Source organism: Mesoplodon bidens, assembly GCF_964165515.1.
Source record: "Mesoplodon bidens genome assembly, chromosome: 1".
NCBI lineage: Eukaryota > Metazoa > Chordata > Mammalia > Artiodactyla > Ziphiidae > Mesoplodon > Mesoplodon bidens.
Genome location: NC_138176.1, coordinates 64,750,358 through 64,894,536, shown reverse-complemented (window position 1 = coordinate 64,894,536; position 144,179 = coordinate 64,750,358).

Sequence of the window (144,179 nt, the reverse complement as noted above, 5' to 3'; positions counted from 1 at the left end):
GAAGAGGTCATGGACTTTTTCCCCCTTGGCAAAAATACACCAATACAAACATGCTTCCATAGAAATATCAAGGACCTGTGGTGAAATAATCACTGGAAATACAGTTTTGTTTTAAGTCCTCATCATTCTTTTCATATCATATATTCATTGGATAGAATTCTAAGTCCAATTGCAGATATCATGATTGTTAAGTTCACTCCCAATATTCTGGGCTAGAACTATGGCTCTGTGACTAAATAAATAGATACTTATAATGTGCCATACAATTATGTCTTTTACATTCAGTGTCATTAACACTTTCTGGAAGAAGATTTAGTTTTACCAAGGAATATGTAAATGCATATATAATTTCCAACACCCCCAATGACATGAACAGTTTTATAAGCCTCTAAATCTCTGTATCAAATATTTTGTGCACAACTTCTAGAATGATTTTTAGTTTCTTGATAAAACTGTGACTGATTGAATATATGGTACCAGAAATAGGGAGTTGCCTAAGAAAATACATCTCAATGCATTGATGGCTTTGTGTGTTGAAAGGAAATGGATGTTATAGGCTGGAAAAATGATGAGCATGTTACTTTGTGAAAAATCAACTTGAAGCCCTAGGGAAGAACTGGTAAAACAGAGTATCAGTGATATGTGATGGTAGTTACTGATATGCCAAGGTATGTAAAAGAAAAGTTAATTCAGGAAAAAATCAACTGGTTCACAAACACACACACACAAAAAGAATAGAATTTGATACCTTGAATTGAAAGAAAAGCCAACTTCTTCTAAATTTAAAACATCAGAGAATAAAGTTGGGGAAGCCTTTGAGTAACAAAGACTAGTTAGAATCCAGTATTGCAAAAAAAAAATGTATATAACACATTAAGGGTGTAGTCTTCTTATTCAATCTTGATAGTTTAAAGTTATCATTAAACTAAGAGGGAGAGAGAGAAGTGTAAGGGGCAGGGTACTATGGATGAAGAATAAGAAAAGTAAAAACAAGTTTAAAAACTTTGCATAGGGAAGGAGTTTAGGTCTAGCTTCTGGTACAGGGTACCATCTGGAAGCCAATGGATAAGCAACTTACTAAGTTACTGAAGGAAAAGTATTTCTGAAAACAAAGCTCTTTAGTTGAGACCAATAGAAACCTTTAGACATCCACTTATCACCAAAGAGATCCCCCAAGACAGCCCATGACCACTTCGAATGTATCCAAAATGTACTGGAATAGGAAGAACCTAGCAGAGTCAGAGCAATAGAGCATGGTGGCCTAGGGAATTCTCACCCCTACTTAGAGATGAGAAGCAGTACTTACTCAAGTAATTTTCCCCCTCCCAGGACAGACAATCTTCATAATCCCCACCCAGCAGGATCCTATAACTGTTATTGACCAGTTCCTGTTATAGACCTTTTAGTTTTCCAAGTTTTGAAACAAATATTTTATTGTGGTCATTTTGGACTTATTTCAGTCTTGCATTATTGTGATATGCATGGGAGAAGATAACATATTTTTAGTTCCTAAATTGTTAGACACAGAGTTGTCACATTCAGTTTAGATGGCAAGAATTATACCTAAACCAGAAATCTTGTACTTTAAGCTAGACATAATGACTAAATGGGATGTTTTCTTTTTCTTCAGTGGGGTAGAGCTGAATGTGTTCTGTGCTCGATCAAATATGTTTGATAACCCCCATGGTTCCCATCTCCTGGTATTCACACTCTTTAATAATCTCCTTCCCTGAAGTGTAAGCAAGATCTATATCTTTCTTCTAATCAATAGACCAACAGCAATCATTAATCACCAATAGCAGAGGTGATAAAGTGCCACTCCCATAATCATATTACATTATATGGCAATAGTGAGATGTTTCCATGGTTATATCATATTATATTATTATTATATTATATTATACTGTCTTGTTACACATTCCAGAGTCTCTCTCCCTCTTTTGCTGGCTTTGAAGAAGGAGGCAGCTATGAATCTTATAGCCACAACAAATTAATTTCACTGATGTGCTGAGACAAGTAGGAAGTAGACCCTTCCGGAGTTGAGCCTCCAGATGAGACTTGAGCCCTGATCCTCAGCTTGAGTGCAGCCTTTTGAGAATTTGAACAAGGAACCCAGCTAAGCCATGCTTGAACTCCTGACCTACAGGAAGTTTGAGATAGTGGTTTTATGGCTCTAACTTTGTTGTAATTTGTTAGATAGTAATAGAAACCTAATACAGGTGTGCCTGGATATTTGATGATCAGAAAGCCAGATAGTGAAAGAGATGGCTTGCAGACCATGAAATAATTCATTGGTTTTTTTCATGGTTTAGAATTATTATTGGGAAGAGGTTCCAGTCAGGATCACATTCCCCATCTCCTTTAATCAAAGTGGGACCATGTGACCAGTTCTGGTTCATGTAATATTTCTAGAAATGATGTGTGCCACCTCTAGGTTGAGGTTTTAATGTGCTCTACATTCCTTACACATGGTCTCTTCCTGTTGGATCATATGTACTGAAGATGGGGGCATTCCAAGAAGGAAGGACCCTAGATGACCCCCCAGAAAACTGTGTGAGGCAGAAGCCTTTCTCCACCCACAAAAGTTATTGACTAATCCATATGGACTGTAAAGTAAGAGAAAAATAGTCTTGTATCAATATTATGTTAATCCACTGACATTTGTGATTTTTCATTAAAAATCCTATTCTAATCACAGTAGGAACAAAATATTTTTATTGTTGTTATTTTTTGTAAAGACAATTTCTGAATTAATTTTATGATATTTAAATGAAAGATCTTATTATGTATATACACTAGTGTATTCCATCTTTGAAGTTAAGCAAAAATGAAAAGAAAACTAGTACTTGCTTCTAAGTTCATGAATACGTCAACGGAACAAATTAATAAATCAAGGGAGGTCATGCTATACCCATTTCTGGACCTATATATGCATCTTCCAGGGTGAAAGCAATATATAGATCTATATATAAGCTAATCACATCATGCAATTGAAAATGTGTAAATATCATGGTTTTGGCAACTAACAGACTTGAACTTAAGCCCTGTTTCTGAAAAATTCTGGGTGTCTGATCTTGGGAAAGCTATTTAATCTGTTTCTCATTTTTGTCATCTTATAAAAATGTGCAAAATATTTTAAATGTAGAACTGTTGTGAGAATATAATGACATAGAAAATATCAAGAAGAATACTTAGTTCCTGTCAGTTAGTAGTTGGTCAATAACTGTTAGATCTCTTCCTTTTCCCCATTTATATTTATGTATAATAAAGTGTTAAACAGACCATGTACCACTTCAGTCAGGTATGACTTCTTGGGGACATTACTGATAGGGGGTCATACATCAGAACTTTAGGCCTCTGAGATTTGCAACTATTTGCTGAACCTGTCCCTACTTTAGTTTTTAAGACAGTGACTTCAGAGCTTTGTAACATAACAAAGATTTTATTTACTTTGAAATTCCTGCAGTGTTTTGATTATAAAACAAACTGACAAAATTGTACCTTTGGAGTAATTATATCTTTACAAAATCTTCCAAAACCCTTTGTGTCCATGTGTTTCTAACTGCAAAGCGAAGATTCTGTGAACCTTAACTATTAGCTATATCTGTGGTGTGTGTGTATGTGTACTTGCAAATAATTCAGGAGCTGAACTAAAATTGAGATAAGTTTGCAGCAGCAACTTTGGAATTTAATGGACAATGTTTTGCCTCTCATCTTTTTCCTCATACACAGTGTGCTCACCCAGCCTGTATTTCTTTCATATTGCTATCCATTTTTTTAACCTCACCATGTTCCTCCTCTTATATCACTATATGTTACCCATTTTCCAAAACCTAGCTCTGGTTTCTCTTCTCCAAGCCTCCCCTTAGGATTTCTACCTTTATTAACTGCTTTTGGTCCTACTTGTTGATGCAGTGGGATTCACAACTGGCCTAGACATGTGTGGTTTGGACTCTGGGTGTCCATGTTCATGGCAGAAAATTCTAACCTTGTAGGGAATATTGGTATGGAGAAGTATAAACCAAACTGAAAGCTGTAGAAGAAAGTTGAACTGAAATACCATGGGAAGGGTTTATATACATCAATTCTGAAGGGGTATGAGTTTGATGTTGAAGCCACAAGAGATCAGACTAATGAATGGAGAAAGATACAGAAAATATTTTCATAAGGCTGGAGGATGAAAAACTCCTGATTTGTCAAACTGCCCTAGACTGTCCTACAGAGACTGTCTTCTCTTTATAAGACTTCACTATTTCTATTCATAGATTAATTAGGATGTCAGACTACATGGCCTGAAGAATCATGTCTTTGTATCTGAAGAACAATGTTCTAGTTCTGGCTTCACAATTTATTAACTGCATTATCTTACTCATGGCGCTGAACTGCTTCTAAACCTCAGTTTAATAAAAGTACAGGAGCTCAAGTAATGCCTATCTCATGGAAGGATAGGGAATTCAGTAAGATAACACATTAGGAAATATTTGCAAATTCAAAAGTGCTGAAGAAATACTAGATAGTATTGCCTGTGCTATAAAATTGAGTACCAATAAAATGTTATCTTATTAACTCCACTATAGACATGAAATGGTAGTGTTTTATTGTTGTTGTGGTTTGTTTTTTTTTTGCAGTACGCGGGCCTCTCACTGTTGTGGCCTCTCCCATTGCGGAGCACAGGCTCCGGACGTGCAGGCCCAGTGGCCATGGCTCAAACGCCCAGCCACTCCGTGGCATGTGGGATCTTTCCAGACCGGGACACGAACCCGTGTCCCCTGCATCAGCAGGCGGACTCTCAACCACTGCACCACCAGAGAAGCCCCGAAATGGTAATTTTTAACCTATAATAAAAATTTTTTTTTGAAGGAAGGAATCCATATAGCATTTTACTAAGTTATGCTTTCAAGTATAGATCCAGGGGTACATCATTCAACACATGTTTGATGTCAGTAAGTGATTATTTTTCCCTCTGCACAAATTTACTAAACTTCTATTTCTCTTATATCTCTGATAAAAAGCAGAAACTGTCATAAATAATCATCTCTCAGAACAATACTAAGTTGACAAGGTAAATGAGGTGATTTATTACTGCAAGAAATACCTGCATTCAAACTCTGGCCTTGTCACTCACAAAACTTTTGAATAAATTGTCTACCTTCTCTGTTTCTCAGTTTCTTCATCTGTTGAATGATGATAAGAGCAGTTTTGTCAGAGGACTTTCAAAAGACCAAATTACTTAAGGTACATTAAGTAACAGTGCTTTTCTTAACACAAAGTATGTGATCAATAAGTGCTTCTTTCTTTTCTCTCTCTTTTGCCATGATTGTTCCATTCTTGAAGGAAGTGTACATGATGATCCACTGACTTGTTTTTGATGGGCTTTCTTTTTCTGTGACCATGTCTTATTTTAAGGATTAGCGATATAAAAGCAATATTTCACAGTGAGTAGCTGGAAAGGAAGGTTTCCTTTCTTTAAAGTTAATATATTTATCAAGAACAATAGCTCTGGTTGTCCCTGCTTGATAATCCTCACACCATCAGCCTACCTACAGATGAAAGGGCTTTCTCTATTTCATAGCAAAAGGAAGGCTGTTTGATGTCATTTTGAAAAGTTTTTAAAGAAGAAGTTGGAAGGAAATCTAGAAATAAAATAACAGAGGCTGGCTCTTAGGAACTTCAGAATAGAACAATGTTGTATTTCTGTTCACAGGAAACTTCACCATTCAAATGCATTCACTTTTCATAAAGCACCTCCTCAATTTCAGCCCAAACATTGAAACTGAGCCGATTAAGTCAGAACAAAAACACTTTTGAAAACATCTTTGGAAAAATACAATTTGGGCATGAAGATATGAGAATCAAGAGAGATGAAAAAATCAAAATGGAATTCAGCATGAGGGAGACAGTTCTCAGGTGGTTAGTTATTTGTGAAACTTACAAAGTAGTAATCAAAGGGAAAGACTACACCCATCAGCACATATTGTTCTGCAGTGCCCCTGATTCTCTCTTTCAAACATTTAAGAAGTCAAGCAATTATAGGGGCCAAGGATCCTATTTTAGAGAAAAGGGAGGACATAGATTTGACTATAGTTAAAGTATTTATCGGGAGTCTTTCTCCATTCCTCTCTACACTCTCAAATCCTCCCTCTTCTTTATGTCCTCTTTGCATGTCCCACTACATCTATATAGCATTCCTGCACCACTATGCCTGCCCAGGCTTTCTCCTTCTTTCAAAGTCTGGGATGAGGTACTCTCTGCACTGTTAAGGGCAGTAGCATGTAGTGGTTAGAACATTAGCTGTGGAAGACAGAGTGCCTGGATTGAATCCTGGCTCTGGTACTTGCTACTTATAAAATCTTGGGCAAGGTTATTAAAATTCTCACACATATATTTCACAATCTACAAAATGGGGTTATTACTAGTATAATATTATCTAATTTATAAGGGTTAAATGAATTAAGGTTTTCAAAGCACTTCAAATGGCACCAGAGGTGTGGTTAGTAGTCCACACAAAGTTAGCTGTTATTGGTTAACATGACAATTCCCCTATCATAGTTTGAAACCTAGAGCTGAGGAATCTTTCTAATATGCAAATATGTCTTAGCCACTTTGTGCTACAACACCTTCAAGCATTCTACTCACCTTCAGAAGAAAGCCCAAACTTTTTAACCTGATGTGGTATGAAGAATAATGCACATCCTCCCCAAAGATACTCACATCATAATACTGAACCTGTGAAAGTTATTTCACATAGCAAAAGGGACTTTGCAGATATGATTACAGGTATAGACATTGATATTATTCTGGATTATCCAAACTAAGCAAGTGTGTCCTTACAAGTGGAGAACCTTTCCCAGGTGTAGATATATAGAGACAGATGACGAAGAAAGATCAGAGAGATGCAACATTGCTGGCTTTGAAGGTAGGGGAAATGGGGCAATGAACCCAGGAATATAGGCAGCATCTAGAAGGTGGAAAAAGCAAGAGACAGATTCTCCCATAAAGCTTTCAGAAAGGAATGTAGCCCTGCAGACAACTTGTATTTAGCTCAGTGAAACTCGTATCAACCCTCTGATCTAAAGAACTGTAAGATAAATGTTTGTGTTGTTCTAAACCACTATATTTGTAATAATTTGTTATGGCAGCCATAGGAATTCAACATACATGACAAGCAAAACCTTCTGTCTTTGTTCTTGCCTTCCTCTCTGCTTTACCTTCAGGACCAGAAGAATAATATGGAAGAGAGGGTTCAAGGTCAGTGACAAACCTTCTTTGAGTGTGGGCTGGATTCATATATGTATGCTGGCCTCTTTCCGAGAAAGAGAGTAATTAGCAAGAGAATGGGTAGATGTCTGAGGCAATATAAAGGGAATGTGGTGTCAGTGTGAGGGAGACAGCAATTCTAAGATGTTCTTCAATATTACCACCCCTATACAATTCCCAGGGCTATGAATATGAGGAACTATCACTACAATAGTTATGGTTCATTATATGGCAAAAATAATTTTGCAGATGTAATTAAGCTCTAAAATCAGTTGACCTTAAGATAGGGAAATTATATGAGTGAACCTGACTTTATCCTATGAGGCTTTTAAATATGTATGTAGAGGTCAAAAAAAGAGTAAATCGGAGATTCCAATCATGAGAAGAATTTGAAGTGAGATTGCTAAGTGTGATTGCTGGCTTTGAAGATGGAGGATGCCAGGACCTCCAGCTAACAATCAGCAAGGAAATGGAGTCAGTCTTACAATCATAATAATCCTTTCAACCACCTGAATGAGCTCAGAAATGATTCTTCTCAGGAGCCTCCAGAAAGGAATACAGCCCAGCTAATACCTTTATTTTATTTCAGCCCTGCAATACCCTGACCAGAGCACACAAGCTGTGTTGCATCCTCTATGTTGAGACTTCTACATACAGAACTTTGAGGGCCCAGGACAAATTAGAGAGTTGGTGCTTGACTACCTGTGTGATCTTAGAAGAATGACTTAACTTCTCTAATCCTTAGCTTCTCACGTGGGTTGTGGTTAAAGTTTAATAAGATGGTACATATATCAGATTTGTGTGGTACCTGGTATACATTAAGAGCTCAAAGATCATTATACTAGATCTTCTTCCTCTTATTATAATTATCCTTTTTCCTCCCCTGTGGGAACTTTCAGTATAATTGGAAAGGGGAAAATAAGTCATTTATCTGGGAAGGTGGTAAGAGGTCAGATTTCAGGGAGGCTTGAATGCAAAGCTGAAATAATGGTTCCTTGTTCAGGAGGCAATGGGAACATTTGTCAATTATTTTGAACAGAGAGATTACTTTAAAATTCCATAATATGTCCTGTAACAGTTATGTAATTTCTATGTTCTTCCTTTTCCCCAACTTTAACATGAGGAATACATGAGGACCTAACTCATCAGACCAAATGCATTAACATGTAAAGTGAACAGAAATGTGCCTTACATGGTAAAAATTCGATAAGTGATATTTTTTACTCATTCATTCACTTATTCATTGTCCAGTATTTGTCAACTGCCTACTGGTGCCAGGAAATGCTCTAGGAATTGAGGATACATTAGGAATAAAATAAAACAAAACACATGAAGCTACCATTGTTGGGGGCTATTTGGATAATAAATAAAATAATAATTTTTAAAAATGTGTGTGTATGTGTATGTCTTTATCATATTAGATGGTAATAAATTTTCTCGAGAAAAATAGAAAATGGAAAGGGGAATAAAAAGTGCCAAGGTAGGGGCAGGAAAGACAGGTTTCAATTATAAATGGATTATTCAGGGAAGGTCACTGGGAGGATGGCATTTGACATAAGCTAGATGGAAGAGAAAGAGAGTGCAAGCTGTGAGACTTTCAAGGGGAAGAGCATTGAAGGGATAGAAAACAGCTAGAACTAAGGGCTCAAAGGAAGACCCACCAGGTATGTCCAAGGAACAAAACTGAGGCCAGTATGGCTGGAGTAGGTTTAGTCAAGGGGCTGGGAGTGGTCATAGGAAGTAAGGTCAGCAAACTAGGAAGAGGGGACAGATACTGCAGGACATTGTGACCATTGTTAGAATTTGGGCTCTTACTCTCATAGGATTAGTTGAGCAGAGGATGTGTGCAGTCTTAGCTATATTTTAACAGCATCAGTCTGGGTGCTGTGCTATGTAATGATGGTATGAGGATGAGATAAAAACCATCAGACAAATTAGGAAGTGGAACAGTAATTTCAAATAGTACTATAAATGTTCACACTTCTACCAGAGATTTAAACAAAATATTTGTTTTGGAAATCAAATCTGATTTCTCAACTGAATAATTTAACACGTTTTGTGTAACTGAAGTAAAGCTTTTTTTCACCCTTCTCTCTTGAAAAAAATACAGGTAATAGATATTTTTTCTACAAAGCTCTTTGTACATCATTTGAGATACAGCTAATATTTAAATCTGGATTAAAATTCTGGCTGCCTCTTCCTCTGTTAACATTTGCTTTGTTCTAAACGTGACAACAGGATAGGTGAAGGATTGGGATGATTTGGAAAAGAAATGTATAGCGTTTGCAAAGTACTTGAATGATAAATTACTGAGCAGTCCTATAATGCCAGTATCACATTTCAGACTGTTTTGCCTTGACTGAGGCAGCATCCAGGGTTAATCATTTCTCCTCTGGGTGTCTTGGTAACAGTCTCAAATTCAGAAATGTCCAAGACAGCTCTACCTCTTGAGAGTACCCTTCAACTGTAAAGTGAAGAAAGGAAGAACCTTGCTACTCCCACCTCTTCAATTGGCATTGATAACAATGCCAAAGAATGAAAATGCTTCTTATTTCACTCATTTTATTTAGTCATTTAATCATCAACCATTGAGTGCCTGGTATTTGTCAGACACAATGCTAGGCACTGTAGTAATGTGAGTTTCAGTCCTGATGCTCCAGCTTAATAGATATGTGTTCTGAGAAAAGTGATCCTTGTTGAGAGGGCCGGTGTGGGGAAGGGGTTAGAGGGTATCTGTAGCCATTAATGTTCATACAAGAAAATAAGAAAGGTTAAAATTATAAATGGGATTCTTCAACTCAAGAAGTTAGTAGTAAAAACAGAAACAGTGTAAACTCAAAGAAAGAAAAAGAAAATAATAAAGATAACAGAAGAAATGAAATGAAAGAGCAGGTAAAGACACCATAAAATGATCAATGAAACTCCAAGAAGAGCTGGTGCTTAGTAAATAGCAGCTTTTTCCTATACCATCACAATTCCCTGCCTTTGGCTCTGTCCAACTGGAGCTAGCTTTCTGTTTCATACGACCAAGACCTATTGAGGTTTCAGCTGAATATTGTCTACAAAAATGCAAAGCTGTAAAGAGTGTATCATTTTCATACAAATTCACCTGGAGGAAAATGCAGGGGAAAAGCAGGCTCTACTTCAAATGTTTTGCATTCATATCTCATTTAATCTCCCCAACACCTTGTGTCATTTAACTGTGGTACAGTAATGTTGAATAACAAACAACCACAACAATCTCAGAGGCAATGTAACAAGTATTGAGTAGGTGTTCTGGGGGTTGGCTGATCTAGCTGGGTCATTTGAAGATGACTGTCAAACTGCCTCTCATTTTCCTCATGAAATTAGCAGCCATTCTGGGCATACCCTTGTCGTGGTGATGGCAATAATGCAAAAGAGTAAGCCCAATTATAATAGGGCTTTCCAGATTTCTGATTATGATGTCAGCTAATATTCCAACAGCCAAAGAAAGTCTGAACCTAAAGTTAAGGGGGAGAAAATTTACTCTGGCTTTCTAGTGGAAGGAAATACAAAGTCACATGGAACTGCAAGTAGGTACAGGGAAACATAAAAGAAAAGAGGGGAGGTGGCTTTAATGCAATCTACTACAGTCCTTTATGGTAGATATTTTTGATACATATCTGAATAAATTCCTGAGAGGAATAGAAAGGAAAGAAGGCTTAGACGGAGAGCTCCAGCACATGACAGCTATGAATATTTTTTTCAGAGTAGATTGGGAGAAACAAGCCTTCCATAAAAGGATGAGTTGAAGAAGATTTGGTAGTTCAGTAGTAGTTCAGTACTTGTCATGTGCAAGTATGACAAGGTACTAGGGACACATTACTGAGTAAAAGTTGACATGGATCCTGTCCTCAGGATGCTTACAGCACATACACAGAAAACACAGGACAATTACACCAAGTAATGTGTAATTCCTAACTGTGATGAATGGCATGAAGGACAGGTCCACGTTGCCAAGAGGGTGCCTAAAGGGGATGTGACCGGATCTAAGAATCAGACATTGTTCCTGAGGAGAAAATGCTCAAACTGAGATCTGAAGAACCAGCGGGCATTAACAAGACTTAGGCCAGAGGGAAAAGCATTAGAGGCAGAGGGAAAGCATGTACCAAGACTCTGGTGGAGAGAGAATGGTATGCTGGCAGCCAGTATGAAGAGTGTGGAATAAATGAGGCCTAAGAAGAGGCCGGAGCCAGACTGTGCTGGGCCTTGTAGAACAGTTGGAGGATTTGGGTCTTTATCCTAAGAACAATGGAAAGCCTTTGAAAATATTTCATAAGAAAATGACATAATCAGGTGTTTGTTTTAGAAATATTATTCTGGCCACATTGCGTAAGAGGGGAAAGAGGCAGGAATGGGAGTGAGAAACTCAGGAGTTTGTTTCTGTATTTCTGCTAAGAGACAGCAGTAGCTTGAGGAGGATGATAGTAGTGATCTTAGTGTCAACTCTTTTAAGAGGGTGAAGCTGGACTGGAGTAGGCTGAGGACTGAATGGAAGAGGAGGAAGTGGAAGTAGAGACAAACTTTAGTTCATTTGTTGAAGGAGAGTAGGAGAGATCAGGAGTTAGAGGCAGATGTGATTTGGGAGTTTCTTCATTTATTTTGCTCATGGTTAGAGAGACTTGAAAAAGTTTGAATGCTGATGTTAGGATTCCAGTTGATAAGAAAAGTTTAAAAATATTTAAGAAAGAGGGGTAATCAATAATTTGATGTTTAAAGAAATGCTTAAGTAAAGATAAAAAAGTAAAGGCCATAAAACAAAGTACAGCCATTCTCTTAGACCAAATTGTCAGATAAGAATATCATGAGTCCTATAGAAAATTCCTACATGTCTAGCACAGAAGCCATTCCCTTGGCATTATTATAAATAGATAGCTACTTTGGGTGGATGCTACCTGATAATTAAAGAAAAAGTTCAGAGGTCCATTATGCATAAGACCAGATAAAATTCCCCTAGAGTCTTCTCAAATTTCAGTCTGAGAATGTTGTTCATTTCAGATGAATGACAGATGAAATTCTAAAATTATATTACACTGAATAAATTCCTAATGGAGAGAAGCATTTGATTTCATCTTAATCTCATAATTTTATAATGTAGCTCCTACAGGGAGATCTTTGTGCCTTCAACTTGGCCTGACTCTCCAGCTTGATCTTCACAAACATCCCTTGACAATCTCTCATCCTCCCTCAACTTGACAATATAAGCTAGTCTCAGATGTCAGTACATTCAGCATGTATTGACTTTTTAAATTTTCATTTTGACATTCTAATGATCTCTCTATAGATTTATACTGAAATCACCCTACCATTTCCTTGGCACTTTAGAGTACATACTTTTGACTTTGTATTATTACCAGGGATCGTAGTATTGATTTTAAAAACTTGACTATATATGCATAATCAGTTCCCAGTGGTTTTCTATTGGTCAGAGAGATGCGAAATAAGACAAAAGACAATTTTAATCCTCAGATTGCCTGAAATTTAAAAAACACAAAAATGTCCTATACAACTGAAAATTTGGAGAATTGCAGGTTCACAAATAATGCTAATGATAATGTTAATTGATGAAGACTTTTTGCAAAGTGATGGAACAACATGCATTACACTTATTGGGTGGCCAAAAAGTTCGTTCGGGTTTTTCCCTAAGATGTTGTGGAAAAACCCAAACAAACTTTTTGGCCAACCCAGTATAATACTCAGATCCTCTGACTCAGTAATCCTACTGTGGTAAGTCTTTTCTATAGATTTATGTGTATACGTGGGCATTATAGCATCATCCAAACAGAAACATCGACATAAACTAATTGTCCTTCAATATGAAAATAGTTGAAAAAATATATGCTATGTCTATACCATATAACACTATGCAGTTCTTAAAAACAAGGAACTAGACCCTCATGCACTGGTCTGGAAAGTTGTTCACGATGTGTAAGTACTTTTATTAGAGAAAAGAAAATTTAAATATAAACTAACACTTATATAAGCTATGCTTTGTAAAAATGAGCAAGTCAGAAATTCTTTGTACTTGTGGGTGGTGTGTAGGGGGCACATGTATATGTGTGTATAAACGTAAGGGAATATTAGAATGTTATACCTATTAATGTCGTTTATTTCATGGGAATCGGGTGATAAAGATTTGGGGGAAAGTTATTAAACTGTTTTCTTATTTTGTGTTTGAATTTTTTTCTTGTTGCTGTTATCATTGAACACTTTTGAAAAATAAAAGACAAACAAACAGAGTAACGCTGTGAACTAAAACTGATCACCTAGGGCAGATGTACAGAGAAGGAAAAAAAATAGATACTGTAATTTTATAATGTAGCTCCTACAGGGAGATCTTTGTGCCCTCAACTTGGTCTGACTCTCCAGCTTGGATATCCAGCAAAATATATATCCAAGTCTTAGAGCATTCCAGCTTTCTGCAGAAAGATTTTAACATAGAAAATATAAAAGGTAGGTTTCTGACAATGGCTATCTAGTTTGTTTTGAAATAACCAGCCCTCTGAGAACAACTAGCAAAAACTGTAAAATACATTAAAACATCTGTTTGAAGGCACACAGAGCTCACAAGGCAGTGAGGAATTGACAGACCCAAATCTGGAAGAGAAGTAAAGCCAAAAGAGGTAAGCCTGTGTTTGGTGCTGCTTTCCTCCATGAGATAATTGACTATTCTTAAAGCAGAAACTATGAAGCTGAAAAGTTGAGCATGAATGGGTCAGTGTCAAAGACCTGGGAGGCAAAGAGTGAAGATTAGGACCCACCAAAATAAAGGGTTCCTGTTTAATACCAGAAGTTTTTCCTTAATACCTTGAAGGGCTGCTCTCTAGAAGAGTGAAGGTGAAGTAAGCCTGCCCTCCCTATAACTGAAGCTAAATTTCAGCTATCTTAGTACGATCGGATTAAGAATGTCTGCCTCCAATTAGAAATGAAAGATAAATGGACAGGTAGGTAGATTAAGATTTGACTGAAAAACAAAGATAAAATAGGAAATGAACCACTGGAGATCATATTAAAGTTTTCAGACATGTATTTTATAATAACTTATTATATGTTAATGAAATAGAGATAAAAATAGAATGAATAGAGAATTGGAAAGTATAAAAATAGAGGGAATTACATGAAATTCTAAAATATAACAATGCAATAACTAAAATTATGAACCCAATGCATGTTTTGTGTTTTTCAATCAGGTATGATTTTGACACCAGAGCATGTATGGGAATGTTTGGAGACAATCTGGCTTGTACCCCCTGGGACATGCTATTGGCATCTTGTGGGTAGCAGCTAGAGATGCTATTGAATACCCTTTACTACACAGGGCAGCCCCCCCAAACAAAGAATTATTCAGTTCAAAATGTTAGTAGTGTCATGGTTAACAACAGATTAAACCCACTTAACAAAAAATTAGTGAGGTGGAAGATAAAAGAAAATATATAGTCTGAAAGGGTCAAGAAGTAGCAGGAGGGAGGGATTACCAAGGAACATGAGGAATCTTGATTGCAGCAATATTTGCACTATTGTATACATATTTCAAATTGTGTATTTTAAAATTGTGCAGTTTATTGCATGCCCATTATAGCTCAATAAAGCTATTAAAATAAGTCTAATCAAAGAGTGAGGGAAGAAATTTGCAAGATATATGGTTAACAAAAGACTAACATCTCAAATATACAAAACCCCTACAAATTGCTAAGAAAAAAGATCATTAAAAATGGGTGAAAGATTTGAACAGATACTTCATGAAAGATATTCAATTTTAGTAAATATATGAAAAGGCACTCATCTGAGAAATGCTAACAAAAGCCACAATGAGATATTGTATACCTGCTAGTAAAAACATTGACAATACCAAGTGCTGTTAAGGATATATGGAGCTCCTGGAACTCTCATATATTGCTAGTGGAATTTTTTTTAAAAATAGAGTTATCTACAAGACTAAGCATAAAAATACCATGTTTCAGCATTTTTTCTCTTAGGTATATGTTGAATATGTTGTGGGCATATATGTTTTAAAAAGGTTATATATAGTAATGTACATAGTAAACATAATTCATAGTAGCCTCAAACTGGAAACTACCCTACTATTTATAATGAGTAGATAGACAAAACATATTATGGTATATTCATAATATAAAATACTATATAGTAATAGAAATGAATAAATTCCTACTGCATGCACCAATATGAATGAATCTCACAAACATACTGTGGTGTGAAGTCAATGCAAAGGAATATAGACTTTATGATTTCATTTTTATAAAGTACAAAAACAGGTAAAACTAATTTATGCTGTCACAAGTCAGAATGGTGGTGAGGAGGAAAGAATTATTTATTGGCAGAGTCAGAAAGGAACTGGTAATATTTTATATTTTGACTTGTGGTGGTAGTTGCATGGTTTTGCCTATGTTTTCATAACTGATCAAGCTGAATATTTGTAAAATGTACATTTTATGCATATATATTATGTTTCAGGAATTAGGCTTATTGAAGAAAAATGAAAATAGCTCCCCCTGTTATTCTTTAGTGTTTTGTATAAGATTGTAATTTGATCAATGCCCACTTACAGAATAATGCACCATAAATCAGGTACTATGATACTGCTATATATTGAATTATTGAGAAACAATTCAACTGATATATTGAAGTCCTAACCACCAGTAACACAGAATGTGACTGTATTTGGAGACAGGATCTTTAAGAAGGAAATTAAGATTTAATGAGGTTTTAGGGTCGCCCTTAGTCCAATATGATTAATATCCATATAAATGGACACAGACACACACAGAGAAAGGCCATGTAATGACACAGGGAGAAGATGTCCATTTACATGTCAAAGAGAATAGCCTCAGAAGAAACTAATACTGCAGACACCTTGATCTTGGACTTCTAGCCTCCAGAACTGGAAAAATACATTTATGTTCTTTAAGACAGTCAGTCTGTGACACTTTGTTATGGCAGCCCTAGCAAACGAATATAGATATGTACTGAGACCATCAGACAAATAAGATGTGTCTTTGCTGCAAGGAATTTCCATTCTAAAAGGGGAAGAAATCCCATACCTACTTGAGCTTCAGGATTATAAACACTAATTAACAGAAGAAAAACTAGAAACCACAGCCACCTGAGTAATGGCTCCTGGACAATGGTGGCCTATACTTAGGTGGATAATGCCAGATTCACAGACCAAGTACAGTATTAAATGACTCAACACATAATGGTATTTTGATTCTCTTCAATTAATCTCCCAATTCTTTTTTAAAGAAACTCAGTTAAAATAGAAACACCTGATCAGAGAATTCATTCAACACGCCACCTTGTCACTGCCTTAGTGTTGAGGCAGAGATTTCAATTTCACTTATCTGTTGGAGACCAACTCCCCCAGACACTACACAGTGGAGTCCAGATCAGGCATTGTCTAAGAAACAGACATGAAGTGGTAACAATGGTCTGGTTTTAGTTAAAAAGTTCACATTTTTAGTGGACTTTTTAAATTAAAATTATGGATCATTTTAACATACCTCAAGGAAAAGTTCTCAAATTAGTGATAATTCTATTACAATATTATTGCTACTGTATAAAAAATACTGTGTTGAACTTTTAAAATGCATGGCAGATAGAAGTAAATATTCTAAATTATAATGAAAAAGTTATATTTTTTCAGTGAGTATATAAAACAAATATTGATGTTAAAGTGTTATGATACATGCTCAGGAAAGAAAATATTTTAAATGTTTGCTCTTACTGGGAGGGACAACAACATTTTGAAGCTAAAAGAATGAGATTTGGATTCCCTCACTAAACTTTCCAAAGCAACATTTTCCTCATTTGTAAAAAAAATAAAACCTACCTCACAAAGTTGTTGTGGAGATCCAATGAGATTATGTATGTGCAGCATTTCAAAAGCCTAAAAAAATCACTGATAAATGCAGCACATTATCCATGTCAGTAGTACTTGCTATTTTGGAGTGGTTTTATGTGTTGACACACAAACAAATATTTTTCAGATCTTATCTTTGTCCTTCCCTTCTTCCAAGTAACTCACAAACTAGAATTCCTCTGTTGTACATATTGGGTAACTTTGAAGCATCTACACATAGGTTGGCTCCATTTTAAATGCTTCTACCTAACTTTCTTGAGCCATATTACCTTTTGCAAATAACCTATATCACTTCAGTTTTTGTTTGTTTGTTTGTTTTTTAATCAGAGGATAATTTTGTTTAAGGCAATGATCTCCAACATTAGCTCCACATTTTGAAAGTAACTTAGATCACTTCAGTTGTTTTTTTTTTTTTTTTATATATTGGAGGATAATTTTGTCTAATGCAGTTGTCTCCAACATGAGCTTCACAAGATGGTATGGAAATTTAAAAAATGGAATTTCTACTTATTTTTAATCTCATGCTTTAAATATTTTTTTCATGCATGTTTTACACACATATATAAATGTTACAATCCATGGTCAAACTTTTTTTTAAAAATAGGGTAGGCAAACCAGTAGTGTCTACCATATAGACTTGTGGGACCCAGAGGCCCTAGACACATAATTATATTAGTATATTTAATAATTTACATATGATTCACTTCAGTTTTTAAGACCGTGTTTATCAATCTCTTATTTTTATTTTTTAATTAACAACCCCAAGGAGATTTTCTAGACATTATTTTCCTAATTGATCCCCATTATATGTCAGTATCACAGATATACTGTATATGTTTGTGTACTTAATGTATACTTGTGCTTTACACATAAAAAGAGCAAGATCTTCTCCCTCTCCCACCAAGGACAAATTTTCACACCCTTAAGAGCAATATCCCAATCCTCACTGAGAATGCCTGGTCTAGGAGAAATTCTATTTTAAAATTACATTTTTCCATTCATATTCCAAAAGCCAATATTTGTAAAGTGTTTAGAATAATGTCAGGTACATATTGATTTCTGTATAGGTGTGCCTGTATTAAATAAATAACACTTTGCTCTCTGAGGTTTTGTGTTTGCACACCTCATCAGGAAAAAATATTTGAACATGCACCACAAATACATTTATGTTTGTTCATCTGTAAGTTATAAACAAATACAACTTTATATATGTATAGAATATAAATCATAAAATAAACATTAAAAACAGGGCCTACAGAAGAATGAAATAAAAACTTAACTGGAAATAGAAATTCTCGTATTTCAATCATACCTACCCCAGTTTAGAGGACTCTGGTTTAAACATATAATGTTGTCAATTTTCATATATGAACAATATTTTGTTAAATAGAACTTTACATTGTCAAGGCATTTTTACATTTATTGTCTTAGTTGCTCCACATAGCAGTTCTGTGAGATAAGCCAAGCAGGCACTTGTCTTCCTATAGTCAGGTTAGGCTGAGATTTAGACCAGGCAATATGACTTGTGAAAGGTGTATGAGTAGAAAAAGGCAGAATCACTGCTGAATCCCATGCCTGCCTCTTTGCTCATCTTTGCTTGTAATTTCTGTGTCAACATTCCAAATGCAAGGATGGAGATTTCCCTCAACTACAGTAGTATATAGGGTTTACTCCGTAGGTAAATTTATCTTGAAACCTCTATTCATAAATTCAAAAATTCCCAACAAACAGAAAGCCAGGACCAGACAGCTTCATAGGGGAATTCTACCAAACACTTAAAGAAGAGTTAATACCTATGCTTCTCAAACTATTCTGAAAAGCTGAAGAAGAGGGATCACTTCCAAACTCTTTCTATGAGGTCAGTATTACTCTGACACCAAAATCAGACAAAGACACTACAAAAAAGAAAATTACAGGCTAATATCTCTGATGAACATAGATGCAAAACTCCTCAACAAAATATTTTCAAACCAAATTCAACAATACATAAAAAGAATCATACATGATGTTCAAGTAGGATTTATTCCAGGGATGCAAAGGTAGCTCAATATCCATAATTAAATCAATGTGATACACCACATAAACAAAAGGAAAAATTAAAATGACATCATCATCTCAATAGATGCAGAAAAAAAAGCATTTGACAAAATTTAACATCAATTTATGATAAAAACTTTCATGTATTCATCCATTCATCATTCATCTAACAAAGACTAAATGAGTGTCTACTTAAGTGCATGGAAAAATTCTAGGCACTGAAATATGCTAATCAAAAAACAAAACAAAACAAAAGATAAAAAGATAGAAAAAGTCAATAGGGAAAAACAATAGACAAAAATATGTACGTGACTCCATACATGTATGTGTGTACTACATATAAAATATCATGTGAAAAGCACTATGGAGAGAGTGCTTAGGGAAGAACACTGAATAAGGTGAATTGTGAGCAGGTTTATGACATGCGTGAGAGAGTGAGTCATGTGGATTTCTGAAGGAAAACATTCCAAGCTGAAGAAACAACAGGTTCTGAGGAAGTAGTGTCCTTGATGTGTTCAAGGAAAACAAGGAAGCCAGGGTGGCTGGAGCCATGTAAAACAGAATATTTAATGACACAAGTAGTAGGAGAGGAAAGGGATAGGTGCAAAGAAGCACAGGGCAGCAGCCCTCCATGCCTTTTCCCATATGTTACCTCATTTAGTCCTTATGACCTGGGAGGATTTCAAAGGCTAAGTCCAAAAGATTTTAAGTAATATTCCTAAGGCTTCTCAGTTAAGCAATCCCAGAGTCAATATTCATATCCAGGCCAGGCAAGAACCCATGAGGTTTTTCCATTACTGCTGATGTGTACGCATACAGTCACTCATTTTACCCAAGAGAAACATTTGTGGAAACCATAGTCATGCTTGTAAGATGTACCTCCAACCTTTTTGAATTGTTTACGAGCTCTCAGTTACACAGGACAACAAACAGAGATGCAATCACTTGGATGGGCTGATTTTTTTCTTTCTCTTTCTTTTTAAATTTATTTTTCTTTATTTTGAATAGCTTTATTTAGATATACGTTGACGTACTAAAAACTGCACATAGTTAATGTATACAATGTGATGAGTTTGGACTTACACATACATCTGTGAAACCATCACCACAATCAAGGTAATAGACAACACCAATAGTCTCCTTGTGCTTCTTTGGTTTCTTTTTGCTTTGTTTTGTTTTGTTGTAAGAGCACAGTATGAGAGCTGCCCTCTTAACAAAGTTTTAAGCGAACAATACAGAATTGATGACTGTAGGATCTATGTTGTTTAGCAGGTCTCTTAAATTAATTCATCCTGCATAATGAAAACTTTATACCAACTGAATAACTCCCCATTTCCCCCATCCCCCATAGCTCTATTCTCTGCTTATGTGAGTTTCACTGTTTTAGGTACCTCATATAATTGGAATCATGCAGTACTTGTCCTTCTGTGATTGGTTTACTGCACTAGCATAATGTCCTCCAAGTTTATCCATGTTGTCGAAATAGCAGGGCTGATTTTTTCTGAACTCTTATTAAACCAGTTGTTTGTCACTGTGTAGACATCATCTGGGCACATCTGAGCAATTGCTAGCAGAATCTAACTATTTGGAGTGAGTTGAAGTAATGTGGGCCACAGCTCCCCCACCTAAAGGGAAAAGTAATATATTTGGTATAACCACAGCAATCCAGAGACAAGCTGAGGATACATATGGAAAGAAAAACTGGGCTTAAAATTACAGTGACAATACATGTGACAAAACTCGTTAATTGGGTTTCCTTAGTGGCGCAGTGGTTGAGAGTCTGCCTGCCGATGCAGGGGACACGGGTTCGTGCCCTGGTCCGGGAAGATCCCACATGCCGCGGAGCAGCTAGGCCCGTGAGCCATGGCCGCTGAGCCTGCAGGTCTGGAGCCTGTGCTCCACAACGTGAGAGGCCAGAACAGTGAGAGGCCCGCGTACCACAAAACAACAACAACAACAACAAAACCTCATTAATTATTTGCTAAGGAGGCCCTTGGTCTCTTCATATTCTATTCACTTCTCCTTTACTATTATTTCTAACATGCTGTAATCTCAGTTGTACTAGGTAGCAGCTTATAAGTATAGTGACCAACTGCATCGGATATCCTAAGTTGATGAGTTTCCCAGGATGTTGACTTTCAGTACTAAAACCTGGAAAGACCAGGGCAGACCAAAATCAGTCATTCTATTCTAAGCGAACCTCAAGAGTAAAAGCAAGAGATACAGCAAGGATGGAGGCAGATGAAATGACAAGTTTAAAAGCACAAGCTGAAAACTGACTTACCAGAGAGAAATGCCCAAACAAGTAAAAGGACCAGACATGATAATTCTAAGCACAGCAATCTGGAGACATTCAGTGTAGGGGCAAATAGGCTTTCACTCTTCACACCCGTGAAAACATTCTAAATTTTAACAGATCATAACATTTGAGATTTTTTTATTTAATAAAGTAGAGAAATATAAAATTCATTTGTAAGGTATCCATGCAAATATTTAACCAAGTTTAGTTGTTGTATTGAAAGTATAGCTTTCAGTTGTTTGCAAAACTGTCTTTTATCCAAAAACACATCTTTTAGTGATGTTGGATAAATGAGCATTAGACTAATAAATGCTAGAGGCCACAGCAACTAACCTGCTATACCATGTTTTGGGGACAGTGGCAATTGTTTCAGAGTTCTACTAATTGGAACGCTAGAGGAATAGCTTATGAAGTAATATCCCTGTAGTAAGAAAAGTTATAAAATATATTTCTGCTCCTTCAAGAGCATCTTATTGACCACATTAGGTGTCATTTCCACTCAGCAGTAAAATCTGTTCTCCCAAATGATTTAAAAGTGAGAAATTCCATCAGGCAGAGAACTGGCACACATACCTTGTCAGTCAGAACATATATATATATTATTTTATTTTATTTTATTTTATTTTATTTTTTTGCTGTGTTGGGTCTTTGTTTCTGTGCGAGGGCTATCTCTAGTTGTGGCAAGCGGGGACCACTCTTCATCGCGGTGCGCGGACCTCTCATTATTGCGGCCTCTCTTGTTGCAGAGCACAGGCTCCAGACGCACAGGCTCAGTAGATGTAGCTCACGGGCCTAGTTGCTCCGCGGCATGTAGGATCCTCCCAGACCAGGGCTCGAACCCATGTCCCCTGCATTATCAGGCAGATTCTCAATCACTGCGCCACCAGGGAAGCCCAGAACATACATTTTGTAGGCTCTAAAAATAGTGCAAAAGTATAATTTTAGGCTTGTCCCATTTTAATTTTTTTTAAATAAACCAAATTTTGTCAAAAACCTCTCTTTTAAGTTTCTTTCTTTTTTTTTTTTTTTTTTTTTTTTTTTTTTGCGGTACGCTGACCTCTCACTGTTTTGGCCTCTCCCGTTGTGGAGCACAGGCTCCGGACACGCAGGCTCAGCGGCCATGGCTCATGGGCCCAGCCACTCTGCGGTATGTGGGATCTTCCCGGACCAGGGCACGAACCCGTGTCCCCTGCATCGGCAGGCGGACTCTCAACCACTGCACCACCAGGGAAGTCCTCTTTTAAGTTTCTTTAAAAGAAGTCTAAAATATTTGGAATAAAATATTTTCATCTCTATTAATAATCTTTATTTTATTAATATCATACTTTAATAGCAATTTATTATTTAAAAGTCACTTCAGATACATTACTTCAATCCCCATAATGCTATGATAGAAATGTTAACTTTCTTTTATAAATGTAGACAATTTTTCTTGGAAAGAGGGATGAATTATTTAGTGCGTACTGAATTTTACAAGACATTATTTTATTTAGTCCTTCTAATAACCTGATGAGTCAGGAATCACTAATGCCACTTATAAATGAGGAAACTGAGACTTAGGATATTTGATTCTTGTTTTTTTAAAATTCAAACCCCATATTTCCCCTGAACCTTTCTCTCCTTCCAAATAACACATCAGGAAACACTTGGCAAATCAGTGAATTTCAAACATAGATCTAGCACTCAACACAGAGTTCCTTTTGCTAAGCTAATAAAATTAACTTAGGTGTTAAATTATTATTTTTAACAATAATGAGTATGTATTGACTTCCAAATTACAAAAGTAGACAAAAAATCATGAACTTGATCTTACACAGTGAACTTTATATCAAAAATGAATTAGTGGGCTTCCCTGGTGGCACAGTGGTTGGGAGTCTGCCTGCCGATGCAGGGGACACGGGTTCGTGCCCCAGTACGGGAAGATCCCACATGCCGCGAAGTGGCTGGTTGCGTGAGCCATGGCCGCTGAGCCTGCGCGTCCAGAGCCTGTGCTCTGCAACGGGAGAGGCCACAACAGTGAGCGGCCCGCATACTGCAAAAAAAAAAAAAAAAAAAAAAAAAAGAAAGAAAATGAATTGGTTTGGTAAATGGTCAGTTATCATGCAACAAGCACAGCTTACCAGAATAACCTGGTCTCTCAAATATATTGAGATATATTTGTCAAATGGCCGTTAGAGTTGTATTTTATCCGTTTTCTCTTATAATCATATACAATTATTTACTACACCCTCTTAACAAATATGTACTGAGTTTCAACTCTGTGCCAGGCTTATTCTGGAACTGAGTTTTGAATGTGAGCAAACCCAGTCCTGGACCCAGAGCTCTCCCGGTTTAGATGGGGGTGGTTCCAAATTGCTGGTTCCTCCTGGCATTTATATTTGGAATCCCTGAGTATAAAAGCTGACCACACAAGCAACACCAGCTAACTGGAGGAGGAGGTGACGGTCCACTGTAGGAGATGACCTACCCTCAGATTCAACAAGATTCAGCTAGAGATATTTTTATGTGAAACAGCAGCAACAATAAAAGAGATGGCACTGGTGATTATTCTGTTGGGCACTTAATGTACTACTTTATGGTCACAAACCTGTGAGAGACATATTATTACCACCATGTTACAAGAGAGGGAGATTGCACAGATGGTAAGCATGGAAATAGGGTTTGAATGACAAACATTGACGGGGGATTATTATAATGCAGTGGGATAACATTTGAGATAGAGTTATACAGAGATTGTTGTGGGAACATAGGGTGCAGGAAATATAATTAATTCAACAAAAGGCCTATTTTCAGCAGCCTTATAGTTCCTATGGTAGAGACTAAATTTTGCCTACATAGGAGGCCAAATATGGAAATATGTCAATGTGTAAATAAGCGTGGTCATCATTAAACAATTAGATTGTTGATTCATAAGACCACCTGTTACAATGCAAACTTAACTGAAATTTAAGTTGAGGAGATCTGTCTGTAGTTTAATTGATAAATACTCCCAATCTGGGTTCAGTCTCAAGAGCCAAACCAGAAGCACATTAGACAATCATTATGCCAAGTCCATAAGCCTAGAGAACTGTGCTTTGTTAACTCTGAGTAATATCAAATATTGAGTTTTTCATTCAAATCAAGTCAGTGCTAATAGTCCTACAAGTTTTGAATAATTCTGAAGGAAATGTTGAGTCTGGGAAAGCTCATTCTTACTATCCTAGACATTAGACAAGCCCATAGGAACCCAGACTGTGCAAACAAAATGCTAAGTTTTTTGTTTCTTTGGAGAGTGTGTTTTGTTAATAAAATGATCTTCCAGATTAGGCCCTCAACCAAGTCGGACAAATGAATGATAGCTGCTGCTTTTGTTGCTACTACACTGCTGTAGCCTTGCTAAATTCTTCTAGCACCTGAGCCTTTGTGCAGCACTCATAATTTGTTAAGTACTTTCCAACTGGTAAAGCACATAAAATCAGTAAGGATAGGCACTGAATATGTGGTCAACCCTCGTATGGCCAATGCTTAGAACACAGAAGTCACTCAGTTAATGTCTATTGTATAGATGGATCAGTGCCTCTTTCAGATTGATCTCCCTTGGAATTCTCCATGCTTTTGTGAAGGTGACCTAGAAATTATTTTTATTGTCTTGCAAATATAAAAGCTGAAGTCAAGAGCCTCAAGTTAAGAGCTACTTCAGCTCTCAGATCTTCAGCTCTCTATATTTTCCCCACATCATGTAGAAAGTGAGTGCGAAATGCAGACTTTTTCCAGGGCGTGATGATCACCCTTGGATGAGGAACAACTTACATTTTTTCATCTTCCAGTACATATCACTGCTCTATGCACATAATAGGTACCCCATAAATGTTTGCTAAATGGATTGCCATATGTTCTTGGCATGCATTTCCTTAAACTTATACATCTGAGCCAGCTGGAATTATTTTCCTTTCTTTTTTGAAATGTCCTCTTTTTTACTAATTCTAGCAAGAGCACCAGCAGAGAACTGTAATAATGCTCATTTCATGAATTCAGCTTAAAGGCTAGCACTTCTTTCAGATGATTTTAATCAGCACTATGTTTGTTCTTTAAAATGACAATTTTGTTTTCACAATTTAAGTGAAATCTCTTTCCACACTGAATATAATATTAGATGAAACAACCTCGAAGGGATGTGGAAAAAAGAATTTTGTGGAACTCAGGTTGATCACTTTACATTGATTATTTTAATGGGTTTCTCATACTAGCTCTGACACTTAGGCTTTGTTAGGACCAGTTTGTAGAAGAAAAATGTGACATTAAATGTCTTTTTCAGAGTAGTTGGTGAAATTGGTGAAAAAGCTATTTGGGCTCAATTTGGCTTATAGATTCTTTGCATCATGTTCGTACCCATACTAGAAATGGCATTGTGTTTAAAAAGGAAAAAAAGGGAGGGGGGCATAAAAAGGATTTGCCTTGACCTTGGGGATTTGCTATATGCTGGGCATTCTGCTAGGTGCTGGTGGTGCATCAATGAACAGGACAGAAAGGTTGTGTTCTTCAAACTAAATCATGGAAGAGATGGGCTTAAAATCTAGGGCTAGGGATAGAAGGTGCTTAAGCAAACACATAAATAAACACATAACTATCCTTGGGCTGATTGCTATGAAGGAAATTACTGGAATGCAAGGATAGAAAACATCAGTGGGAACTTGCTTAGACAAAGAACCCATTTTCATAGCCCTGTACACAACTTTCAGCAAGCAAAATGTTAGGTTTAAACATCGTATTCACTCTCTGGTCACTGGTCATACTTTTAGAAAATTATCTAGATTACCTCATCATAAAGGCAGTATTCATCTTTTATGGACATTTTGAGGGTTAGATAATCTTAGTTGTGAAAATCCTGCAAATGTGGATACACATTAAGCTTTTAATATAAATAATTAAAGTGTTCATACATACATGCATTTAATAAATATTTATTGCACACTTACTAGTCCAGAAACTAGGCAAAGTGCTCAAAACACAAAGATGAGTAAGTCACAATCTCTGCTCTTAGAAATTCATTCACTAGAGGATGAAAAAAAAAGCCATCATTGGAAAATTGTTACACTGTGACAAATAAAATATGATAAGCACAGAAGAGGAACATCTAATCCAGCAAGTCTACATAGATGATATGACATTCCTCCAAGGTGGCAAACACATTCTTGGTAGAGGAAAGAGCACAGACAAGACGATAGAGTTGGACACAGAATGTGTTTCTGGAAGGTGAAGTGTGGGCTAGAACTGAGCCTGGACAAATTGAAAAGGGATGGAAAAAGGATGACTCTGGGTGCTTCACTATTATCATACTTCAGCTCCCCCTAGAAGAAAGAGGTTTGATATATCATAGCTGTTTCAGAAATTAGAAAATGTTTAAATAAGGAAACAAAAACAAACAAAAAATAACACTGGATTCCAAGAAGATAGGACTGAATATTTTGGATTAAAGAGTAAATAACTGGGAGTGAGGTCAGAGGAGGTGAGGAAAAAGAAGCACAGAAGTTAAAGAATAATGATTTTATAGTGAAGAAAGGAGTAAGACTTGGAAATAGACAGAGGAATGCGTGGTTAAGGGAGAGGTTTGTCTTTATTTATTTATTTATTTATTTATTTATTTATTTATTTATTTATTTTTGGCTGTACATGGGCCTCTCACCGTCGCGGCCTCTCCCGTCGTGGAGCACAGGCTCCAGACGCGCAGGCCCAGCGGCCATGGCTCACGGGCTCAGCCGCTGGGCGGCACATGGGATCCTCCCAGACCGGGGCACGAACCGGCGTCCCCTAGCATCGGCAGGCGGACTCTCAACCACTGCGCCACCAGGGAAGCCCTGTCTTTATTTCATCAAAACAAATGATGATTAACGATAAAAAATCCAAGAAAGCAAGAGTGATGCCAGAATACAGGTAAAGGGATTAGCCATAATAATAATAAAAATAGTAATAAAGTCAACATGGATGTAGTACTTAGTATGTGGCACTTAGTGTGAGAATCTCTTGTAAGCATATTATACTGACTTGCACATATAATTTCACAATATACCTATAGGGTATGTATCATTATTATCACTATTTTACAGAAGAGAATACTAAGGCACGGAAAAGGTAAAATAATGTTTCTAAGATTACTGAGCTAATAAGTGCTGTAAATTGTACTCAAACCTACCACTAAATTTTACAAAATTAAATAGGGAAATATGCCTGAGTTGGTAATTTGTGATATTGTCATGATACCTCACTACATGTAATTTTTCTTCATGACCTCTAGGTACCCAGGTGACATAGTTTAGATCTAATTGACAAGAGTGTATTGAAAGCAAAATTTGAATTACTGAAGTGTAACAATTGCACTTTTTCCTGGTAAAATGAAACAAAATGATAGCTAAGATGATTTTATATACACTTGTTTTTTTCCTATCTAATATATGGCATTTATCAATAACAGAAATGAAAGGGAAATCATTATAGTTCCTTCAACATTAAAATGATAATAACGGAATATAATGAAGAAAGTGATACCAGTTAATTAAGCATTAGTGAAGTGATAAGTTCTTTGAAAGATACAAATTACCATAACATTTAAGAAATAGAAAACCTGAATATCCTTATTACTATTAAAAACATTGAATTCATAACATTAAAATTTCCCATAAAGAAAACTTTAATCCCAGATAGCTTCACAGGTGAATTCTTTACAAACCTTTCACAAAATAGAAGAAAAATAATACTTTCCAACTCAGTTTATGATGCCATAATTAACTTGGTACCAATACCTGGAAAACCATAATACCAAAGAAAACTACAGTCTTATACCCCTCATTAACCTAGACTCAGACTTCTGGACATGTATCCAAAGGAACTAAAATCAGGACCTCAAAGAGATATCTGCACCCCAAGGGTTCACTGCAGCATTATTTGTAATAACCAAACTATGGAGATAAGCTAAATGTCCATTGACAGGTGAATGGATAAAGAAAATGTGGTATATACATACAATGGAATAGTATTCAGTCTTTAAAAAAAAGGAGATTCTGCTACTTGTCACAGCATGGATGAACCTGAAGGACATTATTTATATTGAATGAAATAAGCCAGGCAGAGAAAGACAATCACTGCATGATCTCAATTATATGTGGAATCTAAAATAGTCAAACTCATAGAAGCAGGGAGTAGAATAGTGATTGCCAGGGGCCAGGGGGAAGGGGGAATGGAGTTACATTTGTCAAAGAATGCAAAGTTTCAGTTATGCAAGATGAATGAGTTCTGGAGATCTAATGTATAGCATGATAACTATAGTTAACAATGTTGTATTGTATACTTGAAATTTGCTAAGATGGTAGATCTTAAATTTTCTCATCACAAAAAAAAAGGAAAAAAAAGGAAAGAAAAGAAAAAAATAACTATGTGAGGTGGTTAATAAGTTAATTAGCTTGATTGTGGTAATTATTTCACGATTATGTGTATATCAAACATCGTTTTATAACAAATATACAAATAATTTTTATTTCTCACTTATACCTCAATAAAGCTGTTATAAAACACATATAACAAAAATATTAGGAAATAAATCCAGCAACATATAAAAACATAATAACACATAATCAAGTTTGGTTTATCCTGTGAATGCAAGGTTGGTTCAACATTTCAAAAATCACTTTAATTCACAATATTAATTGAATAAAGGAGAAAATCAACATGATCATCTAAGTTGATGCAAAAGAAAACCATTGGATAGAATTCCACATCCTATATGATTGAAGAAAAAAAATCAGCTAATTTTAATCATAAATAAAAAGGTACTTCCTTAACCTGATGAATGACATTTACCAGAAAACCTCTAGTAAACATTACATGTAACATTGAAATACTGAATCCTATCCCCACCCAAGGTCAATAGCAAAGCAGTATGTCCACTCTCATCATTTTACTTAAACATTGTATTTGGGGAAAATAAATGTCTCACAATTTGGAAAGGAAAAGGCTAAATAGTCATTATTTGAAGAAGACATACCATATATGTAGAAAAGCTAAAGGAATCTGCAACAGTTACTATAAATGATAAGTGATTTTAGCAATGTCACGTAATATAGTTAATAATGTTTTAATAGTAATGATTAATTTTTTTTTATATACAGGCAATGAAAACTTCAAATTTAAAATAAAAATGCTGTATTATTTAATATGATATAGTACAAAAAATATGAAACAGGGGCTTCCCTGGTGGCGCAGCAGTTGAGAGTCCGCCTGCCGATGCAGTGGATACGGGTTCGTGCCCTGGTCAGGTAGGATCCCACATGCCGCGGAGCGACTGGGCCCGTGAGTTATGGCAGCTGAGCCTGCGTGTCCGGAGCCTGTGCTCCACAACGGGAGAGGCCACAACAGTGAGAGGCCCCCGTACGGCAAAAAAAAATAATAAGAAGAAGAAGAAACTAAAAAATTATATGTAAGTCTATGTAGTGAAAAAATTAGAAAAATTGAAGTCCTAAAAAATGGACAGAAATACAGATTCCAGAAATAACATATTTGTATGTAGATAGATAGGTAGTTAGATAGATAGCTATCTGTATATATGGATACATATATATATATATATATATATATATATATATATATATATACATACACACATACATATGTGTGTGTATATATATAAATTGATTTTTGACAATAATACTAAATAGAAATATCAATAATGAATGGGAGTCTTTTCAACATACAGTGCTGGAACAACTAAATATCTGTATGTGGCAGGGGAAAACACATCTGACATAAAAACTAACCTCAATAAATATTAGTTTACTAGTTTTCTTCCTCATTTTTCCTGTCATGTACAATTGGTAGGATAATACCAGTTCAACTTATCCATCTAACTTACATAGTAGCAGGCAGGATGTGGTTAATAAGAAACGTCTTGAATTACAGTTGTGGGTCAGTGAGGAAATGAAGATGGTTGTTTATGATATGAATACTGTTTATGTTTATGATATGAATATGAATACATTACATCCATTGTAATGCCCTTTTTTTGTTAATTTAGAAAGGAAAGATATTGATCCACTTTTATCTTGGAATACAAGCAAGAAAAATGTCTTTGTAGCAAAACAATTTTAAAGTGTCCCTCTCTCTTTTGACGTGAACAGAGAATGTTTAGTGCACCAGAGAGAAGATTCTCACGGAAGACAGTACAAAGGCGGTGGCGGGAGCCGGTCTTTGGACCAGAGGGAGGGCTTGTGGAAACAGTCATTTTGACTTTGCAGAAAAGCAAACAAACAACATACTACAGCACATGTTGAAACAAGAGAAATTCTTCCCCAGAAATAAAAATTCAAGTCTTAAAGATTGATTTTGAGCAAACACATAAAGAATAAATAAAACTTTTACTTGGTAAGTAACGTATAAGAGTGCATGTGTGGATAAGGTGTGTCAGGCCACTAGAGGTAAAAATGGTAGCATGAAACACTCTGAGGATCAATCTAAAAAATAAAACATAAGAATGATTTTGTTATTGCTATTATGGCATCTGATACATGTCTTTTTCAAACTCTTTTTCAACATGAATGATGTATACATATGACTGTGTCTGTGAGCCTGAGTTTCCTCATTAGTAGAAGAAATCCATTAAATTACAGGATTTACTTAGCTAATTCCAGCTTTACCAGTCTCTATGGCATCTCCCTTTCCCTCCAAAATAATCGACTGTCTGCTCTGGGGAACTGCAACTCAATCTCTAAAGTGCCCTTGCCAGTGAAATGCTGTATTGGTCCCTTTTCACCTAAAAAAAAAAAAAAAAAAAAAAAAAAAGTTAGGTTTGTATGGAAAAATGTTTACAGTCTGTGGAGTGATGATCAGGAGAGGAGATTTTATAACTTCTCTTACAGAGCTCTTCGTGGTTGCCATAGCTACCTATTTAAAATACCCTTTAAAAAGACGTCTGCCAGATGTTTCCCATGATTCCAGCTCTCCTAAGAAAATAATGAAATCAGGTGAGCCAGATGCTAACCCCATCTAATTTGCTGAGATATAAATCAATCCCAGTAAGGATATTAAATGAAGGTGGAAAGAGTGTTTTTATAGACTGCAGAGAAGTAACAGTGGAGGAAATAACTTGAAATGGACTGAGGATTATTGGTGGTCCTTGGAGACTTGGAAGTGAAATATGAGTTCCTTGAAACCTCTCTTTGGTCTTTAGTCTTCTTTAAAGTGCTCTATGATTCACTGGAAATCTCACTTCTTTTTTTACCATGACTATTAATAATACTACTTTAGGAGGTTTTGAGGCTTTTAGATGTGTATATACCTGTCAGTTACTGCTGTTCACATGGGAATACTGAAGATCTCATATACTATTGAAATTGGTCACTGACCAATAACTATACCTGTTCATCCAAAATATCATTCATTGCTTTATGTATCTGTATGTATTTTTGTGTATCAGTGAACCATCCTGGGGAGTGAAATGCTCTGGCTACAATAGATAACCAGGTAGGTAGTAGTTTACTTCAGACCATATCAAGTTTTCCCACATTCTTTTCAGTTTCTCCTATACTCACTTGGTTTCTTCTGCCTTTAAAACTAATCAGATCTCTCCCCTTTTGGAAGGTGTGGTAATAACATTTCACTAGTAGAAGTACCTTTCAGGATTTTATTCTCAAAGAAAATAGCACTACTCCTCTACTTCTATTTGCATGTGTGTTGTAAAATCAGGTTAACAGACTATTTGTTATTAACCTCAATGGACAAAGTCACAGAAAGGCACCTTACAGAGAAAAGTAGTAAGGGAAGGATAGCCTCTTATCTCTGTTTCAGTGATGGCCTTGGGAGTAAATGTGTGTATATAAGCCATAAACTTCCAAATGGAGAACCAAAACAGTAAGGGGTGGTCCAGAGGTAACCATTCCAACTGAGCTGCAGGCAAATATCAAGCACAGTCTAGGAATCAAGGTCAGAGGCAAGAATTGAAGCTGAATCAGATCCTAGGTGTCAGGGTATAAGGAACAAAGAACCCTGTGCAGAAGATATCAGAGTTGGTATCATGGATGAGAGTCAAGGTTCAAATGTGGCAAAGAAAAAAAAAGTAAGAATCAGGCCTAGAGAAGCCAGTGAGCCTGTCTAGCCACCAATGAGACATGGTCTAACTTAATTCAGGAAAAGAGCTCCTGTTGACAAGACATTTCCTTAAAAGTTCAGGCACCTAGATTCTTGGAGAAGCAGCATACCATCTCCCAAAGGTGCTGCCTTGTGAGGTCTCTTACAATGTTTACTTTTGGAGTCCCTACCTTTCCCTCAGGAGGGTGTTTCCCTGACTCATGACTCAGTTGCCAACAGCTTGTCTTAACTAGTTATTTTACAAAAGTGAGTAGACACCACTACAGAGTTGCTACCTTACTTACTGATAAAATTACACTCGTATGTGCAAATGGTTCAACAGTTCATATGTCAGCATGTTTTGAAGATGTTTCTAAGCCGAAATTTTTTAAAATAGCTATAGAAACAAAAAAAATCTATACTACATAGAAATGGTTGTAGACACATACAATTTCTATATACAGAAAACACAATTTTGCTATCTTCGCTCTTACCCAAATAATTTCTGGTAATACAGACACCTTCACATTCCTCACAGCTGCTTCAACATGCCTTCAAGTAGTGCTTAAGATCTTCTTCTATGTCAGTTCTGTGCTTTGTCTTTATAGGATACACTCAAAAACATATTCCTTAGATGGGACTCTTGGGTCCCTCATCTCTCACATTGAAGTAACACAGGATGTCTTCCCTCTCTAGGAATTACAGAGATTTTAGTGAGATTTCATTTTTACCACCTCTTCTTCCCAGATCTAATGTCTCCAGAATGTGAGCATGGTGGGGAGCAGAAGGTAGATGGGAGTAGATAAGAATCGTGGACTCCCCATCCTTTGTTCATTCACCTCTTTCCATTGACCTTACCTATGCATTCCATCTCCCTTTCCTCTTAGGATAAATTCTTTCTGTGGGGTTCTTAAACCCTATCAGTACATACAGATTCTTATTAGTGGCCCTCCATCAAGCCCAGAGATGCCTGAATCCTAGAATAAATAGATTTTTATGGCAAGGCACTATTGAACACTATGGCAAATAGATCATTGGTGTTCTCAGGTGTTGAGGTAGACACTTGGATCTGAACACACTTTAAGAGTTCAAAGGCTGAACCACCAGAGTTTGGCTTCCAAAATGCACTTAGAGTCTTTAACTCTCAACATTTTTATGCACAGAGCAAGCAACAACAGACTCTCCTTAGACTGTCTGGAACACAGGTGTTTATTCCTAAGCCCTGCTTCCCTCTCCATAAACCAGGGAAGACTTTAAAAGCTCTCTCAACTCTGTCATGACATTTTGCCTGAAAGCGATCAAGAAATATCAAGTATCACCTTATATATTCCATGAACACTTAGTTCTCACTTTTCTTTTGTTGAATTTTCAGTTCTTTCTCTCTCTCTCTCTCTCTCTCTCTCTCTCTCTCTCTCTCTCTCTCTCTCTCTCTCATCTATCTATCTATCTATCATCTACTTATCTATTTGAGGTGGGAAATGCAAACATGAATGCCAGCACTCATAGTGCAGCCTGAGACAAATTGAAAAATTAGGTATTGATTTCCTGCCATGCACATGTATTATTTGATTCTTATAACTCTCTGAGATGAATACTAGTATCCTCATTTTGTCATAAGGAAACAGAAGCTCAGAAAGATTAAACAACTTGTCTAAGGTCACATAGCTCTCAAGAGGCAGGGGCCGATTTTGAACTCAGGTTTGTCTCCAAAGATGATACTCTTTCCATCACTCACCCTGCCACTCACCTCTTTGAGCCTCCCTTTTTTCTTTTCTTGGTGTCAATAATGCTAACCTCATGGGACATCTGTGTAGATTAATTGTGAAATATAAATGGGCCTGACACAATGCCTTGGGTACATTGGGGGCCTAAAATATTATTTTCACTTGACTCTATCATTTTTTGGGGGGGTAATTTCTCATTCCTTTTCAGTGGAAACTACTCCAACAGGGTCTGAAGGGAGTTAATCCACTAGAAGTTCTTAGTACACCATAAGACAAGAGAAAGGAATTCTTTCCTGGAACACTCAGGGGGACAATGAAGGTGAGCAGACAAGAAGGCAGGATTCCAAATTAAAAACTAACGAGAAGAGAAGTTAGTGAATGAGACTGGAAAATATGAGCAAAATAGGAGAAAACCCAAGAGAACAAAATATTAGAAAGGCCAAGGAAGAAAAAACTTTCAAGGAGATGTTAAGTCATATCAAAGTAGTATGTCATAAGTAATTACAATAGCTAAGCTCATGTAACTCTTTATGTGTCAGTCCTATTCTGTGTTATATATATATATATATATATATATATATATAATCATCACATTGTTCACAACAGTGCTCCAGGTAGATCCTACTGTCATTTCCATTTTATAGAACAGGGAGCTAAGATATGGAGAGCTTAGTACCCAAAGTCACTATATTAGTTTTCGGTGCTTCATAACAATATTTCTACAATTTAGCAGCTCAAACAAAATAAATATTTGTTATGTCACAGTTTTCATGGGTCAGGAATTCAGCCACAGATTAATTGAGCTATTTGCTTGCAATCAAGGCTTTCCTGGGCTGTGTTCTCACCTGGAGGCTCAAATGGGGAAGACTCTGCTTTCCAAGCTCACTCAATTCTTTGTTGGTTGTTGTCTGGAGGTTTCATGCAATTCTTAGAAGACACCCACATTTCCTTGCCATGTGAGTTTCATCAACAGGATCATTTGCTTCATCAAGCCTGCAAGTAGAATCTCTAGAGTGAATCTACTAGCAAAACACAGTCTTATATAATGTAATGCAATCATGGGAGTGACAACCCATAATCTTTGCTACATTTCATGAGCAGAAGAAACCACAAGTTCCAGCCACACCCAAGGGGAGTAAACTGCACAAATGTATAGACGTCAAGAAACAAGGATTACTGGGGGGTCATTTAAGGTCTGTCCATCACAATCACCAAGCTATTTTGTGTCAAAAAGGAAGTTTGATTTCAGAGACTCCTCTTAAGCACTTTGCCATTGAGTTTGGAAACATGGATATCAACAGAGACTCTAAAGAGAACAGTTTTACAGGAATGATTAGTGAAACCCAATTGCTAGGGCAACACACATGTTTCATTCTTATGTCCTCGTTTCTTTTGTTCCTTCTTTTTTTTTTGTTTGTTTTCTTCTTTCCACTTCGCTTCTCTTCCTCCTTTCTCTGCTTTTTCTTCCTCTTCCTTTTCCTCTTCCCCTTATTTTTCCTCTCTTAAATAATATCAATTGCTGTTATAGTCAATCACATATCTCATTTATTCAAAGATTTATTTGTACCAGGTGCTAAGCCAGATGCTTAGGATACATTTCTGAATTAGAAGCACTTTTACTGCCTCCCTAAAACTTACCTTCTTTCTATTTTGAAAGCTATTCCAGTTGACCCTCAGCAAAGATGTGAAGTGAACACAGTTCATCCCTCTTATCACTGGCCCTTTCTATTCTGGGTCCTTCTTGGGAGGAAGTGGAATATAAGTGGAAGTCCATGGTAACTGTGAAGTCACGCTGACCTAGGTTTGAAACTGACTGGTAACCAGGGTATATTTATAAACCTTGCAGATGAAAGTCTTAACTTTTCAGAAAGTGTGGAGAATTCAAACAGGCAATACATATAATGCATTTACTGTAAGACATGCTCTTCTCTAATAATATGTTCTAATTTATAAAATAATGGCTTCTGCCCCTACACAAAGTCCTTCTTTCACCCATGTACTTTCACCAAAAAATACACATACAGAGGAAAAAGAAAAACCTGATAAACAGACAAATTTGATTTTCTATTTCTCTGATTAGTTCTTGGGGCTCATCTTATAAATAGAATCAATATAGGCCAGCAAATATTAGTCACATTTGTTAAATTACTGTATGAACAAAAGAATGGATAAATGAGTGAATGAATAAATGAATAAATAATTGAATAAATCAATGAAAGAGGAGTGACTGCTAAATAAGCAAATGAATCAATCAACTACCTACCTCCTAAGAAAAAGCTAGTGTTGGTCAAAGATAATAAACTCATTTTTGAAAAGGAATATATTTCTTTGTAGTTTCCCACTCTGCTCTCTTCCACTTATACTATCCATGGCAAAGTAAAGAAGCAGATGTAGGAGTCTTACTGAAACAATGATGAGAGTCCTGGTGATGTTAGGGCCCAGAAATTTCCCTGGTCTGACAGAGATAATTGGAGCCAAAGAAGAAACTCCCTGGGTTTCAGACAATCTCCAGCTAAGACAGCATTTGTTAAAGGGTAATGGGAGTCTTGATCCAAAGCCAGATATTTACCAACTAGACAGCCAGAAAAGGGGCAGGAATGCTAGAGTTCAGTGAGTTAGAGAAAAAAGTGTAGCTTGTAAATGAGGACTACCACTTGCTGAGTTCATACTATGAGCCAGAGAATCTAGCTTCTTCAAACCTAGCAACACACCACACAGGAAAAGGGCCACAGTCCCTCACATGAAGCTCCTGGGGCCTGCAAGCTTTTGAGATTCAAAACTTTATGGCTGTACAAAGGTAGCACAATATAAATGTTGTATACTATATAACATCTCCAGCATAATCACATTGGTATTTCTGCATGTTACATTGTGAATATTGAGACTAAGTGTGATAAGTGATGACTTCAATAACTACATGTCAATTCAGGAAGTTTGTGCTGCCAAAAAGAGCTTTAGTTCCAAACCTATGAAAAAAAAATCTTTCAGATCTCAGTGATTTTTGGATTTCAGAATTGTGGAACATGATCGTGGACTTAAATTTCAATTGCTATTTTATACATGAAGAAACTTGAGACCCAGAGAGGTGTAATGATTCATCAACATGCACAAGCTGAGAAGCATGGTAGCTAGGGAGGGTCTGGGGACCAGAGGAGGGGGAAGTTTGAGCCTTACTTGTTCTAGTGCTTGTTGAACCTATCTTTTCCATTTTATGTACAAGGGACTGTGAACATAGGGCCTCTCCATGACACAGGCTTTGCCCAATTTTTGAGGATTCTGGGATATTAAAATATGAAGAAATATCAAGACTAGATTATGAAAACTACACACATAAACACAGAAATACACACCCAGAGCAATCTCCATTTGTAGATAATATTTTAAAAATCTAAATTTAAGATGTTTTGTGAACATACAGGGTGAAATGGTCCTTTCAGCAACATTTGCCAGAATCCTAACCTTTATGGAAATAGCTCTCATTGTTAAGCATGATATATCAGATCTCCACTTTCAAGAGGACAGAATCAGTGTAACTCATCATATCTTAACAGCTATAGGATCAAGAGAATTGATGATTGATTAAGTGTTGTATGAATTGTAAAACATAATATGCACATGTACATCATTATTAATAAACAACTCTAACCCCCACATCCATCATTTCAGCTGTAAGATTCTCTGAATTAGATTGTTCTGCCCTTTTTGAGTCTGTATGCTATGGAAGGCTGTATATAGGAATATCTAATACTGTCAACTCAGCAATGTTCTTTACCCACATATTAGATCTCACATAAATCAGTTGGCTCATGAGTATATTTAAATTTTGATTAAACAAAGAGCAGTGCCTAGTCCCTTGAATATGGTGGCTGGTTATTACAAGCCCTCTTTTTTCTATGCTACCAAAATTCACAGTATTTTTTTATATTCTTTACTTCAATCGTGATGACCAAAAATGCAGGGACATTTATTTATCCCATTGGCCATCATAATTTCTGACACATAACCTATGAAACATTAATTTAACAACTAATAAGTACCTACTATGTTTTTGACACTGTGACAAGCACTAAGAGTGCTGCAGCTAACTAGACAATGTCCTCACGTAATAGAGATTTTAGTCTAATGCAAGAAGCAGGTAATAAGCAAGGGATCACTAAATAAGTATTTAGCTTACAAATGTGTAAGTACTATAACAAATATGAAATGTCCTCTGAGATTATGTAAAAGGATCACATCAGGGAAGGATGTGATCTGAGACTAAGATGAAGTGGTTGTCATGCAGTGGAATGTGGGGAGGGTATCTCACAAAGAGGTAAGAGCACCTTAAGACCCTGAGGTGGAGGGGAGCTTGGCATATTCCGGAAACTGACAGAAGGTCAGTGAAGTGGGAGTGTGCACCGTGAGTGAAGGTGTAGGTGGTGTGAAATGATGCTGAAAAAGAGGCTAAGGCAGAATCCCACAGGACCTCCCAGACCCTATTTTGATGTGCTGGCATTGACCATGAAGCCAATGGTTCTACTCTTGGAATCTTCATCCTACCTAGAAGTCACCAGTTGTCCCAAGCTGTGTGATAGACACACTCTGTGTCAGGCACTGTTCTAGGAGCTCTGCATCTAGCTCAGTTAAGACAAGACCCCTGCCTCCAAGGATCCTACAGTCTAAAGGGAAAGCAAATGAGTAAAGAAATCAATCATTTCAATGTGAACTGTGTTTCCCAGGTGCCTTCTGGCATTATTCCCACCTCTTATTGACACTAGCTGTTTTCCTCTACTTTTCCAAATCTCTCTGGTTCCCCATGTCCACCTATGGAAGCCCCTCTCAGATCTCACAGTCTTTCATGCTGAAAAATAATCACTCAAATTTTCTATCCCAAAATCCATTAAACTAAGCCAGAAAGCTGTTTAAACCAATTCCTGATGCCATATAGAATGTGGAATAGTGTTTAGGACCAAATATTTCAGTAACCACTGGAGAGCTTTGTAAAATGCCTAGGAATTCAAATGTACTACCACCGACAGGTAGACTAGAATTTGGTGAGGTTGGCCCAGGAACGGAGAGTGGAATTCATTTAAAGAGGGGCTGACGAGTAATATGATGCCCCTCACTAGTGAGATTCAGTGTTTAAGTTTCACTATAAATATGACCTATTTGAATTTAAATCCCAACTCTGTACATATATCCTAGTTGATCTTAGCAGTCACAACATATTTTGAAAGTTAGTCTTCTAATCTGTAAAATTAAATATACCACTTTCACATGTTGTTGCAGGGCTGAAATTATATAATGTTAACAAAAATGTTCACTATAGTCCCAGCTGTTGCCATTAATCCTTCCCAGGAATAGCTGCCACAGTGAACCAAATGGTTGGTTTGGAATGCAGAAAATAGCCAAGTTATCCTATGATGTGTTATGGTATATGTACTTCTCTTAAGACTTTTCTTATATTGTAGTATAGTTGTTTGCCACAAGCCTTTTTCCCATCCTAAGCTTAAAACTCACTGGGGACAGGGAGTGGAAAATTTTGTATCTACCTCTATATCCTGTTTAAAAGATGAAAACAAACAATCAAAAACATCAGGCCTAGCATTGGAGGAACTTAATATTTTTCAGTTCAGGGAGCTTAAAGTTCTAGCAGTAAAAAAACAAGCTTTCATTTATGAATTTGTTTGTTTAATTATTTATTTACTTATTTATAAGCAAATGTTATTTATTGAAATTTTAAAGACAGTAAAATGAGAAGAATGTACCCTCCTCCCTCAAAAAATTTCCATCCTCTCTGGTCTCAGGGCTCAGCACAGTCAAGTTTATTCCCTAGATCCCCCAGAGAGCAGCATTCCAGGGTGGGAGTTGGGTGGGGAAGAGGAATACTCTATGCCAAGTGGGGGAGCAGGGACAGGAGGGGAGATGTGCACCCTCACCTCTTGGCTTGATTCTTCTCTCCTGTGACCTGATCATGCCCTCAGACCCTGGGATGGGCTGGCAAACAGGACGTATGCAACAGTGAGTGGGCATTTGCCCCTTGCAAAGAGCCTTGTGAGCAAGACTGAGAACTAAGGCTACATCCTGCTGAGATGGTGAGCCATTGAGGACTTTAGAATAAGCATAGTCAAGTTTAATTTTGAAAAGGTGATTCTAAACTCACTAGAGAAAAATGGATCTAGCAACAAGGAGTCAAGTTAGGTGGCTGTGGTGACAATCCAGAGGAGATATGACAAGACCTAAACCAGGGCAGTGGCAGGAGAGATGTAGAAAAGAAGGCAGATTAGAGAAGGATCCAGGAGGATTTCGCCATTTCAATCACTCAACCAATTTATTTTGGTTATTTACTGTGTACTAGGCAGGCTACATAGAAAATTCTTAGCCTTGCATTCCAGCAGCTCAATTATTTTAGAGAGAGTCAAAAGGTTGTCAGATATTTTCTCATCTATGAAATGAGAAGAAATGCACTTTATGTGAAAGTGTTTTGGGAACATCAAAGGAAATACTATTTATGATAATACTCTTTAAAATTAAATTACTATTTATCTATAAGTATTCTTAAAAATAATAATAATGCCAGGCATTATTTGCATTTATTAATTCATTTAACCCTTACAATAGCCCTATGAGGTAGGTTCTAGTATTAGCTCCATTTTATAGTAGAGGAAGCCAAAGAATTGCTTTTATTGGATTACACCAGTTGGTCTGCCTAATTACCATGAAAATTCTTCTTACTCTTAGAATACAGTCTTAGATAGTGGATAAGAAGAACAGAGCTAATACCATAGTACATACTGGTTGGTATTTTCCTAGATTTTGGTGGCACGTGCTGCATGAATATAGGTGAACAGGATTGGATCAACAGGCACTGCCCTGCCTTGATCTGATCTGACTAATCCAACTTGAACTAAATAGGTGGTTGGATATATGAAAGTGTGGATGAATGGTAGAATGATTGAAGAATAGATAGATTCATCTCGACACTTGACTTTTAAGGTGAACCCGCTTGAGTCCATATAATACACATGTGATAGGCCTTAAAGAGAAACCAAAACACTCATGAGTGTTTGAAGACAGCCACCAGTATCTGGATACATTTCCTGTGGGACTTCATCATCATCATGCTGTATTCTTTCCTTTGGAATGAGTGTTTAATTCAGCCTCTGGATTTCAAAGTTGGCTTTCCTTGCTTAGACCATCTTGACCATTCCTCATTCAGAACTTTACAGCCAAGCCCCAATATAGCAGCCAGTGTAGTAGCTTAGCCTGTCTAACTAACCTCCAGGAAAAGGGAAATTCACACTAAATGAGTGGAAAGATGGATGGATGGACATATTAGCAAATGGACTTTCTGAATTATGAGATTATTGATGACTGTTGGACCCAGAAATGTATTCCTTGTTCTTCAACACAATTTTATTTTTGTTTTCACTTTCTACAGCTTGTCTTGGCAGGGCAATTTTTTTAACAGATCAACTCTAATTGACTGTCTTGTTTATTTTAAGGCATTGCCACATCCATGCCAAGAGCAAAAATTATATAATGTTTCACTAAAGTAACCAGGAGTTCAGCAATTAATGACACAAGCAGTGAGTCATGAGATTTTCCAGTCTCTATAGGGTTGCCTGTTTGTATAACTTTGACCTTGGAAGCTTTTTATGAGATACCAGATTCCATACTTCATTGTCCCTGCCCTCAAAATTAACTAATATGCTTTTTTATTTTTTTATTTTTTCTCAGCTGTAGAAGATTCTGTTCTATTTTATTTGGATTCAAAGTATCCTTTCTTTAAGTGTTGTTTTGATTCACACACCCACCATCTGGATCTTTTGTTCTTTTCAACTTTTTTTAAGGACTATCCATATTTTCTCCAGTTCTATTATGGAGCCAACTGCTTAAGAGTGGGAATCAGACCACGAATCAAGGGAAAGCCACAGGTTCTAGGAAGACTGAAGGACCTAGCATGACTCTGTGAGACCCTCCAGATACCAAGCTCAATTGAATTTATCTGCTTTATATGTATTATACCTCCAAATAAGATCTAATCTATCAGAGTGCTTGTATGGTGTAGTTGAAAGTCTCAACTTTGTTACGAAAAAGTAGAAACTTATGAGATAACCCTCAATTTATTCATTTTAATGTCTTCCTTTCTTTCTTCTTTCCTTTTTTCTTTTCTTGTCTTTCTCTTTTCCTTTCTTTTCTTAAACACACACTTATATCATCTGCTTGCTCTGTACTAGACCCCGTGTTTGCATGAGGAAGAAAACCATATATTTTGCATGATGGATTCTATAAACTTAAAGTGTGGGATGTTAATAGTGCTGTATTAGGGTTCAAACCTTTCCAGAAGTAGTAGGTAAGTTTCTTTGTATATGTTGAGATCTGCTAAATAAGTACCAAAGATTGCAATACAGCTGAAAGGAAGAGGGGTCCTGGTAAAAGGTTTAGCAAAAGCAGAAATCCCATGGAGAGAATAGGACAGCTAGTGAGTCTGGGGAACTGAGGCTGAGGGAATATAGTAAGAGATGGGTCCTGAGAGGTGGACCACGGGCAGACAAGGCAATGCATATGCCATCCTAAAGAGGGGAAGTGGTAAGTCTGAAATGACCATTTTGGTATTTTGAAAATAGCATTCTGGTTACATAGCAAAGAGCAGGTTGGAGAAAGACACAAGTAGATGTGAATGGGCCAGTGGCACCAGACCAAGAGTAAGATTATGATAACTTCAACTTGGATAAGGTGACAGAGGTGGAGAGAAATAAACCTATTCAGCACAACATTAGAAGGAAAATTCCTGCTCTAAACTCCTCCTCCAGGCTAACTTCTGTTCTTTTGGAAGGTCTCTCCCATTTGTTGAGATAAACAGTGGATTTTCACATTCATATCATCTTGCCCAACCTTATGGCTAAGTTGGGCTTTATAAAGTTTTCCAGCTTATGTGTTTATTTGTAAGAAGGAGACACATGAAAAGTGGTAGATAAAGCCATTGCAACTGGCCTTTATGTATCAAGCAGGGTGGGGTGAATGTGTTCCATCAATATTGAAGAAATCATTCTTGAGGAACACCTAATGTTAGGCTCTGGGAAGTTCAGAAATGAATAAGTCACTCTCCTCATTTGTATCTGATGAATTCCTAGATTAGTGGAAAAGGACAAGTAAATAGATAATAACAGTTTAAATTGGTAGATGGTGATAATATGTGGTGGAAAATGATCAAAAGCATGTACCAGACGCAGAAAAGGTCTCAGAGAGGAACTGGATAATTCTGATGATAAGGAAGAAGAGTAGTAGGGTTACAGGTTGCACAGAAAGATAGAGCAGCAGCTTCCTACTAAATCTAAACACATCATTACCAGGCAGGGTGCAGGTTAGTGGTCTGAATATCACAAAGGAAGTTAAAGCAGTTCTGAAATTCTCTGGAGGCACATGGCTTTGAGTGTGCCATGATCTCCCTCATTTGATAGAGAAAATGGTCCCTCAATTATCCTAAGGGCATGTTTTTAGAAATATGTAATCATTTAAAATCCTTCTTTTAAAATTATAAGTCTTGGATGCTCCTGGTGTTTGCACCAGGATTGAGGAAAGGGAAAGGCTGGGATATGAAACAGTGGCAACAAATGATTCTGTCAAGTCCCATGGTGAATGGGAGGCATGGAAAAGATGGCCAGAACTGGAATAACCCTACCAAATTTTCCTGAATTTTGATAAGGAGGCAGGCCCTTTGTAGCTCAGCATTGGACCACTCATTTGATAAATGATGTGCTAGGAAGAATCTATGACCTTGAGGTGGATTTCTTCATCCATCTTCATCTCTTGAGGGAGACTCAAAGACAACCTGTGAGCTGTTAACACTTATTTTGCTTTAGGAGAATGAGTGTTTCAGTCTTGGATGGGAGTAAGGGTCTGGTAGCTTTGCACATCCCCCATTGCAATTATTTGCCTATTACAGCAAAGTGTGAGGGGAATCCAGATATGTACTTTAGCCTGTGATTATGCATCAGGTGATCTGGTACAAGTTCTACCCTAAAAGACAATGTCACAATGCTGGCTAGAATAGCCTGGGGCTGTGGTTATGGCCACATTTTCCTGGTGTTTGATTACAGGAGCTAAAATTGCTATTCCCAAACATCTCCTGGGTCCTTTACTCTGTAGTCACAACTGGAAACAATGACTGAATAATCTGAAGCAGAGTTCAATGAGAAAGTGGAATGCAGTGTGCCTTGGGGAAGGGGCTTAGCTCCATGAAATCATTCAATGACCCAGACTCCTTCCATTTTGTGGCTCTATCCTCTTCAAGATCCTCAGAGCTTGCTTGTTTGCTTGCTTGCTTTCTCTAGTGGAAGGGAGCAGATATTTTTAAGTGACAGGCCTGGACATGGCTCCAATCACTTCTGCTTGTATTGGTCATAAATTGGTTTCCTGGGTGCACCTGAGCTGAGTAAGAGCATCTGGAAAATGTCTTCTAGCTGTTTGCCCAGGAATGAAAAGAGAACATGAAAAGTTGTACTCACTAGTATTCTCTACCACTCAGTGGAAAGACTTTAGGCAGACCTTGGTTCAAATACCAGTTGTGATATCATGCAACCAATTGTATAACTTTTCTGAACTTCATTTATCTCATCTTTAAATGATGACTCTCCCACCTTCCTCAATGGCTTGTTGGAACTTTTAAAGGAGGTGAATAAAACTTCACAGAAAGTGTTTTCCTTTCTCTTCTTTTTAAAGATCTCTCTCTATATATGGACTTGCTTGTTTTCAGAGCTACCCCACTAGGTGTGACATTTAGTGGCATAACAGAATGTGAGTTACTCTGGAGAGAATTCCTGTATGAAGTGGTAGACAGGCCTCATTGACCTCTAAAGTCCTTCCACTCTGTAGGGACCTCTGAAATATTCATTAAGCTCACACCAGGTTGAGCCAGAGTCAGACTGGGCATTTATACCGGAATCAAATGCGGGTATGTGCTCAGAAACCATAGCTTTTCTTCCCTTCTGGAACTAAGTCTTCTCAGCAGAATATCAATATCTGTAAGTCTTTCTGACTTGACTTTTCATTTCTCCTCTTTGCAGAACGGTACTTGTCTTGGCCTTTCATCTCGACATTTAACTGAGAAGAATTTCAATTGTTTGCAGTCAATCCCACAGTGCTTTTCCAATTTCCCTTTGTTTTCTTTGGGATTTTCAGGAAACCTCATGTGCCCTACATAATTCAGTTATGGTTCCAGAGGAGCCTGGTGCCTCAAAGTCACAGATGATTTTTTAAAAATATCTCAACACCTGTGTATGAGAAGCAGCATTGGTTTAGGAATCAGGAGGCCAGAGCCACATCCCTGGCCCTGACTTTAATTAGCTCTGTGACCTTCAGCAAGTAATCTGTGCCTCTCTCAACTGAATAAGGAGGGTGAGATGGATCAGTGTTTTAGAAACCATGTTTCATGGAAAGCTGGGGTTTCTTGGAGATATTTCCAGGGCCCTGGGTGTGGCAAAGGGAGCTCTTTGCCCTCATCAACTCTGCTTTTCATGTATTTTATATACTTGGAGTTCTAATAATGTCTCATTGACAAAAAATTTCACTTTTTAAAAAATCACTAAATTGGATAATCTCTAAAGGCCAGTTGTTCTTCTACTTTCTTTAACACTGTGATTTGCCCAATGAAAAAATATTTTTTGAAATGTATTGTAAAATGAGGAGCTGACTGAATCTTCAGTATTAGAGGAATTTGAGTTGAGTCAGTTGTATCATAAAGAAACACTGAAGCCCGTTCAGATAGAAGCCCTACGCTTAACTGCCCTCTGGTAAAAGATTTAACTTCTCTAGCTATAAGTCAGTCATTGTAAAATGGGGAAAAAAAATGTGTGCCTTGCAGGTTATAAGTATTAAAAATTAAGGTAATACTGTGTGCTGCCAAGCACAGTGATGGCAGTCATGTGCACATGCAGCTGGTTCCTGCTCCATACTCACAAACACATGCTTAATCCATCCATGCCAGCCAGCTCTCTTCTGAGCCAAGTGTGGCTCCAGAATCCTTCCTCTGCCAGGCTCCAGGAAGCCACTACCAATCAGAGGGGGTCAGCATTTGGGACGAAGCACAGATGTCATTCTGTCACAGTCTTGATTTTCTGTAAAATGGGAATTGCTATGGACTGAATGTTTGTATACCCTCTGCCCCAAATTTTTATGTTGAAGGCTTAACTCTCAATGTGATTATATCTGGAGTTAGGGCCTTTACTGAAGTACTTAAGGTCATAAAAGAGGTCATAATTGTAGGTCTTGATCCAATAGGATTAGTACCTTTATAAGCAGAGACACCAGAGCTTGCTCTCTCTCTCTCCCTCTGGTTTTCTCTTTCTCCCTTCCCATGTGAGGATACAGTGAGAAGATGGCCAACTGCAAGCCAGAAAAAGGGCCTTCATCAGAAGAACATCACCATGCTGCCACCCCAATGAAGAACTCCCATCCTCCATAACTATGAGAAAATGAATCTCTGCAGTTTGGGCCACCGAGTCTATGGTACTTTATTATGGCAGCCTGAGCTCACCAAGACAGGAATGTCAGCACCTTCCTCAGATGCTTATTATAACGATCAGAGAGGGCATCATTCATTCAATCAACATCATGAAATGTCTATTATGCATAAGACTGTGAAAAGTGCAGGGCACATAAAGACTCATGGAACATGGATCCTATGCCCAAGAAAGTGACTGTCTCAAACGTGCTAACAGACTATCAATGTATGAAAGAAACTAGAAAGCACATGCTAGCTTGTAGATACACACACACACAATTCTTCTTAAACAGAGATGTCAGTTAGGTGCAGAGTTAGATGTAAATAATATTCATTGAAGCATTGCATGATAGTGGAACTTGGAAAACAACTCCAATTTATATTAGACTCTCAGCACTGTAAGGTCAGATCCCTATTTGCTAATTAGTACTACTTATTCTCTACCCCTAGCCATGGCAACCAGCACAGAATAGGAATTTTTAAATGTCTGTGGTATAAACACGTGAATCAATGTTAAAGTGTAATATAGTATGTATAAAATGTATAACATGACCCATATATATGAGATAATAAAAGGAAAATATACACTAAATTGATAGCATTTTTTTCCACTGTGCATGAATAAATTTTTGTATATGATAAAATTAAAGTTTCACTGACCACAAAAGAAATACACTCTAGGTAACCTACTATGGACTGAATTGTGTCGGCCCCCCACCACCACCATTTTATATATTGAAGCCCAAATACCCAATGTGATGGTTTTGGAGGTTGGGCCTTTGGGAAGTAATTAATTGTAGATGAGGTCATGAGGGTGGGACCTTCATGATGGTATTGAAGGTGGCCACTTGCAAGCCAGGAAGAAAGATTTGACAGGAACCAAATTGTTTGTGACATTGATCTTTAACTTCCCAGCTTCCAGAACTGTGAGAAATAAACCTGTTGTGTAAGTCACCCAGTCTATGGTAATTTGTAATGGCAACCTTAGAAGACTATAAAACACCCACATAAGATAGTTTTCAGTACAGGGATTTAGAAGTCAATACACTCTTTGGATGGGCAGAGGAGCAGGGCTCAGTGAAAGTGAGACGTTTCTGGATTAGAGGGAGGACACTGCAAGCGGTCTCATTTGCTATATTTACCACCAAAGTAGGTGATTCCCAGGAGTCTCCTTGTAAGCTAATACCAACTTCTCATCTGCTCTCTGCCCACACAACACTCACCAATGCTGTTTGATTCATCTTGAATAGAGAAATCCTGTTTTATTCATCTCTTACACATAGCACTTAGTATAATGTTTGGCACACAGAAAATATCTCATTAATGTTCATTGAGTAAATGATCTCTTCTTTCATTCTCACAACTGATCAGTGAAGTGGATGTGATCAATCTCGATGAAAACTAGGAAGAATCTTAAAGTCAACATATTGTTATGTGATAGAATATTACACAATGGTTTTCAAAAATTTAATGACATGAGAGAATGTTCATGATAAAATATTGCCTGTACACACACACACACCAAAGTATTATCAGTTGTTACTTCTGAGTAGTAGAATTATAATTTATTTTTCTTTCTTTTCCACTGTTCTTTCAGATTTTTAACTTAAAAAATATCTTCCAATTTTTTTTACTTTAAGTTTATATTGTTTTATGACAAAGAATGTTACTAAAAATTGATTATTATATAAAGGCTTTACCATGTTAGCCATTAATATTTCAGCATGGATGAGGGCATTAAATTAATCTAAGCAGTGATCTGCAACCCTAGGAAGCAGGAGAAAAGCAGGTGTTCCTGAGGTCAAAACAGTGGCAGCCATTCTTTTATGATGTTTGTGAAGAATGTTCTTCTACTTACTCATCTCTCTTCAAAATTCAATTCACCACTTGCTGAATCTCAAGATTTCAGTCTCAGCTCAGAGTGAAGTTCTCCACCCTAGAGAGAGCTCCCTGCTACAAGCTAGAGTGAGGCCTAGTTTATGTCCCTGACTAGCAGTATGCTGTGTCCCCATGGCAGTTTGAGGGGAACCCAAGAACTCTTAAACACTAGGGTTTGAAAGTATATAATGCGCTTATCTTTGAATGTGTTGCTATGCTCAGTGAAGAACAGGGGTTCTCACCTCAGCCCTATTGACAATGTGAGCTGGATGATTCTTTGTTTTGGGGTGACATCCTGTGCATTGCAGAATGTTTAGTAACATCCCTGTTCCCAATCCACCAGACAGACGCCAGTAGCACTTCTACCCCTAAGACATAACAACCAAAAATACCTCTAGACACTGCCAAAATTTCCCTGAGAACTATTACAAAATCTTTATTCTAAGTGGAGATGAGGCCATCAGAGCATTTTAAGAAAGGAGAGAAATGAGCTAATCTGACAATATTGTGGACAAAGGACCATGGGGGATGGGGACAAAGGTCAGGACCAGGGAGAGCAATGGGGGTGGAGGAGGTTATTCGAATGGTCCAGATGAGTACATGATGGTGGCTCAGAATAGGGTAAGAATATGCTTAGAATGTAGAGCCATTAGGACATTCTATGGGATTGGATTTGAGGTGTGAGGAAAAGACACAGGATGGCTCCACTTTTTACAGGGCAAGATACATCATTATAGTTAAAGCCAGAACTCCAGAGGCAGACTGCCTCACTGCATAAATTATCTGTTATCCTTTTGTGAGTTATCTGTAAACTGGAGATGATGAAAATACCTATCTACCTCATGGTGCTATTGTGAGGATTATATGAGTTAGTACATGGAGAGATCTTAAAAGAATGGCTGGTACATGATAACAGCTCAATAAGTTTTTGCTATGGGAAACCTGGGGAAGAGCATGTTTAGAGAAACAAAAATAGTGGGGTCCTTAAACATACACTTACTTTTTTTCCAATAATGCAAAGAGCTTTATTTAAGAATACTGTGTTTGTCATATGTTTCTTATACCTCACCAGATGTGGAAGCAGAGACTGCTTACTCTGTATCCATGAGATAAACTCAGCTTCTAATCCGTGTTTTCTATTAAACTTCAATGTGATTCTAAATCCAGCTAAATTCCTTGGTATAGACACATGCATGTGTGTGTGCATGCACACACACACTCATGCACACAAACACAGAGGGAGAGAGGTAATATGTACATACAGTGAAATTCTTAAATAATAATTAAATGTCTTAGTTTTCTATTGTCACATAACAAATTACCACAAATTTAATGTTAAGTCAGAGAGAGAAAGACAAATATATAATATCACTTACATGTGGAATCTAAAAAATGTTACAAATGAACTTATTTACAAAACAGAAATAGACTCACAGACATAGAACAAAAAATCTTGTGGTTACCAAAGGGGAAAGAGGGGGGAAGAGGGATAAATTGGGAGATTGGGGTTAACATATACACACTACTATGTATAAATAGAACAACAATGACGTACTATATAGCACAGCAAACTAAATTCAATATCTTAACCTATAACAGAAAAGAATCTGAAAAAGAATATATATAAATGAATCACGTTGATGTACACCTGAAATATTGTAAATCAACTATACTTCAATTAAAATAAAATAAATTAAATAAGAGTAAAAATAAAAAATGAAGCAGTACCCATTTATTATCTTACAGCTTGTTAGACATCTGGGTGAGGTCAACTTGGTTTTCTACGTAAGGTCTCACAAGGCAGAAATCAAAATTACAGCCAACGGGTCTCTTATTTGGAGGCTACGTGGAACAATCCACTGACATTGGCAGAATGCAGTCCTTGTAATTGTAGGTCTGAGGTCCTTATATCTTTGCTGGCTGTCAGTCAGCTCTCAAATTCTAGAAGGCCTCTCATTCCCTGTCATGTGGCTTTCTTCATTTTCAAACCAGAAAAGGTGCCTTGAATCTTTCTCATGCTTCAAAGCCCTCTGATTTCTCATTCTGTAACCAAAAGGAGAAAACTCTCTGCTTTTAAAGGGTTCATATGATTATATTAACCCCACCCAAATAATCTCCTCTTTGGCTTATACTCTAGGAAAATGATGGGAGTAACACCAGTGGCAAAGGTCAAGGGGCCTTCTTTAAATTATGCTTATCACACTAAATGTACAAGTTGATGAGTTTTGACTATTTTTATACCCATGTTTCAGTACCCCAATCAGGATTAAGACCATTTTCAATCAGAAATTCCCTTGTGCCCATTCCAGTAAATCCCCAACTTCACAGGCAAACACTATTCTAATATCTATCACTATAGATTAGTTTTGCTTTCAAATAAATGGAATCAAACAATATGTATTCTTTTGTATTTGGATTCTTTCTCTAAACATAATATTTATGAGATTCGCCCATGATATATCCATCAGGTGTTTTTTCCACTTTATTAAGGAATAATATTCCTTCATATGACCGTGCCACAGTTTGTTTATTGATTGAAGTGTTGATGGACATTTTAATTGTGGCCATTATGAATAAAGTTGCCCTAAACATTCTTGAAAAATGTTCATGTGGTGATAACTTTACATTTCTTTTGGGTAAATAAACAGGTGTGGAAATTTCTGGGTCTTTAGGTACATATATGTTCAACTGCCCAATAGTGTTACAAATTGGTTGTAACATTTTACACACCCACTCCCACCTCCTGGTAAGGTATGAGAATTCCAGCCTGTACACATCCTCATCTACATTTTTTGTCCATCTTTCTAATTTGAGCTATTCTAGAGGATGTGAATAGTATATCTTTATGATTATAATTTGTATTGCCTGATTGCTAATGATTCTGAGAAACTTTTTCTGTGTTCATTTATATATCTTCTTTTGTGAAATGTCTATATAAATCATTTGCCCAATTTTTAATTGGGTAATTGGTCTTGTTATTGATTTGTAAAAGTTTGTTATATATTCTAGATAATGTCTTTCATCAGATATAATATATACTATATATTCACTTTAATATATAATATAATATATATAATTGAATATATACAAGTGAGCATTCAAGAAGAGAAGAGGCAAAATTTAAGGAAAAGTAGATAAAGGAAAAAAGCTCTGAAAAATGTTTAAAACTCTGACTCATTGATTTACATATCTGTCTCTTTCCAGTCGCACAAATACACAAGAAAACAACTTGATTGAGAAAAGGACTGTGATACATGCTGTAGAATATTGCATCTCATTCTATAAGAGCAAGAACTTCTTGGGAGCAGGTATCATACACTTATATTATCCATATTTCTATCACTTAATTTGTTATAGTGTCTGGCATATTGAAGATAGTCAAACATATTTGTTGAGAGAATGAGATAATAAGTTAATTGACTGATTATCTCATTTAATTATCACAAAGGAGAGACTCAATCAATTAACTTTCAGAAAAGAAATAAAACCACTGCAAATAAAAGCAACGTGTATATTATATATTGATCATATTTGGCTTATCACAAGTGGGGATGGGCAGAGTATGGAAACATGATAGACAGGATGAAACACACATCCTCAGTTCCTAGATGTCCATAAATCCCTTTTAGCCAAAGGCTAAGAATCAAATCATGCACTAATGTTTCTGGACATAATCAATTTCTCTCTCATGTATCATGACTCTTCCTCTCTCTCCTGGGTCAATCTTGTCAGCATTCACACGTTTGTTTCTCCTTTTACAAACCCTCCCTTGACACCACATTCTCCTCTGGCATTCTGAGGAAATTTTTTTTGAAAAAGTTTTGACACTTGCTGGCTGTTCTTCCTAGTCTTCCATTTACACTTCCCACATTTCCTATCTGGATTCTGCCAACCATCCTGCCATGGATGTTACTATTGTTAAAGTCTCCAGAATGCAAGTCAATGGGCAAGTTCTACGTCTTAGTCTTACTTGGGAAATACTGCAGCATTCAACAGGATTGAGAAAGTCTGTGTAACAGAATTGTTTATGTGGGACTTGAAACCACCCTGCATGGATTGGAGTCTCAGTTCTACTGCTTATTCAGACATCCTCCTCAAGCCATCAAGACATCTTGGCTCTTCCTTGAAAGTGTTGGTTCTTTCCATTTGGAGCCTTTGCACTTGTTCTTTCTGCTCAGAATGCTTGTTTTCCATCTTCTCCCCATCCTTCAGGTCTCAGTTCAGATTTTCTCTCCTCAGGATGGGCTTCCCTGATCATTTCTACACACAAATGTCATTCCCCCTGGAGTCCCTATAAGTAGCCCTCAAGCGAGACTCATGGGTGTCCTGGCTCTGAAGCAGACAGACTCTATAAACTTAACAAAGTGCATGCCCTCATGCACTGCAGTTTCCTGCTCTATAAACGATGGGTGATCACAATGCCTGCTTCAACAGATTGCTGTGAGCATCCAATGAAGTAGTGTGGGTACTTAATATAATGCTTGGTACATAAAGAACAATTGTTTTAAGAAACATCCACATTCACTTTTCCCTTCCCAGGTATGCCTAAAAGATTTGGTGTGATTAAAATTGCCCACTTTTCTCATTTAGAAAAAAAAAATCCCAACTTATTTGAAAAGACTTACCATACCTGCTGGGAAAATAAAAGTATTTTTGTTTTTCAGAGCAACTATAATGTAATATAAACCATGCTTGGTATTAAGGAAAAGTATTCTTTTTTAAGATGGTCACACTAGAGGCAGGATAGTGACAAGTAGGTCTCTGAAGGAAATGGGAATGAGCTTTCCCTGTGTCTTTTAATAGAAGTGTTATTTAACTTTTATGGGAATACCACAGAGAAGAGACCAGTTTCTGCTCAGTGAGATACAAAATAAAATAAACAGACAAGGGAGGCAGTGGGCCATTTGATGAACCTCCCCAGAAAACACACAGCAATTGGAGAATCAAACTTAACTGGCTGTGTTTATTCACTTTTAACTTCTGCCTTGGTCAAGCTTTCATTTCTGTGTGAGCACATGCTATCTCTCTCTGTTTATTATGGACTTTTTCCTGAAGAAACACCAGGCCCAAATTCCCCTTTTGCTTACTCCCTTTCTCTTCTGCATGTTCTCTTTGAAATTCTGATGCAAGCAAGGCAAGGAGTACATGCAAGGCAGTGGAGCATTATGGCTAAGAAAAAGCTGTAATCAGGCCACTGTAGCTCATCACTTGACCACTGGGTAACCCCGAGGGATTTGCTTGATATTTTAAGCTTAATTTCCAAACTGAGGGGAAAAATGCCACCTGCTTAATAGAATTGTGGAAAGGTTTAAATAAGATGATTCTTGTCAAGCCCTTGAATGTTGCCTGGTCTGGAGTGAGCAATGGTTCAATATAAGATTGGTTCCCATTCTCAAGAATCATTATTACTATTACTATTACTATCACCATTACCATTACCATTATTAGGAGCAGCACCCAAGTGGGCTCTGCACTTGGCCCAGGTTTGTCATTTAGCTTTCTAGCTTTCTGACACTTAGATGCTCATACTTCATGGATGGCATCCAAGGAGAGACTGAACAGTCCTTCTCAGGGTTATTAAAGAAGGGAGTTGGACCACATCTGTTTAAAGTCCCCCTCCATCCCTTCAACTCAAGACAATATAAATTGAAACAACTGTGACAACTGAATGGCCATTTTATAAAACTGCTTCATTTCTTGGCTTCTTCTGCTGTGTAAATTCTGATCCCCCCCTAATGAGCCAAATGACTGTAGGCTCCTGGGAAAAGTCTGATATTTTCCCATTATAAAATGGAAAAGGGAAGGCAGGATAGATCTTCTTTAAATTTCATCAGAGCACCAAACAGCTATGATTCTCATTCTTTTGCCACAAACAAAAATAAAATAAAATAAAATAAAGCAACAAAACAATGTGTTACTGCTTTTACTAACTAAACTTCCAAACTATGGTGAATTATATTTTATTTTCTTGCACTCATTTTACTCTGATTACTCTCTTTATAATGGAAGTCCCTGCATTGCTTCATCTCCCCAGAATGAATGGAGTTGGGCCTCTTTGTAGCTCCTCTGTACAGATCCAAATACCCCTATAAGGGCCTGGAGTAGTTGAGAGATAACTGTTGTTCCCAGAGTTGCAAGACTCTAACCTCATATCAGAAATGAGGACCATCATTATTGGATGAGTTCTATAGGCAGGACCTCATTTGACAAATCCCTTTCCAACTGATTGAACTCTTCCCTGATTAACGTTGGATAAATATGGAGGCTATTACTTAGATACCACATGTTGGGAAGCAAAATGATAATTATACCTGTCAATCTGAAGAACCCCCTGGTCTCAAATGGAGTGAAATGGTGCCATTTCAATCTAATCTGAGAAAGAGGCGAATGGAGAGGGAACGATAACTATGGAGGATGCTGAAAGCACCCCAGCTGTCAGTATCCACGTGGGAGGCAGCTGATGGTTTGTATGTCATCACATTAGCAATCTCTTCAGTAAAAAGGAAGTCTGGCTGCTTTGTGCCTTGAAAAGGAGCAGCAGTTGAAAGCATTAAAATTAGTACCATTTTACTGAAGATCATGATTATTTAAAATGTAAGTTGCTTTCCCTAACACTATCATTTATGATGGAACATAGGGAAGACTATCAACACAGTGACAGACTGAGCCTAGAGTGAAGGGGTATGTACCATTTCAGATAGCACTGAGGAGTCACAAAGGTAGAGGTGTGTTTAGATGCATGCATGAGGACACTAAGGCATTTCTAATGCCACTCTGAATTTTCCTCTCCTGATTGAGAGACTAGCCCTTAGTCCAAAATCCAGGCCGGGGAAGTCAGTGGGAAACTCTCCCTGAGAGGAAAGGAAAGAGATGCCCTGTAAGACAGTGAAACATGAGCAGCATCCTCAAAGATAGAGTCCTAAAGTAATAGCAGGAGCTTATGTGACGATGATGATGACGATGATGGTGATGTTGATAGCTAACATTTACAGACTGTCACATTTAGAACCCTTTTATTTATGCTAACCCATTGAACACTTACAACAGTCTTATGAATTAGAAAACAATTTTAATCTCACTTTACAGATGAGTAATCTGAAGCACAGGACAGTAAGAAGCTATGCCAAGGTCAAGTGATGGTGGGAACTTTGGGAACTGGATGCAGAGTTTACACTCTTATCTTCTAAGATGGATGCTTCTCAGAGTCACGTATTGGATAAACACAGGAACAAGTGTAGAGTAGCCATTGGCTCATAAACAGGGCATGATCAGGGTGATCACTGCAAAAATGCCTGTGGGTAATGTGGGGGTAAAGTTGGGGCTGCAGCATGTAAAAGGCCAAGTGGGTTCTAACAGTATCAAACCCCAGCAGGAAGCTAGACCAAAATGTGCATGTGGCACTGAGGGGCTGGTCTAGAGTATATGTGTCCTAGGATGAATCTATTTATCAAGACATGCTGCTTTTTTTTTTTCATTTTTCCAACACCCTAAACTCCTTCCTTCCACAGGGGTTTGCATATGCCTTTGTCTCCTCCTGAAATGCTTTTCCCTGGAGAGGCTATCCCTTCCCCAACAAATTAAGTAGCATAATATTAGCCCAGCACTCTCCTTCCCCTTTGTAGCACATAATACCATGCAAAAGTATTTAATTTCTATTTACATGGGGGGTTTTGTCTCTTCCACTAAAATGTAAGTTCCCTGAGGGCATGGGCTATGTGTCTTTTATTAACTATTGTATCTTCAAATCCTAGCACAGGTGATGGCACATAGAAACACTGACTAATAATAGATTTTGTGAATACTTACTATGTAGCATATTCTGTTCTAGATGTTTACACATATTATGCTTTACATCCCATCCTCACAATACCTTTATAGGATAGGTATTTTATTATTCTTTTATACAAGTGAGGAAACCGAGTCACAGAGAATTTAAGTCTTATTGATTTAAGTGGTGGGGCTCATATCTGAACACAGGCAGTTGAGTTTCAAAGCCTACTCTATTCACTGCACTTTAAAAGTCTCTTCTACAAGCCCTCATTTAAGATTATTGGATGAATGAATGAATAAATAAACAGGTTCATGATAGGTCAAGGTAATGTCTTCTGAGGTCCAGAAACTGACACAGAAACAAGCCTGGGGGAAAAGTATTCTCAAAAATTCTTAGGGCAATAACTGTCTATAGAGCAAGAAGGCAGATTCTGCTCCTTAGTTAGATGGAATTTGGGTTGACAGAATCTGAGGGAAATCTGAGGGTCAGCAGGGTCGAGATCTCAAGGGCCACAGCTCAGACAGAACACAAGATGATTTCAGTGTAGCTGCTTTTTTCTTACTTTGCACTTTGTAGATGTTTTTCAGCCTCAATCCTTAAGGAACTAAGGGAAATCCCACACATGACTGATGCTTGAGTATGAACATTTTCATCAAATTAAGCAGAGCTGTTATCATGTTGATTAATCCATCCATTAATCAAATCAATCACTCAGAAAAACTTGTCTGTATCAGATCCTTTATGAGGCAGACACCAAGGCAACATTAGATGTACAAGAGATTTATTGGTGAAGTAAATCTCTTCACAGGAACACCTGAAGGACAAAGGGAAGTGTAAGCAGGAGGAAGTGAGAAGAACCTTCAAACTATGATGTCAGTCTTGCACCTATGAAAGGAAAGAAGGAAGGGAGGAAGATGGGGTATAAAGAGCCTCAGACTACACTGAAGGTCTGAGAACGTCTCAACCAGGTCAATACGGATTTGTGAGCAAAGATTGCTCATTAGAGGGGTCCAGTATTGGGAAAAAATAGCCCTTCTCCAATAACTCCATTATGTTCAGTCATTGGTTGGAAGTCATGGCCTCAGGTGTGTTTTACAGTGAATTCAAAGACAAGGTATGGAAGCTGGAAGCTGTCAATCAGTGCACTTTTTGCAGTAGGTTCTCTTGAAGAGTGCCCTGAGTGGTGCAATTCCATGGCGTCTGCATTACTAATCTTTAACGCTTCATTCATTTACCACCTCCACCTTTTTTGTTTGGTTGGTTGTTTTTGTTGTTGTTGTCTTTTTTTAAATTAATTTTACTGGAGTACAGTTGATTAACAATGTTGTGTTAGTTTCTGCTGTACAGAAAAGTGAATCAGTTATACATATACATATATCCACTCTTTTATAGATTCTTTTCCCATATAGATCGTTACAGAGTATTGAGCAGAGTTCTCTGTGCTATACAGTAGGTCCTTATTAGCATCTATTTTATATACAGTAGTTTGTATGTGTCAATCCCAATCTCCCAATTTATCCCTCCCCCCTGCTTTCCCCTTGGTAACTATAAATTTGTTTTCTACATCTGTGACTCTATTTCTGTTTTGTAAATAAGTTCATTTGTACCATTTTTTTAGATTCCACATATAAGCAATATCAGATGATATTTGTCTTTCTCTGTCTGACCACCTCCACTTTGAAGCTCTCCCTAATCACCTCACCTAGAAGTAACTTCTCCCTCCTTTAAGACTGTTGGAAATTTCAACTTGTATTTTCCCTTTCCATATATCACTTAAAAATTTCATTTAATCTTTTTTTTTTTTTTTCGGTACACAGGCCTCTCACTGTTGCGGCCTCTCCCATTGTGGAGCACAGGTTCTGGACACACAGGCTCAGTGGCCATGGCTCACGGGCCCAGCTGCTCCACGGCATGTGGGATCTTCCCAGACCGGGGCACGATCCCGTGTCCCCTGCATTGGCAGGCAGACTCTCAACCACTGTGCCACCAGGGAAGCCCCCATTTAATCTTTTATGATAAGGTTCATGGTGCATTGGGGGACTCTGACCTGCATGCCCATCTTGGCAATTCTCAGGTATCAGAGCTGTCAAAGATATCTGGACATCCATGGCCTTTGCAGAGAAAATGTGATGAGCACTTTGGTAAAGGAAAAATGGAGATGTTTTTGGCACCACCTTAACAAGCCTTGTTCTTGGTAACCTGAGTAGGCAAACAGACTATAGGCTGCTAAGGAAAGGCAAAATGATCAGTCCTTGGACAGTGGTTCAGGATTTGTCATCAACAGCATTTTTAAATGATTCATTGAGTGTCTCCATTTAATGTCATCTAGGGAACTTGTTTTTATTCCTTGGAAGATAGGATATTGCACTGGAAGAACCAGTTTACATTTAAGGTCTAAAAGGAAACAGTCATTTATCAACTAGACCTTTGAAAGCTGGTGAAAACAACACACACAGATTAAACTTTTCCTGTTTCGAGTCAGGGTTGGTTAAGAACTACAGGTGGATCAATGGAGGCAAAGATTGAAGAAATTAGACAGGAGGCTGAAGGATTCCTCAGAGTTGGGAAAAGCATGTGTACAAGCTTGTATTAACCCATAGGCTTCAAGTTTAGCCTTAGATAGAAAACTTGGTCTTCTATTCATAGTTTTGCTGTTCAGATATTGGACTCCTAAAACTAAATACCTATCTTCTGCTCAACTTCCTGATGTGTGCTGTGTTTCCAGGTACCAACTCTGCTGGATCACCAGTTCTCACTCCTCATTAGGAAATTGAGTGTTGCCCACAACCAGTTAAAGCATTAGACCTGCTACCCCAAAAGGACCTCACAGGAATCAACAAGACTTCCCTCTATATTTTTGAGTGAAATTACCTACCCTGATTTCACCTTCCTGCTCTTCTACTCCACTTCATGGATCTCTGTTATCTTGGATCATGACTGTGATTAAGACACACCTTGGGCACCATGTCCATACCACTGAATTGAAACTTTTTACCACAACCTGATATTAGGGGAAATGGAATTGTAGGGCAAAAGAGACTGACTTTAGGGAGCTATTAAATTTATAATTGGTCAGCTTCCCTTTTATATGTTTTCATCATGCCCATTTCAAATATTGTACTCATCACAATTTTAATTATTGTTTTAATTATTGGATGATTCTCCCCTATAATGGTCTCATGAGATCTTGCTACCTTGTTCATTTTTGTGCCCAATTACTTACATCATTCATGTCACATAATAAAGAATCAATTGATATTGCTTCAGTAAGTAAGTAGATAAATTAATGAATAAATATGAAAGGTTCTGTTAAGTGAGATGGTTATAGTACAAAGTAGGTAATATACCAAGCTACATACTAAAAATTCTAGAGGATATAATGAGTCTTGGTAGCTCTGGTTTCTCCTTTGTAAAAAGGTTTTTAAAATAATCTCTCTATGGCATCTATCACCCTAATAGAGGTCAGGATTTACTTAGCCTATTGGACTTACCTGTTTTATGTCATAGTGTGTGTGATCTTTTTTCAAGAGTTTGAAAACAATTTCTAGCTTAAAACTTTTAAATCAGCTCAAAAATTACCTTTGTGGTAGAACATAGGCTTGCCACATTTCTGACTTTGCCCAACTTGGTTTCTATTTTGGGTCATATGTTGAACTTGCCCCACACTATTTTTGTGGAAATAACTACTTCTTGCTTTAGAAAGATCTTAGACTAGATTTAAGCATTTGCTCAAAATATAGACTTTAACAACTGAGTCTCAATCAGTTGATCTCCACAAAAAGCTTTCTTTCCTTCCAACATGTTGGCTGTTGCTCTATCTCTTAATGAAAATGAAGATGATGCTATAGCTCTCTGCTGTGCCAGTCAGAGAGGTTTGTGTCTAGGTTTTCTCTGTATAATCAGCTTTTTAGTCTTTGTTATGACATTGGAACTATTTTGCCTCTCTCACATTTTAAAAATATTTTAATTTTGAAATGATTTTAGACTAACATAGAAGTTACAAAAATGATACAGAAAGTTCCTGTGTCCTCTTCATTTATTTTCCTCCAATGATAACGTCTTCTGTAAACATGGTAATATTGGCATCATACTAATAACTAAACTACAGAACATCTTCAGAATTTGCTAGTTTTCATATGTACTCATTTGTGTGTGTGTGTGTTTCTGACATTTCAGAACTTGTATAGATTTGTATAACCACCAGAACAATCCAGATAGATACAGAACAACTCCATCACCACATAGGAAATCTCAAATGTCTCCCCTTAACAGTTATGCCCTCGATCTAATCCCCAACAATCACTCATGTGTTCCCCATGTCTATAATTTTGTCACTAAGAGAATGCTAAATAAACAGAACCATACAGTGTGCAACATTTTGAGACTGGCATTTCTCATTCAGTTTACCGTGCTTAAGAGCCATCTAAGCTGTTGTTTAAATCAATAACTTGCTCATTTTTATTGTTTTGTAGTATTCCATTGTATGGATTTACGAGTTTTTTTTTTTAACCAGTCACCCTCTGAAGGACATTTAGGTCATTTACAGATTTTGGCTGTGACAAATGAAGTTGCTATTTTTAATTTTTATAAATGAAGTTGGACATTTGTGACAAAGTTTACATGCAAAATTTTCATTACTTTGTGGTTAATACCCTGGAGTGGAATTGCTAGGCCATATAGAAAACATATTCTTAACTCTATAAAGCACTGACAACCTGTTTTCCAAGACAGCTGTAGCATTTTTCATTCTCATCAGTAACGTATGAAAGATCAGGTAGCTCCTCATCCTTAACAGGACTTGATATTACCATTTTATCTTTAATTTTAGCAATTTTAAAATTTGTAAGGAATCCATCTGTAAGTACTCACTTTTTTCAAGAATGGAGATAAAATGCTTTTCCTTACTTGGCAGAGTTATAGCACCTCCAGTGTAAAGCATTTAAACATGCATCTAATAGCTATGAGAGAGAAAGTTAATGGTTTCATACTAAATGTCATATATGGGTAGCACAGACACTGTGTAAACTATAAAACCTTGCATCACTAAAAGGTGTTCTTGTTTTAACATTCCTTAGAAACATTTAGGGAGAAATTAGAATGTAATAAGATACAATAGTCTTTGAGTGTCAGGGATGGGATCTGTTCTTAATCTTGTAGACAATGACAATTCACCAGGAAAGTAATATAATCAAAGCTAAATAATGCTTTGGGAGATCCCCATAGTGTCATTGTGGAGAATGAAATAAATGAAAAGGATGATGGAGTAAAGCCTAGATAAGCAGCATTAAGAAAACCTTATAAAATTTATACAAATTGTAGAGGGAATTGAAAGGAGGAAAAAAAAACTACAACAACAACAACAGGTAGAGTGTATTGTGAAAGGAGAACGTGTAAACAACAGAATAATGGGTTTAGGATGACTCAAGACAATTAAACTAGAAATAAGAAAGTCAGAAATAAAAGCAGGCTTGAAGCCTAATGTAGGAGGAGGAGCTTCAAGATGGCAGAAGAGTAAGAATCAGAGATCACCTTCCTCTCCACAAGTACATCAGGAATACATCTACACGTGGAACAACTCCTACAGAACACCTACTGAACGCTGGCAGAAGACCTCAGACCTCCCAAAAGCCAAGAAACTCCCCACGTACCTGGGTAGGGCAAAAGAGAAAAGAAAAAAAGAAAAAAAGAAAAGAAAAGACAAAAAAATAGGGACGGGACTTGCACCAGTGGGAGGGAGCTGTGAAGGAGGAAAGGTTCCCACACGCTAGGAAGCCCCTTCACGGGCAGACTGTGGGTGGTGGAGGGGGGAAGCTTCAGAGCCATGGAGGAGAGCACAGCCACAGGGGTGCGGAAGGCAAAGCGGAGAGATTCCCGCACAGAGGATCTTTGCTGACCAGCACTCACCAGCCTGAGAGACTTGTCTGCTCACCCGCCGGGGTGGGCGGGGGCTGGGACCTGAGGCTCGGACTTCAGTCGGATCCCAGGGACAGGACAGGGGTTGGCTTCCTGAACACAGCCTGAAGGGTGTTAGAGCGCCACAACTAGCCGGGAGGGAGTCCGGGAAAAAGTCTGGAGCTGCCGAAGAGACAAGAGACTTTTTCTTGCCTCTTTGTTTCCTGGTGCATGAGGAGAGGGGATTAAGAGCGCCGCTTAAAGGAGCTCCAGAGACGGGCGCAAGCCGCAGCTATCAGCATGGACCCCAGAGACAGGCATGAGATGCTAATGCTGCTGCTGCCACCACCAAGAAGCCTGTGTGCAAACACAGGTCACTGTCCACACCGCCCCTCCTGGGAGCCTGTGCAGCCCACCACTGCCAGGGTCCCATGTTCCAGGCAAAACTACCCCGGGAGAACACACGGTGCGCCTCAGGCAGGTGCAACGTCCTGCTGGCCTCTGCTGCCGCAGGCTCAGCCCGCATACGTACGCCTCCCTCCCGCCAGCCTGAGTGAGCCACAGCCCCCGAATCAGCTGCCCCTTTAACCCCGTCTTGTCTGAGTTAAGCACAGACGCCTTCAGGTGACCTACATGCAGGGGCAGGGCCAAATCCAAAGCTGAACCCCAGGAGCTGTGTGAACAAAGAAGAGAAAAGGAAATTACTCCCAGCAGCCTCAGGAGCAGAGCATTAAATCTCCACAATCAACTTGATGTACCCTGCATCTGTGGAATACATGAATAGACAACGAATCATCCCAAATTGAGGAGGTGGACTTTGGGAGCAGCGATATATATATATATATATATATTTTTTTTTCTCTTTTGTTGTTTTTGCAAGTGTGTATGTGTATGCTTCTGTGTGTGATTGTGTCTGTATAGCTTTGTTTTTACCATTTGTCCTGGGGTTCTGTCTGTCCGTTTTTTGTTTTTTTTTTACTTAAATTATTTTTCTTAAAATTATTTTTCACCTTTGATTTTAATAACTTTAATTTATTTTATTTTATCTTCTTCTTTCTTTCTTTCTTTCTTTCTTTCTTTCTTTTTCTCCTTTTTCTTCTGAGCCATGTGGAAGACAGGCTCTTGGTGCTCCAGGCAGGCGTCAGGGCTGTGCCACTGAGGTGGGAGAGCCATGTTCAGGGCACTGGTCCACAAGAGAACTCCAAGCTCCACATAATATCAAACACCAGAAATCTCTCAGAAATCTCCATCTCAGTGCCAAGACCCAGCTCCACTCAACGACCAGCAAGCTACAGTACAGAACACCCTATGCCAAACAACAAGCAAGACAGGAACACAACATCATCCATTAACACAGAGGCTATGTAAAATCATAAGACCACAGGCACCCCAAAACACACCACCAGATGTGGAACTGCCCGCCAGAAGACAAGATCCAGCCTCATCCACCAGAACACAGGCACTAGTCCCCTCCACCAGGAAGCCTACAAAACACACTGAACCAAACTTAGCCACTGGGGACAGACACCAAAAACAACAGAAACTACAAAACTGCAGCCTGCGAAAAGGAGACCCCAAACACAGTAAGTTAAGCAAAATGAGAAGAGAGAGAAATACACAGCAGATGAAGGAGCAAGGCAAAAACCCACCAGACCTAACATATGAGGAAGGAATAGGCAATCTACCCGAAAAATAATTCAGAATAATGATAGTAAAGATAATTGAAAATCTTGGAAATAGAATGGAGAAAATACAAGAAATGTTTAACAAACACCTACAAGAACTAAAGAGCAAACAGAGATGAAAAACACAACAAATGAAATTAAAAATTGTCTAGAAGTGATCAATAGCAGGATAATGGAGGCAAAAGAACAGATAAGTGACCTAGAAGATAAAATACTGGAAATAACTACTGCAGAGCAGAATAAAGAAAAATGGATGAAAAGAAATGAGGACAGTCTCAGAGACCTCTGAGACAACATTAAACACACCAACATTTTAATTATAGGGGTCCTAGAAGAAGAAGAGAAAAAGAAAGGGCTGAGAAAATATTTGAAGAGATTATAGTTGAAAACTTCCCTAATATGGGAAAGGAAATAGTTAATCAAGTCCAGGAAACACAGAGAGTCCCATACAATATAAATCCAAGGGAAAACACACCAAGACACATATTAATCAAACTATCAAAAATTAAATACAAAGAAAAAATGTTAAAGACAACAAGGGAAAAACAACAAATAACACATAAGGGAATCCCCATACAGTTAACAGCTGATCTTTCAGCAGAAACATTGCAGACCAGAAGGGAGTGGCAGGACATATTTAAAGTGATGAGGAGAAAAACCTACAACCAAAATTACTCTACCCATTAAAGATCTCATTCAGATTTGGCAGAGAAATTAAAAATCTTTACAGACAAGAAAAAGCTAAGAGAATTCAGCACCACAAAACAAGCTTTACAACAAATGCTAAAGGAACTTCTCTAGGCAGGAAACACAAGAGAAGGAAAAGATGTACAATAATAAACCCAAAACAATTACGAAAATGGTAATAGGAACATATATATTGATAATTTCCTTAAATGTAAATGGATTAAATGCTCCAAACAAAAGACATAGACTGGCTGAGTGGATACAAAAACAATATCTGTATATATGCTGTCGACAGGAGACACACTTCAGACCTAGAGACACATACAGACTGAAAGTTAGGGGATGGAAAAAATATTCCATGCAAATGGAAATCGAAAGAAAGCTCATGTGGCAATTTCCATATCAACCAAATAGACTTTAAAACAAAGACTATTACAAGAGACAAAGAAGGACACTACATAATGATCAAGGGATCAATCCAAGAAGAAGATATAACAATTGTAAATATTTATGCACCCAACATAGGAGCACCTCAATACATAAGGCAAACACTAACAGCCATAAAAGGGGAAATTGACAGTAACACAATCATAGTAGGGGACTTTAACAACCCACTTTCACCAATGGACAGATCATCCAAAATGAAAATAAATTAGGAAACACAAGCTTTAAATGGTGCATTAAACAAGAAGGACTTAATTGATATTTATAGGACATTCCATCCAAAAACAACAGAACACACATTTTTCTCAAGTGCTCATTGAACATTCTCCAGGATAGATCATATCTTCGGACAGAAATCAAGCCTGGTAAATTTAAGAAAATTGAAATCTTATCAAGTATCTTTAACAACTGCAACGCTATGAGACTAGATATCAATTACAGCAAAACATCTGTAAGAAATACAAACACATGGAGGCTAAACAGCACACTACTTAATAACCAAGATATCACTGAAGAAATCAAAGAGGAAATCAAAAAATACCTAGAAACAAATGACAATGAAAACATGATGACCCAAACCCTATGGGATGCAGCCAAAGCAGTTCTAAGAGGGAACTTTATAGCAATAAAATCCTACCTTAACAAATAAGAAATGTCTCAAATAAACAACCTAAACTTAAACCTAAAGCAATTAGAGAAAGAGGGAACAAAAAAAAAAGAAAAACCCAAAAGTTTGCAGAAGGAAAGAAATCATAAAGATCAGAGCAGAAATAAATGAGAAAGAAATGAAGGAAATGATAAAAAAGATCAATAAAACTAAAAGCTGGATCTTTGAGAAGCTAAACAAAATTGAGAAACCATTAGCCAGACTTTTCAAGAAAAAAAGGGAGAAAACTCAAATCAATAGAATTAGAAATGAAAAAGGAGAAGTAACAATTGACACTGCAGAAATAAAAAGGATCATGAGAGATTACTACAAGCAATGATTTGCCAATAAAATGGAAAACCTGGAAGAAATGGAGAAATTCTTAGAAATGCAAAACCTTCTGAGACTGAACCAGGAAGAAAGAGAAAATATGAACAGACCAGTCACAATCACTGAATTTGAAACTGTGATTAAAAGTCTTCCAACAAACAAAAGTCCAGGACCAGATGGCTTCACAGGTGAATTCTATCAAACATTTAGAGAACGGCTAACACCTATACTTCTCAAATTCTTCCAAAATATAGCGAGGGAGGAACACTCCCAAACTCATTCTACAAGGCCACCATCACTCTGATACCAAAACCAGACAAAGATGTCACAAAGAAAGAAAACTACAGGCCAATATCACTGATGAACATAGATGCAAAAATCCTCAACAAAATACTAGCAAACAGAATCCAACAACACATTAAAAGGATCATACACTATGATCAAGTGGGGTTTATCCAAGGAATGCAAGGACTCTTCAATATATGCAAATCAATCAATGTAATACACCATATTAACAAACTGAAGGAGAGAAACCACATGATAATCTCAATAGATGCTGAGAAAGCTTTCAACAAAATTCAATACATATTTATGATAAAAACTCTCCAGAAAGTAAGCAGAGAGGGAACTTTCCTCAACATAATAAAGACCATATATGACAAATGCACAGCCAACATCATCCTCAATGGTGAAAAACTGAAACCATTTCCACTAAGATCAGGAACAAGACAAGTTTGCCCACTCTCACCACTATTATTCAGCATAGATTTGGAAGTTTTATCCACAGCAATCAGAGAAGAAAAATAAATAAAAGGAATCCAAATCAGAAAAGAAGAAGTAAAGCTGTCACTGTTTGCAGATGACATGATACTATACATAGAGAATCCTAAACATGCTACCAGAAAACTACTAGAACTAATCAGTGAATGTGGTGAAGTAGCAGGATACAAAATTAATGCACAGAAATCTCTTGCATTTGTATACACTAATGATGAAAAATCTGAATGTGAAATTAAGAAAGCACTCCCATTTACCATTGCAACAAAGAGAATAAAATACCCAGGAATAAACCTACCTAAGGAGACAAAAGACCTGTATGCAGAAAATGATGACACTTATGAAAGAAATTAAAGATGATACAAATAGATGGAGACATATACCATGTTCTTGGATTTGAAGAATCAACATTGTGAAAATAACTCTACTACCCAAAGCAATCTACAGATGCAATGCAATCCCTATGAAACTACCACTGGCATTTTTCACAGAACTAGAACAAAAAATGTCACAATTTGTATGGAAACACAAAAGACCCCGAATAGCCCCAGCAATCTTGAGAAAGAATAATGGAGCTGGAGGAATCAGGCTTCCTGACTTCACACTCTACTGGAAAGCTACAGTAATCAAGACAGTATGGTACTGGCACAAAAACAGAAATATAGATCAGTGGAACAGTATAGAAAGCCCAGAGATATACACATGCACATATGGTCACCTTATCTTTGATAAAGGAGGCAAGAATATACAGTGGAGAAAAGACAGCCTCTTCAATATGTGGTGCTGGGAAAACAGAACAGCTACATGTAAAAGAATGAAATTAGAACACTCCCTAACACCATACACAAAAATAAACTCAAAATGGATTAAAGACCTGAGTGTAATGCCAGACACCATCAAACTCTTATAGGAAAACATAGGCAGAACACTCTATGACATAAATCACAAGAAGACCCTTTTTGACCCATCTCCTAAAGAAATGGAAATAAAAACAAAAATAAATAAATGGGACCTAATGAAACTTAAAAGCTTTTGCACTGCAAAGGAAACAATAAACAAGACCAAAAGACAACCCTCAGAATGGGAGAAAATATTTGCAAATGAAGCAAATGACAAAGGATTAATCTCCAAAACATACAAGCAACTCATGCAGCTCAATATCAAGAAAACAAATAACCCAATCCAAAAATGGGTAGAAGACCTAAATAGACATTTCTCCAAAGAAGATGTACAGATTGCCAACAAACACATGAAAGAATGCTCAACATCATTAATCATTAGAGAAATGCAACTCAAAACTACAGTGAGATATCATCTCACACCGGTTAGAATGGCCATCATCAAAAAATCTACAAATGATAAATTCTACAGAGGCTGCAGAGAAAAGGCAACCCTCCTGCACTGTTGGTGGGAATGTAAATTGATAGAGCCACTATGGAGAACAGTATGGATGCTCCTTAAAAACTAAAAATGGGAAACAAACAAACAAACAAAAAACTAAAAATGGAACTACCATATGCCCCAGCAATCTCACTACTGGGCATATACCCTGAGAAAATCATAACTCAAAAAGAGTTATGTACCAAAATGTTCATTGCAGCTCTATTTACAATAGCCAGGACATGGAAGCAACCTAAGTGGCCATCAAAAGATGAATGGATAAAGAAGATATGGCACATATATACAATGGAATATTACTCAGCCATATAAAGGAATGAACCTGAGTTATTTGTAATGAGGTGGATGGATCTAGAGTCTGTCATACAGAGTGAAGTAATTCAGAAAGAGAAAAACAAATACTGTATGCTAACACATATATATGGAATCTAAAAAGAAAAAAAGGTCAGAAGAACCTAGGGGCAAGATGGGAATAAAGATGCAGACCTACTATAGAATGGACTTGAAGATGCCGGGAGGTGGAACGGTAAGCTGGGACAAAATGAGAGAGTGGCATGGACATACATACACTACCAAACGTAAAATAGATAGCTAGTGGGAAGCAGCCGCATAGCACAGGGAGATCAGCTCAGTGCTTTGTGACCACCTAGAGAGGTGGGATAGGGAGTGTGGGAGGGAGGGAGATGCAAGAGGAAAGAGATATGGGGACATATGTATATGTATAACTGATTCCCTTTGTTATAAAGCAGAAACTAACACACCATTGTAAAGCAATTTTACTCCAATAAAGATGTTAAAAAAAAAAAGCAGGCTTGGTGTGAAGATATTGGTTGTGATAGATAATAATATCAACAGCACTAATGAACTGATGATTTGCTGTGTTTTATGTGGATTCCATAATCCTCACTCTAGCCCCATGACACAGGAACAATCAGGTGCATCTACAGATAAAGAAAGGTCAGAGAGGTTAGTAACCTATCTGAGATCAGACAGTGAGCAGAATTTTTTTTTTCCTCCTGTGAAATGGGACACTAATAATATCAATATAACTGTTAAAATATTTAAATAAGATCACATCGCTAAGGTTTTAAGGGCCATATTAATGTTATCTAGTATTATTTTGTCAATAATTCTTCTCTAAAATTTGACTTAGCAACAACAACAACAACAAAAAAAGATTTTAATGATGGGCACATTTTTTTTTCTACAGAAAATAGATATTTTCACTCCTTAAATTCATTTATTATCCAAAGTAAAACTCTTTGTGCTTAATTTCATGATCTTTCATCAGAACCTTTAATTTAAAAAATGAATATGATGGGGAGCTCAGAAATCTTTTAATTTTCCATCAGTTATACATGCATATAATGCATAAGCAAATATTGCAGGACCAAAATAATACTTTATCAGCATTTTTCTAAAGAATGTCAAGAATTATAAATTTGAATATTTGTGGTAAACACTCAGGGAAATGTCAGAAACATTACTTCTGCAAGGCATCGTCTCATTGTCAGCTCTTTGTAATCAGTTTAATTTTTATTGAGGAAAAGCAACAATCACAAATCAGCCTTCTTGTGTCTTGTATTCTTACGGCTGCAAATGAGGCTTCCTTCCGCTTCAATTTCATTTTGTAAAGGCACCATGTTGAATCATTCATTCTTAAGAATGTACTACATTCTCATCTCCTCTGGTAGGAAAAAAATATAAATCAAATTGGAACCTTGGGCTGTGAAGTAATTTTTTTTTCTTAAAATGCCATCTGCCAGGTTCCACTTCAGAACATCCAGAAATCATTAAAGGTGAGGAAAGGAGGGAAGGGGGAGGGTAGTGATGCATCTCAGTGTCAGGGTGTCTTGTCTTAGCAGTCTGTGTTGTCACAGCTTTGCAGGCCTTTACCACCCCCCGCCCCCCATATTGGATTAATGACTCAACCTCCTAACTCATCTCCCTGTCATCAGTCTACCCACACATCAATCTAGGCAGTTAGAGCAGTCATGCTATAATGCCCATCGGACCATGCTTCTTCCCCGCTCCTAATCCCTCAAAAGGCTTCCCATCCTTGGGAAAATGTCAGGACTTCCTGTAAGACCAGCAAAATCATTCTCTCCAAACACCCCATGTGCCTCTACAGCATCATCTCTTCACACTACCCATCTGATAAACCATACTACTACTTTGTTGAACTATTGAAGTCACCTTAACCCTAATCTTATTGTTTTGGTAACCTCTTACTGAGGCAAAGTTAGGGACTCAGTTTGTGTTTTACCTCTTCGAAGTCCTCCATAACCTTCTCTCTGACCACCAGTCACCATAACTCATCCACCTCAGCCAGGAGACTGAATAGGGTGCCCTACAAACGGGTTTCAAAAGTCTTCAATAATTATCATAAGTTAGAGTTGTCTTTTGCCTTGTTTTCATCTTCTGATAGATTTTGCTTAAAGAACACAGATCATGTTATATTTGCCAGCATAGGTGTAGTCCCAATATTACAAATATGGCTGGCAGGGAAAGAAAAGTCATATATAAAGGTATCTCACGTGAAAGAAAGAAGGGAAGGAAGAAAGGAAACATTTAAGAAAGGAGGGGACAATAAAGGACTGTGGTGTGGAGTGAAGTATAGTGGACTAGATGACCAATTTTTAAACTATTTGAGCATACGTTTCTGCCTCTGTAAAATAAGAGCTAAAGAACCCCTAGGGTTTATTTGAATTTGAAAATTCTGATTCTATGACTCAGTGTCAGCTGTCCCAGGGTGATTTTAGCAGCAGGAAAAGGCAGGACTTCTGGTGAAGCTGGACATTCCTGTCTTAGTCTGGAAGCTCAGGAACTGCCTTGACACACAGTCTCCATTTAAATCTTCCCAGGTACAAAAATCTTTGTGAAAATCTACAAGCTAACACTGGTGTTCTGAATGTCCCACATTTGTCACAATTGTCAGACACAACCCAACCCCTTCCAGGCCCTTTTGAAACACCAAACAGTCTAAGTAACTGAGATCACACCTGAAAAGATTGGAACTCCCCTGAAGCTTGACACTACGCCATCTTTATGCATTCAACAAACATTCATTAATAATCTATTTGGTAACTAGTACTAGACTAGGCACTATTGGTATAATTAAGGGTAAGATCTAATACCTTCCCTCCTAAAGCTTTAGTTTAGGATTAAAGATAGATACACTAGGCAAGTGTACCTATCTTGATGATTTTTATAACATCACAGAAAACCCAACTCGAACTGGATAAGCAAAATAAATATATTGGCTATGTAACTGAAGACCCTGTCAGAGGTCCAGTTCAGGTATAGATTGATCCAGGTACTCACATGATGATTATAAAGAAGAGACATGCCTGAACACACACACACACACACACACACACACTCCCCTTTCTCTTTCTTCACTATAAGATGGCTACTTTAGCTCTAGCTGCTATATCTTTCCTGATTTATGTACACAAGAAAGAGAAAGCTACTTGCCCAATAATATTTTATGGCCCAGAATTGAGTTTCATTTGGCTACACTATCCTGATTCGAGTCAGAGAAAGGAGAGGGGTAGGGCTCAATAATTGTCTTAATCTGGGTCATGCAATCCTGGACCTCGGTTAAGACAATCATTGAATCCCTAGAGTCCTGGGATAAAGTCAGCTTCACCTAAAGCTCATGGGCTCTCAAAAACTAAACTGAAACTCTCCTGAACCAAGAAAATTCTGGGCAGCAAAACCCAATAACATGTGCTGCTAAAATGTAAATGCTGGTAAGTAATAGGAAAGAAGCAAATTAGTGTGAAAAAGAAAACTGGAGAAAATGCCTAACTTAGAGAAAACCTGGGAAAATCTCCCTGAAGGAGTAAACTTTCAATAAGATGGGATATTTTGAAGGACAAGAAGGAATCAGCCATATGCAAATTCCTGGGACTAATATTCCAGTCAAAAGAAATAACACAAATGTCCTGAGTCTGAGAGGTTGGCCACTTCTGGACACCATGAAACCAGGGTGGCTGTACTGCGGTGAGACAGGCAAGAAAGGGTCAAGCAGGAGGTGAGAGGCAAGGGCTCAAGCAAGGAGGATCTTGTGCCACATAGGGAATTTTAATTGTGTTCTGAATATTATAGGGAGTCACCCATGGGTTTATTTCTCTTAACTTCCTAGTATTGCTGAGCTAATTATTCAGCATATCATTATAGTTTACTTATTCTATAAATAAATGTATTGAAGATGCCCAGAAATAAGCATGCTTCTAGCCTTCAAGGAGTCTTTACAGTCTAAAGAATGGGAGAGTGACAAGGCAACAACATGGAGAAATAAAAAGAGAAGCAGTCATATCTGAGCATCTTGCAGGTACCAGAAACTCTGCTAGGTATGACATCAAGATTTCCACAAATTCTTACAACCAATAAGCAAGATAGACATCATTTTTCATAAAGAGGACATCCAAGTATCCAAAAGCTAAGGAACTACCCTAAAGTCTTACCCAGAGATTAAGTGGTAGAGATGGGGTTTGAATTTAAGCCTGTCTGACTCTTAATAACAGGAGACCATCTCATATTGTTAGGAGATTAATTAAGCAGTCATTTACATATAGCTTCTGCTAGTTCTCACAAAAATTCCACAGTGGATAGTACCTTTTCTTTAGTTATAAAATCAATATGAGCTCAAATAAATAAATATATTCCCAAGGTCACAGAGCAAGCACATGGCACAGCAAGATATCAAAAGCAGGGTCCAAAACAAGGGTTCTCTTTGTCCCTCCATGCTGCTTCTAAGATCCCTATATAAAAAGTGCTTTGCTGATTCAGAAAAAATGAGGGTGCATGTCCAGCTGAAGAGTTAAGGGCAGCTCCTTGTTTGAAAAGCAACTTCCTAGTGAGGAACTGAGGGGAACTCAAGCAGTTTCTGCCACTCTTCTCACTCCAGTGGGTCCTGAAGGACAGAAATTAAACATACACAGAGCAGCTGTCCTGCATGGTCCTATGTTCACTGGGACTCTTGCCCCTTTGCAGCCTCCTCTCCTTCCCTGCTGGCTGTCAGGGAAAATTTAGCTTCCCGTGAAGGGAGAAAAGTAAGAACCTGATGATTCTGGCTTCTCCAACTAAACGCTGAACCAGTTTCACAGTTTATGACTCTATTGCTCCAGTTGCTGGCATCCCCATGCTCACACCCCATAGGTACCAAAGGGGGAGGAAATTAGTGTAACAACTCAGGGTGGCCTGTATCACCTCCTGTGATTAGTCCTTTGTGGATGCTTCTTCTAGTCTTGCTTTTCCATAGGGTGTGGCCATTCACTTGTGCTGAGCATCACTGAGCTGAGTGCCCACAGTGAACAAAACAATAGTCCCTTCCTAGCTTCACAGGGCTCATAGCCATGGAGGGAGAAAATACCAAGAACTTATTTACAAAATAGAAACAGACTCATAGACTTTGAAAACAAACTTATGGTTGCCAAAGGGGAAAGGTGGGGGGAGGGATAAATTAAGAGTTTGGGATTAACATATACACACTATTATATAAAAAAAATAGGCAATCAACAAGGACCTACTATGTAGCACGGGGAACTCTACTCAATACTCTGTAATGGCCTATATGGGAAAAGAATCTGAAAAATAATGGATATTTGTCTATGAGTAACTGAATCACTTTGCTGTACAGCTGAAATTAACACATTGTAAATCAATTATAGTCCAATATAAAATAAAAGTTAAATTAAAAAAAGAATTACAATTCAGAGTGATTTTTAATTTATTTTTGTATTTTTAACAGGGCAGGTTGCATTATGTCCATCATTGGCCCTTAGAAGGGTCTCAAGATTATGACCACTCTCTCCTGCCTAGACACTAAGGGGTCCAAATCCAGCCTTAACCCCTGTGCTTTCATCTCCACGTAAACCGCAGGGAACACATGTCTTCTTTTGGGTTCACTGAGAGTGTAAATTAAATGAAAACCTTTCAATAAAGATTTATTACCTTGAAATCAGAAAGTACCTGTTACAAGGACAGATATCAATAAACTACGTTCTGCAAAAAAGACATTTACAATACAGAAAAGACATATCTGGTGCCTGGCACACAGTCACATTCCCCTTGGCAGCCCCTCTAGTGCTCACAGGAGAACATCGAACTTCTCAGTTTGGCTACCAGCCTTTCTGTCCTTGGATCCCGGTCTGTATTTCCAGCATCTCTCACCACCACTCCACCCATACAGCTGCTTCTTTGGGCTCCTCAGCAATTCCCACACCTCCTTCCCAGGCTGCCTTAGCCTATCTTTCTCAAAAATGGGTTGTTTTATGATCAAGTTCAAATAACACCCACTATGCAAACTGTGCTCTGAATTTCCACAGGCAATATTCATAGGTCTTGCTTTTGTGATCCTGAACTGGCTCTTTAGGCTGCTAATATGACACTTACCAAATTATAACCCAGTGAATGTATATGTGTTCTTCATCGTCTGTGAATCCTCCATACACCTAACATACAGCACAGTGTTTTCCATCACACATGGCAGGTGCACAACTCAATGATTATATTCATAACAGTGAGGTAAGATTTTATGATCTATTAGATTATGGATTCAATAGAAGGTCACATGGCACAACAGCAGCTTGACCAAGGGTATTATGTACAAAGGGAAAAATAAGAAAAAGGAAGTGGCCTGGCACACTTGTGTAAGCAGACACAGTTGTTTGAGAAATTCACAAAGCAAGCCTCCCAGGTCTTCTTTGTTCATCTATACCATGGTTGGAGGTCAAGTTCTCAGAAATAAGCAGACAATAACAAAAAATACAGATGAGCATAAAAACTGAACCATGTGGTTTTGGTACTAAGAACATTTTTATCACAAGTGTAGTATATGTTTTTCATAAGAAATTTAGAAAATGAAGAAAAGTAAAGAGAAAAAATAGCATTAATCCTTCCACAGAGAGATAACCACTATTAATAATTTAGTGTGTACTCTCCATGTTTTTGTTGGTTTGTAGTATCTAAAATATACACTCTATCTCTATCCTTCCTTCCTCCCCCTCTTCTTTCTCTGTCTTTCTTATCTTCCTCCTACCTCTTTCCTCCCTTCCATCTCTTTTTCTCTCTTTTTATATATTAATATACATAGTTTTCCAAAGTATAAGATGTTAAACAGTGTATAAAGTGCCCCCTTTTTGTGTAAGAACCAGAGAGAATAAGAACATACATTTGCTTATGCTTATATATTTATAAAGGGTCTAGAAGGACACTTAAACTAGTAAAAGTGGTTTCCAGGTGGAAAGAACTGGGGAAAACTAGGTGGATGAGGACAAAATTGGAAGGAAGAAGTTTTCCCTTTTATTGAATATCATCTCATACATCATTCTTTGCTCTTCCATCAGGTGAATGTATTTTTAATAAGAATACTACTTGTGGCAAGTCACACACTCCCTTCTGCAATGTGCCCTTGCTACTCCCCATCTAGAGGGGAGCCTGTTTCCTCTGTCCTCTATGCCTTCTTGAGTTAAGAAGGACCCTGCTTATCCAACAGAATGTCTTGGAAGTGATGCTGTGTCAGTTCTGGATGCCATCAATTGACCTAGAAGCTTCCACTTCTTGCTTCCAGGGAGCTGGTGCCCATGTAAAAGTGAAACTACCTATCAACCACCATGCTTTGAGAAGCCCAAGCCTGGTCCAAGAAGCATCAGGACCCTAGACACATGAGTAAAGAAGCCACTGGGTATCCAGCTAGGCCACACCTTGAGCTTCAATCTCACTACAACTGCAAGGCAGACACCAAGAGAGAGTTGCCCAGGCAACCCACAGAAAGCTGTGAGTCACAATAAATGGATTTTATTTTAAGAAAGTACCTTTTGGGATGGGTTGGCATGTAGCAAAAGATATTCTGAGCAGAAATAGTACAATTCCGGTCAACAAGCATTCACCATGTGCCCTTTCTGCTGTTCAGGCTCTGAGAATTTAGATTTTAGGACTGGACTGCCTGCACTCAAATCCTGACTCCGACTCTCTTATCTGTATGACTTTGGACAAATTTCTTCACCTTTCTGTGTCTTCATTTTCTGTAAAAAGATGACTATTAAACGTATATTTAAAGGATGTTCTGAAATTTTAGTAACATTTAGAATAACACCTGATACATAGTAAGTGTTCATTAAATATGAGCTTGTTTTATTATGTGCAAAGAATTGTGAAAAAATTGTCAATTTATTTCTTAATATTAATCTATCCCTCAAGTAAATAATAGGTATTATTCCTGAAAATACTGTGATAGATTTTACTTGCCACTTTGTTTTTTTTTGTTTGTTTGTTTGTTTTTTTAGTAAATTTGAATCTCTACGTCCATCAGTGCAATTGGACTGGAATTTTATTTTCTGGACTGTCTTTCACAAGGCTATGTTTGCCTCATAAAACACCCTGATTTGAGATAATTTATATAAGTCATAACTTATAGATTTCTTAAGAGTTGGAAATTCACTATAAAAATGCCTGGGGATTTTGACTTTGAATTTATTACTCTGAAAACATGCAATGCATTAGCAATTTATTCTAATGATGTTGGGAAAAAATAGAAGGTGTTTAAATAGGTAGTATCACGCTTGAATCATTTGAAAGGTATTTTGCCAGTAGTAGCATGGAAGAGAAATTCAATGGCAACATGAAACCTTTTGCCAGTGTAGGTATGGTCCTATATTTTTTCCTGGCTGAATTACAGATTCTTGTTTCTTTATCCTTTTCACTGTGAGTGCCACAAGGCCATATCTAAAGATTCTAGTTATGAGCCTTATAACATTAATTTGATGGCTGAGACTTTCTGATTTGAACATTAATTATTCAGCCTTATTTTAGTATTTCTTTCATGTCTCATTCTACATATCACTGATTTTCTCTTTTGTGATATTTTTATTATTTTTCTTGAGTAATGAAAATATATTTGAATCAACTTCTCAAATACTGATGTGTTTACTTTTCCTGCAGAAACCAATTCTATCCACTGTCTCCATCACTTTTTTCCTCAAGAAATTTTGCCTCTCAACTTTCTAAAATGTTCTGGTTTTAAATCATCTCATTTTATGATCATAATTGTTTCTGTATTGATTTCATATCCTCTCAAATCCTATTGAGAATATGAATGAGCATATTCTAAAGAGATCTCAAAGGTTTTTTTTTTTTTGCTTTTTCCACCCAATTTCTTACCTCCCACACACAATTTTTTGAGTTATTTTTCCTCTCTTTTTTCATAGCCTTAAATTCCAGAAGATAAATGTATTTAATATCGGGAGCTGACACTGCTTCTACAAAAGATGGTGCATATCTGTCTATATAACATTCTGATTTTGACATTTGAAGTTAGGGATAATAAGGGAAAACTCACTGCCTGGGAGTTGGAAGCCATGAATTTGTGACCTACGCTTGCTGGTCATTTCCCTTCTTTGGGTTCCAGGTTTCTTTCTGGCTCAACCAGATTAGGACAAATGCCCTAATGCCCCCCCCCCCGGCTCCTTCCTTTCAGACTGATGGGATGGATCAGATTGATTTGATTTTTTTTCATTTATAGACTTGATATATCATTGGGAGTATAGACAAGGAGATACAAATAAGTGTTACTGCAGTAGGGAAGTATACTTTTCCATAGCAATTTTCTTTTCCATGAGAAATTTAGGAGCTCTGTGTCAGTGGGCATTGCCTCACTTTCTCTAACTGACACAAATACCAACAAACCTTTGGTACCAGCATTGACAACATCCTCCCCATTCACTGAGTACTACATCCCAGCTGCCTTTGGTCCCTGGCATCCAAAAAGGTGAGTGCAGCACTGACCAATAAAGTAGCTACTAGCCACCAGGATGTGGTTATTTAAATTTAAATTAATTAAAATTAAATAAAATAAAAACTCCAGTTCCTCAGTCACACCAGTCACATTTCAAATGCTAAGCATCACATGTGTCTAGTGGCTTCAATAGCCAAGATGTGAAACGATCCTGAAAATGCCCTTCAGCAGATGTATGGGTAAAGGAACTCTGATATATACCTATAATGGAATATTACTCAGCCTTAAAAAAAGAATGGAATCCTACCATTTGCAGCAACATGAATGAATCTGGAAGATATTATTCTAAGTGAAATAAGCCTATGACAAAAAGACAAATTCTGCATGAGTCCACTTATATGAGTTACCTAAACTAGCCAAACTTATAGAAGCAGATAATAGAATGAAGGTTTCCAGATGCCAAGAAGATAGGAAAATTGGGAGCTATTGCTCAATGGGTATAAAGTTTTACTTATGCAAGATAAATAAGTTCTAGAGAGCTAATGCATAATATAGAGTCTATAGTAAACAATATGATATCATGCACTTAAAAATTTCTTAAAAGGGTAGATCTTATCTTGTGTTCTTATTGCAAAGAAAAAAGAGAGAGGAAAAAAAGAAAAAAAAGTGACACAGGAAACTTTTGGAGGTGCTGGGCATGTTTAATACATTGATTGTGGTGATGGTATCACAACTATATGTATATATCCAAACTCATCCAATAGTACGCATTAAGTGTACGTTTTTTAATATATCAATTATACTTCAATAAAGCTGTTTTTTTAATAGAAAGTGTCTATTAGAATATCTCTATCATCTCAGAAAGTTCTTTTGGACAGTGCTAGGATAGAGGATTAAGTTTTAAACTCTTACCACTAACTTGACCTCAGCCCAGCCAGTACCACAACTCCAGCTCTTACGTCCTAAGAGTTTAGTGGAATTATAATGGGCACATCTCCTACCTACTCTCCAGGTGGGCTTCTATATACTTCCAAGGTAATCTTGTAGAAACTCCTGAAAGCTTGTGCCAAGTGGATGGTCCTTTTACCTTACTTCCTCATCTCATAAAAATCTCAACGTATTTTAATGGGAACTAAGGTTGAAGAGGCCATTTACTTTAAAATCTGCCCTCAAAGTGATAACTCATCCTACAAATTAGTCTGCAAGGGAGAAAGAGGGGACATCAGGACAGCCAGTCAAATACTCTGGTTTAGCTAAATGAGAAACCTAAAGTTCAAAGAAGTGATGTGACCAAGGCAGGGTGAGTGTCAGTCATGAAGGCAGACCTCCAAGCTACCAGTCACTGTGCCTTCCCTATGCCATGTAAGGCTGAAGAGATAAGCTGGGACCACATGATAAGAAGCTCAACTGTCCCATGTGTAATTTAAATGATGTCAGCAATTCATCATAATAATGATAATATTAATAAAATATGTCACTATTTTTTTGCAAAGCACTTTCACATCTATTATACCATCTAACACTTAATACAATCTAGTAAGGTAATAGAAGCAGACAAGACTCCCCCAACTTCACAGATGAGTAAGCGAGTCTCAGAGAGAGTGTGTGAATTGTTCAAGATCATGTAACAATTAAAGGGTCATAGAGTCAAAGCCAACATCTTGTCTTTATAAAGAAGCATGACAAAGAAAGACTGGGATAACAGAAGGAAAGGGGATAACAGGAAAGGATAAGAAAAGGATTGAAAGGAATCTAGGAATCAAGAACTGGAGGAATGTAAAATGCTAAACAAAGGAATTCTTCATGTAAAAACTCAGAAACGAAAATATCAAGAGACAGATGAATGGCAGGATGGGTAAAGACATCCTAAAAAGTGGAAAGGAGGAAGAATCACCTCACTGAATTATGTAAAATCTTCAATTTTTTGTCGACCTCCATATGCACATTGGAGACAGATCTAGATCTAATACACATCTGGCAATGAGTCTAATCTAAAAGCTATCTAGGAGATTCTCCTTCCTAGGTTTTCATTTAGTTTTCTTGTGGGTGTTTAGGGAAGAGAAAGAGTGAGGACATTTCCATAAACCAGTGGTTCTCAACTGGGAGAGATTTGCCTCCAGAGAAAATATCTGGAGACATTTTTGATGGTCATGATTTGGGAGAAGGTACTACTGGCATCTAATGTGCAGAGGCCAGGGATGTTACTAAACTCCTTACAATGCACAGGGAAACCCTCCACAATAGTGAATTATCCAGTCCAAATGTTATTAGTGCCAAGTCTGAGAAACTCTGTCGTAAACTGACAAAACCAGAATCATGGTTGGAGGACCCCGTTGGAGCTTTAATTCTGGCTGAGCCCTGACTGTCTGAGGCAGGGTTTCCAGAGAAAGGGACAGGGGATGACACTAAGGACAAGGTCCTTTCCTCAGCAACCTGGCTGTACCACCCCCTGAGAACACGTACCCTAACAGGATCAATTGATTCCCAGTGTCAGAGAAAGTGTGACCTTCCAATCCAGTGCTGAGACCGGGAGCTCCTGGGACTAAGAATGAGAGGTAATTTTAATAAACATAGAATGTCTCATGAGAGAACAGAGATGACTGCATGGTTCTAAAGCTCCTATAGTGAAAGCAGTAGGTTTTCAGAGGAGCCCTGGATTGGGAGTCAGCATGGCCATCTCCTGGCTGTTCCCCTAATAACCGAGGTGGTGTGAAGTGGATTAAAGGGTACCAGTTTTGGGAGTAGAGAGGCTGGAAATCAATTCCTCTCTCCTCTTGCTATTTTTGGGGCCTTAAACGACTCTCCTACCTATTGTCATTTTTTTTCCCTGCGTAATGGGAAATAATAAAGTCATGACAATTTTCAGGGGAAAATGAACTATACTAAGTCACATAAAGTTCATGATACTAATTCATGGCTTATCCCCATGACTTTTTCACACTCCACTTTCACTGAGCCAAAGGTTCTTTAATGATAAAGTCAAATCATTGAGCTAATTCCTTTCCAAAATCCTCTCTAGCCTGAAAATTCTCAAATGTTATGAGACATTCCTGGAACTGTTCAGCTTCTGGACTGTTGATTTTTGGCATTGTCATTCAGAGAATCAGAGCTGTCTATCTCCTACATGAAAGATTTTTCTATCAGCCTTGAAATTTTGCTCTACTCCAATTTGCAGGCTCTGATGCCAGCTACTGCACCTAACTCAGGTGTGATCTATCCCTGACAGCTGTTTACATCACTTCTAGCCTATCTCGGGCCTGGTGGGAGCACACACCACATCTTCTCTCTGTTACAACCACATTGCACACTGTCACCTGAATACCTGGAATATTTCAAATAGGAAGACCTTGTGTTACAGGAAAGAAGTGGATGATTTATTATAGGAGAGTAATCTTAGTAGAATGAAGTTTTCACTTTGAAATTTAACAATATAATTATTTTTATTATAGAGAATGCACATAAGGAAAAAGAAGAAAATGAAACTGTCCATAATTATACCATCTAGAGGTCACTAATATAATATTTATGTATAATTCATTTCAAGTGATAGATAGGTCATGCTGTACAGTTCTATAATCTGCATTCTCCCTTAGCAGTATATCATGAACATTTTCTATGTCAATTCATATAGCCCTGCTCTCACCTTTTAAATGGCTTCAGGATGTGCTTTTCCAGAATGTGCAATAATTAATTTGTCTAATTTATATTGCTGGCATTCGAGTTCTAATTTTTAGCTGTCATCAACTACATGAAAAAATACCCTATACCTATATTTTTATATATTTGTCTAATCGTCTACTTAGGATAAGTTCCCATTAAAATGGAAGCTCCATGTGAAGAAGAGAGAGCCTTAAAAATCTTGTTCATCTTTGTATCTTTAGTGTCTATAGTGTCTGGCATACAACACAATCTCAATATATATTTGTTGATTAAATAAGAATGTTTGAAGTGGAATTTTTGAGTCAGAGGATATGCATATTTTATATTAAAACATACATTGTCAAATTGTATATAGAAAAAATTTACAAATATAACTCCATCAACAACATCTGTAGATACCTGTTTTTATTTGCTCTTGCCAGTATTGGAAATCATCAATATTTCAACCTTTGCTAAAATTATAGGCAAATGATTATCTCACTTTACCCATATCTTAGATTTCTTGTGATATGGAATGTATTTGCTTATGTTATTTGCCCTGTGTATATTTTATTTATCTTTTCATGTTTTTTGCCCACTTTTGTACTGAGGTTTTGTCTTTTTCAAATGTATTTGTAAGTACTCTTTATATATTTGGGATATATTAACACTCAGTTTGTCATTCATGTTAAAGATATTTTACTTAGTGCTATCTTTTAACTTTATCATATTATTTTTATACATATACACACATTGTTTGAACTAAAATATTTTCATCTATTTCTTTGTGCTTGGGGAGTGGGTTGCATAAACTTAAATGCTTTCAGGACCAGGCTGGTAACAGAAATGTGTAAAAGGACTATATGTAAGACCATAATATTTTGTTACTGAGACAAAGGAGAAATGGCTTGTCTTTGGGTCTTACATTTCAATTCTTTTATCTCCTTCCTTCCTTAGATTCATACTTTAAATCCATCTGAAATTCTATTTAAAGGATGGCATGATAGATGGATTTGACTTTGGTTTCTAAATGAGTAGTCATTTGCCTCATTACCATTTTCTGAATTGTCCCTCTTTCCCCAGGGATTTCAAAGGCCTGCTGTTACTCTATACCAATTTCTCATACACACAAAAATCAGTTTCTGTGTATTCTGTTATTTCCCATCAATTTCTCTATCTCTAACTTTGTCCATGCCACCCCCTCTCTATTCTATTTGCTATATCTGTACAGTACATCTTCAGTAGAGCAATTCCTTAAGTCACCCTACACAGTTGGTATTGCTCATGGGAAAGGAATCATCTGTTGGTTTAGCTGGGAGTTGGCTGGATTAAGATGGCCTCAGCTAGGCTTGTTCACATACTGGTCATGGAGTCCAACAGAAAGATCAAAAATAAGATTTCTTTAGGCTTGGTCTTGGAATTAGCAAGACATCACTATTGCCACATTCTAGTGGTCAAAGCAAGTAAAAACAATCTAGTCAAAATTCAAAAGGAAGAGAAAGTTTTCCTGGATTGGCTGGAGGAGATGTAAAGTTTAACTGCAGGTAGAAGAACACAATTTCAGACATTTTGGCATTCAACTATTATACTAAGTAATGAAGGAATGACATTTCATATACCCACACACACACACACACACACACACACACATATTTTATGAAGGCTTGAACATCTGAGATTATCTCTAAAATGCCCCATGCTGCTGTTTTCCAACACAGTTTAGTGCTATCCATGCTGGACGTCTATTTATTGCTTGTATACATTGTTTCTTCAGTCTGATATGCTCCCTGTATGTTTTCTCAAAGAGCAGTATTTGGGGACTTCCACTTCTGGGAAGAAGGAGTAGATGTAATTTTTCTTATTTCTTCTGCTAAGTACAATCAAAAATAAAATACTTGTGTGTAAATTTGGCAAAATATGTGCAGGACCTGTATGCTGAAAACTAAAAAATGCTGATAAAAAAATCAAAGAAGTTTTATATAAATGGAGATGCATATTGTGCTCATGGATTAAAAGACAACATAGTAAAGATGTCAGTTCTCCTCAAACTGATGCACAGGTTTAACTTCATTCTTATCAAGACAACAGCAAGGTTTTTTATAGATACAGACAAGATTAGTTTTACATTTATGTGGAATGGCAAAAGAGCTAGAATAGCTACAACAATTCTGAATAAAAAATAAAATAGGATTAATCACTCTACTTGATTTCAAGACATTATATAACTACAGTAATCAAGATTGTGTGGTATTTATGGAGAGACAGACATTTAGATCAATAAAACAGAACAAAAAAAGTAGAAACAGTGCCTCACAAGTACAGCCAAATGACATTTAATACTCATTTTGTGTGACAGACTATTAATATCCTAAATATATTAAAAGTAATCACAAATGCAAGATGCAAAAGTAATTCAGTGGAGGAAGGATAGCCTTTTTAACAGAAGGAACAATTTGTACATTCATAAGCAAAATAAATAAATAAATACTTTTGAACTATAACTCATACTTTTTATAAAACCAACTCAAAATGGACCACAGATTTAAATGTAAAACATAAAACAATAAAAAATTTAGAAGATATTATATGGGAAAATCTGTGACCTAGTGTTTGGTGAAAAGTTCTTACACATGATACCAAAAGCAGAATCTACTTTAAAAAATTTATAAAGTGAACTTCATCAAAATTAGAAATGTTTGCTCTGTAAAAATTCTAAGAGAATAAAAAGTCAAGCTACAGACTTGAAAAAATATTTGCAAACCACATATCTGACAATGGACTTATATATAGAATATGTAATAACTCTCAAAGCTCAAATGAAGAAAACAAACTATCCAGTTAGAAAATGGGCAGAAGACATATCTTTACCAGAGAAGAGACACAAGAAAAATAAGCACATAAAGATGTTCAGCATCACTAGTCATTTGGGAAATGTAAATTAAGATCATAATGAGATATCACTACACACCTACTAGAATAACTGAAATAAAAAAATATAGTGACACTACTAAGTGCTGCTGAGCAGGTATAGAAAGTAGACCTTTTATACATTTCTGGTGCTAATGTAAAATAATACAGTCACTCTTGAAAACAGCTTACAATTTCTAAAAATACTAAATGTACATCATTTCAATGATCCAGCAATTGCACACCTGACATTTATCCTAGAGAAATGAAAACTCATATCTAAACAAAGGCCCTGTAAATGATTGTTCATAGCATCTTTATTTATAATAGCCCCAAACTGGAAACAACCAAATTTTTTTTCAATAGGTGAATGGCTAAGTGTGGTATATCTATACCATGTGCTATGGACTGAATATTTGTATTCCGCCCCCCCCCAGATTCATATGTTGAAACCCTAATCCCCAATGTGATGGTATTTGAAGATTCAGCCTTTGGGAGGTAATTAGGTCACAAGGGTAGATACGTTATGATGGGATTATTTCCCTTTTAAGAAGAACCAGAGACTTGCTTCTTTTCCCTGCCCTATGAAGATTCAGCAAGGAGGCATCCATCTGCAAACCAGGCAGAGAACTCTCACCAGACACAATATAGGCCAACACCTTGATTTTGGACTTCTTAGCTTACATAACTGTGAGAAATAAATTTCTGTTATTTAAGCCACCCAGTCTACGTTATTATGTTATAGCAGCCTGAGCAGACTAAGACATCATGAGTACTACTCAGTACTGAAAAGGAAAGAACTGTTGATACATGGAACAACCTAAATGATATAAAACTATATGCACATGTAGCACTAATTTCAGATTATTAGTTTTGATATTATGCTACGATTATATATGGTTTTACCATGGAAAATCTGGGTCTTTTCTGCATTACCTTTGTGAATCAGTAATTATTTCAAAATAAAGGGATTATATATTTTTTAAAATCTTGACTCATTAGCCCTGGGAATGGCTGGTTGTCCGATACTACAGCTCGCATCTTCTTCCTGAAATTTACTATGTCTGCCTTGGCTCTGTGGAGATCAGCACCGTTCTCCTCCAGTAACCATATTCTCTTCCCACTGTGATAGGATGATGGGATAGATTTAAAAATCACTTTGGAGAGTTGACTGTCTTTATGTTTGGATTCTAAACCAACAACAAATGTACCATCTTCTCAATGTATGTACCTTCTTATGTCATACCATTTATGGGCCCACTTGGAAGTAATATACAGTTTACAACTGTTTAACTATATCAGATCTAATTTTGTGTATATTACACTTCAGCCTGATGCCAAAACTCATGTTGTTTCCTCTTGCAGTTTTACATGTGCTACAGTCTGGGTGTTTGTGTCCTGCAAAATGTATATATTGAGTACCTAATACCCAATGTGATAGAATTAGGAGGTAGGGATTTTGGAAGTGATTGAGTCATGAATGGAATTTGTTCCTTTATAAAATAGGTCCCAGTGAGCTCTCCCACTCCTTCTGCTATGTGAGAACACAGTGAGAATATGGTCATCTATGAACCAGGAAGCAGGCTTTCACTAGACACTAAATCTGCTAGTGCCTTGATCTTGGACTTCCTAGCCTCCAAAACTGTGAGAAACTAATGTGTTGTTTATAAGCCAGCCAGTTTATGATTTTTTGTTACAGCATCAGAATAGAATAAGACATCATGCTATGGTACTCCTATAAAAATATAAAAATAGATAAAGGAAGCATCACAGTTTGTAGAAAAGACCACTGAACTAAAAATGAAAACCTTAAGTTCAAAACCTTTAATGCTATTTAACTATATTATTGAAAGCAAGAGATCAACATATTCAGAATTTTAGAAAGATCACTCGAAGTATTTGGGGAAGATTCTGGAGGGGAAGAGACTGAAGACAGAGAAGGAGCTATGGAAAGAGTTCAGAAAAGATAACAATGGAGTACCCTTTATCTTTGCTAATGTTGAACTTCCTGTCTACAATTTTCTACTCCATCTCAATTCAATTTAATATATGTTGAAAAATGTGTCAAACACTGTTGGTTGCCTACCCAACAAGAATACCTGATTTTGTTTCACCCTGTCCCAATGTGACTCAGAGGCAAATCCTGATTTATTTTTACCCAAACACAGCAGTATTTTCCTATAAACAATTATTGGTTTGAGGGAGGTCTATGACCCAATTTTAGTCAATGAATTATAGAGTTCATGTTTGCTGAAGGGTCTTCCATGAAAATTCCATAATTCAGACATAAAGAGTAGGAATAAATAGTCCTTATTTTTCTCCTGAAAGTGACCATGCAGGGTTCCAGTCAAGGACAAAGTCAAAGTAAAATTGAAAAATGGAAATAACCTGGGTATGTGATGAAATTGCTGAGACATTGAATAACCATTCTTGGAGCCACACTATCTATAGACATGAGCTAATATATGTGCCCTACCGTTTAAGTCAGTTAAATTGAGTCTTCTGATAGTTGTAGCCAAAAACACCATTACTGATATAAACAATTACCACAAAGCAGACACAGTGCTATATGTTAGAAGCCAAAGTAAAGTTATCATAAGCCTTGCCCCCCAGGAGCATATCATCTTTTGGAGAAGTTTATTGTCCGGGTGCTTAGTGTCAAAATTAATCCTCTACTTACAAGCTGTGGTTAAATTTCTCTACCTCTTATAAGACTTACTCACATTGATTTTATTTATTCATGGATTTTTTAATACCAATTTTAAAGCACTTATTCTAGTCTGTCTTGTTTTGCCAGTAAATAAACATTTCCCTCTGGTGGAGGACAAGGGTGAAGCTATCTGGGAGTTGTGTATTGCTTTGATTTGATTTGAGGTGGGGAATTCAAATTATACAATCACGTGTAGCCTATACATAATCACAGCCCTGACTGTAACTCAGATGATTTAATCTTCTGGTCCAGACCACAAGTCTACAAATACCACAAATAAATATTTAATAGAGGAAAGGTTAACTACTCAGTAGACAATTGATGTTTCAGCTCTTGTTTCATTCCCTTTGAGGTCAGTGCCACAAGGTCATCTTCAAACTATCCTCTTTATCCCTCTGCACATTTATATGGCACTAGCTCTCTGTTGACTGGAAATGAGCATTGTGTAGCCTATTATCAAAATTACAAAATTGATTCTGTTGAGTTCTTAAAGAAAGGGTACACGATCACTGATTCACTTCTGTTTTATGCCCGGGCTTACTCCATCTCACACAAGTTGGGAAGTCTGAGTTTAAGGAAAATCTATAGGAGTGTAGTAGTTTAACTGAGTATAATCATTCCATCTACTGACATGGAAATCCCTGGAGTTTGGTTCTCATAATGAAATTTAAAGCCCAAAGCTCTCAAATTAAAATGGAGAACTTTTTTGTTCTTCAGGTACAGGAGCAATTGTTGCACCTTAAATTGGGAGATCACTTAAATAAAATAAAACACTGAGCAAAAAAATGCTATGCAAACATATAAAAAATAGTTGTTTGAACTAAGAATATATCATTTTAGGGAAAGGTTATAGTGAAGATTTTTACCTCATAGAGTAAGCTTGCTCATTGTAAAGAGGAGGTTTTAGATTTGGACAATCTGGTTTGTTGTCCTAACGTGACCAGCACCACCAGAAAATCACCGTATTCTCTGTGGTGTTGGTCATCATACAGAGCCCTAACCTCGTGAGTCACTTAATTATTTTGCTCCCACAATGACTCCGGCCTTTGAGTTTAAGAATGCATGCTTTCTTTTTTTGCAAATTTTTTTTTCAGTTTCAAAATTATACCTTCCAATCAGCAACTCTTCTTTGAGTTGCTCTACAAAGTGTGTTAAACCTGCTTGTAGTCTTCAATCTTACAGAGTCTCTGTGACATCTCCTGCAGCTGAACCAGCACTCAGAGGCCACAAGGGATCAATGATCAAAGTCTCTGTATATGGAAGCACCAGGATTTCCTCTGTATGAAGCCCTGGGCCCAGGTCCTCCAAGATAATTGGATTTTCCCATCTTCCTTCAGCATCTATTCTGGGAAAGAAAATTGATTGGATGAAAGTGAAAACCAAAGAGAGAGTAGAGAAGCAATCAGCCCCTAGCTTTTCTTCTTCCAGTTTAACTCTGGACCTATCTTTTGAACTTGATATATGTTCTGGGTCTGCTCAGCTTCCACCTTGGTACTCTTTAAAGATGGTGGCCAGATTTGCCATTTGATACTCTCAATTTTGGTTGTCTTAGGTTTGAGAGACTATTTTTACTCTTGCTTGGGGACAAAAATACGTGACCTGGTTCCCCCAAGGACAATATTTAAATGGAAAATTAATTGATAAGAAACAAACAAGAAAGATAGTAGGAAATTGTCAAGAATGGAGTTGAAGAGGCTCCATGCTGATATCATTGGAGTGAGTATATTGGTCAGAATAGTTATTTGAACAGCCTTTAGTAAACACTTAGTGGACAAAGGTCAAAAGAATCAATGATTTATTTTGCAATATTTGTCTGAATCTCACTTTTTGATTCTCTAGCCTGCCTTCTTCAAGAGTTCTCTCATTGACATTCCCTTGTCATAAGCCACATTATATATTTAAGTAACTTTAGAGACACTTTTGGATTGTGGCCAGGGGTCCTCATTCTACTCTTTGGAGTAAAGGGTTATATGGTCTGGTTGTATAGTTTCCCTATCTATACACAACCTATATGCAGCTTGTGGAGTTTAACCCTATATGTACGGAGCTAGGGTTTGGTTCTTGGAAGCCAGACTGGATTACAAACCTTACCTAAGGCAGCCAGGAATAAAATGAGTTAACTAAACAAAGGAATAAAATTTGTCAACTGAACACAGGATCAGTTGGAGGCAAACTCTTTAGACTGTGTCACAAAAATCAATGACAGTTGTCTAGTCGAAGGAAGAACATCTTTTTGGTTATCTACAGCTACAGAACCACCCACACCAAACTTAGTGGCTTAAAGCAACAACAATCACTTATTTTATTCATGAATCAGCAATTTGTGTGGGGCTCAGGTGGTATAATGGGAGCTGGAAGATCCACTTCAAAGATAGCACATGAACATGACTGACAAAGTTAGTACTTGTGTTATAGGTTCAATTGTCCCCCTCTCCAACTTCATATGTTGAAATTGTAACCCTCAGTACCTCAGAAGGTGATCTTATTTGGAAATAGTATATTTACAGAGGTAATGAAGTTAAAATAAGGGCAGACTCTAATCCAATAAGAGTAGTATCCTTATAAGGGGAAATTTGGACAGGGGGAAATATATGAAGACACAGGGAGAAAATGTACATCTACAAAGCAAGAAAAGAGGCCTGAAACAGATGTTTCCCCTATAGACCTAAGAATGAATCAACCTGATTTCTTGTTGGTCTTAAGGTCAGACCAACACCTTGGTCTCAGACTTTCGGCCTCCAGAACTGTCAGACAATATATTTCTGTTGTTTAAGCCACTTGGGAGCCCTAGGATACTAACATAGCTAGTTATTAATTTCTCTGCAAATGGACTTCTCCCTGGGGACACTTGAGCTTCCTCATAGCATGGTGGCTGTTTTCCAAGAATGAGCATTCCAAGAGCAAGGAAGTGGAAAATGCCCGTTTCTTCCAGCTTGCACCCAGAAACTGGCATGGTGTCATTTCCTCTGTATTCTATCGGTCAAAAATCAAGAGGCCGGATTCAAAGGCAGGGAACTTACTCCTCCCTTTTTGTTGGAACAAGCATCAAATAATTTGATGTGAAAACCACCTCAAGCATTGAGACTGGCAAACAAAGTCAAGAATGGAGCATCTCTAACATGCCTTGTAAAAGATAACAGCTAACACTTAACTGAATACTTACCAGGTCCTAGGCACCATACTAAATGCTTATGTGCTTCTTTTCTTTCTACTCTCCTCATAATCCTATAATATAGATATTGCTGTTATTATTCCCAGTTTGGAATCAGAAAGATCAAGGAACTCACCCAGCGTCACACAGCTAATGATAGTCAGAATGGCCATTTGAAACCAAAATATCTGACTTCTGAGCTTACACTTTTAGCCACTGAGATACTGCTACATGAATCTTCCAGGATGACTAGACTAAGAGTTTCTATATTGGAGATAACTCTGACTGAGACCTTCAAACATGCAACTTCATGTTTCCAAGCTTCTCTTCCAGAACATATTACCCATATCCTCTGGTTTAAAAAGAAAATGCAGTGAGGTTGATGGACCTAGAGACTGTCATACAGAGTGAAGCAAGTCAGAAAGAGAAAAACAAATACCATATGCTAAAACATATATATGGAATCTAAAATAATAATAATAATAATAATAATAAATTAAAAAAATGGTGTAGGACAGGAATAAAGACACAGACATAGTGAATGGACTTGAAGACATGGGGAGGGGGAAGGGTAAGCTGGGATGAACTGAGAGAATGTCATGGACATATATACACTACCAAAGGTAAAATAGATAGCTAGTGGGAAGCAGCCACATAGCACAGTGAGATCAGCTTGATGCTTTGGCTCTTTGTGTCCACATAGAGTCGTGGGATAGGGAGAATGGGAGGGAGATGCAAGAGGGAGGGGGTATGGGGATACACGTATTCATGCAGCTGATTCACTTTGTTATACAGCAGAAACTAACACACCATTGTAAAGCAATTATACTCCAATAAAGATGTTAAAAAAAAAAAAGAAAGAAAATGCAATTCGGTTCTCCTCATTTCATTTTTACATAAAGAATAAGAATGAAATCTAGCAAGTTCTATAAAACATTCATAGGTTTAAAGAGGACAGATATAGGCCAGATGAAAAATGTGTTACTTTAAGAATAAACTCAAGTGCATCAAGTTTATAGGCACTGGTAAGAGAATAAATCAATTTAACTCTGTATCCCATCATTCTTTACAGGTTTGTAACAAGGTGTACTTTGTTAGATTTTAATCTGCCTACATTTGAGACAGCAAAGCTCTCCACAATCATCTTTTAATGGCATTGCAATTTATAGACAGTAACTAATTTCAAACTTCATAGCACTTGGCTTTTATGATTATTTCAAATCATTTAAATGCAAATGAATTTCCAGGGAGAGAAAACATCAAATGCCCTTGAGTGGCAACATGTAATCAAACTGTGCACGGCAGCCACCATAGGACTCTGAAGTGGTTAGATAGGGTTGGATGGTAAGGCTGTATAAAAGTGTTTGCCTAAATCCAATTTACTTTTCATTCCATATTGTATTCTATTTACCCATTTTGTCATTTTAATATGACTTACTTAATCCTCCTCTGAAATTCCATCTACTCCTCACTGAAAACCTAACTTGGAGCTAGAAAAAGGAGGAATGGCAATGCAACATTCCAAAACAATAACTGATAACACTTAGATACCTCCTGCTCCTCTAAACCTTTTTGCAGTTGATGATGTTACTGCATGAGGCAGCCGCAAACATCTAAGCATGCATCAAACTATTGCTTTTTTTTCAAACTGAGCGTGTGTTTCCCTGCTTGATCAAGTAATATTTTCTGCACAGAATTGTTAAACAACAATGTACACGTAGCACTGAGACACAGAAGGCTGGCCCCTATATGAATTCATCCTTGTTTGGTAGTTCATAAAAGCAGTGGAACTATCACTATCACAGCAGAGTCCACTTAGAGAAAAGCTGTGGATGGTAAGGTGCCCTTCATGGAGGAAGAAAGATGATACTTCATTACCTCACTCTACCTAGTGTATATGAAACTCTGGATTGGGCGTTGGGGGTATAAGCATAAGTAATGTATTATCCCTGGTCTCTATGAGTTCACAATATAATAAAAGAAAAAAGATGTTATTAAATAGATGTATCTCAAGAGCTACACAGGACTGTAGGACCTTGGCCATCTCTGAGTCTTAAAGAACATGGAGACAAAGAAGAGGGTGCATTATGTGGAAGATATTACAGAGAACAGCTTGAGTACATCCCTATTTTTACTCCCAGTTTTGGGGACTTTCCCTTCACAATGCTCATCACATCTAATTTTTAATCATTTTTAACTACTAGTCCCCCTTCTAGAGTGGAAGTGCCATAGAGACGAGGACTTTGTCTGCTCAATTCTGTATCTTGCAGCTTAGCACAGGGTCCTGCACATAGTAAGAACTCCATAAATATTTGTTGAATGCAAGCACCAAAGTGAAAGTTTCTTTCTAAAAATTTTAGTCACCATCCTGACAATCGGTTTTCACACCCATCACGTGGTCTCCTGCTTCTCCCTTTCCTGCCTGTGCCCATTCCCCCTCCTCCATGTTTGCCTCTTCTGGTCTTTTTATTTGGACCACAGGCCTCACTCTTCCTGTGTGGTCCTTCAGTGGCTATTTCAATGATTTGTTTTGATCATAAGACTGGCCAGATAATGCCACCTCTAATGATCTTTACTCCTCTGAATTTATACAACATGTGTTATCATTTTCATGCCTTTCAGCATAAAATTAGTGTGTTGTCTTTGGCTTCATGAAGTGTTTGTTTTTGTGTTGTCTGTGTGTGTGTGTTCAATATGAAAATCCTCATGAAACTCCTCAAAAGTAAAGACTATTAAGTCTTTTATGGTTCGTTCTCTACTGTGTAGAATATAGTGCCAACCTCTATAAAGAGAACATCCAGTCTGATAAGCCGTTATGGCCACCTCAACACTAGACATTCCTCTCCATTTTCTAGAAAAGCCGAATGACTAACAGAGCATGAAGTGTCTTGCCAAGCATCAAATAGCAGGTGGGGATGTCAGGATCCAGTATTCCTTCTCCCCAGTTCTAATTGTCACCATTCTTAGATACACAACGATGAGACATGTGAAATATGAGAATTTGAACCACTTAAAATCCATAGCTCTTCAACATCAGTTACTTCCCAGATCTGGGCCCCCATCAGTTCACCTCCAAAATGAAAATCTGGATAAGGGGACATTCTAAATCCTCTCACAACCCAGAAGCTCTGGTTTCCTTTTTCTGAGTCAATGGTTTCTGCTGCCAAGGGAAAAGAATAAAAGATTCTGAATTACAAAACTGAACATTGCGATATATGACATAATAAGCTAACCTTCATATTATAACATAGTCACTGTTTTACTTTAACTTGTGCCCCAAAAATGAACTAGGTTGGGATACAGTATGTGGATATCACTTTCAATCTTTTCTAAGGAGCATAGAATTCAATTAAATAGACTGACAAGTGACACAAAAATTAGAGGGAGAAAGTGAGCCATCTATTCAAGGAATGTAGCACCCATGGACAGGTTCATTGTGTGTAATGTGCCTCTTAGCAAAAACTCCATCCACTACTTTGACAAGAATTTCAAAAGACTACCATAATAATATTTGGAAAAGATTGTGAAAGAAGATTAGTTGGACATTGAAAGTGTTTCATTTGGGATCACAGATCGTGAAGGTTGGTATAGAATAACAGTTAAAAGCATAGACTTTGGAGTCACCGAGATCTGAGTTAAATCTGGACTCCATAACTTCCAACCTGGATCAAGTTATTTAACATCTATAAGCCTCAATACATATACCTTCAGGAAAAGGTAAATAAAAATATTCCACTCAAGTGCTTTGTGTGTGGTTTCAGTTATATGATTTGTGCAGCTCCCAGGGCATAGCAAGTGCTCAATAAAGTTAATATAACAGGAGATCAATATTTATTAAATTGAATTCACACAGTTTTAAAAAGGTATATTGCTGAGACAATTGACTCAAATCCTTTCTGGAAGTCAGAGATTGTAAATAAACCACAAAGAATGGAAATTGAATGGAATGAGAAAAGGAAGTTGACTAATAATCATCACGAATATTTGCAAAGTTTTAAAAACCCTCTTCTGTGCTTATCTCACTGGATAGTCTCAGCAGTCCTTGAAGTGGGCGGAAAAGGGGTTGTGATCCTTACAATAGAGATGAGGAAATTAGGTGGCATGGTTGCAGTCACCTAGTTACAAAGAGGTGGTGCTGGTTCTAATACCAGCTAATTCTAAGTCCCCAACTCTTCCAAGGCAAATACCCTCAAAGTTTGTGTCAGGAGACTTTCAGGTAAAGAGCAAGGACTGGATTTCAACCAAGGTCAATAGGGGTTATACATAAAACTTAGAAGGGAAAGGATGATGAACTATAAAAAGGTGATAATTGTAGGACAAGTTAACACAAAATGTGGGTATAGATGAGGCATGAGAAAAGTGTCAAAAGAAGAAATTTCCAGGAAGTCCAATCCATAGAAAGGAACCGTTGGTTGTGGTTTCAATGTGTGCACTAGGACTTTTATTTCTCATTCTGGAGAATGAGATGTGAGCATGAATTTAATACCTGCTCCAGAAAGAGGGTTTTTTCCTGACTTGAGATGGAGGAAGGAAAGTCTCCATTCCCTGCCCCCATCTCACAGTGCATCCTAATACAGGCCAGACACTTTTTCAAGGGCTAGACGTACAGACATGAGAAGCTAACTCTGTTAACATTGTTGAGACCTAGTAGGGAAACCAAATAAGGAAAAGGACAAGTCTAATAATAAATGGCAAAAGACTGTAATAGAAAAAGGCATAGGGTTCTCTGAGATCAGAGTGGAAGGAATCTGTACAGGAAGACATCAAGGAAAATTTTCTTGACCAGTGATGGGTGAACTGATACACAGGGGAGAACAAGATCAGCAGGGGAGGAAGCTGGAAATAAAAAAAGGTACAGGAAGAAAGAGGACTCCAAGTTCCAGGCAAAGAGCACAGTCCATGACAGAGCATCACAGTATTGGGTGGGTTTATCAAGGTTCTATATGCCTGTTTCTAGTCTGCATCAGGAAAGCCACCTAACTGGAGATATCATTGTTTCTACTCCACCCTTTGTCCTTCTAAATTTACCCTCTTCATACATGGTGAAAAACAGCCACTGTATTTTGTCCCATGTGGCCTGACCTCAGCTATCCACAGCCAATAGATCAGGGTGGGCACGAGGCCCATGGGCAGAATAGTCATTACATCTGAAGTATGACACATGGACTGGAATGAAAAGACAATTCAATCTGATACCTCATTCATTAACTTAAAATAGGAAAACAAAGGGACCAAATTAGTGAGTGATATGAGTAAAAGCCATCTGGAGTCATCAGAAAGAAGAGTCAGAGATGGAGGGATATAGGAAGACAAAGTCATACGGAAGGCAAAGTTATCAGGGAGAGGAGGAAACATGAACAAAGAAATTCAGCTGCTAGAGAGATAAAAGTAAAGTTATAAACAAAGAAAGATGTCAAGGCTTCATGTGAGAGGAAAGAGGGATCTGTTCCCTCTTAGCCCCTGGCATTATTACCACATTACATGTTATTGGAGATATAGCAAAAGAATGTGAAAATTACTGCAAAAATTCTGAGTCATCATTCTTGACAGTTTTCTAAGTAGAGCCTATATTTGGGGGCCAGACAAATTTACCACAAAAAGAGCATTCATGTGACAATGTTAACAAAATGTAAGTGTGAAACAAACAAGTAATTGGGAAGCAAATATTTGAAGCATAAGATTGGTAACTAATTTGCCCCTGAGCTTTCTGGTAGCCAGAGCAAAAAGTGAAGCATGCTAAGATACTACATTTTATTAGCCTAAGAGAAAAGTCCCAGATGCTGAAAGGAAACAAAATTTTCCTGCCTCTAACTTCAAAATGGATTTCCACGTGGTTATTCTACCAGCACTACTCACTTGTGCAGTAGACAACATCCTCCATGATAAGTTCAGAGCAAATGCAGAAACGCTTCTGAAATGATGCATAGTCTTAAAGCATAACTAATTGAAAGGAATCCTGGGATGAAGTCATATGGCTCTGTAACCATCTGGTGACTGTAACTAGAACTCAGCGTGTTCTGAGCTCTGGCCAAACTCTAGCCTCAATCATTCCACCCTTACTTCTTTTTTTTTTTTTTTTTTGCAGTACACGGGCCTCTCACTGTTGTGGCCTCTCCCATTGTGGAGCACAGGCTCTGGACGCACAGACTCAGCGGCCATGGCTCATGGGCCTAGCCATTCCATGGCATGTGGGATCTTCCCAGACTGAGGCACGAACCCATGTCCCCTGCATTGGCAGGCAGACTCTTAACCACTGCACCACCAGGGAAGCCCCACCCTTACTCTTATTCACCATGCCCCAGAGGCAGGTGTTCAATAGAATGTAACCTTTAAGAGGGCAGTAAATGTTGTTCTGTTTTGTTCTGCTGAATTACCTAGTGTCCAGAATAGGCCCTGGTACATGGTTGGAACTAAGTTTACATGCACTGAACTAATGTGGAATGAATCGTTCAGATCTCAACCTTTAAACAGCAGTAGATTCCCTTGGCTAAATATCCTAGCAAATATTTTTCATTCATTGAAATTACATCCCTGAAGTCGTCCTTTCTGGAAGACTGTAAACTCTTTGAAGGCAGTGTTACTTCCAGCTGTATGCCCAGGCTTGGCCCCAAGCCCTGTATTTAGAAGGTGTTCAATACATAAATGATAACTAAGTGACAATAGGAATGAATGACCTGTGAGTCACTATTGAATCATGTGATGCAGGTTCTAAATGCAACGTTTTTAGAGATTTAAAAAAGATGGAAGGATTTCAGGACAATTGAAAGCAAAGAGAAGGGATGTAGTGATGATGCAGGAGGAGAAGGGTAACAAGGAGAGGTAAAAAGAGGTCAAAGGCAAGAATAACCAGGATAGGGCTGTGGATGATGAGAAGTAGGGGGAACCCATATCTATCACCTTAACTGATTTTCCCAATTCTATGAACCCTGGATTATAACTCATCTTGTAGGTAAAGAGGCTAATAATCAAAGGGTCTAAGATATATTCAATGAATTACACTGAATATATGAGGGCTACTATTGTTAAAGCCTGTGCCAAAGAGCCACTGAATCCTATTGACAAGTCTTCAATTTTCATGCTTGGAATGCTTTGGAAGGTTGTGGAACTCGCAGCAAGGGCTGATCAGGGTGAGAGTAGAAAAAGGTGCAGGACATTGTTGTTTTCAGTTACTGCACCTTCTCTGCAGACCGACCAGGCCAATCCTGGGAGGCACACTGAAGTCAAGGGCCTAGTAAGTGTGACTAGCACCCTTCCTCTGTAATTAACCACTGCAACCAACCCTGCAGAAAAGACCTGGAAAGGCCAAAGGTCAGATCAGCCAAAGACAAAGACAATAAGGCTGGCATTTGCAAGGGCTATCAGACTACATGAAGATTTGTAAGAGGGAGGGCCTGTCTTGCAAAGGTCATGCACTCCAGTGTTCATTGCAGCACTATTTACAATAGCCAAGACAAGAAAGCAAACTAAATGTCCATCGATAGAGGAATGGATAAGGAAGATGTGGTAGATATATACAATGGAATACTACTGAGCCATAAAAATGAACAAAGTAATACCATTTGCAACAACATGGATGGACCTAGACATTGTCATATGAAGTGAACTAAGTCAGACAGAAAAAGACAAATATCATATGATATTGCTTATATGTGGAATCTAAAAAAATGATATAAATGAACTTATTCGCAAAACAGAAATAGAGTCACAGATGTAGAAAAAAACTTATGGTAATTGGTGGGGAAGGCCGGGGGAGATTGTGATTGACATATACACACTACTATATATAAAACAGATAACTAATAAGGTCCTACTGTATAGCACAGGGAACTCTACTCAATACTCTGTAATGGCCTATATGGGAAAAGAATCTAAAAAAGAATGGGTATATGTATATGTTTAACTGGCTCACTTTGCTGTACACATGAAACTAACACAACATTGTAAAGCAACTATACTCCAATAAAAAATCAGCTACCTCATCAGAGTGGAAATGGCACATGACATCTGATGCCAAGTGAGGGCTGCAGGGGCCCTGACAGGTGGTCTGTTTGGCGTTAGTGAGCCAGGTGACCATCCCACACTGACACCCAGCTGGAATCACACTGGGAGTCTGAGAGAAGGGACTCCACTCCCTGAGAGCATGCAAAAACTTCTCCCAGCTCAATACAGTGGCATTCAAGAAGGTAAACACAAAAGCATTCTGCCTAGAAACAGCAGCATCCCGTGAAAAATGCAGTTATTTTAGCATGTAGCATATTACTCACCCTCCTATATGTAGAGTTCAGGGGTCCTTGACATTTTGTATGCAACAAAACATTTTATTCAAGCAAAAGCTTATTACGAGCAGCAGTACATCAAACAAAATCTGAGTGCTGTTAACTGAAAGAGAAATGGGGACCAGAACCTTTCCTTGAACCCCTTCAATCCTACAGGTGCTTCAGAAGCACTTCTAGTGGACTTAATTTTTAAAATACTAGTGTAATAAAAAGAATTTCAATGTCATGCTTGCTTGTGTAATTATTTGCTTAATGTCTATTTGCCCCACTGTACTATCACCTTCTCCAGGGCATCAATCACATCTGATTTTGCTCTATGTGGCATCGCCAGCACCTGGCACAGTACTCAAAAACAGTGCTTAAGACAGTGTGTGGGAAAATGGTTTGTAAATCCTAAACACAAGACAGAACAAAACAAAACAGAAAAAAACTCTAAAAGGCTAGAAGGGAGTAGTCTCAATTCACTCATCAGAATCTATTTTCAGGATGCAATTATGTTCAGTCGAGTTGAAAGTTTTCTCAGTAAGTTCACTGGCTCCCAACAGACAGACAGAGAATTACAGTTTGACTGATGCCTGACAGACACTTGAAATGACTCCCAAGCCTACTGTTGCTTGTGATCATTTTAAAAATACACATCCCTCTCACTAGCTCCATGTTCCACAACTCACTGTTTGTGAGACATCCATTGTCTCCAAGTTCTCTGTCTCAAACACCTGCTATAACTCCTTTCAAACTGCCGCACAACAGCAGAATGTAATTGCACTTTCATCTTCCTTAGGTATCATGTCTAAAGAAAAATCTGTGTTGGGTCTATTCTTCTGATTAGATGAGCACTCCAGCTGAAAAAATAAATTGAACTTCTGTCTTTCTGTGAAATCCAATATTTCACAATATACTTTTTGACACAGCTCAGATTGCATTAATCTGAATTAGAGTATTGTAGCCCACCAAGAGAACATTCCCTGTTACTACATGACATGGATAAAAAGAGGTTTAAAAGCCCAAGGCATAAACAAAATCTTGAGCCTCCATTGCTGGCTCATTGACATACTGGGTATTAATTAAATCTTCAGAAAATGTTTTGCTTCGTGCATGAGCTGAAGTTACATAATGATAATGACCAGTAATACTTGGGGAGCGTCTTATAGTGTCACGTGTCATGAGACTCGTACTGGGAAATCCATCAGCCACGACTCCCAGCCCAGTGGGGAGACACACCCCCACAAATCCCATCTGTGGTCATTCCTTCCATGGAGGTGCCTTCTTCGTTTTTTGTTTTTTGTTTTTTTTAATTCTAAGATATTTCACTTTATTTAAAAGAAACAAATATACAGGATATAAAGTACATGATATTTACAACAGTACAGTAAACAGGTTGGTTTCCAGTAGGATCAGTAGTCTTCAATGAGTATAAACTCCCCTTTCTCCTTGACGCTAGACCCAGCTGGCAGACAAACAGCAATAGTTGTTGGGATGGGACTTCAAAATAGAAAGTCCCCCTGGATGGGGCTAAAAATCAGGTAGATGCTAAAATGTCCACGAAGGGGTCTGTTGGCGGGAATGACTTTGCCTCAGTTCTTTGAGGGCTTGGCAGAGAGAATGGTGAGGGATTCGCTCGAGACTAACACACAGACCACCCTGAGCCTAGAAATCTTCCACTCATGGAAAATTCCTTTCCAGAGAGAATCTGCCTTTACCCATACCCACCTGGCCACTTTCAGACTGCCCACTCTAGGAGAGAGTGCTTCTAGAACCAGAGCTTGGTGTCTTAAGGTGGAGGACCCAGGAAACTCCCAACATTCTAATTCCTCATCCAAGTCCCTGGAAGAGCACAGCAAGGACTACATCCTAGGCCTTGGCCTGGGGTTGGAGCAGCCAGGGCTGGGATATAGGCATCTCATGGCATTTGCACTCCTGCTCCAGGTGCCTGACAACCTTGGACCCACTGAGACCCAGGCCCCAAGGAAGCTGTGGGCTCCCTGAACCAACAGCCCATTGCTACCCATACTCTGCTGCTTCTCAACTCTCTCTCAAATACAGCTGACTTGGCAATGAATCTTGGCAGACCAGAGTTCAAGCAACTAATCAGAGCCCACACTCTGAAGCCGAGCTTGTCCCTTACCTAGTGCCCCCTTTCCCTCCCACCACCCACCTTCATTCTGAATTCTTCACTGCCCACCCACCATGGAGGCACCTTCTGCCTGGAGGTGAAAAGGAAGACCCCACCGCAGGGGAGGAAATATTTGAAGGGAGACTTGAAGGGCCAGATGACTTCACTCGGTGGCACTGGGGAAAATACATTTCAATCAGAGGGAGAAGAATGTGCAAATGAGCAAAGAAAGAATCTCTCAAGTGTCTGGTTTGTCCATATTTTTCCAAAAGGAGCACAAGAATGGAATAGTCCACCTGGAATTGTCCACAGTGAAGAAATGAGGGGCTGTAACAGTCAGACTTTGCTCTTTCAATCCACCACTTCTGCTGGTGTACATAAGGCTTGCCACTCAGCTAAATCCTCAGTCATTTCTCAGTGAATAGCTGCCTGGTCAGGCCTCTGCACTCCTTCTTGAGGTTATGAAATGCAATTTTTAACCTTTTCTCGTGAGCAATTTCACCTTTACTATTTTTTCAGAGCATTCGTGCCTCTGGAGATTACTTTCACCTCATCTCTTTCATTAATCATATGAACTAAAATCCCTCCCTCTTTTTGTCCTATTAGCAACTTTCATAAGCCACTTGTCTTCATCTCTGTTCACATCCTTTAAAAAGTGTTCTCCATAATGGGATCAGGAAAGCCCTGTGGAACCCCAGTGGAGGGCTGACTTGGGGATTGAAAAGAATTGTTCATTAGCAGACTCTGTGTAGTATTGACCTACATCTTGACTGTGACTTCCAATATTACTCTTTAATCACATGATTTCTACCAACACAATGCAACACAGTGAAAAAGCACCCGAGAATGAAACAGGACTTAAGTGTGTATTCTGACTCAGCCACTGTCTGTAGGGAGAAGGGCAAGGCATTTTTTTCTGAATCTCAGTATCTTAATCTCTAAAATGGGAACAAAAAATGCTTTCCTCTGATGAATGGTTTGAAAATGTAATTCACTCAGTATCTCGAGTCTACAGACCCACAAACATACATATGCCTATGGGTGCTTATACTAATTCTGATACTGGCTAATGCCTAAAAAATAAACACTGCTTCTTTTTATTTCTCAGTGTTGAATAATTAAAAATATTTTCTTTCATTATTTGTTTAATCCCTCTGGGACATTTTGTCAGTGACCCCTTTCAAAACATCTTCTATTTTGTAATAATGGCTTACTTCATTGTGGAAAAATGAGGGCTAACAAAACAGATTGTACCTATTCTTTCATCAGAAATAGATTGCTGTTCATGAGTACTTTGTTTGTTGGTTGGTTTCAGAGCTCGAGGAATGAGTGCTTGCAGACCATACAAGGAAATTCCCCCTTCACTCGCTCCCAGCCCTCTTCCTCCTTTGAATGTCCAGGAATTGCAGTTGTGTTTGGGACAGAACCAACTTCTTGTAAGGCACTCATGAGCCATGTCAAAATCAGAAAACAAGTTTTATAGACAGAACTGAGATCAAGTTCAGGTCCACTTCTGAATCTGTGTGAAACCTTGGACCAATTATTTCACCTTTCTGAACCTTCTTTTTTTTTATCTGGAAAGTGGGCACCATATTATCTACTTTTCATCATGGTTAAGAGAATAGTATTCTTCTTAAGTACAAGAATACACTTAAGAAGGTAGTTGCTACTGATAAAACGGCTTCTGAACAAATGTCACTCTCAGTACCTCCTTCCTAGTTGGGGAAGCTCTTTTCTAAAATGAGAGTTAATAAGCCAAACTATTGTTTATTGAGCTTTTGCTGTGTGCAGGTATCATATGAGATGCTATGGGGAAAAATAAAACTCAAATCATGTCTTAAATGAACTACTGATCTCATACGGGGTGTTATTCCCAAGAAAGGTGTAGGCAAAGGACTGTGAGATTTAAGTATGGAGAAGTCTTCTGCTTGTGTGAGGTCATGAAGTTTCCCTGTAGAGAAAGACTTTGAAATTAGACTTAAATGGCAGACAAGGATACACCTAAGGAGATGGATGTTAAGGTAGTTTAAAGCTGCTTGGTTGCATGTACCACAAAGCAAAGAAAATAACAATTCGATTCTCTTAAGGAAAAGGGATAATTTGTTGGAAATATGCACAAAGGAAGAATTTGAATATCAAGCTTGAGGAGAGCCAGGAACCAGGCCCTGTGTGGAGATGCTAGCAACAGAAGCACATAAAGCTTCTTTCTAAGATGTAACCAAGAAATAACTAGCTTTCAGTTGCATTTTAGAACTAGACATCTCTGCTCCTCTGTTCAAATTCTCAGGAGAGAAAATCCAACTGACACAGAGCATATTAGTCAAAAGTGTCCAATATGGGGAGGGCATTGTCATTAGAAATACCTCTGTAAGCAGGGCAACCATGTCAGTTTGTGTTGATCATGGATCAGAATAAAGGAATGCATTCCAGGGAGGGGTGAGAAAGCTCAAGAATAGAGAATTGGGTGAATGGCCAGATTGTAGGTCTTGTGAAAGAGAGAACAGAAGGTGTAAGCCTAGGATATGCATCTATTCCAAATGCCTTTGAGATCGCATGAATAAAGAGTGAGCAAGAGACATGATCAGAAAGGAACAGGTGGCATTTCTCCAGATTATTGCAAAAATGTTTTTCTTGGTGGAATCCACTGGACTAGTTACTGATCACTGGGACAAAAATTACTCTGAGAACACTGTATGGCAAAAGTAGAATGTGTTCAGTTTCATTCCACCTCCTGGATTGAGTGCCTGCTCAAAGTAAAGAATGAAGTGCTTCAAACATTTTGAAAAACATTTCTTGAATTGAATTTATCATAACGTGAAAAAACGTGTTCTGATTTTGTCTAAATTGAATACACTCTTTATTGGGATATTTTATTTATTTCCCAGTTCTGTCTAATTCTCACTCATTTGCTCAATGCATTCTTTTGAGAATCTGAGCATGCATTCATTCACTCAATAGACAAGGATTGTCTGGTTCAAGATAGGGGGCTCAATTCCTACATTTACCTTCTATCTCTCCTGAGACTTCACTGAAATAAAGCTCAAGAAATACATAAAGGAATATTTTCATATCAGAAAACAAGGGACTGGATTATGAGGGGTCACTACTGATGACAGGGAAGAGATTTCAGCAAATTATGAAATAAAAAAAGATGGAGTTAATGGATGGCTATTTAGATATAGTTACAATCCAGGATATGCTGTTAGGAGGTTATAATGGAGGTGAGAGCTGATCTTCTCATAGGGTCCCAGAAAATCCATGGCTCAAGGTCAACAAGGACAGTGGAAGATAAGAATGAGAATAGAAGATGAAAACAGGGGAAAGACTGATGGTTTCCCATTGTTATGTAGCGGGTTCTGTTGTCTGAAGAGATTGGATAAACCATATGGGAAAAGCTAAGTTTTCTTATGTGGGTATTGGCCAAAAATAATTGCTTTCTCAACTTTTATTAAGAGCCCAGTAACCCCAAAGCCTTTCCTCTATACAGTGATCCTAAAAATTTGTTTTGCCTTGATGTCTCCTTTCCACCCAAAGCTTCTACTCACATGTGAGACTTTATAGGAAAAAAATGAAAAGAAAACCCACAGTAGCTACTCAGACCTTCTTCTTAAATGTAAACATAAACTCAAAATCACCAGGTGTATAAAGAAAAGCAGCAACAATGGGCTCAAAATTCTAATGAAAAAAATGTCCCCTCTTTAACCTAAAAGATAGTTAAAAGAGTCTTTGTCATTTAAAATGGTCATTTAACCCATTAAATTTTATTATACTCACATTTTAAATGTATTTCTGCCATTTTAATTGTATTTGTTTTCTTTAATTTTCTTGATTTCTGTTAAGAGAGTCATATTCTCCCCCCCCCCTTTTTTAATATTGCCTCTTCCATGAAAGCTGTGTAATTTACATTCCCATAGTAATTTTGGAGAATACCCTTACCCTCCCCCTAACATAATTACTAGGGACTGCCAGTTCTCTAAATTTTTTTGATAAACTAAGAGTAAAATAATATATAATTCAATAAAAATTCATATTGGTCATTGTGTATTTATTTTTGGTAAGTTGTTCATATATCTTTTCCTCTTTTTTAGTTTATAAGTATTAATTTACATATTTTGTATATTAATTTTATGTTATTTTAAAAAGTTTTTTTCTCAGGATGTCACTTATTTCTTAATTTTCTGTTTGTTGGCTTTTGTAAAACAGAAGTTTCTAAATTTTTAATAGGTAACACTTACCAATACTTTCCGTTATGTCTTCTGAGTTTTATGTCTTTGTGAAGCTTTCCAATTTCAAAATTATTTTTAAAAGTTACCTTCTATTTTTCTTTATTTCCAATACTTTTGTTCTAATTTTTATGTTTATTTTCCACTCTAAGATACAGAATCTGGCATTTATTTTTTATTTTTATGAAGATCCATTCTAAGTTAATTTTTAATATAAATCAACTTTTCTAAAAATCATTTTTAAATGATAATTTTAAAACATTTCTAAAATTACTTATTGACAAGTCCATCTATTCATCAGTAATTTGAAATTATGGTTCCCACATGAAATATAAACATGAAGTCTATGGAATATATACATGAGTCTGTGTAGTCTCTATTCAGAATAGAGAAAAGAGAATAAGCCCATTGGTTTATTTGTCAATTCTTATGCTAATAGTATATTGTGTTAAGTACTGCCATTTTGTACACTGTGTACAAATATCCGATGAAACAATTGCTCCTTTGTCATGATTTAAGTTACATTTCCAGATTAATTTTAGAATTGACTAATTCTATATATTATCCTATTCGATAATATGTCATAGGATACAGGTAAACACACAAAACTCAATCATTATTTCCTTATACTTTCAGTAATCTATCAAAAACCAAAATTCAAGAAACCATTTATAATCATTCTAAAAAACTGATATACTTAGGTATAAGTCTAACAAAACACAAATGAGATATATATCTAGAAAAATTATAAAATCCTGATGAGAAAAAGCAAAGATCTAACTAAATGGAAAGATATATAACCTAAATGGATTGAAAGAGTTAACATCATAAAGATATAAATTCTAACCAAGTTGATCTATAGATTTAACACAATTCCTACAAAAATCATACCAAAAGTTTTATAACTGTAGGCAAAACATTTTAAATTTTACATAGAAAGGCAAAGAATAGCTTAAATCATTTTGAAGAGGAAGAGCAAAGTGGATGGAGTCACATTATCCAATTTTAAGACTTAAAATGTAATTAAAACACTGTGATATTGATAGAGGAGTGAACAATAGACAATGGAACAGTATAAAGAACCCAAAAATAGATCCACAAAACTCTTCTCAATTGATTTTTGACAAAAGTGCAAAAGCAACTCAATGGAGGAAGGATACTCTTTTCAACAAATGGTGGTGGAACAATTGGACATCAAAGGAAAAAGAAACCTCAAACTAAACCTGATACTTTCTACAAAAAAAAAAAATCCTCAAAAGGAATCACAGATCTAAAAGTAAAATGTGAAGCTATAAATCTTTTAGAAGAGAATGTAAAAGAGAATTTCTGTGACCTAGGGTCGGGCAAAGAATTCTTAGACATAATGATGTATGAGAGATGTTAAAAATAAAAGTGGATAAATTATACTTAATCAAAATTTAAAATGTTTTCTCTGTGAAAAAGCTTGTTAACAGAATAAAAATACAAGTCAGTGAATGAGAAAACCTATTTGTGAATCACATACCTGACAAAGTACTTCTACTCTCTCTCTCTCTCTCTCTCTCTATATATATATATATATTATATATATATTATTATATATAATATATATATATTATATATATATAATAATATATATATATATTATGTGTATATATATAATATATATATATTATATATACTTTAAACTTGATAGTAAAAAAATGCAATCCATTAAAAATGAAAAAACAGGGCTTCCCTGGTGGCACAGTGGTCGAGAGTCCGCCTGCCGATGCAGGGGATGCGGGTTCGTGCCCTGGTCTGGGAAGATCCCACATGTCGCGGAGTGGCTGGGCCCGTGAGCCATGGCCGCTGAGCCTGCGCGTCCGGAGCCTGTTGCTCCGCAACGGGAGAGGCCACAACAGTGAGAGGCCCGCGTACTGAAAAAAAAAACAAAATGAAAAAACAAGGCTTGAACAGACCCTTTATAAAAGAAGATATATGAATAGTAAGTAAGCTTGTGAAAAGATGCTCAACATCACTTGTCATTGGAGAAATGCAAAATAAAACTGTGGCAAGATACCACTAAAAATCTATTTAAATGTCTAAAATAATAATGACAATATCAAAAGCTGAAGACCATGTGGAGAAACTGAATCTGGCATACACTGCTGGAGGGAATGGAAAATAATACAGCTACTCTGAAAAACAGTTTTGTACTTTCCTTTGAAGTTAAACATACATTTACCACATGACCAAGTAATGCCACTCTGGGATACTTTTCCAAGAGAATTGAAACTATATGTTCACACTAAAGCAGATACACAAATATTCATAGCAGCTTTATTTGTAATAGCCCAAGACTAGAAACAATCTAAATGTCTTTCAATGGGTGAATGGTTAAGCAAACTCTGGTATATCACACAAGGGAATACTACTCAACAATAAAAAGAAACACATTATTGCATGGATAGATCTCAAGAGCATCATGCTGTATTAAAAAAAAATGTACCCTCAAAAGGTGGATCATATACTATGATTCAATTTATATAACAACTTCCAAAAAGAAAAAAATTATACAGATAGAGAATAGATTAGTGTTAGTCAGTGCTAAAGGAAAGGTGTGACTACTAAGAGATAGTATAGGGGATTTATTATGTAGTGAGAGAATAATCCTATTTCTCACCTGTGGTGGTGGTTATACAAATCTATACAAGTGATAAAAACTCATAGAAGTTATACATATAAAACCATATACATATTTTTAAAATGAGTGCATATAAAAACTTGGGAAATCTGAGTCAGGTTTGCAGTCTAGTTGTATTAGGCCAATGTCAGTTTTCTAGTTTTAACAATATTGAGAAAAGGCAAGTAATGGGTACATTGTATCTCAGTGTACTCTTTTGAAACTTCTTGGGAGTCTATAATTATTTCTTAATGAAAAGTTAAAAATGTATGTAAATGGAATTTCACTGTATGTATTATTCTGTAGCTTTTCTGTCCCATCAACACTGTATGTGAATTTTATCCAGGAGACTACCATAGCTCTTATTTATTCATTTCCACTACTGTATAGTTGTCCATCATTTATTATTTATCCTCCCAGTGATGTACCCTTAAGTCATTTCCATTTTATTCTGTTGTTGTCATTGTTTTGCTATTCACAATGGCAATGCTATGAAAAATGTGGTGCACACATGAGATCATTTCTCTGGGGTATGTATTCAGGAGGGGAAGTACTGGATCATACAAGATGGACATTTTGAAATGCACTCTCCAAAGTAGTTATACCAGTATGTATCACAATAAATAGTTATAAGCAAACCTCTTTTTCAACATATCAAGCTTGTTCAATCTGTTGCTAGTTTGAGGAGGAAATTGGTATCTCATTGTTATTTACTTTTGCATTGTCATTATTATGAGGATTGTTTCAAATATTCAGCAGTTGCCTCTGCCTGCCTCTTCAATCTCATCCCCTACTGCTCTACCCCGTTACCAGTTATACTTCGACAACACTCCCTCCCTTTCATTTCCCTGTACAGGCAGAGAGGCTTTCTGCCTTAGGGACTTTGTACTTGCTCTTATGCTACTTAACCCTCTGCTTGGAACAGTCTGCCCTCAGGAAGTTTCAAGATCAGACTCTTCTTTCCTTCTGGTCTCACTTTACCTCCTCAGAGGGGCCTGTCCTGACTACCTTCATATCACCCTTTAAAAATTTTTTAATGTGTTTCATTACTCTCTAAAACAATTGAGACAATCTTGATCATTTTTATGTTTAAAAACTTGGCTTCTCTCCTTCTAGAATGTAATAATCTCCTTGGGAGGAATGACTTTGTAAGTTTTGTTTATCACAGTCTCTCTTATACCTAGAATAGTGAAGAGGTAACAGCATGTTTGTGGGAAAATTATGAGGCTTGGAAACAGCTTGGCATGCTGGAGGAATGGAGCATGCAAGACCAGTTTGAAGAGTATAAAGTTGTTTTTGAATGTGGTGGTAACATTAAAAGAACATGAAAAGAGCATAAACAATCCTATTTATATAATAAGATTTATGTAGTTCTTCTGCACAAGCCATAAACACTAAATTTCTCATAATAAGCTTGTTCTCCTCTGGATCATGGGCCTCCAGAGAGGTTGAGCAGTGGCTATTCTGAGATTTTCTATTACTCTTCTATAATTTGGGGTCTCTGTCTCTGAGATTCCATAGAATCTTACATGTTGCTTTATTACTTGTTTTCCGAGAGTTTATTTTCTAACTACTTCTCAGAAAAGATACCCGCCAATTTTTTTCAGAATCCTTACCTGTGAATTTTGTTCTAGTTTGACAGTTTAACAAGGTATCAAATAATAAGCTAAAATTATTATTTTTAGAAAATCAAACTGAAATTATAGAACACAAAATCAAATAAGAAGACAAGACTAAATACTAAATTGTTGAGATGGTCTTAAAGGCATTTATTAGAAAACTGGAAAGACAGAATAAATGATTAAACTATTCAATTCAACATAGTAAATGAATAAGAAAGTAAATAACAAAAATGGAAATTAAAGATAAAAACATGAACTATTAAAATAGAAAAATATAAAAGCTGAAAAAGAAAATAGGACATAATAATACCATGAGTTGAATTTTTGAAAAGTCAAAGAGAGAGAGAGAGAGAGAGAAGGTCTGATCAAATAAGACAGAGAGAAACACCAGATAAGGAATATTGAGATAGGCAAGTGTTTCTAATTACCAACACAATTTTTTAATTACTTACTACAAATAAGCAAATTTATTATAAAAATTATGTAAATTTTAATATCCAAATCTAAATGATTGTACAGATCACATTCTCTAACAACTACACTGTACACTTAATCATATATATATATATATATATATATATATATATATACACCCACATAGAAATTTTAAAAGATTCTTTTAAATAACTCACCTAAAATTATATGCAATATTATATCAATTAATTCAAAATCTAGATGACATGTACAGAGTTCCTAAAAATTAGAAATTTCTGAAAATCTTTAGAAGGAACTGAGCTCAAAAATGACAGACTAGTCAACAGCATCAAAAGCTTTACATTTCTTCTTTTTTTTTTTTTTTTTTTAAGTTTATTTATTTATTTTTTTAATTAGTTTCTGCTTTATAACAAAGTGAATCAGTCATACATATACATCTGTTCCCACATCCCTTCCCTCATGCATCTCCCTCCCTCCCACCCTCCCCATCCCACCCCTCCAGGCGGTCACAAAGCACCGAGCTGATCTCCCTGTGCTCTGCGGCTGCTTCCCACTATCTATCTACCTTACGTTTGGTAGTGTATACACGTCCATGCCTCTCTTTCGCCTTGTCACAGCCCACCCTTCCCCCTCCCCATATCCTCAAGTCCATTCTCAAGTAGGTCTGCGTCTTCATTCCCGTTTTGCCCCTAGGTTCTTCATGACATTTTTTTTTTTAATTCCGTATATATGTGTTAGCATACGGTATTTGTCTTTCTCTTTCTGACTAACTTCACTCTGTATGACAGACTCTAGGTCTATCCACCTCATTACAAATAGCTCAGTTTCGTTTCTTTTTATGGCTGAGTAATATTCCATTGTATATATGTGCCACATCTTCTTTATCCATTCATCCGATGATGGACACTTAGGTTGTTTCCAGCTCCGGGCTATTGTGAATAGAGCTGCAATGAACATTTTGGTACATGTCTCTTTTGGAATTATGGTTTTCTCAGGGTATATGCCCAGTAGTGGGATTGCTGGGTCATATGGTAGTTCTATTTGTAGTTTTTTAAGGAACCTCCATACCGTTCTCCATAGTGGCTGTACCAATTCACATTCCCACCAGCAGTGCAAGAGTGTTCCCTTTTCTCCACACCCTCTCCAGCATTTATTGTTTCTAGATTCCTTGATGATGGCCATTCTGACTGGTGTGAGATGATATCTCATTGTAGTTTTGATTTGCATTTCTCTAATGATTAATGATGTTGAGCATTCTTTCATGTGTTTGTTGGCAGTCTGTATATCTTCTTTGGAGAAATGCCTATTTAAGTCTTCTGCCCATTTTTGGATTGGGTTGTCTGTTTTTTTGCTATTGAGCTGCATGAGCTGTTTATAAATTTTGGAGATTAATCCTTTGTCAGTTGCTTCATTTGCAAATATTTTCTCCCATTCTGAGGGTTGTCTTTTGGTCTTCTTTATGGTTTCCTTTGCTGTGCAAAAGCTTTGAAGTTTCATTAGGTCCCATTTGTTTATCTTTGTTTTTATTTCCATTTCTCTAGGAGGTGGGTCCAAAAGGATCTTGCTGTGATTTATGTCATAGAGTGTTCTACCTATGTTTTCCTCTAAGAGTTTGATAGTTTCTGGCCTTACATTTAAGTCTTTAATCCATTTTGAGCTTATTTTTGTGTATGGTGCTAGGGAATGATCTAATCTCAAACTTTTACATGTCCCTGTCCAGTTTTCCCAGCACCACTTATTGAAGAGGCTGTCCTTTCTCCACTGTACATTCCTGCCTCCTTTATCAAAGATAAGTTGGCCATATGTGCGTGGGTTTATCTCTGGGCTTTCTATCCTGATCCACTGATCTATCTTTCTGTTTTTATGCCAGTACCAGACTGTCTTAATTACTGTAGCTTTGTAGTATAGTCTGAAGTCAGGGAGCCTGATTCCTCCAGCTCCGTTTTTCGTTCTCAAGATTGCTTTAGCTATTCGGGGCCTTTTGTTTTTCCAAACAAATTTTGAAATTTTTTGTTCTAGTTCTGTGAAAAATGCCATTGGTAGTTTGATAGGGATTGCATTGAATCTGTAGATTGCTTTGGGTAGTAGAGTCATTTTCACAATATTGATTCTTCCAATCCAGGAGCATGGTATATCTCTCCATCTATTTGTATCATCTTTAATTTCTTTCATCAGTGTCTTATAGTTTTCTGCATACAGGTCTTTTGTCTCCTTAGGTAGGTTTATTCCTAGATATTTTATTCTTTTTGTTGCGATGGTAAATGGGAGTGTTTTCTTGATTTCATTTTCAGATTTTTCATCATTAGTGTATAGGAATGCCAGAGATTTCTGTACATTAATTTTATATCCTGCTACTTTACCAAATTCATTGATTAGCTCTAGTAGTTTTTCGGTAGCATCTTTAGGATTCTCTATGTATAGTATCATGTCATCTGCAAACAGTGACAGCTTTACTTCTTCTTTTCCAATTTGGATTCCTTTTATTTCCTTTTCTTCTCTGATTGCTGTGGCTAAAACTTCCAAAACTATGTTGAATAAGAGTGGTGAGAGTGGGCAGCCTTGTCTTGTTCCTGATCTTAGTGGAAATGGTTTCAGTTTTTCACCATTGAGGACAATGTTGGCTGTGGGTTTGTCATATATGGCCTTTATTATGTTGAGGAAAGATCCCTCTATACCTACTTTCTGCAGGGTTTTTATCATAAATGGGTGTTGAATTTTGTCGAAAGCTTTCTCTGCATCTATTGAGATGATCATATGGTTTTTCTCCTTCAACTTGTTAATATGGTGTATTACATTGATTGATTTGCGTATATTGAAGAATCCTTGCATTCCTGGGATAAACCCCACTTGATCATGGTGTATGATCCTTTTAATGTGCTCTTGGATTCTGTTTGCTAGTATTTTGTTGAGGATTTTTGCATCTATGTTCATCAGTGATATTGGCCTGTAGTTTTCTTTCTTTGTGACATCCTTGCCTGGTTTTGGTATCAAGGTGATGTCGGCCTCGTAGAATGAGTTTGGGAGTGTTCCTCCCTCTGCTATATTTTGGAAGAGTTTGAGAAGGATAGGTGTTAGCTCTTCTCTAAATGTTTGATAGAATTCACCTGTGAAGCCATCTGGTCCTGGGCTTTTGTTTGATGGAAGATTTTTAATCACAGTTTCAATTTCAGTGCTTGTGATTGGTCTATTCATATTTTCTATTTCTTCCTGAGTCAGTCTTGGCAGGTTGTGCATTTCTAAGAATGTGTCCATTTCTTCCAGGTTGTCCATTTTATTGGAATAGAGTTGCTTATAGTAATCTCTCATAATCTTTTGTATTTCTGCAGTGTCAGTTGTTACTTCTCCTTTTTCATTTCTAATTCTATTGATTTGAGTCTTCTCCCTTTTTTTCTTGATGAGTCTGGCTAATGGTTTGTCAATTTTGTTTATCTTCTCAAAGAACCAGCTTTTAGTTTGGTTGATCTTTGCTATCGTTTCCTTCATTTCTTTTTCATTTATTTCTGATCTGATCTTTATGATTTCTTTCCTTCTGCTAGCTTTGGGGTATTTTTGTTCTTCTTTCTCTAATTGCTTTAGGTGCAGGGTCAGGTTGTTTACTCGAAATGCTTCCTGTTTCTTAAGGTGGGATTGTATCGCTATAAACTTCCCCCTTAGAACTGCTTTTGCTGCGTCCCATAGGTTTTGGGTCGTCGTGTCTCCATTGTCATTTGTTTCTAGGTATTTTTTAATTTCCTCTTTGATTTCTTCAGTGATCACTTCGTTATTGAGTAGTGTATTGTTTAGCCTCCATGTGTTTGTATTTTTTACACATCTTTTCCTGTAATTGATGTCTAGTCTCATAGCATTGTGGTCGGAGAAGATACTTGATACAATTTCAATTTTCTTAAAATTACCGAGGCTTGATTTGTGACCCAAGATATGATCTATCCTGGAGAATGTTCCATGAGCACTTGAGAAAAATGTGTATTCTGTTGTTTTTGGATGGAATGTCCTATAAATATCAACTAAGTCCATCTCGTTTAATGTATCATTTAAAGCTTGTGTTTCCTTATTTATTTTCATTTTGGATGATCTGTCCATTGGTGAAAGTGGGGTGTTAAAGTCCCCTACTATGATTGTGTTACTGTCGATTTCCCCTTTTATGGCTGTTAGTATTTGCCTTATGTATTGAGGTGCTCCTATGTTGGGTGCATAAATATTTACAATTGTTATATCTTCTTCTTGGATCGATCCCTTTATCGTTATGTAGTGTCCTTCCTTGTCTCTTCTAATAGTCTTTATTTTAAAGTCTATTTTGTCTGATATAAGAATTGCTACTCCAGCTTTCTTTTGATTTCCATTTGCATGGAATATCTTTTTCCATCCCTTTACTTTCAATCTGTATGTGTCTCTAGGTCTGAAGTGGGTCTCTTGTAGACAGCATATATATGGGTCTTGTTTTTGTATCCATTCAGCCACTCTGTGTCTTTTGGTGGGAGCATTTAGTCCATTTACATTTAAGGTAATTATTGATATGTATGTTCCTATTCCCATTTCCTTAATTGCTTTGGGTTCGTTATTGTAGGTATATTCCTTCTGTTGTGTTTCTTGCCTAGAGAAGTTCCTTTAGCATTTGTTGTAAAGCTGGTTTGGTGGTGCTGAACTCTCTCAGCTTTTGCTTGTCTGTAAAGGTTTTAATTTCTCCATCAAATCTGAATGAGATCCTTGCTGGGTAGAGTAATCTAGGTTGCAGGTTTCTCTCCTTCATCACTTTAATTATGTCCTGCCACTCCCTTCTGGCTTGTAGGGTTTCTGCTGAGAGATCAGCTGTTAACCTGATGGGGATTCCCTTGTGTGTTATTTGTTGTTTTTGCCTTGCTGCTTTTAATATGATTTCTTTGTGTTTAATTTTTGACAGTTTGATTAATATGTGTCTTGGTGTATTTCTCCTTGGATTTATTCTGTATGGGACTCTCTGTGCCTCCTGGACTTGATTAACTATTTCCTTTCCCATGTTGGGGAAGTTTTCAACTATAATCTCTTCAAATATTTTCTCAGTCCCTTTCTTTTTCTCTTCTTCTTCTGGAACCCCTATAATTCGAATGTTGGTGCGTTTAATGTTGTCCCAGAGATCTCTGAGACTCTCCTCTGTTCTTTTCATTCTTTTTTCTTTATTTTGCTCTGCATCAGTTATTTCCACTATTTTATCTTCCACCTCACTTATCCGTTCTTCTGCCTCAGTTATTCTGCTATTGATCCCATCTAGAGTATTTTTCATTTCATTTATTGTGTTTTTAATCGATGCTTGATTCATCTTTAGTTCTTCTAGGTCCTTGTTAACTGTTTCTTGCATGTTGTCTATTCTATTTCCAAAATTATGGATCATGGAAATAGAATCTTGGATCAGCTTTACTATCATTATTCTGAATTCTTTTTCAGGTAGACTGCCTATTACCTCTTCATTTGTTAGGTCTGGTAGGTGTTTATCTTGCTCCTTCACCTGCTGTGTGTTTTTCTGCCTTCTCATTTTGCTTATGTTACTGTGTTTGGGGTCTCCTTTTTGCCGGCTGCAGATTCGTAGTTCCCGTTGTTTTTGGTGTCTGACCCCAGTGGCTAAGGTTGTTTCAGTAGGTTGTGTAGGCTTCCTGGTGGGGGGGACTAATTCCTGTGCTCTGGTGGTTGAGGCTCGATCTTGTCTTTCTGGTGGACAGGTCCACGTCTGGTGGTGTGTTTTGGGGTGCCTATGGCCTTATTATGTTTTTAGGTAGCCTCTCTGCTAATGGGTGGGGTTGTGTTCCTGCCTTGCTAGTTGCTTGGCATAGGGTGACCCGCACTGTAGCTTGCTGGTCGTTGACTGAAGCTGGGTGCTGGTGTTGGGATGGAGATCTCTGGGAGATTTTCGCTGCTTGATATTATGTGGAGCTGGGAGGTCTCTTGTGGACCCGTGTCCTGAAGTTGGCTCTCCCACTTCAGAGGCACAGCACTGGCTCCTGGCTGCAGCACCAAGGGCCTTTCATCCACCCGGCTCAGAGTAACAGGGAGAAAAAGTAGAAAGAAAGAATTAGTAGAAGAAAGAAAGAGAGAGGGAAAGAAAGGAAGAAGGGAAGAAAGGAAGGAAGGAAGGAAGGAAGAAAGAAAGGAGGGAGGGAGGGAGGAAGGATGGAAAGAAAGAAGGAAAGAAAGGAGGGAGGGAGGGAGGAAGGAAAGGAAGAAAGACAGGAGGGAGGGAGGAAGGAAAGAAAAAGAAAGTGGAAAGAAGAAGGGTGGGAGGGAGGAAAGAAAAAGAAAGAAGGAAAGGAGGAGCGGAGGGAGGGAGGGAGGAAGGGAGAGTAGGAAAAAAAGAAAGAGCAGGTAAAGTAAAATAGAATAAAGTATGAAATATAGTAGCGTTATTAAAATTAGAAAGTAATTATTGAAAAAAAAAAAAAAACCGGACCGATAGAACCCTGAGACATATGGTGGAAGCAAAGCTATACAGAGAGAATCTTACACAGAAGATTACACATACACATTCACAAAAAGAGAGCTGGGGAAAAATCAAAAATCTTGCTCTCCAAGTCCACCTCCTCAATTTGGGATAATTCGTTGTAAAAAGAGGAAAAGGGCGAGAAGTCTGAAATCTTGCTCTCTAAGTCCACCTCCTTAATTTGGAATAATTCGTTGTAAAAAGAGGAAAAGGGGGGAAAGTCTTAAATCTTGTCCTCAAAGTCCACTTCCTCAATTTGGGATGATTCGCTGTCCATTCATGCACTCCACAGACGCAGGGCACATCAAATGGACCGTGGAGCTTTAATCCGCTGCCTCCGAGGCTGCACAGAGAGATTTCCCTGCCTCTGCTCTCACAGCTCCCGGGTCTCAGCCTTGGACCTGGCCCCGCCTCTGCGCGTAGGTCGCCGGAGGGCGTCCGTTCTTCGCTCAGACAGGACGGGTTTAAAGGAGCCGCTGATTCGGGGGCTCTGGCTCACTCAGGCAGAGGGGAGGGAGGGGCGCGCAGTGTGGGGCGGGCCTGCGGCAGCAGAGGCCGGCGTGACGTTGCAGCAGCCCGTGGCGCTCCGTGCGCTTTCCCGGGAAAGCCGTCCCCGGGTCTCGGGGACCCCGGCAGTGGCGGGGTGCACAGGCCCCCCGGAAGGCGGGGCGGACAGTGACCCGCGCTCGCACACAGGCCCCGCGGCGGCGGCGGCGGCAGCGGCGGCGGCGGCGGGCTGCGGCGGCGGGCGGCGGCGGCGGCGGCCCACGCCCGTCTCCGAGGTCCGTGCCTTACCCGCGGCTCGTGCCTGTCTCCGGCGCTTCCCCAAGCAGCCCTCTTAATGCCCTCTCCTCGCGCACCAGGAAACAAAAGGGAAAAAAGTCTCTTGCCTCTTCAGCAGCTCCAGACCCTTTCCCCGGACTCCCTCCGGGCTAGCCGTGGTGCACTAACCCCTTCAGGCTCTCTTCCTGCCGCCAGCCCCAGTCCTCTCCCTGCGCTCCGACTGAAAGCCGATACCCGAGCCTCAGCTCCCAGCCCCGCCCGCCACGGCGGCCGAGCAGACAAGCCTCTCGGGCTGGTGTGTGCCTGAGGGCACCGGTCCTCTGTGCCAGAATCTCTCCGCTTTGCCCTCCGCACCCCTGTTGCTGTGCTCTCCTCCGCTACTCCGAAGCTTTCCCCCTCCGCCACCTGCAGTCTCCGCCCGCGAAGGGGCTTGTAGTGTGTAGAAACCTTCCCCCCTTCACGGCTCCCTCCCACTGGTGCAGGTCCCGTCCCTATCCTATTGTCTCTGTTTATTCTTTTTTTCTTTTGCCCTACCCAGGTATGTGGGGAGCTTCTTGCCTTTTGGGGGGTCTGAGGTCTTCTGTCAGCGTTCAGTAGGTGTTCTGTAGGAGTTGTTCCACGTGTAGATGAATTTCTGATGTATCTGTGGGGAGGAAGGTGATCTCCGCGTCTTACTCTTCCGCCATCTTCCTCCGGGGTCCTGAAGCATGTCCTTGCCTCCTATCACACTGGAATCCCATCAAGCCTTCAGGCTTCCTACCAGCTTACAGGATGGAATCTGCTGGCGTCTCCCCGCTTTTCCCCTCCATTAATGGCAGGGTCCCAATGTGTACTTGCGACCCATGCTTTTCTCAAACCAGTGCTTCTCCCGTTTAGCGCGCGCCAACCCCCCTCGCGGGCTCCTTGCAAAAGCTACATTTCTTCTTGTCACAACCCTAGGTCTTCAGAATTTGGCATCCTTATGAGATGATAAAAAAGAAATTTCTTCGTGAGCTTCAAAGTTACTCTTTTATTTTTAAGGATTCATTTTATAAACGTCTAATCCCTTTTAATCTTTCTTGGCCAAAGATATGAATTCTTCCTAACTCCTTAACTTTTCTGTGTTAGAGAGTAAACCCTTCTTCCCCACTTCTTAAATTTCCTAATTTTTGCATAATTGAATAAGTTAGCCTATAATTTTTGAGTTCAGTGTAATGATCCCACTTGGAGATATAAGCTACTATCTCCAATATCACCTTTATTAGATAAAAACGATATTTTGATTGCTTATCTCTTCCTTTTTGTTTTATTTTTAATAGGTTCAGAGATTGAATAGAGGAGACAGATGTTGTTTATTGGGTCTTTTTGAATCCTCAACTACTGCTCCAGCAGTAAGAACAATAAAGGAAGGACTTTACCTGTCATTCTGTCTTAAAAAGGCAATTGCATCCAGTTTGGTTTGAAATGACTAGTTCACCAGGCCTCTGACCACAAACAACCCACCTAGGAGGGAAGAAAGCAGAAGTGAAACTGGTGCACTGCTACATAAAAAAGAAAAAAATTTCTATTTATTTAAGCCATTAGACTTTGGGGACTCTACACATCAGAAGCTGCATCCTGGTCATAACAAATGAGTTCCATGAATTAAATTATTTTTCAGTGAGATTTACAACTAGATAGACGTGCAAAGAATTACCAGAGTTCCTTGTAGGAAACCAAGGAGGGAATTGTGTAATTATTTCATGATAGATGTGTTAAAAAATATTTAATTATATTTATATTTTCTTTTCAAAGAATGTGAAAATTAAAAAACAAATGTTGAAAAACAATTCAATTTTCAAGGTGAAAGAAGGTTCTGCAAATGGTGTATTATGCCACTTCTCTAAAGGAAAAAATGAGGAGACTTCCCTGGTTGTGCAGTGGTTAAGAATCCACCAGCCAATGCAGGGGACACGGGTTCGAGCACTGGTCTGGGAAGTTACCACATGCCGTGAAGCAACTAAGCCCATGCACCACAACTACTGAGCCTGTGCTCTAGAACTTGCTTGCCACAACTACTGAGCCCACGTGCCACAACTATTGAAGCCCATGTGCTTAGAGCCCATGCTCTACAACAAAAGAAGCTGCTGCAATGAGAAGCCCACACATCGTAACGAAGAGTAGCCCCCGTTCGCCACAACTAGAGAAAGCCTGTATGCAGCAATGAAGACCCAACACAGCCAAAAATAAATAAATAAATAAATAAATAAATAAATAAATAAAATTTATTTAAAAAAATAAAGAAAGAAGAAAATGAGAAAGTACTTTAGCAATTGCAAGTTTTCATTTCTGAAGTTAATTAACACTTCCCAATGAATGGTTTGATCATCTTATGAACAGTTTCTTTATTAATATACAGAGAGCTATTATAAAAAGCATATTCTTATGTTAATTACCTAGTTAACTAATCCAGGTGCAGTTAAACCCCTAAATTCACATAGTATTAATTTTTCTTAATGTGGTCTCATAGACATTAAATTTCTTCACAAGTTAACATTTACATGGGCTTTCCCACCATTTTGATATTTGGTATGGACCATTGAACTTTTAAAATGCACAAATTCAGAAATCATGAAGAGTTAAAGGCCTTTCATATAGTTTTATAAGTCTTATTTATCATAAGAGCTCAATAAATAATAATATCATCAAGCAAGTAACAATTGGCACTGCAAATAAAAGTACTTACAACTTCCTTTTTGGGCAACTAATAACATGACAGAGAAGAAGGGAGTATAATGTGCTGAGTACATGGGGACAAAAGGAAACCCCCTTTGCAGCTTGGAAATTTTAAAACTGAAAAGATAGGTGTTCCCTTTTCCTTCCTGGGGCCATTGATAGTGGTAAAGCCAAAGATGGTTCCACTCCACATATCAACAACAAGGTGGTGGGCATGGGATCATAACCTGACTGAGCACAAGGATTTCTTGAGGCAGACTCTACCATCCTTTTCTGGATCTCCCTAGAGGCATGGAGGAGATCTGAATAGTTTCTATGGGCCATGTTCCAGGGGTGAAGATGGCTAAGCATGAGAACTATTATGACTCATTTAATAATGATAATATAATAATTGTTATAATATAATGTAAAATTATATACTCATATTATTTGTAATATATATAATATGCCTCATATTATTATACTCATTTGCCAGAAAGTTGCCACAGAAAGGGAACAGAGGCAGAGATTGTCCAAGCCACACATCAGGTGGTGGTAGCAGCTAAATCTCAGAGTAGCAGCAGCAGCAGCTCTAGCCATATAAGAGGTGGGGATTGAGTCAACAAAGGAAAATGGCCAAATTCTCCAGGAGGCATTATGATGCACTATGTAACATCATGGTGTCAAGGTACAAAATTGTGCTCTTTGATGGCCATTTCTCATTAGTAACCTCTGCTGCTGTACTCATGACCTTTAATCACATAGTAAGCAACTATGATGCCTCCTGGGAATTTGACTCAAAATTAAGTTTTCAACTAGCAAGTGATTGAATTGTAGTCTCACACTGTCTTGAAGAATAACTGGGGGATGGAGTAAAGATGGTGGACTAAAAGGAGGTGGAGTTCACGTCTCCACACAACTAGGGCACCTACTAGGCACTGGTGGTGGACCATGGACACCTAAGGGGACAGGAAGAACCCCCAGCAACAGGGTAGGATGTGGGAGGTAGTGAGGGGGAAGGAGAAGTGGAGGTGGGACAGAACTGGCATTCCTCAGGAGAGGCTGGGGGAGGGGGAGTGATCCCACAACTAGAGGGGAAAAGGGGGGAACCATTGGGAGGGAAGAGGATCCAAAGGGTGCATGGCCAGTATTTCCCCAGCCCACTTGGGCCTCTGGGAGCCTGCTGAGATCCTGGGCCTCATCTTCTGCCCAACAAGGCCCCCTCCAGCTGCACGGGTCTGAGGGAGTGGGAGAGAAGGAACAGGGAGTAAAAGTAAAGGTGAGACCTATGGGACTGGTACGTCTAAGGGTTGTCTGAGGGAGAAGAGGAGTTCCTACACCCAGCAGGACCCACCCACAGTTAGGGATCCAGTTGCAACAGAGGAGAACCTGTGAGGGGAGCGGAGGAACAGAAGGGAGTGCGGCCAGCACTTTCCCTGCCCACTTGGGCACTGGGGAGCTTGTTGGGATTCTAGGCCTAATCCTCTGCTCTCAGAGCCTCCATCCTGCTCTGCAGAGCCCAAGCCCCACGCCTAGACCCACTCCCATGGCCCTACTTTGACATGCCACACTCAGAGACCCCCTCGAGACCCCTTTCAAATCCACTGGGTCTAAACCCCACCCAAACAACCTCACCCAGGGCCTTACTTCCAAAATCTGTAACTCCACACTCCAGAGGCCTTCCTCTGGACATGCTGCCTTTCTCCTTCCATACAGATCCTAAGCCCAAGCCCCTCTCCACACTTGAACATCACCCTGTATAGGCCTCAATCCCAAGGCCTTTTCCAGCTGCATGGGTCCTGAGCCTAGGCCCTGCCCCACCTTAAACCCGGCCCCTGCCTAAGTTCCACCCGCTTGTCTAGACCCTGCACTCCCATAGCCAAGGCCTTTTCCAGCCATTTTTCTTTCTTTTTTTTTCCTCTTTTATGTTAGGGGGGGTGTTTCTGTTTTACTTTGTTGTTGGTTCATTTATATTTTTATTTTTTTCTAATACATCTTTTTTTTTTTTTTTTTTTTTTTTTTTTTTTTTTGTGCTACACGGGCCTCTCACTGTTGTGGCCTCTCCCATTGCAGAGCACAGGCTCTGGATGCACAGGCTCAGTGCCCGTGGCTCTTGGGCCTAGCCGCTCCACGTCATGTGGGATCTTCCTGGACTGGAGCATGAACCCGTGTTCCCTGCATCGGCAGGCGGACTCTCAACTACTGCACCATGAGGGAAGCCCTCTAATACATCTTTTATTTTTCTAATTTTATTTTATTCTTTATACATTATTATTGTTCTGCTCCTTTTGGCTTATTCCTTTTTTTTTTTCTTCTTGCTTTTTTATGGTGTGGTTTTGTTTTACCTTGTTGCAGTTGTTTCAATTATATTTTTTATTTTTCCTAATATATTTTTTTATCTTTCTAGTTTTATTTTATTTTTTATTCTTTGTTATTATACTGCTCATTTTTTTTTCTTTTCTTTTGCCATGCTGCACGGCTTGTGGGACCTTGGTTCCCAGACCAGGGGTTGGACCTGAGCTCCTGTGGAGGGAGCACAGAGTCCAAACTGCTGGGCTAACAGAGAACCTCAGACGCCATGGAATATTGATCAGAGTGAGGCCTCCCAGAGGTCCTCATCTAGGCACCAAGACCTGGCTCTATCCAACTGCCTGCAAACTCCAGTGCTAGATGCCTCAGGCCAAACAACCAGTAAGACAGGAAAACAGCCCTACCCATAAAAAAAAAAAGAAATGAAAAGAAAAGAAACAACAAAAAATATGTTACAGACAAAGGAGCAAGGTAAACACCTAAAAGACCAAATAAAAAAAGATGAAATAAGCAACCTACCTGAAAAATAATTCAGAGTAATGATAGTAAAATGATCCAACATCTTGGAAACAGAATGGAGAAAATACAAGAAATGTTTAACAAAGACCTAGAAGAACTAAAGAACAAACAAACAGATGAACAACACAATAAATGAAATTAAAAATTCTCTAGAAAGAATCAATAGCAGAATAACTGAGGCAGAAGAACGGATAAGTGACCTGGAAAACAGAATGGTGGAATTCACTGTTGTGGAACAGAATAAAGAAAAAAAGAATGAAAAGTAATGAAGACAGCCTAAGAGACCTCTGGGACAACATTAAACACAACAACATTCACATTATAGGGTTCCCAGAAGGAGAAGAGAGAGAGAAAAGACCCGAGAATATATTTAAGGAGATTACAGTTGAAGACTTCCCTAACATGGGAAAGGAAATAGCCACCCAAGTCCAGGAAGCACAGAGAGTCCCATTCAGGAAAAACCCAAAGAGAATCATGCCGACACACATAGCAATCAAACTGACAAAAATTAAAGACAAAGCAAAAGTATTGAAAGCAGCAAGGGATAAATGACAAATAACAAACAAGGGAACTCCCATAAGGTTAACAGCTGATTTCTCAGCAGAAACACTACAAGCCAGAAGGGAGTGGCATGATATACTTAAAGTGATGAAAGGGAAAAACCTACAACCAAGATTACTCTAACCAGCAAGGATCTCATTCAAACTCAATGGATAAATCAAAAGCTTTACAAACAAGCAAAAGTTATGAGAATTCAGCACCACTAAACCAGCTCTACAACAAATGCTAAAGGAACTTCCCTAAGTGGGAAACACAAAAGAAGAAAAGGACCTACAAAAGCAAACCCAAAGCAATTAAGAAAATGATCATAAGAACATACATATCGATAAATACCTTAAACGTGAATGAATTAAATGTTCCAACCAAAAGACACAGGCTTGCTGAATGGATACAAAAACAAGATCCATCTATATGCTGTCTACAAGAGACCCACTTCAGACTTAGGGACACATACAGACTGAAAGTGAGGGGATGGAAAAAGATATTTCATGCAAATGGAAATGAAAAGAAAGCTGTAATAACAATACTTATATCAGATAAAACAGACTTTAAAATAATGTTGCAAGAGACAAAGAAGAACATTAAATAATGATCAAGAGATAAATCCAAGAAGAAGATATAAGAATTATGAATATATATATATATACACCCAGCATAGGAGCACCTCCATACATAAGGCAACTGTTAACAGATATAAAAGAGGAAATCAACAGTAACACAATAATAGTGGGGGACTTTAACACCTCACTTACACCAATGGACAGATCATCCAAAATGAAAATAAATAAGGAAAAAGAAGCTTTAAATGACACAATAGACCAGGTAGATTTAATTGATATTTATAGGACATTCCATCCAAAACCAGCAGAATACACTTTCTTCTCAAGTGTGCATGGAACATTCTCCAGGATACATCACATCTTGGGTCACAAATCAAGTCACAGTAAATTTAAGAAAATTGAAATTATATCTAACATCTTTTCTGACCACAATGCTATGAGACTAGATATCAATTAGAGGAAAAAATCTATAAAAAATACAAACACATGGAGGCTAAACAATACACTACTTAATAACCAAGAGATCACTGAAGAACGCAAAGAGGAATTCAAAAGATACCTACAGACAAATGATAAGGGAAACACAATGATCCAAATCCTATGGGATGCAGCAAAAGCAGTTCTAAGAGGGAAGTTTATAGCTATACAAGCCGATCTCAAGAAACAAGAAAAATCTCAAATAAAAAACCTAACCTTACACCTAAAGGAACTAGAGAAAGAAGAACAAACAAAACCCAAAATTAGCAGAAGGAAAGAAATCATAAAGTTCAGAGCAGATATAAATGAAATAGAAACAAAGAAAACAATAGCAAAGACCAATAAAACTAAAAGCTGGTTATTTGAGAAGATAAACAAAATTAATAAACTATTATCCAGACTCATCAAGGAAAAGAGGGAGAGAACTCAAATCAATGAAATTAGAAATTAAAAAGAAGTTACAACAGACACCGCAGAAATACAAAGCATCCTAAGAGACTACTACAAGCAACTTTATGCCAATAAAATGGCCAACCTGGAAGAAATGGACAAATTCTTAAAAAGGTATAACTTTCCAAGACTGAACCAGGAAGAAATAGAAAACATGAACAGTCAAATCACAAGTAATGATACTGAAACTGTGATTAAAAATCTTCCAACAAACAGAAGTCCAGGACCAGCTGGCTTCACAGGTGAATTCTATCAAACATTTAGAGAAAAGCTAACATCCATCCATCTCAAACTCTTCCAAAACATTGCAGAGGAAGGAACCCTCCCAAAATCATTCTATGAGGCCACCATCACTCTTGATAAATCCCACTTGATCATGGTGTATGATCCTTTTAATGTGTCATTGGATTCTGTTTACTAGTATTTTGTTGAGGATTTTTGCATCTATATTCATCAGTGATATTGTTCTGTAAATTTCTGTAATTGGTCTGTAATTAATTAATTGGTAATTCATTTTCTTTTTTATAGTATCTTTGTCTGGTTTTGATACCAAAACCAGACAAAAATACTACAAAAAAAAATTACAGACCAATATCACTGATGAATATAGATGCAAAAATCCTCAACAAAATACTAGCAAACAGAATCCAATGACACATTAAAAGGATCATACACCATGATCAAGTAGGATTTATTCCAGGGATGCAAGGATTCTTCAATATATGTAAATCAATCAATGTAATAAATCATATTAACAAATTGAAGAATAAAAACCATATGATCATCTCAATAGATGCAGAAAAAGCTTTTGACAAAATTCAACTCACATTTATGATAACTCTCCAGAAAGTGGGCATAGAGGGAACCTACCTCAACATAATAAAGGCCATTTATGACAAACCCACAGCAAACATCATTCTCAATGGTGAAAAATTGAAAGCATTTCCTCTAAGATCAGGAAAAAGACAAGGATGTCCACTCTCACCACTCTTACTCAACATAGTTTTGGAAGTCCTAGCCATGGCAATCAGAGAAGAAAAAGAAATAAAAGGAATACAAGTTGGAAAAGAAGAAGTAAAGCTGTCACTGTTTGCAGATGACATGATACTATGCATAGAAAATAGCCACCAGAAAACTACTAGAGCCAATCAATGAATTTGGTAATGTTGCAGGATACAAAATTAATGCACAGAAATCTCTTGCATTCCTATACACTAATGATGAAATATCTGAAAGAGAAATTAAGGAAACACTCCCATTTACCCTCGAAACAAAAAGAATAAAATACCTAGGAATAAACCTTCCTAGGGAGACAAAAGACCTGTATGAAAAAACTATAAGACACTGATGAAAGAAACTAAAGATGATACCAACAGATGGAGAGATATACCATGTTCTTGGATTGGAAGATCAATATTGTGAAAATGACTATACTACCCAAAGTAATCTACAGATTCATTACAATCCCTAACAAATTACCAATGGCATTTTTTATGGAACTAGAACAAAAAATCTTAAAATTTGTATGGAGACACAAAAGACCCCGAATAGCCCAAGCAGTCTTGAAGGAAAAAAAAACGGAGCTGGAGGAATCAGACTCCCTGACTTCAGACTATACTACAAAGCCACAGTAATCAAGACAATATGGTACTGGCACAAAAACAGAAACATAGATCAATGGAACAAGGTAGAAAGACCAGAGATAAATTCATGAACCTATGGTCAACTAATCTATGATAAAGGAGGCAAGGATATACAATGGAGAAAAGACAGTCTCTTCAATAAGTTGTGCTGGGAAAATTGGACAGCTACATGTAAAATAATGAAATTAGAATACTCCCTAACACCATACACAAAAATTAACTCAAAATGGTTTAGAGACCTAAATGTAAGACCAAACACTGTAAACCTCTTAGAGGAAAACATGGGAAGAACACTCTTTGACATAAATTACAACGAGATCTTTTTTGATCCACCTCCTAGAGTAATGAAAATAAAAACAAAAATAAACAAATGGGACCTAATGAAACTTCAAAGCTTTTGCACAGCAAAGGAAACAATAAACACGACGAAAAGACAACCCTCAGAATGGGAGAAAATACTTGCAAATGAATCAATGGACAAAGGATTAATCTCTAATATAGATAAACAGTTCATGAAGCTCAATATTGAAAAAACAAACAACCCAGTCCAAAGATGAGCAGAAGACCTAAATAGACATTTCTTCAAAGAAGACATACAGATGGCCAAGAAGCACATGAAAAGCTGCTCAACATCACTAATTATTAGAGAAATGCAAATCAAAACTGAAATGAGATATCACCTCACACCAGTTAGAATGGGCATCATCAGAGAATCTACAAACAACAAAAGCTGGAGAGGGCGAGGAGAAAAGGGAACCCTCTTGCACTATTGGTGGGAATGTAAACTGATACAGCCACTATTGAGAATACTATGGAGGTTCCTTAAAAATCTAAAAATAGAATTACCATATGACCCAGCAAGCCCACTACTGGGCATATGCCCAGAGAAAACCATCATTCAAAAAGACACATGCACCCCAATGTTCATTGCAGCACTATTTACAATAGCCAGGTCATGGAAGCAACATAAATGCCCATTGACAGATGAGTAGATAAAGAAGATGTGGTACATATATACAATGGAATATTACTCAGCCATAAAAAGAACAAAATTGGGTCATTTGTAGAGGTGTGGGTGGATCTAGAGACTGTCATACAGAGTGAAGAAAGTCAGAAAGAGAAAAACAAATAGCATATATTAATGCATATATGTGGAACCCAGAAAAATGGTGCAGATGAAGCGGTTTGCAGGGCAGAAATTGAGACACAGATGTAGACAACAAACGTATGGACACCAAGGTGGGAAAGCCGTGGGGGGGTGGAGAGGGTGGGGGGATGAATTGGGAGATTGGGTTTGACATGTATACACTGATGGGTATAAAATGGATGACTAAGAAGGACCTGTTGTATAAAAAATAAAATAAAATAAAATAAAAAAACGTAATGTGCTTTCATATATCTTTAAGTACCTTTTGTTTCATTTGTTGAATGCACTGTATAAGGACACCATTTATCTTTGTTTTCTGCTTTCCACATCTATCATCTCCCTTCTATTTGCTTAAGCTCTTAATCTTTTTTTCTTTTTGTTTATTGAGATTATCACAAGATTTGTTTTCTATGATTGACACTCAATTTTTAACCATTCTATTTTATTATTTGTGATTTCTAATTTATTTATTATTTCTACAATATCTTTAATGTATGTGCTATCTTTCTTTCTGACTTTCTCTTCTTTTCACATTCATCTACACAAATCTATTTTTTTTTTTTTTTTTTTTTTTTGCGGTACGCGGGCCTCTCACTGTTGTGGCCTCTCCCGTTGTGGAGCACAGGCTCCGCGGCCATGGCTTACGGGCCCAGCCGCTCCGCGGCATGTGGGATCTTCCCGGACCGGGGCACGAACCCGCGTCCCCTGCATCGGCAGGCGGACTCTCAACCACTGCGCCACCAGGAAAGCCCCAAATCTATTTTTCATACTGAAGTTAGATGAGTCTCTCCCATGTTGTCATCATCCATCATCCATCATCCATCCAAGAATACTCTCACACTTCCTCTAACTCTCTGAGACTTTAGAAAATATCTCTCCTTAGTCTCAGTATCCTACCATTTGTTTACATGGATTCCAAGGAGAAACTTTCATGGTAATGGTTATGACAATGACAATGAGAATAGATAATAAATATTGATAAATATTGTTTTTAAATTACTGCCTAATTTAACCTTTATAACAACTCTATAAGAAAGGTGCTAGTATTATTATTATGCTTATTTTGCAGATGAGGAAATGAAGACACAGAGCAACTAAGGAAATTGCCCAAAGTCAAACAGCAATTTAAAAGTAGTTGCTTAACAGCAAAGTGTTTCTTTTTCCTAATATTTCTTAGAATTGGTGTGTCCTTAAGAGTACAAAAAAGTCACCTTCCTAATGGAAAGGAGCTCTCTGACCTACTGTGCCTGTGGTGTAAATTTATTTAATAGCAAGCAACATCATTCACATCACAGTCCCAAACCAAGTCATTTTCTGCCTGGATGTCATAGGCCTTAACTTGTCTCCCTGTGTCCAACCTAATCCCATACTAATTCATTCTGCATGTGGTTGTCATTGTGGTTTCTTCAGAACATAGACTGGAGCATGCTACCATTCAAGAGTCCCATTGATTTCAGTATAAACGTCTAACTCTTTAATATTACTTAAATGATTCTCCATGACTTGGTCCTTACCTGTCTTTCTGGCTTTACCTCCAGCAGCTTCCCATCCAGAATTTTCACTGCAGGTAAAATAAATTCTATCCCATTTTTCTAATATGCTATGAAATCTTACATCTTTTCTCTTTTTCCCAATTTCCTGTTCCTTCTCCTCTGCTTTGAGCAAATACCATTTGTCTTATATACCTCAGCTTTACTATATTTTCCACAGGGTTTTCCCAGACCCTATACAAATGTCAAATTATATAGTCCCACAACTAAATATACAATAAACATTTTATTGGAATTATTTACTTAATATGTGGACTTATTCACTTGGTTTCCCTAGCACTTAACATTGGGTCTGGAAATAATAAACTTAATATAAATGTTAGTGCATTTTTGAATTAATGAATGAATACCATTTTAGAGTAAGAACTTAGAAGGTACCATAAATGAGGATGGTCACTATGAAAAAGAAATTCGATTAAGGGGGAAGTTATGCTTGATAATCTTTCTATTCCTTGCAAATATAGTGAGTATTATTTATGTCCATTATGTACTATGTAATTATTATGTCCATTTTCACCACTACATTGTGGGCTCTCAGGCAAGACAGATGACATATTACTCATATCATATACTCCGACTAGAAACATACTTCACTCTGGAGATGATAATATATTTTAGTTTCCTTAATTGTCAGTGAGTGTCCACTGTCCACTGAAAATTACCAAAATAATTACAGAGTCAATTGGATGTTATTCCTATATTGTCAAAAGGAGGATTCAGACTGAATTTTTTAGAAAGATATTCATTGCATAAAGTGAGATCCACCTGTATGTTTCTGTAAAAGGTTGACTGAGTCATTTTCTGTTTTTGAGATTCAGCTTTTTTTTTTTAACATCTTTATTGGAGTATAATTGCTTTACAATGGTGTGTTAGCTTCTGCTGTATAAAAAATTGAATTGGCTATATCTATACACATATCCCCATATCTCCTCCCTCTTGTGTCTCCCTCCCACCCTCTCTATGCCACCTCTCTAGGTGGACACAAAGCACCGAGCTGATCTCCGTGTGCTATGTGGCTGCTTCCCACTAGCTGTCTATTTTACATTTGGTAGTGTATATATGTCAATGCTACTCTCTCACTTTGTCCCAGCTTACCCTTTCCCCTCCCTGTGTCCTCAATTCCATTCTCTACATCTGTGTCTTTATTCCTGTCCTGTCCCTAGGTTCATCAGAACCATTTTTATTTGTTTTAGATTCCATATATATGTCTTAGTATATGGTATTTGTTTTTCTCTTTCTGACTTACTTCACTCTGTATGACAGACTCTAAGTCTATTCACCTCAATACAAATAACTCAATTTCGTTTCTTTTTATGGCTGAGTAATACTTCATTGTATATATGTGTCACATCTTCTTTATTCATTCACCTGCCGATGGACTTAGGTTGCTTCCATGTCCTGGCTATTGTAAATAATGCTGCAATGAACATTGGGGTGCATGTGTCTTTTTGAATGATTGTTTTCTCAGGGTATATGCACAGTAGTGGGATTGCTGAGGGCAACACACTTTCTGTGGTACAGATAACGTTTGATTGTCAATAAACTCCTACCTAAAGAAGGCAATGATCAGGTTTCATTCCATTAGAAACAGCATGCGGTTTATAAAACCCATGATACCATTACAGTGTGAAAATTGTCATATCTCTGGGAGGAAACTCTATATCCTAACTTGATAACAAAGACATTAGAAATGTAGCTGGCCCATGGTTCTTTCATACACAGGAGCCTCTCAGAGAGAGAGAACAAAAGATCTAAGAGCTGATGCCTCAAAAACTAGCCATCCGACAGCCCACTGAGATGATGAATGAGCTGTCAAGGAGATGAATCAACACTAACTCTGCCATCACATTCAATCCATTATTTTGATCAAATAAATGTCATTATAAAGATACTTCATTTGAGAATCATCGAGTTGGAGAGAACCTTAGAAATGTTATTAATAAGAAGAGCTAATATTCACTCAATATTAACTAGGGGCTTGGAAACGTAAGGGGACTACCATCTACAGTTCTCACAACAACGCTATGAGATAGTTATGCTGATCCCATTGTTAGAGACAGGGTCACTGATGCAAAGAGAAGAACTAACTTGCCCAAGGTCTCATAACTATAAAATAGCAGAACAAGAATTTAAACTAGACAGTTATAGTTCCAGAACTGTTCTCTTCAGTAAAGTTAACCCTTTACCATAGAGATGAAGACAACGATGTAACCATAGTTAAAATTGATGAATTCTTAACACTAGTTTCTGTATAAACAGCATACATTCATTATGTTGCTTACTTCCCAAAATAGCACTATAAATGTAAACCTAAACACCTGGCAGGTGAATAATTATGAAAAGTAATTAAGTTAAACCCAAAGAATCTCAGAAATGTTCAAAATTGGTGTTACCATGTACCATGGAAAAATTTTCACTACTCTTGTAGGAGACCAGAATTTATTCTTTGGAAAAATGAAAATCAGAGGTTTTGAGTGCAGAATCACTATGTCTCTTAGGGGTTGAGGGTGAGATATTGAAAATGTGGATTACATGGAAGCCTGCAGAATGAATGGGTAAAACCCAAGTGCCAATCTTTATTTTAATTTATTTTTATTGAGATATAATTGATATATAAGATTGTGTAAGTTTAAGGTGTACAATGCGTTGATTTGATACATTTTTATATTGCAATATGATTACCACTATAGCCTAAGCTAACACCTCAGTCACCTCACATAATTATCATTTCACTTTGTGGTTGGAACAATTAAGATCTAGTCTCTTAGCAACTCTGAAGTTTATAATATTGTATTGTTGTCTGTAATCACTATGCCGTGCCTTATATCTCTTCTAGTTGCAATTTTGTACATTTAAAAAACACATCTCCAATTTCCCCACGCCCCCGCCAGCCCCAGCCCCTGGTAACCACCATTCCATGTACTCTCTGATTTTACAAGGTGGGCTTTCTTAGATTCTACATATAAGTGATATCATACAATACTTTTCCTTCTCTTTCTGACATATCTCACTTAGCATAAAGCCCTCAGGTTTCATCAATGGAGTTGCAAATGTCAGATTTTCCTTCATTCTCATGGCTGAATAATATTCACAACATATTTACATTATATTTCTTTATCCATTGATTTGTTGACAGACACTTGTTTTTGTTCTTTTTTTTCCTCATATCTTGGCTATTTTGAATAATACTGCAATAAACATGAGAGTGCATATATCTTTTAAATATCCTGTTTTCATTTCCTTTGGGTATACACCCAGAAGTGGAATTGTTAAATTAATGGTAATTCTATTTTTAATTTTTTGAAGAGTAACCATACTGGTTTCCATAACGGCTGAACCAGTTTGCACTTCCACCAAGTGTACAAGGGTTCCCTTATCTCTGCATTCTCACAAACACTTGTTATCTCTTGTTGTCATAATGACATCCATTAAAACATGTGTGAGGTGCTGTCTCATTGTGATTTTGATTTGCACCTCCCTGATTATTGGTGATGTTGAGCATCTTTTCATGTACTTGTTGGCCATTGGATGTCTTCTTTGGAACAATGTGTATATAATTCCTCTGGTCATTAATTTCCAAATACCAACAGAATGGAGGATGTGAGATGGTTTTACTTTCCCAGGTTGGCTTTAAAGCTGAACTTAGCTGGAACCTTCTCTCTATGCCTGTAGTCTTAGGACCTCTCCATGTGGTCTATCTAAGAGGGTCTATCTAAGAGGGACTAAGTCAGAAGCCTGCAGTCCTTTCAAATACTAGGCCTGGCAAAGCAGCACTTCTCCCATGTTCCACTGATCAAAGCTGTCACAGGCCAGCCCTGGTTCAAGACGAGAAAACAGACCCCACATTTCAAAGGGGGGAGTGTTACAAAATCTACAGCCATCTTTAGTCATCTATAGTCTACCTCTGATTGCAAAGCACTTGCATATTATTTGGTTTCACTACATTAGAAAATATTCACACCCATATAGCTCTATTTTTGTTCAGCTATGAAGTTTCTATGGGACAGCTTCTTTAAAATTGTTGAGGGTACTCTTATATAGCAAAGAGAGTCTACGAGGAATCCAAGAGGATCAAGACAAATCTTCCAGTCCACCTAAAGTCTAGATCCAGAACTGGCATAACATCATATCTGCTGCACTCCAAGGATCAAATTTAGCTCACATTAAAGGAGGAGGAAAACAGATTTTGCCTCTCAATGGAAGGGGTATCACAGAATTTACAGCCATCTCTACAATTATTTAAGAGAACATAGGGTGAGAATAGAGATCTGTATGTAAGAGAGTTAAATGCTCGACTACAGAGTCAATAGATAACATTTATAGTTAATAAAGAAAGAGAAGTATAAACATATTACTTAGAGTTTTGAGGTATATACAAGAAACAATGAATTTAAGAGCTGAAAGTAGATCTGGGAAAAAGATTTGCAGATAGGGAGGGATGGACAAAGCTTCTGCTATATTTCACTTATAGCCTTTTTGATAATATTTCATTATTTTCCCTATGCTCATGAATTACTTGACAAAAATAAAATTTAATTTCAAAAGAGTAGTTTCTCTCCATTTTTTTCAAGTAGAGTCAGAATTATACTTCACTAGTCTAAAATGCAATTGAATGAATTTGGTAGGGTGTTACTATTCTGAACTAAGTAACAAAACAATTCAACAGGAACCTCTATCTCTGCTTCAGGATAAACTCAGTAAGTTAAAAAAATACAGAATTTTTTTTTAATTGGAGGTGCCAATACTGTAGTTATAGAAGGAAAACAACTGAGCTTATAAGTACACATATCTCTTTTTTTAACCAATATTTTTCACACTTTCAAAGTATGTCAAAATGCATGTTAATTTTATAGTTGACTTTCAAAATAACACTCTTGGTAATATTTGTGTGGTGCTATATCTTTGATAAATAACTTTTCTACACATTTATATTTTTCACCCTCATAATATCTGTGTGACTTTTGTTGAATAAGCATCATTATTATTATCTTCTTTGTCACAAGAAAGAAAGTGATGTTCACATGAGCTAAGTACATCACCATGATCCTGTGGTTACTAAGTGTTAGAGTTGGTTTCCCTCTTCCAAACTTTAACCTCTTTCATCACAATTGGTACTGGTCTGTCAAATCTTTAAAAGAGCATATCCAGAGAGGGGGAGGGAAAGAGTACTGTAAATGTTCATCTGCATCTGGAAAGTAGGATCACATTTGGGCATTTCACAGGAATGAATATAGTCCTGATGCATATAATAGCAATAGTAGTAGTGGTAGTAGTATTTATTTATGATTTTTAATCAAGAAGAAAAACAGAGTCTTTCTTGATGCACACAATGTACAGAAAAGGATTCCAATTCAGTAACATTTTAAGCAGAGTGTTGAAAATCTTCTTCAATTAGGAGAGGAACATTTTCCAGAATACTTCCTTCTAGACAGTGTCAAAGCATATGTAATTTGAACTTGACCAAATTGTGAACTGCCAACAGTTCAAAGCCTGGTTTGAGGAAACTCTGACATGATTTTTAATAGGAATGAAAATGTGGATCTTGTATGGAAAAGTTTCAGAGACACATTTCACAACATAGGGGACTCAGCTGCTCCTCTTGCATGGACTGATGTGACAGTCCAAACTTACTTTCTAAATAGGCTCAGCTCATGGGCCTGCAAATTTGGCTTTGAGGAACAGGGTTGCCATCGTGTATAATCGTTATGTGCCGTGTCTTTGATAAATAACTTTCTTATATACATTTTTTTCATCCTCATAACATCTGTGTAACTATCTTTGAACAGGAGTTATTATCTTTATTTTTCACAGGAAAAAAGTGAAGTTCACACAAGTTAAGTTACTAGGAGGTGTGGGTTCCAAGCTCAGCCATGATTTATCTGTATGACCAAGAGAATATGGCACCACTGGGTCTCAACATTCTCATCTGAGGGTATATTAAATGGCATTTTCCAAAGTGTGGTGCCCATACCAGCAATGGCACCCAAGCCAGTCTTAGTCAAGGTAGAGTTGAAATTTTAAATCATGATAGTTGTTTGGTTATTTTAATATGGATTAGAATAAAAGAAAAAAATCATATCTGCTCTGAAGTTTCCACAGATGTTATTGCTTGGGATGAGACTAGAGTAGGTAATTAAATTGTTGCACTTAGTCAAGTTAAAGGAAAAAAAAACAAATAATACAAGGAGCATATATAAATGTAAAATTCTTGAAATGATGAAGAAAATAGTAAACACTGAACCAGAAGAGTCCAGTGTCTGAAAAATGTTATGATTTTTTCCTTAAAAGAAAAGCAACAACAAAACAAATAAATATAGTCTATATTAATAAAAAATGAATAATAACAGTTACAGTTTATAGCAACACTGCAAGGAAGGAACTATTATTTTTCCTATATAAAAAATAGACAGCAGTTCAGAGAGATTGAATAATTTTTGCCAGGAACACACAGCTAACATGTAACAGTGCTAGGATTCAAAGCAGGTTCCTGATAACTGGGAAGTCCATGGTGATCCACAGGCGGTGGTAGAACTTGGTGGATAAGAGTTGGGCAGTTAGGACTTTGGAATCAAACTGCTTGAACTGGCATCTTGGCGTCACCATTTTCTAGTTGTGAGACTTTGATCATGTTGCTGAAGTTTCTGTGTCTTGGTTTCCACATCTGTAAAATAAGGCAAAGAAGAAGAAAAAAGTGCTGGTCAAAGGGTAGAAAGTTTCAGATTTTCAGGACAAATAAGTCCTGGAAATCTAAAGTACAGCATGGTGTCTACAGTTAATAATACTGTATATATACAGTTGACTCTTGAATAATGTCAGGGTTAAGGGTGCCAAACCCCCTACCGTCAAAAATTCATATGTAACCTTACAGTCATCCCTCCCTATCCACGGTTCCACATCTGGGGGTTCAACCATGGAGCACGTATTACTGTGGTAAGTATTTACTGAAAAAAATTTGCATGTAAGTGAACCTGTGCAGTTCAAACCTGTGTTGCTCAAGGGTCAACTGTAGTTGACATTTACTAAAAGAGTAGGTCTTAAGTGTTCTCATCACACACAAAAACATAGTAACAATGTGAGATGTTGGATTTGTTAGCTATCTTGATTTCTGTATTTCATAATATATATAAAAACATCACATTGTTAAAAAATCCAATGTCTTGGGACTCTCCTAGTGTGAAAGACAAAAAAAAAAGTAAATAATAATAATAGTAAAATATTTATAGAGTTCTTATCATTATAAAAGAAGATATCCATAGTGAGCATTCAGAACATCATGTGATACATAATAAACACTTGTTAATGTCCAAGCTGTTGTTGCTATTGTTTCTGTGGTTGACATGCTCTCTTTGTAACTGAACTCCAAAATAACATCCTTGGTAATATTTGTATGATGTAACGCCTTTTACAGATAATTTTTCTATACATATTTTTATTTGCATGGAAAGCCTTCTTCTGCCTTTTACACATCCAGGTTTACTTATCTCCTTTTCCCCCAGGATCACTTTGTGTCTCACATTGGGCTTTGGATCTTACAATACTTATAAAGCTTCAACTGTCATGTTTCTTAGGCTTGGTGTTTCCACCTTTTTCTCCTTCTTTCCCATATGTGGCAGAATTCTGAAAGATGGTACCATGAAGGATAATAGCCGTCATTTGTTGTGTGCCAGCTCTGCAGCAGCACTTTACATACATTATCTAGACACAATAACACTTGGTGTGGTTGTCTTCGTTACTACTAGGAGATAAGGAATTTGGGGTGTAGAGAGGTGAAGTGACTTGCCAACTCTTACAGATTTTGGAATGTGGTGGGACCAGGATTCACACCCATTACCACCTGGCTCCACAATGCACGGCCTCAATCAGCCAGCACACTGCCCACTTTTGATTCAACTGTGACCTGAAATCCCAGTGGTCTTGGACTTTCCTAGGGTTCGCTCAGGAGCTGTCAAGTTTGTTTACAGATGATTCCCATAACTCTCCTATCCTTTTACCAAGGATATTCTTATGTTGGGGCTCTAGGAACACTCCATCTTTAAACATAAATCTGGCAAAGTATTCTCTTAAGTCATCATCTGAGCAGGAGGAAATGTTTCATTTGTTTGGTTCCAAAGTGGTGTCCTTTTTCCAGATAAATCTATATTCCCTTTGACTAGTTTAATATCTTCTAATTCAGACTTGATGTTCGGTCGCATTTAGTTATATACTGGGTCTTTTCAATGATCACAAATTTTTAGCAAGGATGCCAAACTCTCTGAGTCTTAATCTACATTAGTCATCTCAGTCAAATCCTCAAATTTTTCAGGAGGATTCACTTTAATAGGGACCAAGATTCCCAATCTTCTTTATAGTTTTAAGGCTGTCAAGGAGACCTGGAACATCGGGGTAGCATCAATCCCTGCAACACAATATCTGACCTGATATGGTATTTCTTATGATTCAGCTCAGTGAAGAAAACTTCCAGGAAGAATATTCTAAATTATATTTCAGTTTCTATTATGTTTTTGCTGGTGATTAACATTTCTCAGCTTGCAAAATGCCCAGTGGCATTGAAGATAATTTTATTATTTTTTTATGGTAGTCACAGGAAAATTCTGATATTCTTCTATTATTTTCTTTTATAAGAGTCAGAGACTTGGGGAAAAAAATCACTGACTTTTAAATTATAGTGTCTGATGTTAAAAATATTATGGCAGCCACAGTACTAGAACTTAATTGCATTTTCAGGATTCTGAGTAAAGAAACAAAGCGTTTGCTTTGTAAAAGGCCGAAGTTCTATTTCTTACAAACTTAAGAAGCTGTTTTTATAGACATATAAGGCATGGAGAGATTAACTTAACACAAGAATAGATTGTGGTATCAATTTTATTTAACTCATACATGTCAACAAAAGTGCAACTTCATGCCAAATGAAGTCTGGAAACTTGACAAGCCCAGAGTTATGAGACCAGGTAGCCATAGTTCTTAGTACAAGGAATCGCATTCTTGTGAATTTGATTTGTGAAGATCATTTTAAATTACACTGACTGCCACTTTGAAAGCTTTCCTTCTAGAGAATTTTGACTTTAAAGTATCAACTGTTTTTACAATTAATACACGTGAGCTATGATGTCTTACAGTATAGGCACTATCATTAAGCAGCATCAACCTGAGAGCTTAACACTTTTATTCCTCTCTCTCTCTTTTGCTGTTGTGAACTTCTCTCCAGTGATTTATTTATACATGAACATCCAGTGATATTTGCCATGGGGAGAGGGGGATGTACTAGAATTGAAACTGAATACAGGTACAGGAAAAGAACAAACAGGGAGGAATTTGGGGGAATTATCCCTTATGTGCCTGGCCTTGTTTTGAATCCTTGTGTGGATTCAATATGTGACATAATTTAGTCCTCACATTAAAGTCACTTCTATTTATCTCTATCAGCATCTAACTCTCTATCAAGCCATCAGATCCTCCCATCTGTACACAAGCACAGGTTGAAACTTGAGATAAGGTTTAATTAACACAAATGTTGACCCTTACTGGGTGTGAACATTTGGGTGTTTTCATTCTTATTTTCCCTTTGTACATTTTCTTTTGGTGTGAATATTTTCAATTAAAAAAATGCAGTGTTGGGGCTTCCCTGGTGGCGCAGTGGTTGGGAGTCCGCCTGCCGATGCAGGGGATGCGGGTTCGTGCCCCGGTCCGGGGGGATCCCACGTGCCACGGAGCGGCTGGGCCCGTGAGCCATGGCCACTGAGCCTGCGCGTCCGGAGCCTGTGCTCCGCAACGGGAGAGGCCACGACAGTGAGAGGCCCGCGTGCTGCAGGAAAAAAAAAAAATGCAGTGTTATCAAAGTTCTTATTCCTAAAATAAATAATAATCTGGGGTTTCCATAAGCAGGATCTGAGGTAATTTAGAGTGAATAGAGTACCCTGAGGAACAACCCCTGTGGAGCTGGTAGGGAAAGCAGAACAAACAGAGTGGGGTGAGTACGTAAACTGTGACACAGACCAAAGAGCCTATGAGACCCGCAAGAAGGTCTGGACCTGAAATAACCCATCAAAGTTGTCTCGCATGGGGCTAAAATGACCAGCCTTTCTTATCTCTGCCCATTAGCTGGATATGGTCAGCTCCTGGAAGTCTTGTGATCTTTTGTGAGATGGCTCTCTGCAACTGAGGCCATCCTTGTAGGGACAGATGGCTGAAGGCTGATCACCATCAGTATTCTTTGCAGTTGGGGTAACAAGTCATTCCTTAAATGGAGACCTGGGTATCACCCAGTGTATGCTTTATGGGTGTATGATCGCTGCCGTCACTCAAGGCCCTGTGCTCAGAGGAGCCTATATTTTGTTCAAAGCTCTGCATTGCTGTCCTGAAATTCTTAATAATTGTAAAATGAGTCCCTGTATTTTCATTTTGCACTAGGCCTTGTACTTTACATAGCTGATCCTGAGTGGTACATCTCTATGTCCAGTGCAGTTCCTACTCCGTGAGATTCTGATGTAACCTGATGGAGTTGTCCAGCCATCGAAGATGAACTTCCAGAGTGAAACAGGAAGTTTTAGTGCATGTTACCGCACTGCTGTGCTGATGCAGAAGAAAAATATTGAGATCCTCTGAAATGGAATTAAACTTCCATATAATTTAGCTAGTTAGGTCTAAGTAAATGTAATTAGAGGTTACTCAGTGAAATTAGGCAACTGAGTCAAAATGAAGTATAATGATTTTTTTTCCCTCTTTTTTTGGTGCAACTTTTTTTTATGGTGGTAAGTGTTGAGTAGATGCAGGGCTGATTTGTTTGAATCATCCCTTTTGCTCTCTATTTTCCCTTAGGCTGTTGGTAACTGAAGAAGAAACAAAATAGATTACTAGAACTGGAGGCTCTCCAACTTCAGTCTTTTATAAGTTAAGAAAATGAGGCCCCATGAGGGCCTTCCCTAAGGTCACACAGCTGCTCAGGGCCAATCCATGAACTAAACTCAATTCTCTTGATTTTAAATAGGGTATATTTTTCACTATGTTTGAGGTATAATTTTTTTCACTGTTATATCACCAGTGATTCTGACATTAATTATCTGAAGGGAGGCATTGCAGTCCACGCTTAATTTCTCAGTAGCTCAGAAAATTTCTAGTAAATCGAGTCCCAATTAAAATCTATATACCAAAAGTGGGATGGCAGATCTGTGAGATAGTTATCCAAGCTGCAAATGCTGTCATCTCTCTTGAGTTAGAGTTGTCAAGAGCTGCACCTGGTAGGTTTCATTCCAAATGGTTACAGTGAATTCACTTCAAGGTGCTACCTGTTCCTCTTTGTGTAAGCAGAGTTGTCAAAACAGGAAGTCCGATTATAATGGGGCAACAAAATCAGCCTGAGGCTGCTTTTGCATATCTGGTAACTTTAAATATAGCATCCCTACAGATGAGAACCTTCATAAAAATTTAAGGGACAGAAACTGTGATTTTGCCTTCATACACAAAATGTGTTGATGGAAGGCTGATGGTTTGAAACAAAGCTAATATGCAAAATTATGTCAAATATCATTGCTATTAGGGTTGGTTGGAAATGAAAGATTCAGGCCAATGATTCTTTCCTGGAAGCTAAAATAAATCTGGAACAATAGAATATGATATTAGGTACAGGCCAGAAGCCATCACAGAGCTTTGGGTAGCCAATAAGAAGTTACAATAAACTCTGTCTCTAGCATTTCCAATCACCAGCAATCTTAGGTGATGTTGCTGTATTGTTTTCCTGGTGTCTTAAACTTGAGTTTTACCTATGCATTTTGCTTTGACTTCTCCTGAAGCTACACATGTTGCTTCCATCTTCAGTGAGGGGAAAAAAAAGAAATAAGGTAACTCCTGCCTATGAGTAGCATTCTTGCAAACTCAGAAAGATTTAGATTGATGAATTAGGGTGGATACTTCTTTGCTGCCTCCCCTGTGCCCTTTCCATTCTTTTACTTTTGGAAATTCATACCCACCCAATTTTAGCCAATACATTTAAGGTAGATTAGATCTACTTCCAGAAATGAGGCCCCATTGGCCTGAACCAGTCAGCACAGCCCATGCTTCTGGTCACAATGATTGGCTCAGACTGGGGTTCATACCAGGTTAGAGATTCTGACCCACTGTGACTTCTGCAAGACAGCAGTTCTCTCCTCTCTTCTGGTCCCAGTGGTGAAAAGATACAAGACTTAGAGCCATTTTGCCATAATTAGATGAGCCAGGCTGGTGACTAAACCAATAGAAAAGAAGGAAGATATGATTTTAAAAAGCACTGATGGGACTTCCCTGGCCAGTGGTTAAGATTTTGCCTTCCAGGGCAGGGGGTGCAGGTTCAATCCCTGGTCAGGGAGCTAAGATCCTACATGCCTCGGGGCCAAAAAACCAAAACATAAAGCAGAAGCAATATTATAAAAAATTCAATAAAGACTTTAAAAAAAATCACTGATGACCTAGCTTGAGCTATCTAGATGAAGTCATTCTTCTGCACTTTTCAGTTACTTGATCCCCTTTTTGGTTTTGACAATTTGAGTATTTGTTTGTCCCTCATAGCGTAAAAGCCATTAAATCATCCATCACACACCAGATCCTTTAAGCAGAGCCAAGCTTCCCACCAAAGCATCCCACCAGGAACTGAGAATATCCTAGCCTTAGGAGGATTTGACCCCATCTCTGAATACTTGTCAGACTTTACTTACCCAGCTTTTACCTACTCAGTGAGGTGAAGAATGTGTTAACTAACATTATTGTGGTAAACATTTCCCAGTATATATGTATATCAAATCATCACATTGTATACCTTAAACTCACACAATGTTATATGTCAATTATATCTTAATAAAGCTGGGAATAAAAGAACAGACACGTCAGACACATATATAGGCACACAGCAGCACATAGACCCATAAGAAATACAGATACTCAGTTGCCCTTAGGAACACCTCTCACAACTCAGAGACAACTGTATTATGCAAACAAGAACATATGCCTTCAGTGATAAGGAATTATTTTTCTTCAAATAAACTTTGAAAATTTGGGACTTGGCAAATTGAGTTTCATATACAATCATTATAACGGCAAAAAATCTTTACTATCCATACTGCTGTAAAATTATAAGGCTCAGATTAATTTTTATTTTTCTATTTTTTTGAGATAGAAGTTTAGCCTGCTGACTTTCAGTCTTTTATCTTTTCAGATATATGTTATACATTTCCCTCTAAGATACAAATTCCTCTGTAAGGAAAGCTTTAGCTTTATTTATTTCACAAATTTGGATAATGTAGTTTTTCATTAAATATAAAAATATTTTCTAACCATTTTAAGCTAGGGTATTTAGAACTTATTTCATAATTTTCCCAAATATGTGGCATTTCAATTTAAACTTTGTTATTAATATCTATCTTAATTGCTTTCCATACAAAGAACATACCTTATGTGATTTGCATCCATTGAGCTACAGTATACAGTAAGTCCCGTACATATGAACCTTCAAGCTATGAACTCTCAAAGATGTGAATGTGCGTTTACATGTCCAATCATGTAAGTTAGTTCAGGGGTCTGGCATGCATTGTCACATGCAGCTTGTCCTCCATCTCCTATTGTTGATGATCCTTTAGCTCTACTATTTCCCACGTCCTCTCCCCGCCTCCAGCCAGTAACTCTTCTTGCCTGTTCACTCTATGCCACCCCTGTACGCCAGCTGTTGGACTGTACTACTGTACTTTTTGAAGTACTGTACAGTAAGATTAAAAATGTTTTATTTTTACGTTTGTTTGTTTTTTATGTAATATTTGTGTGAAAAGTATTACAAACCTATTTCAGTACTGTCTTACATAGCCGATTGTGTTAGTTGCGTACCTAGGCTAACTTTGTTTGACTTACGAACAAATTGAACTTACGAGTGAGCTCTCAGAATGGAACTCATTCGTATGTAGGGGACTTACTGTACATCTCTATTGTGTACTCCTTTCTATGCATTTGTTACATTTCACTGTAAAAGGTTGAAAGACTAAAATGAGCTCTCATAATATGTAATAAAATCATAGAATTATATTTTCCAGAAAAAAAAATACCAAGAGTGACAGACAGGCAGACCTGAGCATATTTAGATCCAAAAACCTTTTTAAAAAAGAAAGGAAGAAGGTTGGAAAAGTTTAAAGTCAAGTCAAAAGAAAAGAAAAGAAATATATATATATATATACATATATATATATGTATATATATATATATATATATATACATATATATATATGTATATATATATATATATATATATATATATATATATATATATATATTCCTCTGTCCCTGAATATAAATAGGTACATAGGTATATTCAGGGACAGAAGAAGTATATTCATCCTTTACAGATCAAAAGACATCCTATTGGGTTAGAACTTTAAAATTACACGATGCATTACTTAGTTTTTTTAATAAAATTATCATAATTGACATATTTGGAATTTTTAAAGGTTAAAAAAATGGAAAATTTCTGGGAAGACTGTTAAGGGTTTTTTTAAAGAGTTTTGGTACCCATTTTTGGATTGGATTGTTTGTTTTTTTGATATTGAGCTGCGTGAGCTGCTTGTAAATTTTGGTGGTTAATCATTGGTTGGTCAGTTGCTTTGTTTGCAAATATTTTCTCCCATTCTGAGAGTTGTCTTTTCGTCTTGTTTATGGTTTCCTTTGCTGTGCAAAATCTTTTAAGTTTCAGTAGGTCCCATTTGTTTATTTTTGTTTTTATTTCTCTAAGAGATGGGTCAAAAAGGACCTTGCTGTAATGTATGTCATAGAGTGTTCTGCCTATGTTTTCCTCTAAGAGTTTTATAGTGTCTGGCCTTACATTTAGGTCTTTGATCCATTTTGAGTTTATTTTTGTGTGTGGTGTTAGGGAGTGCTCTAATTTCATTCTTTTATATGTAGCTGTCCAGTTTTCCCAGCACCACTTATTGAAGAGGCTGTCTTTTCTCCATTGTATATTCTTGCCTCCTTTATCAAAAAGAAGGTGACCATATGTATGTGGGATTATCTCTGGGCTCTCTATCCTGTTCCATTGATCTATATTCTGTTTGTGTGCCAGTACACACTGTCTTGATTATTGTAGCTTTGTAGTATAGTCTGAAGTCAGGGATCCTGATTCTTCCAGCTCCGTTTCTCTTTCTCAAGTTTGCTTTGGCTATTCACGCAGCTCAGTATCACAAAAACAACAACCCAATCCAAAAATAAGTAGAACACTTAAATAGATATTTCTCCAAAGAAGATATACAGATTGCCAACAAACACATGAAAGAATGCTCAACATCACTAATCTTTAGAGATA